We start from the raw sequence: 144,179 nt of genomic DNA on the forward strand, positions 1-144,179 counted from the left end.
GGAAACAACCAAATTTCCCAAATCTATTTCTGGAATCTCATGTCTGGTGAAATGTTGTGTTTTTTTTTTTCTTTTTTCTTAGTGTGTACAAATTTAAATGTATGCTCATTTTGTGAAGCATAATAAGTGTACTCCTGTAAACTTTTGCACTTCAGGTACACCATAAATGTGAGGCATGAATTAGTACACCTCTACCTCCAGAAATAAGCATTGTTTAAAAGTTTAATGAAAAACATTTGAGTAATTGTGTATATACATAAGTAAATCAAGAATTAATCTTGTGTACACACTGTAAGTACTTTTTTTAAGCTTATTAATTTGCTCTCTTCTTTTTTTTATTTAACATGTTCATAAAGAACTTAAAACAATAAAAACCAAACAGCAGCTGTTTATTGTCATAGTGATGGCAAAAGCAAGCCTCAGCCTCTTTTTCTTTCTGAACCAGTCATTTATTGGTAAAGAGCATCCTCTAGTGGCTACAATCGGAGCTCTCTGCAATGAATTACGTCACCTCGTCTCTGCTAGACTAACTCAGACCATACCAGTGAATTAAAGTTGAATGAAAATGGCAGCAACGTTACAGCAGAACACGGCATACTTCTGCATAAAGCTCAGCACTGATACACCAAGAACAAATGTGTATGCAGGTGTTTGTGATCAGAAGGCAAAAACTGTTGCAAGCCATTTGTTGTGTGCCGTGCTCTTGTTCCAGCAGTAATAATATAGGAAGCTTTCTTCCTGTTTATTGTGGATTAAACCATGTTTACTGTTAGAATATACCAGCATGGATTTTGCTGTTCTGGGTTCAACTAAATTTAATTTATTATTAGCTCAGATGACTCGTTTGTGCTGCAAAACCAATCCTCTATGCTGGATAAGATGTACGACAGAGCTGGCATATTGGCTACACTCCATCTCAGTTTTGCACACCACCTTCAGTATTTTTTTTTTTCTCCTAGTTTTCTTCCTGGCTAAAAAGACCATTAACTTAACAGCCAAATGCAACATGCAATTGTCCAGCAGAAATGCCAGTAAGCATGTTCAAAGATTTCAGTCAACCACCCAACATCTTTCATACTGAATAATTAATATGCATTATAAAAAGTTAGCTGAATAAAAGTATCACCTAACTTAAAACACTTGGAAGCAGTTTTTCTTATTGAAGTTAATGACAAACTGAAACTGATCAAAGGAGAAAAACACTTATTTACATTTAACAGCTTGCAGAATCTGTTGGGTCATGATCAATAAGCCCTAATTTCTTTCAAGAGTAAAACTCAGAAAAGCAACTGAGGCAACCAGATAATCACAAACTGCATAGTCGGGATGATTAGAGAACAAAGTAACGCTTTATTTTACAGCCTGGCATTTATTACATATACAGTACTAATGTAGAAATTTCCAAGAAGACATTAGTGATCAAATAATTGTCACTGCAAGGTTTGCATTTTGGAGGCTGTAAAATTAAGCTTTAGTTATTAGTATCATTGCAAATGTAGAGTCAGACATTGTAGATGTCTAAATTATCAACATCTAAATTAAAAACGTATTCTTCTTTAAAGTACTGTAAGTAGACCCCACTCCCACCCCCCCAACAGGAAATGAAACATGACAAACGTGAACATTTTAAACGTGGATTTTCCCCTCACTGGGTAAATTAAATTTATTTTTTAAATTTGTCAAATGTACATAAATTATAATTAATGCATCAAAACCAAATGAGCAAATCAAAAACTCTCTTTAAAAAAATAAAGGAAAAAAAATAAAGAGGCGACATAAGAGAGAACGACATTCTTTGTTGAGATCATTTTAAACAAGTATTGGTCAGGCATTTCATTAACCTGGGAAAGCAAAGTGCTACACACAACAACCACTGAAGACAGTTCACCATACACCTTAATGAGAATTGGACTGAAGCACCTTTTCTTAGCTTAAAGCTAAAATGGAGATTTCTTTTTTTTTTTCTTCTTTTTTTCATTTCACAAAAAACTCCTTACTATGTTTACAGTCTACCTTCAACAGACCATAAGCCAAGTTGGCCCTTTTCTTTAGGACAGGCATACTTGCAGTGACAATTTTCTGTTTCAAGTTAAAGTACATATGTGAACTGCTTGACCCAACAGGCTGCTAAGACCTTGGTTAGCCATATTTTTCTCCAGGGTGGAGCTTTGAGTGCAAATAAAGGCGTACAACTCCTTCACAAGGAAAAACAAACAAACAAAAATAAAAAAACAAACCAAAAAAAAAAAAAAAAAAAAAAACATGGAATTCAGCCACATGCTTTCATATAGTACTCATATATTTAATTGATATACATATATTGCCACCATTGGCACATACGATATTGCACACAGTGATGAAATGTTGCACAGAAAAAGAACTGATATCTTTTTTTTCTTTTGTGGGCAAACACATTCCAAAATTACAAATAATGTGGAATAATGCTGAAAAGGTAAAACTACATAAAAAAAAGAACAAAAAAGAAAAAGAAACAAACAAAAAAAAAAACAAAAAAAAAAAACAAAAACAAGACATGCTTGCTACTCTCCGTTAATTAAGCGACTTACAACATAACTACCCTAGCCAGAGAATGAGCGGTTCAAGGGAGGACGCAAGAAGAACACATTGAGGCCAATACTGATGTTCACAATCCGCTCCTGCTCTCCCGGCTAATGCTTTTGGCTAGTGAAGAGCCAACTCTTCTGCATCATCTTGCATCTCGGTGACCACCCCCTTCCATGTTTACATGTAGGCCGATACCTGGATGGCTGGAGAACGGGGATGGCAATGAAGTAAGGGAAGAGGGAAGGCAGCAGAAGAAAAAAAAAAAAAAAAAAAGAAGTTAAGAATTCTGCGCCTATTTTTCTTCAAAGGTTTGCACCAAACCCTTTTAGCACCACGAGTTGTGCGCTAGCACAAAAAGGGGCTGAGACACAAAAATGGAAGAGAAAACAGAAGAAAAAGGAAGCCAAACTGCGATCCAAAGCACCAGGCCAGCGTGTAAGCATGCGGAGTGTGTAAGGCACCAGGTTGTTTATATGCTGAAGAGGATGCTCCAAATCAGGTATAATTTCAGCTATACCAGAGGCTCCAAAAATAGGTGGTCAAGGACAGTCTAGTTTACTGGTTTCCAGTCAATCTAAACATGGGAGCAATCATTTAATTTAATGCTGAGGTAAATCTGACATAATCTGATTGTTGCCAGTTTCTCTGGAGTTTACTGGCAGAGTTTATAAAACTGCTATCACACATCTATGAGATGCGACTAAACTGGATTTGAACCAGTTGTTTCCGTGTGGCAGCCCAAATATTTACAATTAGACCAAAACAGAATCTCAACACCACCAGGTAGGTAAATGGGCATACAAATCTAAAGTAGAGTGGCAAATGTGCATCCAAAACAGCCCCACTGAGTTTCATGCCTTCACATCTTAAACTTTTAAGGATGGGCACATCTGATGACATACTTGAGATCCACCAACAGGGGAACTATACCCCCTTCACCTTATCTGTGCAAGGCTTACCCCTCAGTGGCCCTTCAAATAATTTAAAGGTGATATTTTGATTACTGTTTATGTGGTCACTCATTTTACAATCACTCTTTTGAAACAACTTCCACAAAAATGTTACCATAGCCTTTGGATGGAAATCACTCAGTCCTCCAAATGGAGATTTATATAATATAGGCAGATACGTATGGAAGAGTCCTTGAGCCGATATTTTGGGAGACCAACGAAATCTAACATAGTGCAGGTTAACATGCAGCAACAGCACTCCTTGGCACCAATTAGACTTAGGACTAAACAAGATCACAAAAAGTTGCTGTTTCAGATACACTAACCAACAATACTCCTCAGAATTGAACTACGCCAGTCAACACAGTACCTGTAGAGTGTTTTGTCTTGTCAAATCATCTGCAATTCAGGCCATTTGCTACATATCATCACTGCATCTCCTCTATCAAATACACATTTAGTACCTTTAAAATTAACACATTGCATTAACAACGAGACACAAAGGTAGTCTATAATATATCCATCTGCATGGCAACAATTTAAACTGAAACAAAAAGTTACAATATTAATATTTCTTTGAATGCCTCTGGCAAAGGTCATCATGTCAACATCCATTGACCAGTTAAATATAATTGATTTTTATGCAATGCATATTGCACAACAAATATAGCACTTATTTCATTTCATGAAAATGCCTATATATTCCATTTTTTTATACTGCATTACATCTAACCAGTTTCCGAAGCAGGCCTAGCCCTCATATGCTTTATGTGTAAACACATCTCTACTCACAGGTAAAGGTAAATAGGATGGCAAGTACATGTGACTACCTTTTACAAAGTTTTTTTGAATTTTGGTTTAAAAATTATAACATCTGATTTGTGCTGAAGTCATTAGCTCACATGTAAAGGAAACTTTTTCCCCCTCTGAACTCGGCAATAATTCCATTTGAACATTGCAAACACTTTTTTTTCTCTTTTTTTTTTTTTTTTTTTTTTTTTTACAATAGCTTTAACTGGTACAAAAGTTCTCTGTTAATAAGGGAAATAAACACTCAGTTCAATATTGTTTGTCAAGTAGGAAACAATGTTCAAATATAATGTTATTACTTTGTTTAGCAGCCTGTTACTGTATTAATGTGGATAAGTGGAGTAACATCCAGCGATGAGTGACAACATGTCATAACTGTCAGGTTGTGGAGGTTTCTTATATCGAGAGTGATGCTCCCTTGGAGTTAAAACCATTACAGTTAAATCTTTAGATTTCTTTCTTTATACAGTAGAGTTTTAATTATAATTCTCTTGTTATTTTTATTATTCTTGCATGGTCTTTGCTCTCTATATCAATCCTCGTCTCCATCGTCCGCCTGCATCTCTTCTTGTTGCTGCATCTCGGATGCCCTTTTCTCCCGTTGTTTTTCCTGGATCTTCTTCATCTCCTCGGCATATTTACAGAAAGTATTCCCAAATTTGGACCACACTTTGTAGGGCACCGTAATTGAATTACGGTACGTTGGCTTCACTTCGCTTACCCTCATAAACACACCATACTTATTGGATCCGACGTCGAAGAAAAAGCGTTTGTTGTCCACAGTCAATGATGACCCTTCAGGCAACTCTGCAGGTTCGTCCTCTACACCGTAATCGTCAATAAGTTTAGCCAAAGCGTCACGAAACTCAATTAGTCCCTGGGCAGGCAGAGCAATCGTCTGGCCCTGCGTGGATCCCAAACCGGGCCCCCGGTTAACGGTCTGCCGAATCCTCAGAAACCGTCCTCTCTGGTTCTCTTTCAGATCCATGTAATATTTCCGATTTTCTCGGACCAGGAACTCGCTTTTCAGCGCTCGTCTGGGTTCGTCTTGTACCATTCCCGGGTTACTAGGACCCAGCTGGGCATAATGTTCGATGAAGTCCCCCAAGTAGTCTCGAAACTCGACTGCCACGGACATGGAGAGTGTAAGGCGGCTCTTGTTTCCACCGGCCCCGACTTCAGCTATCTTTAAGAAGCGGCCTTTCGCGTTCTGCTTAACGTCCAAATAAAAGCGTTTGTTTTGGATGTCAACCCTCTTCGACGCCAGTTCTTGTGTCTCATGCTGGAGCCCGGAAGCCGAGCCCGCCCCTCCTGTCGCTAGGTGCATGGAACCGAAGCCTGGGCCCGTTGCTGCTCCTCCCTGCTCACTTCCACTGTCTCTGTCCGCCATGATGCTGCCTGCCTGCCTGCCTTCTCCCTCTGTCTGCTGCAAAGCCACGGCCAACCAAAGCTACGCCGGAGCTCTCGCGATACCTACACAAAGGTATAAAAAAGAAAGGAGGGGAGCGTTAATGCAGATCCAGACTGCTGTGTTGTTATACCTCTTACTGTGTCCCTGCTCTTACGAACTTTCATTTCTAACGAAAACGAAACTGAGGACGGCTCTTAATAAATATGTTTCGATTTACCAGTACCCCTAATGGGGATTTTTTCTTTACACGGAAAGCCCAAAGCCTTCCAGTCCAGAACCGGGGAAACACACACCATTTTTTTTTTATTTTTTTTTTTTTTACAAACGATAAATTGGTTAGGTAGTAATCAGACCTGAACATTTTGAAATACCTAATCCACTTTAATTAATTCCCACATGCGTTTATATATATATATATATATATATATATATATATATATATATATATATATATATATATATATATATATATATATAATAAAATCAAATAAAATAGATTTCTAAACCTTACACCCGCGTCCTTATTTAACGAGGCTACATTAATCAGTTATTAGTCCACCATGCACTGAAATGACAATGCATGATCACTGATTTCAAATAGACTGATTAAAGAAGTATGTAAGTATTTATTCTTCGCCATCTTAATTTTTTTTATCTTCTTTCAGTGTTTGGCAATATGGTGCATTAATCCCAACGACACAAAGCAGTGACACAGACACAGACTGATAAATCTATTTTCATTCTTTAGCAGTTATGGGGAGGAATCTTGCAACATTATGTCAGCTGCAGAGCGCCGTGACAAAAAAGAAAAAAAAAGAAAAAAGTTTCTTTCGCCACTCTAATTAAAGAGCTACAGATACACTATCTCTCTTAAAAAAAAAAAAAAAAAAAAAAAAAAAAGTTACTCTGTGCAGCCCGCTATGAACTTTCATCACGTAGCGTTGGCTGTGGTGAAATGGTGAAAAATTCTGAGTTGATTATATCAAAGGTAAAAACTCAAACTAAACTAGAATTTTTTTTAAACCGATGAGTTCCGCTGTTAACAAGCTGTTTAAACAGCAGCTTTTTCTAACTAGGTTATTAGGACGTGTCGTTTCATCTTAGACAAACAAGTATCATTGTTAGTTTAAGAAGTTATTTACAAAGTTTTCATGAAATCTCGTCTTGATTAATGCGCTCTTATAAACCCGCCTGCCAAGCAGACATCCACATCTGAAAAGAAAGTTGTGTTATAGCAGACCGCTCCATAAGTTTGCACGCAGGCCTCCCCCTGCACATCGTTTATCAGGCCAATGATGTTATGATCGTTTTATTTTAAATTACTTTATGTACAAGTTTAAATCAATATCTTTAAATTCAAAACCTGTTACCGTTAGACCATTTAGGACACAACAGCAAGGCCTAATTGTTGGACTATAGTTCAAACTGAAATAGACTAAGCAATGGGCCTATAAATTACATTTTGGAGCGTTCTGTTAAGTTTTTATTTAATTTCTCTTAGTAAAAATGTAGTAACAGTCCGATGTACTGTTGAAATGCCTTTGACTGAAGACTTTGTCCACAGTACTTTGTCTTCCTGCCCGCCTGTTCACCTGCAAGAAATGTCAATGTGATTTCGCATGACAATGCAAAATCAAATGGACGCATTAGGTTTGATTTATTTAATCTAAATAAATTCGTCTGCATGAATATCTGCGTTTAACTGGTAATTTAAAACAATGGTGGCATGTGTGGTAAATGATTAGCAATTCTTAAATTAATTTAAAATGGCTCTAGGTATAAATCCAGAATTCTATAAGCTGAACCAACCATTGATGTAAAAGCCTAATCAACCAGAATAAGGCTAAAAAGCGAATGTGTTTGTGTAAATCGCGTTTATCTTTAGTCCTGCCTTGTGAGCTATGTTATGGGCCACATATATTTGAACCTGGCCTCCATTCTTTTTATTTATTTGAATTATTAGAAGTCAATATGCCTGCATGTTGAAGACATTTTTAATAGTAAATGTTTCCTTGAGCTCTCATTTCTAAAATTTAAATGACAGAATTGCTCTGCTGATTTGCTCTAAATAAACCTTTTCCTTAAATCCTTTCTGTACTTCACAAATGTTCCTCTTCTTTATGTAAGCATTTATATTGGAACTTAAAACAAGCCGCTTATGCTGCTCAAGTTAGGCCAGTGAAGTTCCTTCATTTGATTTGCCGTCTGTTTTTCTCTTTTTTTTAGTTGTTTTGGTCTTGCAAGCTGTATTTTAATTTATTTTTCCTAATTCACTAAAACGGATAAAAGGCCTGACTGAACTTCAGTATTCTACAAAAGCAATCTAACCTCTGACAATTTGCTCAGATTTTTTTCTGATTTAATTCTGGATTTTTGTGTTCAAATATTAAGACACATATCAGTTTTATTATTTTGATATGGAATGTTAAGTTTGTTTGTAGAAAATGTTCCAAAATATGGTCTAAACGTTCATTTCATGCTCTTAATTATTAGGATAAACAAACCAAATTTACAGTTAAAAAATAAATAAAAAATAAAACATTAAAGGGATTAAATATAGATGTTTTTATCTGTTGGAGACTTTTCTTTTCTTTTCTTTTCTTTTCTGTTCTTTCTTTCTTTCTTTCTTTCTTTCTTTCTTTCTTTCTTTCTTTCTTTCTTTCAATTTTTATTAAAGAATGAATATCCCAAAAATATATGTTGAGCCAGAAAATAGCCTAGCCCCCGTGGCTCCTCAGTTATTGTTTTTAAAAGAGCTGCAGGGGTATGCAAGGCATCAGATGAGCATGTCGGCCTTAGGAGATTACAATAGTTTGATTTTTCTTTTTTTTTTCCAGTTTAACTTTCTTAGTTAACTTTTATCTGCGTTATAAACGTTCACATATGTCCCACTCATCTTATCAAAAAAGTATAGAAAGTGATAAGCTTAAATCATAATTTTCATGCCAGACATGTTGAAGAAAGTAAAATAAAAATAAATAAATTTAAAAAATAATACTGATTACAGCATATTACGTGTGTCATGATATTCCGCATTATAGGCCTGTTCTGTATACATTTATGATATCCAATTGGAAGATTAGACCTCACCTAAACCCCCCTTTAAGCGTAATTGCAATGAAATTTCATTAGGGTCAAAGTTTAAAATTCTTTCAATTCATTTACGTAGCTATTGTTGAAGCAAAGCGGATACAGATAATGTTCAGTGTTTTACAAACGTTTATTGTCATCAACCAAGTAAATGAATGTGGTTAATACAACACTGGATGCAGGTGAATTATGAAAGTAATTTGTGAACAACCTGCCATTTTAAGATTCATTTTCAGGTTTATGGAGACTTAGTCTGATATAAAATTATATTTCCCACCTGAGCTTTAACCGCACATGAAAACACACACATTTATCCAATTTGCCATAATAGGGACTTGTTACATTTCTGTTTAATTTATAGCCTACTTACCTTGCGGGGCTACAGCCACCTTTTCTGTTTACAAGTTTGCAGGTATGTAGCCTAAACAACAAAATATTAACTAGTCCATTGAATTCCCGTATCAATATTCAGTCATTAGCCTATTTTTCATGCTAATTTCACTTATGAATATGCGTCATAAAATGCAGTTCCGTTTGAATCAAGAACCCACGTCCAACGCATTTTTCAGTTTCAAACGGTGCTTTCAAAAGGTGCTGTCGCAGTTTGCAAAAGACAGCGGCTGCTCACACCTTACAAAGTTTTGCCCTACATCCTAACATTGGAATGCTGTGGCGTCGCAACCAAATACAGCTCCATTTCTGTTTCAGATCTGACACACTACCGTATGTTGCAGACTATGTCATGCTTTTGTAAACTCTGGGAGGCGATGTCATATGCTTGGCTGCACGTTAGGACACTTAACAGGACAGCAACTATCCAAATGGCATGTACATAAAACGTCATTCCACTAAGCGATCTCCCGTAACCTACCTTACACCGCTCAGTCTGCAGGCAGAGCACCTTACAGCCTCGAAGGCGTGCCGCAGAAGACGAGACGAGGCAAAATACTCATGTGAATATGCACGGAGGCCTTTATGACAGCACAGCGGACCGCATCTGCTTGCTCTACAAGATGGACAAGAAACGGCAAGTCGTGGCACGGCGAGCAACACACGCACAAGTTCAACGCTGCACGTTCTGCCGCTGATGTCAACACGCAATGTGGTGAACGAGCGCCTCTCCTTGGTATAAGTGAGGGATTGCAGCTGTGCCTGCTCATGGTAACAGGTAGGGCAAGTATTTTACCCAACTGTTCTGAATGGCAGTATCTAGAGGTTAAGTGAGCTGCAAAATCTTGGACTAAAATTTCTGTATAACCCATGTTATATATTGAGAGAGTTTAGGGAGGTTAACATCGATTTCCAGAGGATATGATCGTCGTTTGGTAGTAAGGATGTTTTAAAGGGTCAAGCCACTTAAATTCCAGAAGACTGGAGTTCACACACATACAGTATGTAATGGCTATACCTAATATTACGGCTTTATAGCTCCAATTTTAGGGGCTTTGCAAATTTCAGCACCACGGAGAGCTGCAAAGTCTGTAATGGCACAGTTAACTTTACTACATTTACTATATTTAGAGGCGTTACAAATATAGTTCAAACTTACTTTAGAATATTGGCTGCTTGAAATAGCGTAAAAGTACAGGCACTCCTTGCCATAAACAATGTGGTACAGTTGGATTTTTTCAGTTGGACCGTTGTCACGCTGAGCAGATTTTACTGAACCGAGTTTACACTTTTAATTGTGTTGCTGACTAAGTTTGACTAAGTTAACAGGTGAATGTCGGTTAAGATAAGCCTTTCCATTTAGTTTCCATGTGTGGATGTTGCTCTTTATTCCCTTGCGATGTGGTCAGTAGATGTCGCCCTTCGTGAATACTATCACTTCAACATCCTGTATCCGCATTCTGTTTGACATTTAAACCAAATATTTACTGTTACAAGCCAAGTTACATTGTCAGTGGCAGCAATGAAACGTTAACCTCTGCGTAGTTATTTGCGTTGCTGCCTGTATTTCTTGCCAACACGCTCTCTCATAATTGCGTTATTAAATTATAACAGTAAAAATATAGAGATAACTACTTTGAACGAGTTTTTCCCTCCTTTCTAAAGTGTTTGAAACATTATTTTTCTGCACTGGGCCTCTATAATGCAGCTGATTTAGCTGTATAGATTTAATGCGGTTCTTCAACATCAGTTTTTTTCAGAGGCAGAGCAGCGAATGTGACCTGAATGCAGGGCATGACTTAAGACGCAAAACTCATTCAAAACAGCCTCTTGAAGACTGAAATGCTTTCGCAGCCTTAGTCATCGCAGCCATATGATTTCTCTAGGCTCACCGCTCTATATGCAGTTGCATTTTTCAACGTGAGCCTATATTCATTTTTGGAGTAATGCCTTGGCTACAGTAGGATGCGATTTTGAGGAGGGAGAGCCATGGATTTAGGATTTTGTTTGTTTTGTTTCAACAAGAAATCAACACCGATGAACACAATGGAGTGAGTGACATGCAGTAACGGGGTTTTGGGAGTGAGGAGATCGACCCTTTGGTCCATCGGCTGCCTGTATCCGAGAGCCATCCTGCGTATTTGTTGACAGAGCCCCTTGGCAATCGGCATTATTTTCTCTCCGTCTGTGGCTGGTAGGGGAGGCGGAGAGAGAGCCGCGGTGGAAGGCGGCATATTAGCGTTGTAGCTGCCTTTCAGAAATATTTATTATTATTATTATTATTTGGAATGAAACGCTTCTTTTGTTTTATGACCGGACTCCCCAACTTGTGGTACACTGCAGCATTTTGCGTCTTTTCTCTCCGCTGCAGATGATACTGAAAATCATCATAGCGGCACCTTACCACTGCAATTTTGGGGCAAAGATAAGAGTGGCGTCGTCTTGCAGTTAAGGCTACTATGGCAGCAAAGAAGGCATCTTTTGGAGGGGAGAATCCGTGAATTCCTTGCTTAGCCTATCTACAAATGCCTTATTATTAGCAGAAAGCAGTGACTGGATTTGAAACCCAGTGTCATCCCGCGGTTTCCCTGTTTAAAAGCTGCTGTTTACCCACTGGAAATCAATCGAAAAAGCAGCGGATCCCGATGGCATGGACACTTATGCAAGGTCTGCCGCGCTGCCGTGCTACTGGAGCCTACTTGCTGTCTCTTCATTTAACCCAGCTCCATCGCCATCGCCCCGCAGCCGAGAGAGCCCTGCCGCAACGCGACCAGCGACCACCGAGCCAAAGCAGGCGGCATGAGGCTTGATTCAGTACATTTATCCATGCTGGTCATCGGGGTCTCATTCGCCTGCTACTCCCCGAGTTTGAATTCCCTGCAGGACCAGGCTTACAAATCCGCTGTGGTGATCGAGGGCAAGGTGCAGTCTACGCCTGTGAACGTCTCTGCGGAGCCATATCGTGTGAATGTCAAAGTGCTGGATGTTTGGCCCCTAAACAGTGGGGGTCTAGAGCGAGAACAGCTCGTCACTGTGGGGGAATTTGGATCCGAGACTCCGTGCACCAAAGTGAAGAAGAATCACAAGTACATATTTTTCATGGACCCCACTGATGAGCCCTTGGTTTTCAAGGCATCGTTTGCACCCGTTGATACGAGTGGAAAGAACCTAAAAAAGGATGTTGGGAAGATCTTGTGTGAGGACTGCGGTAAGTTAATGTAGCCTACTGTGGATTACCGGTGAGGTCCAACCCGGAAGAATGAACAGTCTGGTAACAGCCCCTTGCTTAGAGCTTTTGCTAACAGGCATGCCGGGGGAATTGTGGTTATATGGTCACAGCATGTCTTGGAGTCATTGGCTACCAGATAGGTGCCAAAGGGGCGTCTATGCAGCAATTTTCGACAACTCTCGCAGGCTCCTATAGCCCACATGATCAATCAAACTCTCTTTCTTTCTCTCTCATTCTCTCTCCCTAAACTGCATTAGCCCAGGCATGCGCCTCGCACTGTTGCTTGTGAGAAATTGCACTTTTATGTGTCTCGAACTATCTGCATCCAGCAAGCCAGTTTTATTCTTTAAACGTTTTATTCCTCTTTTATATGATCTTTTACATTCCCAGGACTCAGATCTTGATTTCTCTTTCCCAGCGTTTGTATGGCCTTTTTATGGACACCGATTACATACATTTAGTGGACCGGATATAATTTCAGCACCAGGGACAGCGGCCTGTGTCGCCGGTAGCTATCACGTGGAAAATCACGCTGCCCTAAGCAAATTGGTTCCTAGGCTGCATGTAGGCTCACGCACAGCTTTAATTATTTAATACTGCTAGCTCTGCCATTGGTATTGAAGTGTAAGGGTTTTTTATGCATCTATTTTCATATGGTAGCAGTGTGTTGTGCTTCTTTGCGTGAATAGCTTATGCGAAATGACTGTAGAATAGAATAGAATATAACAGAACATAATATAATATAATATAATATAATATAATATAATATAATATAATATAATATAATATAATATAATATAATGTAATAGAAAGAACAGAATAGAGTAGATGAGTGTTTTTGGTGAAATTATCAACTTTTCCACCCAACAGTTTCAGAATGAAGTTTTAATATTAATGTTCAAGTATTTGAGGTTTGATTTAGATCAGTAAGTATCGTTATTACTAGTAACATTTATTACGGTGACCTGACACACATTTAACTTGACATTTGTGCACTACCCAAAGACCAAAGTCATGGGAATTACTTGTTAGTGGCAATAATTAAAGATAAATAAATAAGTAAATAAAAAAAAGGATTTTTTTTAAACTTATTGCTACTTACCACTTCTCTACTTACTTCTGCAACTAATATGTTGTATTGATCAGCTATACTGTAGCAGGCCTAAATGTGAATCAGCACATCCTCCTCACTGAACACTGTAAATGCCTTGAACAGATTAGAGCATATGTCATATTTTAAAAAATCATTATCGTACACACACACACACACACACACACACACACACACACACACACACACACACACACACACACACACACACACACACAAATATATATATATACCTACAGTACATTGAGAGTTTTGACCAAGATCACGAGTCATGCCCTTTCTTCTTAAATCGTTTTAGGTTGCATCACCTCTTCTTTAAACAGCCCAAAAAGATTGTCAGTGACTTGATCCAAGGGCCATGACCAGCTACAAGCTATCATGTCACAATGTGCCACACCCAATTTCTTGGAAGATTAGTCAGAATACACAGAAAATTAGTTGATAATGTGGATTTTTTTAAAAATATATATAAGGGGTTTCTCATTCAGCAAAACATAACTCTTACATTTTTATGCTTTTACTGTTTTCCACTAATGATTTAATTCAGAGGAAAACACTGTCCTGTGCTCTCTTTGAACAACTACCTTTGTTAAAGAATTTAACTTATTTCACTCATATGAAGTTCCTCAGTGTTTCATCATGATGCGCATATATCTTTAGATTTTGACCTCAGACATTAAACCCAGGTCTACTTTGCACATAAACTAAGCATGTTTCATGTCCCTTTGGTTCAATGTTACACAAAAGTGTGAAACAGGGAACTTTATGTATGGACTGTATAATTCTCAGTGATGCAGTTGTTGTCTTCTAATTCTTCTAATTCTTCCTATAGCATTTACCACCTGCATCACTTCCTTTAGACTCAGTAAGTTGGGGGATCTGGGTTCCTGCCAAAGAATAAAAGAAAACAACAAATACTTCTCTTCTGATGTAGATCATAACAAACACATGCAAGCACAAGCACATGTTAACCTATCAGATCAGGCTTTCATTTTGGATGTCTGTGTTTTAAGCAAATCTGTGACGTTGTCTCTATCATTACTCTGCTATAAAGTAGTAGCACGAACTGTAAACATCTCAAACAGGTAATGTATCATAGAATTAATGTATAATAGCAAGTATCTCCTTGAAGTCTAGTGCTGCTTTGTGACTAGTTGCTGATAATGTCAAAACAGCTTCTTCTTGAGATGAAGTTTGATGAACACATAATCCAGCAGTGAGTGAATTTGACACACTTGTTTAGCAGAATAAGACAATTCACACAGGATCTAAGTTCAACTACAGGCACCAGAAATATTGAAAGAAGTGCACACATTTTTACTATATTTACTCCTCTTCATTGCAGGAAGTTTTAGCACTAAATGCAGAGGACTTTTCTCATGAATCAACACTGAGTCTGTTTTGTTAAGTGATATGTGATTGGCAGTGGGTATTATTGTATTATGGTTGTCTGTGTGCATGCTAGCCTTGTGATAGACTGGGAAACAGTTCAGGGTGCACACCGTTAAAGGTGTCTGCTGGGATAGACTCTAGTCACTCATGTCATAAGCAGAATAAAATGTGCAGTATAGAGAAAGAATGGATGAAATCTTTCCATGGTAGATGTAAAGACTTTCTTAAAGATAGCATGTCATACCTGTTCAAGATAGTTAAGCCTTCTTCATAATATATTTGATAATATATCTTCATAATATGTTACTGTGCACACAGAGAAATAAGGGTTTCATTTCTGTACCATATGTACAGGCCTTAGAAAAGTACCCTGTAAGATACATATATGGTTCTTTTGATAAATACAACAGAGCTTTGTTTAAATCTCAAGGTTAAAAAAACAGTTGCTGACAATAACACACAAGTATAATTTTTAATAACCTTGAAGTATAGACATATAGAGGGGTTAAACTCTTGATAGGTGGAGGTTACAGTGGTTTGCAGTAATTACAGTCTGCATCTGGAGTTTGTGTGTTAACCATGTGTCTCTGCGGGTTTACTCTGACCTCCTACCATGGTCCTAAACATGAAGTTTATGTAAAGTGGTAAATATAAATTGACTGCATGTGTTGTTTTTTTTTCCTGTGATTAAACGTCTGTACCAGAACATAAAGGAATATTTACCCTTTTAAATAAATATGTATAGTTTTCTTATGGTTACATACTGGAAAACTTGTTTTGAATAAGATGACAGGGACAAAAATAACTACCACATTAATGACAGCACTTATGTTTTTATTTGTAAGGAAGTTGGAATTGTTGTACTTTGAATTGTTATTTCAAGTAGATCACATCTGCCTTTTAGCAATTATTATTTAGCATAGCAATGACATATTTTTCCCTCATGGCTCAGCCTAAATCAAAAGCCTGTATAATGGAACAAATGGTGGTAGGTGAGGCCTCTAGCTTTTTGTCTACCCATCGACTCCATGGAGGAGACCTACATAATTGCATTTTGTGTGTGCATGTGTGTGGGTGTATTCAGACTGTTGGGAGCACTGAAACAGGAAAAGACATTACAAATCAGTGCAGCTGAGTTGAAGATTGGCTCTTCGTCACACAACTGCCTTCATATTTTTAATGAACAACCATGTAGATCATTTTATTTTCAGTGGTTACTCAATTATTGCTAAGTTAGTTTGCTTATTTTCTGATGTAAATGATTGTAGTCATGAATGTTGTCATGAATGCACATGCTCACTCTCACCAATCTGCTACTGTGAAGTTCTACTATTCAGGTCACAGCTGCTGCAGTGAGGTAAGGTGGTAGACAGGCAGAATTTTGCCTCAAGCTATGCATCTTTCTGTGCACTAGAAGAGTTGCTTAGAAGAGCTAGACACAGAACATGAGTGACAGCTGCTGATGGCTACTGGGTTCTGCTCTTGCCTTCCAAGTCTATGGTGGCAACATTAAGCAACACGCATCTACAGATTAGTCATTAAATTTGAGCTGCTTACTCAAGGACCATTTAGCATGCAGTATGACAATTGTGCTCATTTACTGTATCAACCTACTGAAATTATTGCCTGGTGTTACAGGTTGTGTGTTTGTTTTAAAAATAATTATGTGCAGCAGTAAATGACAGCATGGATTAATTTCAGGCTGTACTGCATATTGTAGAGGGTTGTATTTTATGTTTACGGGGTCATTGATGCAGACTTTATGCACTTCTAACCTTCCTTTACACTGTCTACTCTGTGCTGTAAATATGACCTGATGTATATTTATAAGGTGTGGAAAAAAAAAAGACTATAGTCATTTTCAGTAATTGGCCACTCATTTTCCTGTCCATTAGGCACTTTCTTGTAATCAGTCAGACTTTAACACAACATTTTCAAAGATAGAATTTTACAAGCAGTTATCTATGACAGTGTGAGGACATTGGCTCTCAATCTTTTGTGACTGCAGAAATTTTGCTGTGACAGACCACAAAACGTGGTAGAACTAAGCTTTACTGATACCTCTTTGCACAACACTGCCATTACGTAGGTAATGATGTTAAGTTATGTGATCTGATCCTTAATAGGTTGGGCCTAAATAGTTCTTAGAATAATTAAATAAGGAAGAATTGTTGTTTCTGATTGTGGTTGCCTAGACTACTTTTCACAATGTTGAATTAGGTTGGGCAAACATTCAGAAAATTTTGTATATTTCCTTTATGCAACAGGAATAACTGACAGAGATGAAAGAGAATTCACTGTGAAACTGATGTGTTCAGTAGCAAGTTCAGTTCTGTATGTTGATTCATTTTTTAAGCAAACTTAATAGTAACACAAACCTATTGAAGCTATAAAGAAGAGTTTAAGTTTCTGGCACTCTTAAACTTTGTTCTCCTCAAAAAAATTTTAAGACTGTACATTTAAAACCCAAAGTGTATGGGTTTTAAATCCCTCTCCTTTTTCCATCATACTCTCCTAACTAGATTTAAAACCCATACACTTTGGGTTTCAGTGGTTTGGGGCCCTTTGCTGCATGCCCATGGGCTTTGTTTGAATTTTAAGTAGATACATATACAAGTCAAGTACAGCAGGTACCATTGCTGTACAGCTGAACCTAGCCATGAAATGATCAGGCCAAACATGTGTTGTAAGACAGACAATCTATATATTGAATTAAAGTACCATAACATACATATGAATGATACTTTATACTATAAAAAACTTATTATTTTTTTCTTGTTTTTCAGACATTTTTATGTATTTCTAAATAATGAAAATATCTATAAAATTACAAAAATAGACTGAAGCCACCCAATAAATGTAAAAATCTAAAATAGTTAATTAACAGTTAATTAGAGAAGCTGCAGTTTTAATGCGTATAAGAAGACTGTTAGGATGCATTTGAAGAAAAGGGGGTCTGAGTTCAGTTTTATGCTGGTTAATACAAAGACTCATGCATTTGTACATTTGTACATTTGTAGTTCACTTTTTATGTATTTAAACTTTGTTGTGGTTTGCATCTTAGAGAGCCCCAATGACCATATCGGCTGGGCAGCTATAGTTCAGGAGGAAAAGCAGTTGTCTACTAACCGGAAAGTAGGTGGATCAATTCCAGGCTTCCCCTGACTCTATGCTGACGTCTGCTTGGGCAAGACACTGAACCCCATGTTGCCTCCTGATGTGTCTATCAGGGTATGAATGCGAGCAATAATAAAAAGCCCTTAGTATGTAACAGTGGAAGTCCTGTATGTGTGTGTGAATGTGACATGTAGTATAAAATCGCTTTCAGTGGTCAACAAAACTAGAAAAGTGTTATATAAGAACAGTCCATTACCATTTACCATATCCAATGTGCAATAATATCACAGATAAGATCTCCAGCACCTGATTGTGACAAAGTTCCAGCCATAAAGCCATTTATAAGGAGTAGCATGATAAAATTACAGAAGACTGAATACTTTCCATTTCTTGTCTTCCAAGTTACAAGAATTCATTATAAGAAATTGCAGATTTCATTATTTTCAATTACAGATTTTTACTCTCCTTTTGCGCTGTTACAAAGTTCACTTTGAATAAAGGCCTTCCAAGAACAGGAAATATTTGTATGAAGATTATAAGAATTACAATCCTAAAAGACTTGCTAAAATGAGAAAGTCAAAACAAAGCTGTGTTTTGAGACTGTAATCATACAGTACAGATACCGTATGTCCTAAAAAATGACTAAGGTTGGATTGTAGTTCATCGTACCACAACAAAAAGATTTACCCCTAAGACACACTCCATTTGATGCACTAAACCACAGTTTGGGTTACAAGGGGAGCTCTGTGCATAACATAAACTGAATTGTTATCACCTTTTAACTCTGCTCTGATGTGGTGTGCCACAGAACTTAAGTACTACAGGCTCAGTTCTACATGAGTGGTCAAACAACTCCACTGTGCCAAACATTTTGCTAAGTTTTGAATGAGTGTTTACCATGCTCTACGACTGCACACATTCCAAAACAATGCTTTGGATGATTATACAGATCCGTGCAGTAATTATGTCTGGGCTCTTGGAGAACAATGGGCTTACTCTAAGTTCAGTGAGATAAGAACTAAGAGGACACGTCTAATTTTTTTTTTGTTTTTTTGTGAGAGTGTTAACATTTTTCCGAGTGAGTATAGGAAAGGTAGGGAAGTATTTACCTGCAAAATGGCATGTCAGCAGTGTAGTCTGCTGTCTGCTTATGTGTTTCCATAGTAAAAACCTGATTAAGGTTACTTACTAAGGGGCGTTAAATAGACCTTTATGGTAAAATAAACATTAACTCCTTTATCTTAATTTTGCATTATTACTGTATTAATAAATTTGGTGTAAGTGTCAATTTTGAAATATAGTAAAAAATATACTTAAAGATATAGTCCATGTATTATATAAATACACCATGAGGCATGGGAATAGGAGTGAGAATAGACATATTCCCCCAAATACATTTAGCATGTTTTATTGATTCTTCTGCAATTTGAGAGCTCTTTCTATCAATTTATAAGCTGCATGATGTGGAAAAATATGAATGTTACATATTTAGCAACCACCTTGTATCTGAAAATGTTGTTCTGCAAACAGCTGGCTGAAATCAGACAAAAGAAGTCAGACTGGGTCAGTTGATGGTGTGAATGCAGATTAGTGTTACAGCTGGTACCTAATCTCCAAACAAATAATCTCCATTAATCTCTTGCCTGATCTCAAATACTGGAATGAAAGCAGCCTTTGAAACAGCAAACTATTTAGATCACAATGTTATCATTTACAGTGACGCCAGTTTGCATTAGTATTAAGTCATGTGGTTAGAATGATGTATTTGTGTCCACTTTAGATCCACTAGGCTGAATTGATGGACAGTAGGCTTGTAATGAGTTGTTTTTATCATAAGAATATAGGATTTCATACATTACATGGCAAAGATCATGCTGTCTTGACATTATAATGGTTCTGTTTAAATAATTCTGTTAAAACCTGATAAAAGCAAACTTGTAATCTAAGATTAAAAAAAAGAAGAAGAACGAAAAAATCACCAAAAATCTTCTCACTAACTACAACCTTGACAAAAACATTTTTACAGTCTCTTTGAACTGTTTAGCCCTTGCCTATCTGCTTATTTCTCACTTGGGATTTTTTAAACCACTGAAGAATGTTGACTTCACCACAATGAGGCAGTATATGATCAGGATCAGGAAGAAGGAGAAACCCAGAAAAGTTGAAGGGATGAGTCCGCTGGGAAGCAGTTGTTAGACTCACTGCCCCTGCAGCTGGAACAGTGTCAAAAACATTCAAAAGCTCCCAGTCCCTGCGCAGTCCGGAAGATATGTCCAGTACAACAACTGTGAAAGTCAATGCCATGTGGATTTCAGTTTGACCACAGGAGGAAGCCAACTTTATAGTGTTACAGTGGATCAGGGCTGTTAATTCTGCAGCCAACTATAAGCGGATATATTATTTTGACCGAACTAACCGTAAATGTGTCTCTTAGGGAAAGACAATCCTGTACAGTGTTAGACTGTGGAGGAAAAGATAGCCAGTAGCAGAGAACTGTGTGCTGCTGAATATTCCCAACACACAAGGAATCACTTACTTTTAAACATGGCTGTTCTCTCGCAAACAGGACAACTTGATTGTAGCTTGTGCCTTTAACAAAAAACAAACAAAAAAACTGTCTAGTAAAATGAGAAACACAAGACATGAATGTGCTTTATATTACAGCGTGTTCATGTTTAACTATCTGATATAATTATTTAATGTGTTATTATCTGCTTGCACTATATGACTTTTATCCTTTGTGAAGGCAGTTAAAGTTTACCCAGCCTTTTGAATCATTCAGTAATTTGCAGCTATCTTGGGCTGCAATATTTTTCCTTCACAGGCTGCAGCCAGTGCATGTAATTAAATATTTAAAACTTTTTTTTTCTGTGCACAGCAGGAAAGGTTGTCTACAAAATTAACCCTTTATGCCCAAAATGCATGTCAGCATTGAGCCAGAATTAAGCCCCAGATTATATAGAAAGAACATCTCATCAAATATGGGATCTTTGTGTATTAAATTTCTAGAATGGTCTGTGTGTTTTTGTTGGAAAAGTGAATAATTATGGTAATGTCCTTTACAGAAACATAAAATCACCTTGGATGAATTTTAGCATTAGTGGTGGGTGGATCAGTATAAATATTGATAAATGATACCATTGAAAGTATCGATATTGATTGATACTAGTGCAATAAAATTGATACTTCAGTTTCAGTTCCGCTTCTCTGTGCAGTATGAACTGCTGCGTTTCACTGAAGAAGCTTCCTGGCTGTCTTTGTCTGTTTAAAGTGCTTCGCATTGCGCCCCACACATTACTCTTCTTCCTCCTCCTGTGTTTTGATGTTGTACTGTTACATGACACAGCTGCCAAGGCTAGCAAACAGGCACTGGCTAACAGCACATACACCATCAACTGGTAAGGAGTGTAGGCCAATATGTCAGACGCAACCGCTGAGTGGTTAATTATGTGATATATCAAATGGCTCATCCTGTGACCATCTTCTAAATGTAAGGTGTAAATAGTATCAGAATCTTCATAAATTAGGAGGATAAAGTGTTTTTTGGTAGGTTTGTGATGAAGCACTGACATGGTCAAAATCAGCTTCTCTTGCCGAGATAATACTAAATTTGGATTTTTCAAACACTAGCAGTAATTACTTTGTTTCTGGACACCAGATGATAAAAAAAATCTAAACAGGGCAGCATGGCTCAGTGGGTAGTGTGGTTGTTCTGTAGCCCAATGGTTACTGGTTTGATCCCGGCCCGGAGAGCTCATGTCGAGATGTCCCTGAGCAAGACACCAAACCCCTGCTTGCTCCTGATGGGTCGTGGTTGAACGCCTTGCATGGCAGCTTCCGCCATCAGTGTGTGAATGTGTGTGAATGGGAGAATGTTACTTGGTATCAGATCTTGCAGTACAGTATTACACCACTATTTAGCATGTCTTAACTTTGAAAAATAAACTCATTTTGTACACTCAATTTAAGATATATTTACAGCTTAAACAACTGACTGATTAATACTAGGACGGAAAAAAATAGACCATTACCTGTGTTTTCTGTGCATTTGGATTTGTTTACACCAGCACCAATATCAACCCAGAATAACTAGCTCCAGCTCAATGCATAACTCATTAGCTTATTTTCCAGTGGTCTGAAACCTGTTAAACTTGCTTGGCTTGTTCCAATATCAAAGTGATTATTGTGGCATGAAAAATCCTCTTCGCCATACGTCTGGTACTTTTTTAATTAACATACTTGGTCTTAACCAAAGTATTGTGGTCAACACTGTCAAAATCATGCAAATGAAAGTTGAAACTGAAATTGTTTTGACATGTTGTAGGTAAAGCTGGCAAGCACCAGATCTCCATATTTGTTGGCTTGCTGTTCTATCAAGCTGTTGGCGTACCACAGAAGAAAACAAATTCCATATTTAATAAAGCGTTTTATAGATGACATTGATGTTTCTTAATGACAAAGCCCCACAAGTTTTTACAAAGAGCTTTCGGTCTTTAGTGTCATCATTCGCATGAGTTATTTTAGAGAGAAGCATCCCACACATAAAAAAAATATATTATGTGCATCGTCTTGTTGCTAGCAAGGGTCTGCTAGAGGTTTAGAGATGTGTTATTTTCAGTTCAGGTGGATACAATAATCTGCTCATCAACTTGAAAAGCAGCATAAAAACATTGTTTTTTAAGCAAATCAAATTATTGATGATAATTCTCCAGAAAAAGCTAACATGTTTTAACTGGAAGCTAATTGGAAAATTACCAGTGGCTATTATCAGTCAACAAAATTTGTTTTAGGTCAGCTTAATGTTACTTATTTATTATAATCTCTTTAAGTTTAAAGAGGTAGATTGAGTAATATAGTCTATGGTTCTCACTCGATGTGTTTAGTCTGTGGGGCTACATGAGGATAAGTTCAAAAGTCTAAAGGTTTTAAACATTCATATAGACTGTTGTTAAGTGTGTGCAGCTTTGAGAATTGATTTATTTCAGCGCCTGGTACACAAAACCTGCTTGTTGTTTACCAATGTGTTGCACTGGGTACCTCTTCTTTGCAACATCCCCTCACTGTGTCAGGTAGATTCAAAGGAAGTAACATGACACTGAAGGCTAATGTTAGAGATAACCTTTAGCTGCATACTCCCTCCTTGGCATTTATTCAACATAAGCCCTAGGCCACAGTTTCACTCTCACCAAGAATAAGTTTCCAGTCCTCTCCTGGTGTTATCTGTAGAGTTTAACCTGTTTTGTTACGTCATGATTTAATGACAGGAACAACTGAGCTTTACTTGTTGTTCTAACACTGGAAGCATCAGTGCTTGAAGCGTGTCACCATCAGTGTAATAGAAAGCTACAAGACTCTATTTACTCTTTCTTTCTGTTTAACAGTTCTGGTGGTTTAATCTAAAACAAATAATCTTTACAAAGTATTTTTCTGCATAACTTTTAGAGAGTTTCATAAGGGAAAAAAAAGGTGAATTAGGTAATTTGTTCCCAGGTCTGTGCTCCTGCTTGTTTGTGCTTGTGTGTTATTCTTTGTGTAATAGTCTGAATTTCTATAAAGTAGATTTGCTATAATTCTTAGCTGGCAAGCATATGCATGTTTTCCTGCATCAGTTGGTTTTAAGAAAGCTACTTTCAGAAACTTGCTTTTGTTTAGTGATTTCAGCGTGATTAGTTTTATACAGTCCCAATGTCACTAAAGTGAGCGTTCATCCAGAAGCGTAATGAAACTGACAGTTATAAATGTCCATAGAAAGTTGACAGTGTCCATGACAGGAACTTCAACAAAACGATAGGGAACAAAAGGACCATGGGAAGGGCAACTGTGTTTGTGTGCAGCGTGCCGAAGTGTTGAAAAGAGGGGCTGCCGGCACTCCTGCCGGGCGCCTCCCGGTGTGTTTAAGGGACGTGTCCGGCCATGTTCACCCCACACACACACAGTGCATATCCTGAGAGAAGGTTTGTTTCCTCAGGTATGTTGTAGGTGTGGATTGATGTGTGTCTTAACATGAAAAGACTTTACATAGAATGGAATGGCTTGTTAGCAGTGGAGCTGGAAGTGGACCAGAAGAAAATCATGTTTCCCTCAACAGGGGTCTCCTGCAATGAGACAGAAGTTTTTTTTTTTTTTTTCAAATTAAGAGAACATATGCACAGACCACTACAGATACGAGTTGCCTAATTCCATGTGCTAATTAAATGTAACTGAAAGGAGGAGCCGATAAAAGATTGTGACACCGCTGACTCACAACTTGTCAACAACTCAACACAGGCATTCCTCAATCTTTTCTGTGTAAATGTTCATATTTAGACAAATCAAAGTTTACTATTATCCCACTAAAAGACAAACACATACTCATCGCTCACAGAGGCTCTGTGTTTCTTCTGTGATGTAATCAAGTTGTAAATTCTGGAAGTTCTCCAGTGTTAATGATTTGTGAAAGGAAGCAAAAGCAAGTAAATCCTCAAATGCCTGAATTTATATCTAAAAGGAAGCCTCAATTAAAACAGTTGCAAATTCAGACAACTACTTAATAGCAATAAAACTGTAAAGATAACAGATAAGAGTATGCTTGTCTTTCTGTGATTACTCATGCATGTATGATGTGTGTGGGGGTGTGTGTTTTGGTAGTAGGCTGTGCCTCTGTCCTTTAGCCTTACTTTCTTCTGACCTTCAACCAGTGCTCCTGCTCATTATTGTGTTGCTCTAATCTGGAGGGGACAGGACTGGGTGCAGAAGTGTATTTATCTTCCTGCACAAATAGGACCTCTTTCCGTCTGGTCTCTGCTCAGCTTGTTGTTGAAAGATAGCGAGCAGCGTAGAGCAAGCGTCAGTATGTCCATGTGTGTGTGCGGGAGTGTGGGGTGAACTGAGATGTGTCCCAGCTGGCCCACAGTCCAGCACACTAGCCATCACCTCACTGCAGCAAATGTAGACAAAAGAGGAATATATCTCCCCTGTGATATTGATACGCTTAAACTCCGGGGGTGTTTTACCCCTAAATGAGAAACCAACATTCCTCACAGAGGTCTGTTGTACTTGTAAAACCCAATAAGATCAGTGTTACAGAAAGTCCCCATAGTGTGAGTCCTGTAGCTCTGTTTCCGCTTTTTCTCCATCACATCTGTTGGGATGTGTACTTTTCCTCCGCATTGTCTAGGCATGTTTCTTTTCATTCTCTTGTTGTCTTCATGACATGAGGCTTACAAACCTACTTCAAATGGCCTAGAGCCAGGAAACCACTGTATGCAGGCCAGCATTACAAAACAATGAAAAATGACACAACGGCTAGCATATCTTTCCATGTTATTAAAATTCTGAGATCATTCTGATTAGAATACTCAAATTCAACCACTGGAATTCAGCTTACTCAAGCAGACGCCAATGTATGTTGCTATATCAGATATTTTCATCCACATAATCATACTTTTGTATGATAATATTAATACATAACTTTTTAGCAACATTATTACCCTTTTGGCTTAAATTCAACTATTAGATTTCAGGCTAAAGCTTTGGTTCTGCACCTCCACCACTAAGCTGCTCACAGTGGTGGTAGCTTGCCTCATAGATCTACTGTATTAGAGCTTTAGCTAGCCTTGACCTCCTTTTTAGTCCTGGGGTTGTCAGTCACTGTTGCATTTGGCAATGGATTTAGCTGCTTGTACAGGGTTTTTGTATGCCTGTGCAGTCATCTTGTCATTTTGAGATGACCCGACCACAGCCCTGGCTTCCTGTTAGCCACATCTGACTTGCCAGAGTACTGTATTAGGCCATCTTGGCACTGTCATGTGGGCCACCCTCTTGCCCACTTATCAAGCTCTCTCAATTTGAGTCTGCCTTGATCTGGGCTTATGCCGCCAAGGCATGACCTAAGCTCACACATGCGTGGTGGCCTGTTTTCCAGGAAAAGCCTACATTGGTGAAAAACAAACAAAGAGATAAGACATACTTTTGATAAGCCCAAGCTCAGCCACGAGAGGCACAAGCAGAAATGCAAATGACTTGACCAAGATGCTGGCTGGACTCTGTGTGAAACACCTCGTAGTGTCCTCATCATGACATGTTTGTGTTGCTCTAAAAGGACATTCTGGAGATAAAGGACAAGTGCAGAGCGCAAAAGGAATTTGATTTGACGCGAAGAATGCAAAGCAGAGAGCGGATGCTCGTATGTTTTTGAAGGGGGGGTGTTGCTGATAAGAGCACAACCTTCCCATGTTTTCCCTTGTGTAAATGTACATTTCTGTCTCTTTTAAACGAACAAAACATTGATTGATAGATTCACAGCAATGAAATGACATTTACTAAAGATTTGCATAAATTTCCAGTTTTAGTCTTTAATTAGTTAGCTTCCTAAATCTGCTCTAAATAATGATGATTAAGGAATTATTTTTAGGACAACATCAGACAGTAAAAAAGTAGAAATCTCTGCTGATGTTTAGAACTTTTAAAAACTTACTCAGTCAAAATGTGTGCGCAATGGAAAAAAAAAGGAAAAAAACATCTTGGTAATATCCTGTGATTCACAAGTGATGTCTTAAAAGTCCATTTTGTAAATGCAGCATGCTGTCATGCAGGCGAATAGTTTATATTTGCTACACTATGAGTGGAAAAAGCGCTATTTTGAATGCATCACCAACCCATGAGCTTCCTCTACAGTATTTACATGTGGATGCACCTGTGTGTTTGCAGGGGTGTATATGCGTGTTTGACAGGGTATGTTTGTATTTGAGTGTGACAGTGTATACTTTGTCAGCCTGAGGACACTTAGATTGAGTGCGTGTTGTTCTCTGTGGTGAGAGTGCACATATGTGTTTGCGTGAAGACCTGGTCCTATGTGGGTGTGTGTTTGATAAACTGTGAGAGCATGTGGGAGACTGTTTGTCTATTCATCTGGGCGAGAGCAGGAGAGAGAGAGAGCAGAGTGAGGAGGTGGAGGAGATCTGCTTTAGCCTCTATCTTCATTACGATCTGCTCACAGTCACACAAACCTCTTTGTCTCTTCTTTAGACAGGAGGGAGGGAGATGGGCTGAAAAACAGACAGGACACACTCTAAATAAATACATTGAAAAAGGAGGAGAAAATACAGATGGAAGGAGACACAAATTCAATCAAACAGCCTTAAGAAGATAGAGCGGATTTTTGTGTAAGAGGATCAAAGTCTTGCTCTCAGCATCTGTCATTAAAGATATTTGTTCTATTCAAATGTCTTAACAATCAACTACTATGATCAAATCTATCCTCTTGTTGTAAGAATTGAATTTGGGATTTATATCAGTTAATACATAAGCTCATAAGTGGTATTAGTGATCATAACTTTGTTTTAAAGAGGAGCCTGGAGGGCAAACTTCTGCACTTAAATTCACATACACAGTACAAGCATTGTCTAGTCACTCACACAAAACCCCACACCCCATCACAAAACCATGACAGATGCCAAAGATAAGCAACAGTTTTCGGTCATGGAGCAAGTAAAAACATTTGTATCTGTGTGTGGCCGCATGTCTGTCTGAACATGCATTTGGAGATAAAAACCAAAAAGATAAAAACAAAAAGAAGCCACCATCAGCTTAATTGCTAGTTGGACCCAAATGTGCAGGGGTCATTCACCGCTCAGCTGTAGTATCCAACCAGATAAAGAGAACGGTCAGTAAGAGTTTGGAGGCACAGCGATCACATCTGGTTGCAGGCCTGTGTGTGTGTGTGTGTGTGTCAGTGTGCTGGCCTGTTGTTATTGTATCATGCCCCATTGGCTGATGAGTTGCTATGCTCATCTCTTGTTCCTCTCAGCTCCAATCAAACCTGTCACAATATGAGTCAGAGTGGCCATAAGTGGGAAAGATGCCTCTTGCAATTAGATCAATCACATATCAGACACATCAATCAATTTCTGTCCCATGTGGGACCACATCTGAAGTAGAACGAGGCTGTGGTGGTGTCATGTGCTTATCAAAGCTAGTTTTAGTGGTAGATGAAGACTGGAATAGAGCTGGAGAACTAAACAAAGTGACAGCATAAAGAGCTAAAATCTCATTTTCTCTGTGGCCTTGAGAGTGGAGCATGCTCAGTGCTGATGTTTGTCATCTCTCCCTCTCTGAGATGCTACTGCAGTGCTTCCCAGCAGGCTTGGCACAGGCTTACTCATGGACATCTCTCTTATTGGAGCGTTACAGTGGCCAGGCTGCAGCTGCACAGTAGATATCACTCTTTTTGTTTCACTGTCTGTTTCTTGCTTTTCAGCTCATCTCTCCTTACTGCTCTCCGGTCTTACCTTTCCTTTATTTCTGCTTTTCTCACTCGTTCCCACACCGTATTTCTTACACATAATATTCACTTTTTTCACTCGCATCCTCTCATGTTCATCCTCACTCCACCCTTCCACATCTCTCTCACATATTCTAGTTACTACCCTTAAGACTGTGGTTACCATGGTGACAGCTATGTGCTGCGGAAACGTCAAAGAGCAGAATCCCGACAGGATCACTTCCTTGTCTAACACTTTAAGTATTTCTTGCTGTTTCCCTTTTATTTCCGGCATCTCACTGTAAATACTGATAAGTCATGCTTGTTTTAAAATCATCCACCTGCTTTCTCTGCTGCTAATGAGTCGGTGAATGTGATTTCAATGATCCAGATCTCAGCTGTTGGTGGGGGAAGTGATGAGTAACACTCAGATTTGGAATTTCAGTTCACCTTGGCACAGCTGACCTTGAGAAAACAGTCCCCTCCTCAGGGCTCCAGATGTCACTGACATTGATTTGTGTTATGTCTTCCCTTAAGGGGGGCCACACCAGCCCACACACTGACATAAGTCCTCAGAGTCTTGTCACATGCTTCTCATCTTTTTGTCAGTCATTCACACACTTACACTTACACTGACACTTACAATACATACATAGAAACACACATGGAAAACATCAAGATTGTCAGCGTCAACCAGATCATACGTACACTGAGAATTGTGTGTTTTACACATCCTCCTTTGTCTCTGCAAAAAAAAAAAAAAAAAAAAAAAAAAAAAAAAACAATACAGTTGAATATGTGGGTTTTATATCTCAGCCATCAGGCAGCATATATTTTTGTTACAATAGCACACTTCAGTGTATGGTCAGGTAAGGAGGCAGATGCATTTTTAAAGGAAGGGGGATATCAGCAGGTGGGGCTGTTTTCTGTCATCTGGTGAAGAAAACATTAATATACTTTCAAATTCCCCTGTCACTCTTTTTACCTTTTGCCCTCCCCTCCCCTCTTTTTTTCCACCCTTTCAGTTTATCCTCTCTTTCATTTTCATCTCTCCTCAAGGCTATGTCCTTGTTCTCCCCCGGTCCGTGCCTCATTTCTGAGAATTAAAATTGCAGATTAGTTTTAAAGCAGCCACTATAAACCACTTTATCCAACCCAATCTCCCCCCACACACTGACACCCATGTCCACTTTGTTGGCAAAAAAAAAAGAAAGGCAGACAGATGTAAACAACTAATGGCTGTTTAAAGCCATTATGTCCAAAAAGATAAACTCTCATGCCTGTGAAAGGGTAGGAGTGATGTTGAGCAGTATCAGTGTGACGATGTGCAGGTATGCTGGTGTTATGAGGGAGCTGCTCAGCTCCATCACACAGGAACGCTATCTCCTCATTTCTGGGAGCAGCAGGGAGGACTCAGGAGACATGCATAGATGAGCTGGACTCTGTGGAGTAATTATGAACATGATATACAGTACACCCTATCCAATATTTTGAATGATTAGGTGTGTGTTAATACATACAAGATTTTTTGGGAACTGACTCATTTTATTTAACATAATTTTATTTTATTTAAAATTTTTTATGTGCTTTTAAAGTTAGGCTCCTCCCACTTGGCCCATTGTGCCCCTCCAACCCCCAGACCCTGGTCCAATGACAGCCCACGACTGTTGAAAAACAGCAGATGCTTTCAAGTTGTGTTAAAAAAAGGAAGAGCAAAAAATCCAGATGAACATGTCCATGACCATATTTGTGTCTGGATGTAAAAAATGAGCTTCGCTATAGCAGATTGTTGTTCTGCACAAGTGCACACATTAGGCAAAGTTTGGAGCTTTTTATGTCCAATATGTCCAACATGAGCCCCAGTCTTTTTCTCTTTCTTGTGAATGTTCATGTATATGTTTTATTCAACGCTGCCATGTGGGACAAACTTGTGATAATTGCTGATTTTATAACCTTCATATCAATGTTGCTAAGTGCTGCAAATTGTAGAATTTGTTGATAGTCCAACTTAGTTTGAGAAGTTTACTGAATCAATATCACAAGACCTGCATATTAATTACCAAGGTTAATATGCTGCAAAATCTCTTACAGTTGAACACATTGTTTTCTCATAATTCATCTCAATTATGGCTGTCTTAATTTGCATTGTGTCTCTGCTGGAAGACAGATATGGGAATTTTAATGGACGAGGATAAAACATTTTGAAAGAGGGAAATCTTGATCCACATCTAGATCCCATTACAATGAAAGTCAAATCATTCTGTGTCCTGACGTCATATATCCTCACATTTCTGACACATACATAAACCCCGTGTTCACACACAGACGTGCAAGCCTGGATACGAGTCCCATCTTGTTAAACAGTGGTGGAGGAAGTGAGTGCAAAGATTGGGGAAAGATAGGGTGGTGTAAGGCGGCAGGAGCAGTTCTGTGTCACACCATAGTGCCTGCCAGTTACTTCTGCTGACAGATTAGATCGTGAAGCACAACCACTGGGAGCAGATTCAGGGAGAGGAAAGAGCAACTTGCTTTTGAACCAGGAAAAGCCCACATTGAAGGCTGGTTTGCGTGTCAAACCTTGGCCCCAATTTGACCTCCTGCCCACAGATGAGGCTTATACTATTGAGTGCACTGACCTGTTAAGACATGACCTTTGTGCTGCCCCTTTCAATCCCTGCAGCCGCCGCCTACTCCCAAGAAACATCAAGAATCCTCTAAGGGCTTGACAGAAACAAACCCCGGGATGGCCCCACAGATGACTCATCTACGAGTTTCATTGAGTCACAGCAGTTGTTTCAATCATTTTTTATTCCACTTAACAGCAGAGTTGAGTAAGCATGATATTAGAAAATGTTGCTATGATATAGCAGCTTGAAATAAGAATTTGATGATGCTGTCACAGTTTGGATGATGTGAATTGAAGACGAACAGACTAACGGCTGCATTCATGTGGAAGTTCATATTATTAAGCTCAAAACTGTGTAAGAGAATATTCAAGGATTTGATTTCATTCTGTTTTTTTTAGAATCACACTTGTATTCCTAATGCTTTTTATTTTGAACCTGTCCTACCTTTATCTCATTCCTCTACTTTGCCCTATTTTTCGCCATACTTTAAAGCCACCTTAATAGATTAACAAAAGTTTAAAAGGTGGAATAAATACATCTATTAAAATATATATATATACTTGGTATTTAATTCACAGAAATGTCAGCAAGTCAATATAAAACTTGTTTTATTGGTTACTCCAGCATGGACGTTGACATCCGGCTAATAACGACATTGAATGGAGAACTACAGCCACAGACATGCTGAAACTCGCCTGTAGTACCTAGAGAGGTACTGACAGACAGGAGAGGTGAAGAAGGGGAGCAGCCCTGCAAAGCCAGGGATGATTTTGTGTAATTTTTTGAAAAGAGCAGTCTGTCACAGATTGTGATCTGACATTCAGAACCTCACACATGCATATCCATAGAATCTGTGCTCAGCAAATGTAAACCAGATGTTAGGTGCTCTGGGACCCCAACATCAACCTGGCAATGGCAGGCCTCCGCCTGACTTATCTGGGTGGGGTCAGCAGTGCAAAGGGGACAGCTTAGCTGGTCTCATATCACTTTTGCACTGTTCATTAGAGAGGAGAGGATGCTGCCTAAGCAGGCGATGCACAATTGACAGCAAGTGTGGCCATGGAGCTGGAATTTTTTTTTTTTTTTTTTTTTTTGGGGAGGGGGGGACTTCATGGGACCTGTTTCTGTCTGTCCTCAGTTACGATTGTATAGCCTGGAAGAGCCACTGATTATCTGAGATATTCAGTTAGGGAAGAGTTGATTGCCATAATGAAATGGGAAATGCCTTCTTCGCTCCCTCCCTCTTTTTTCCCTCCCTCTGTCTTCTCTTGCAACTCCCCTCTTTCCTCCTCTCTCTACCTTTTCTCCATGCTCCCTCCCTCCCTCTCTTTGCTTCTGCCCTGCTGTGAGTAGCTGGTTCCTCTGTTTATTTGATTGGGCAGTCTATATAGGAGGAGAGACGCTCTAACAGGCTCAGAGTCTGGTGGTGCCCACTTGCCACACGTTCCCAAAAGGACTACAGTTTTTTTTCTGTGTATATCGGAGAGGATTTACTTTGTTCTGACAGCATGACAGAGAACAAGAAGAAAGATAAGAAAGGGAGAAAGAAGGGGGGAAAGAAAGGACAAAAGGAGAAAGAGGGCGATCCTGCTGCAGGTAAAATGATATTATTTAGTTTCTGTGTAACATATTACTTGTGTGTGTGTGGGATAGAGAAAGAGTAACATAGCTAGACTGAAAGAAACAAGGGAGTGAGATGAAGTTTGTGTTAGTGTATTACGGAAGTGTTGGGCAAAGTAAGTATATCTGAGTCTTGTCTAAACTTGCTGCCAGGTTGTCACTTGAATTGATCTTTTTGTGGTTTGCATAAAAGAACTACATCTAGTTTCGGCAGCATTTGTTTTTCTGTGTTGAAGTCAGACTTATGTACAAACGTTCGAAAGAAGCTGTGAATCTCAGAGCCAAAGCAGAGTTTATGTATGAGTTATCTGAAAACTACCTGTAATAGGTTTTCACTAATCCATGTCTTCTGTCACATATCACAGGTTTAAAAAACATGTTTTAATTAGAAAGTGACTTGTGTCAGGAAGCCATGTGGCACTATACACTCTTTCACGGGGTTAATAATTCGGGGGCTGCTACAGTATTTTCATAGCTCATTTTATTTCTGTGTGCGGTGAGTCATCCAGCATTTTTTGCTAGAAGGCACTGATATTAGAATTAAATTGGATTTGTTTTTTGTTTTTTTTTTAATTCACAAAAGTAACAGTGTACTTGCTCAGTAGTGGATCCGACAAGCTTTAGCATGTCACTGTAGTTTGACCTCAGGTCATGGGAAGGGGGGCATTTTAGACCCCATTTTAGTGACACTTAAGGACAAAAGTTTGACTATGAGTGTGCTTCTTATGTATCATTCCTGAGTTATCAGCTCCCACATCTTAGACACTTCATCCCCTTCATCTTGATTGGCATTTTTTCCTGGTGATGTCACCCCTGTCAACCTCCAGTAGATAAACATCAAGACTTATGATTTAAAATTTGATTTTTTTTTTTTTTTTTGGGGGGGATATTAATGTTATTCCTTTCCATGTCAAATAAGCAAATGAAGGTGTTGTTTTTGCCATTTATAATTATTATAATTGTTTAAAACACATGCAAAGTTGACATGCAATTAAATACGGGTCCTCATTCCAAGTTTAATTGTGATCAATAAACATGTGGGATAAACAACTCCCCAAACTACACAGGACGTTAAGTGCTTGAGGATTTTTTTTTTTTTTTTTTTTGCTATCATTTGTCAGCAAAGTTTCTAAACACATTGAGAACAGCTGTGTGTAATTTTCTTATTCTAGTTTATTTTCTAATCTCCTTCACAAAATTACACAAGCGAAAATAAACTACCTGTTCTTCTAACCTGAAAGACATGTGAAAGACAAAGCTCCCTTTTCATGAAAGTGTGATCAACAGCGTCATCAGTTGAGTTTGGAAGACCATTCTGTTTGTGAATATGTGATTAATTTAACACAAAACTAGGAAAGCAGGCAATCTGTGTGTAACTATGTAGAGCTTTTAGTCAAATTAACGTTAAATTAAAGATATTGCTACACACTCTAAAACTCTAAAATAGAAGGAAAGAAACTAAACAGCTTTTGAGATTAAACTGCTATTTGTTTGGTTCTTTAATAAATGTCAGCTTTCAAATACCAGTAAATGACCTCCCTTTGTTGAGGATGGAGTTTATCAATAGTCCAAATGAGCCAAATGAGTGGAAATGTTTAGAAGTTGTTGCATCAGAACAATAAAATAGATCCTTGTATACCTTTTTGTTTTCTATGCTTAATTTAAAAAGGTAATCGATTAGATATCTAAATTGTTTCACTGCTCCATACTTGTAATGTGGTGAGAAGTGATTAAAAATGGATATGTTATCATTTATAGTACATTCGATATAATAGTGATATATAATGATTTAATTTAGACAGTTTTCCCTTCAAGTTAGAATATTCGTGGAATCTGCAGTAATGTTTTCAATATGACTTTATTCATAAATACAATACTATGGGTGATACAGTGTTACAGAATATGCTGTTCATGTGCATGTATACACGTGCCGGTCTGAATAAGGTGTGTCAGATTGTTTTTGGATGTAAATATGAGCTATCTGCTGAAACTCTTAGTCAGCTATCAAAAAGTTCACAGAAATACAAGATACATTGTTTTCATGGTCCTCACACTTCTGAAACTTATGTTTTGCACATTAGTTTCAGATTTTATCTCATAGTGGGCATTTCTGAGATATAATAGCCTTTTAACTGGGAATGGCATCTTGAGGATTTTCAAAGTGTTGATTTAGAGCATACTACTGCCATAGTTTCCTTTTTTTTTTCTTTCTTTAAAGCTGCGTGCATTGTGGCCGTAAGCTGATACTCTTCAGAGAAAGTTGCATGACTTCTACTGAAACAGACCCAAGGTTAGAAAAGGAGACCTTCTGCAGAACCTGACAGACACATTTCTGCCAAAATGTTGGAAAACAATGACACGGGGGGAAAGGGAAAAGCTGTGTACCAATTTTGTTGTAGTAACACTACTGTTATTAGATATGTCTGTGCAGTAAGCCTGACCTATATAAATTTACTGCTGCTGTTGATGATAATTTATAAACTTGCACCTCCTTCTTATCTTGTGTCGAGACAAAACAAGACAGGTTCCTTTCTGCGTGGATAGGCTTGCGTGCATAGTGAGTATGGTAATAATTAGTTGGTAAAGAGTTGGCTTCCTCCACATACCTCACCTTTAAAATCAAAGCAGAGCATTCTGAATCATATAGCAACAATATGCCTTATGGGAACCAGTAGTCAAACGAAGCAGTGATAAGAACTTCAATTATTTCAGGTGTGAACTTACTTCTTGTAATTGCTCTTACAGTAAATGAGATCACATCTTGCATATGATACACTGGTAACAGAAACTATTCCAAAGAGCTAGCTCATACAGTTATCTACAATCTGTAGCGCCTCTGTGACATTGTCGTATTTACTTATAGGCAAAGGCTGTACAACAGAAAATTCCTACAAAAAATTATAATCAACCTTAATTCTAAAGCAATTTTCCGATGAATATTACAAGTTCAGCTCAGGCCTCTGAGAGATTCTGTGCATGTAGCTGAATATGATTGTACAGGATTCCCTGATCCATCTCCTTTTCTTTAGCAAACTGAATCTAGTATATTCCGACTTATTAATTTAACTTTTTAATATTTCTTTACAATTTCAGGCAAAGATATTGAAAGGAAGTGAAACTCTAATGGATGTGAGTGTTATTGTTTGAGTTAGGTGGAAAAATAAACAGAGAAACTCAGCCATAGTACAAAGAACAGAAAGGGAAGAAACTACAAGGGAGTTTTGTAGAGCTTCTCAGTAAATTCAGTAGCTTTAACAGAGACTGTTATGCTCTCAAATATGACCTCATGGGGCATTTGTTTATGCAGGGAAACACTACCTTTAACTATGTGTGAAAAATACACGACCTCTAGTGGTTGTGAGAGCATCTACATGTAAATTTTAAAGATTATGTCCACTAAAAAGATGTATATATATATATATATATATATATATATATATATAAAGAAGCATTTCAGCCCTAACGGCGATCGTCATCCAACAACCTTTCCACAAAACAGAAGTTCATTCTGTTATGGTTAATTTTACATGGCTTTGTGTGTGGGAGGGGGAATAAACCGGTAAAACCAGTAAACTGTTTTTTGCCAGAGCTGTGAGAGTTGCAAAGTTATGCTAGGTTTTGCTAGGCATTCAGTATTTGCAGCCAATCAGCATTTCATTGGTTGCTACAGATGGGGTTTGGGTATACCAACAGTCAACACCGGTGGCCCCAAAGTAGTCACTGCAGTTGCTTGACTATTAAATTTTATAGTTGAACAGCACATCTTCATTAAAGGAATTGCAAGAAACAACACTGGGGGCTTTAATCTTTTATTCTTCTCCTTATTTGCTTTGCGTTTAATTTTCCAGAAAGTTTCAAAATACATCTTTAAACACTTCTGTTGCATCGTTTTAGAATTTCTCTCAAACATGTTGCTCAAAAGCTAATAGGCTAATCAGAGGGATTGAATTTAATTTGGTAAGATGTGAGAAGTATAATGCGCAGTGTTAGCAAAGCAATCACCGCATTATTGTCGCAATGTGCTACCATTGTTGCAGGAAACCAGGGTGGACTGGTTCACAAATGTAGAACATATTGGAATTTTAGCTTTACAAAATGAACAAGGTGGTCATGGACTGATCACAAGTAAGATATTTAGGCTGCCAAGTAGTGAAGTTACTACACTAAAAAATGTTAAATTTCATGCAGGCTTCTGATGTACCAAACCTGTACGGACATATCAATGTTTTGAACCACTGCTAACAAAATGTAACTAAAGCCAAGCACCACCATTAAGTAAGGGGGGAAAAAAAAGCTGGTCTGTAAGCACAGACCAGTTCTTCCACTTATCAGAAAAGGTAACTTTTTTGGCCCCAATCCACTAGATGCAGTAGCTTTTATGATTTAGCTTCTTCTGCTCACTTCTTTAGTTCTTGTAGGGTTGTTGATTCCTTCTTTTAGGAGCCATCTTTTACAGTCCACTTTCATTTCTGTTTCCATCAAACCTTTCAGGTTCTGTTGTGTAAGGGGACAGAAAATCCAAATGACAAATTCAGCTTGATTACTTTCAAATATATTTAAACTACAGTTAATATTACATCAAGCCACCCTGCAAACATTTTATGTATAGTCATTTTGTCAGTGCCCTTTGGCATCATTCTACAACACACCAGATGCAACTTTTCAACATGCAAAATTAAATCCTATAGACTGAAATAGAGATCCCTTGTCTAAAATGGACATTTTACTGAACTTAACCAAGTAGACTTAATGCCTAGATCCAACAAAACTGAGGAAAAAAAGATTTGCCTACTCTCAGCTCAGGACTTCACCAGTCCTCCAACCTCAAAAGTGCAGACTCTATTAGTTGGATCAGTAATTTGCCTGTGACTCTAAATAGGTACACAGTGTTTTTAAATGTGGAGCTCATTGTTTTCTGATCAGGTATCAGTAAAGACTGAATTGTGAGAATTGAGAATATGATGATTTGTTTCACTGCTTTGAATACGTAATACGTGCACAAACGCTGATTAGCATCTGCTGTCAGAGATGGATTGTTTGAAATAGTCCTAGAAATGAGAAGCAATACAACTGAATACTCCCATTTGAAAATTGTCATAATGACTGCCATTTCCATGAAATTATGCTCATAAAATTCTTGTAGATAAGTGCTGATAAAAGAAAATGGCAAAATGGATGATAAGAAAAATCAAAATATTTGTGCATGTAACCACTCCAAGAATGTACGGAATAATTATTTGATGAAAGTGAATTGGATGTTGTGGGAAGCTATTGGAGTGATATCTTTGAACAGATGTTTTGTTACAGTGAGTAGCGTGTATTGTCTGAAGACCATTCCCACATGCAAAACCAATTTCTCTGGCTGCCTCACTGTGCAATCTGTCTTTTGACAACATGCAGTGAGGTGACATAACACCCCAGTAATCAGGGATACTTTGTCTAGAAGAAACACAAAGGCATGCCTTAGATTCCTTTTCTAAGCTCCTGGAAATGAAACAGAAATGTTAACTCAATAATAAGAGCAATGCATTGTTAATTCATCAAGCAACTTTGTTTTTGAACAGCTCTGTGGGTTGAGGTCTCCAACTGTTACCCAAGGCATGAGCTGTTGACACGCCAGATAGGCCTCTATTCTCAAATTGGGTTTTTATAGTCCATGTCTGCAGCTGCCCCTGCACTTCAAAAAGACTGAATCAGGCTGTTGTTGAGGCGAGGGTTTATCATTACTGCTGGACACTTTTTCCACTGGTGTAATGGAAAATGAGCCAACCATTTGTCTGCAAGAAATTATTGTATTTACAATACTAAGTCTTTGTTTTCTTATTTGAAACTGTTAATTCCAATCAGTGAAATTAACATACAGCATTAACTTGTGCTACACAGTGAAAAAAGCTGGTTCATTTTTCAATATGGACACAAAGACTAATTTAGCCGTGGTTTAATGTTACCATCAAGCATCCCAAAGCTGTAGTCTTTATTAGAGCTGAATGTTGTTTAGATGGATCAGACCCTCTTACACATCTGGCTCTCTGGGCTGATGAAAAGTGCTGTGACGTGTTTCTGTTACTTCTCCAGTCAAGGACAAAGCTTGTTTAATTTGCTTGGCAAGGACAGTCTTGTGTCTAAACATTTTTCTATATGCTCGGTTCAGCCTCATTCTTGCAGCCTCCTGACTATGACTGACAAGGCTTTCCTCAGGCAGTATGCCTGAGTTTAGTCTGGCAGAGTTAAGTGTGTGTGGAAATCGTGCAGAAGTTCAGTTATACAGACTTGAGAGCGTGGGCTAATGTATGCTTTGGGAAGATCTGGTGTGCATGTTTTTAAGTCATTAGAGATGCAGACAATAATTTTGTTATTAGATTGAAATGAATGTTCATGACAGCATTTGAGGAAGCTGCTTCTCAAGCATGACACGTGCTCAAGTCTGTGTTAATACTTACAATAAAGCTAATACAGTGTCAGTAACTTTCCATTTGTAAGCATACTGTGAAAATTAGGAGGGTCAGTAGGCTAGATCACCGTGTGTGCTGTTTAACATCAAGTCCCATGTAGAACATTTCATTGTAAAACATCTGAAAATGTTTAATGATGCACATCTGGAGCTTCAGGAGTCTAAAATATTCTGTATTTGGACTTGCTGCAGGCTATTAATAAACCCACACCACTTTCAGAGCAACAGGTAATATGAAGTATATATATATATATATATATATATATATATATATATATATATTCAGTCTATATAATGTTATGACTTTCACCTGAACCACATTTATCTGTAGCTGCATAAATGGGAGGTTTATTCTCCTATGCTCTTGGGACACTTAAAGTAACAGCTTGAGGAGTTGTAGTACAGGTATCCATCTTGAGACAAAATCTCATCAGTTACTAAATTCCACATTACAGTGGCACATCTGCCTCACCCTGCCATGTTAGATTTTTTTCCTAATATTTTCCAACTATAATGAGTCACATTTTCTAATAGGATGCTGTTCACAGATAAAAGTATCCTCTTGTCAGAAACAGGGTAAATTTAGAAACAAATGGGGTCTATTGAACTAAAAATGGCTACATTTCCACTGATTTGTAAACTATTTTAAATGTGACATTTTGCTATGATTTTTAAAGAAACTGGTCTTTACTTTTAACAGAGCATATTTAATATTGTGGAACTATCATGCCTACTTTAAATATGGCCTGCTGACCAATAATGAAACTCCAGATTGGTCATTTTTAAGCCGCTCTAGATATAAAAATCAATGCCATTACATAAGCAGGCAACATTTACAATAAATGTCCTACTGTGATTGATTACTTAATTGTTGTACAAATTAGGCTAGTTACATCAACTGCAAATATTTCTTATACATTTTAATAGGGAAGTGTTAGATCAGACTAAGTAGTTTTCACATACATGAGCAGTTTGTTCTTTGCCTGTACCAATGAGATACATTGCTGTGACTAAAAGCTAAGACCTTTGACTCTATCAGAAGTGTTAATGCAAAGTGATCAGATAAGGCAAAACATTAATTGGGAGTCTAAGAGAGGATACATCTTTAGATGTAGGACATACTCACAAACCTGGTTGCCACAGGCAGAACGTCATAATATCCACATCTGCCAGGCTTATACAGTCTTTATGTAAAAGTTTGTGTAAGCAGATCAATAACAAAGAACAGCGAGCTTTGCAGAACTCATAATTCCTTCAAGCACTGCAGAAAAATATAACAGTCACTATTTTTTAATGACTTACTCATATGCTTTAAAATAGTATTTGACAAATGCAAGCGTAAAATGTGTAAAATAAATCTTTGAACGTAACCTGAGCTGTACCCCAAATCCATTTCAGCTGTCCACTTAAATCCACAAATAAACTTAAGAGTTGCAGCATCATTATGGTTTGTCTGTCTGTGCAGACAAGTCGTCTTTACCAGGTCAGTGAAGTAGGACAGTCACTCAAAAAAAGAGGACAACAGGGGATAAATTTGGTGCGTCGCTATTTCGATGTTTAATTGAAGTCTTTACCTATGTGCACTTCATTTTGCTTGTCATGCTTTGTTTGTCTTCATTCAGCTGTCATCCTTTAGAGGTGATGCACAGCGAACAGCTGTAATTTGTGGGACAGCTCAGCTCAGCATGTGCATGAAATTGTGAATGTTACACATGGAGAGGAAGAGTGTGTGTTTCTATGTGTGTTGGAGGGGTATCTTGGCCAGCCCCTGACTGACCGCTGCTCACCCCTTTTTCTCTTGCTCCTCCCTGGATGAGTCTTCTCCTAAACATGTATGCAGCTGTCATCTGGCAAGTGTGTGTGTGTATGTACAGTATGTGTGTCTGGATTCAGATCATTTCTGTTTTTCAGTTAAAACATGTTTCTGTTGATGAAACTGAATTATTAAATAGATATGAAAATACTAAGGCAAAGTTTAAGGGCAGAATATTGAATTTTTAAGAAGTCATTTAATGTTTGTGTTAAACGTTATCAAGTTTAGCAAAATACTGCGACAGAAAGTCATGATTGTATTTTCTTTTCTTTTTACTCTCCTGTTTACAATGAGGGGGCTGTTACAGTATCATGATGTTACTGTTTTCTTGTTTACAGGATACCCTTAATTGTGAACAGGTTTAGGGTTGCAGATTTTCTTCATGAGCTGGTAGATACTTACTAAATATTGCTTCAGGTGTTTTTATAGCAGCAAAGCCAGAGTGAACATGAGCTTGTTTATTAGTCTGAGAAGAACTTGATGATGTCTCTAGTGACCACATCTGGAGGTCACATGAGAGAGCTGTTCTCCAGGTTCAGTCCATTGAGATGGTTACTAGCTCATCTGCTGCTTCTCTGTTCTCCGTTGTCGTCTCCTAAAAGTCACTACTATACATAAACTCCAAACAGGACCAAATTTTATTCAAAGGATTGGCAGTGACTTGTTTTCTTTCTCTCTCTCTCTCTCTCTCTCTCTCTCTCTCTCTTTTTAGCTGCAGCTCCAAAGTTAAAACCGATCAAGAATCCAATTATAGTGGACGAGGGAAACAAGCTCACAGTGAAGTGTGAGGCTACGGGAAACCCTCTTCCTACTTACAGATGGTTCAAAGATGGAAACGAGCTGAAAAAGAGCAAAAAAGTCAAAATAAGGAGCAACCAGTAAGTACAAAATACCTGTCAAGCAGATCTACAAAATGTCCTGCAAATCTAACACAAGGAATGCAAGACTGAAAAAACAGACTGATATCTTCATCAGATTTTACTGTTATTATTTACATTTATATGTACTGTATGAATATTCTTTAACTGACATGTTGTGTAATCATTCAGTGATTATATTGTGTTATTGCCCTTTCTTACTTTTATGCAACTACTCAGCTCATGCAGATTAAATGTTACATTATAAGCAGGAAATCACTGGCATCAACTCTTACCTAAGCAAAACTGTACATTTCTGTAAGTCAAGAACCATTTAGTTGAGTTCAAAACGTGGCTAGTATACTCCGACCCGTAGGTACAAACACAACAACATTGTACAAAAGCACCAAAAATAAATAGATAAAATCAGACACCACAACATCAAAACAGGAAGCAAAGCTCATTTTCTAAAAATACAAAAATGGAAACACACTTCAAAAGGAAATAAGGAAAAAAAAAAGAAAAAATACTGACTTTTACAAAACACACTATTCCACAAAACGACAATAAAATAATAATTTAAAAAAACTGATATCTGTATATCTGATATCAAATATTTTATAAAAACAACAGTTTATTATGTAAGGCTTTTTTTTTTTTTTTTTTTTTTAGTTCCTCTCAACATGTTGTACAGTTACACAACATTTTTGCATGTTGTTTTAATCACAAGACTATAACCAACAAAGATGCAAATAAAAATGAGCTGCTGTTACCGGCTTTTCTTCCTGTTCCTGTTTCTGATATAAATCCTGTTCCTGTTTCTGATATAAATCTCTCTTTTTTTTAATACTTTGCAGCTTTTATTCAAAGTGGAATTAAGGCTGCCTGATAATGCTGAAGCAGCACTTAATGATGAGCTAGAAACTAACAGTTACATAACCAATGCAAACAGCTCAACGTCGTAACTAACATAAAAGAAGAAAAAGAAATAAATCTTTGTAACATGGTACAATCCTGTAATTACTCATTGTTGCCACACCGGCTGCTGGTGAGCTGAAGTTAAACAGACTTGCTTTTGAGAAGGAAATACCCAAAGCAGGAGCTTAAGTAGACAGTATAAAATAAATCTGAATCAGCAAAGCTGTCAAACAAAATATCAGGCAACTCTAAAACTTTGTCTTTTGCTTTCATATTGTAAGCAATCCTTCCACACCCACAAGTAAGCAATCATGTTCCCCTATCAGAGTAGAGTTGGTGCCATGCTGCTGCTTGCCCTGTTTTTTCCCTCTTTGTCCTCCATTTTTCCACTTGTTGCGTTTCCATGCTATTTCCTCCCTGCCTTGATTCCCCTGACTTAGCTGTGTGAGTGTTGTCACCCACAGGAAATACTCCAGAGTCCAGATCAACAGAGCAAAACTGGAGGATTCTGGGAATTACACATGTGTGGTGGAGAACTCACTGGGGAAGGACAACTCCACTGGCACTGTTAACGTCCAAAGCAGTGAGTATTGACTCCTAAGCAACAAGTCAAGTGGCACAGATGTACTGGCATTGTTGTTGTTATGACTGTTCTCTTGCCAATTGAGTGATCTTAATGAGCCATCACAAACAAGCATGCAGCAAAATAACATGCATGAAGAACAACTGTCCATCTGTGGCCCTGATGCATTAATCAGTAGGATGGTGCATTATGTTTGGCAGTGAATGAAATTTAAAATCACTGGAAAGGTTCTGATTTTTTTCAAGTTTGGTGACAACATAAGGTCCTATAAAGCTATTTTGGTGATCACACAAGAAAAACAAAACTATAGATTTGAAATTTCAAACACAGACCAACGGAATATTAAAGTTACCAAAAAAAAAAAAAAAATGTTCTCAGAGTGTGTGATAGAATCAAACAGGTTTCTTGAGCAGCTAGTGTGTGCATTGCAGATTTTTGAGAAGCACTGTAGCAGATGAAAGATTTTTGATAACAGCTGCTTCCATTTGGTGAGGTGGTGAGTTTGTGTTTGTTTCGAGCAGTGTGAATAGTGAGTTTGTAGCTGCTTGTTGTTAGAGTAGATGAACTCAAACAAGTGGATGAAATAAAAAATTTTAAGGGCCTTCCCTGTGGCCCTGCTTCTGCCTCTTTTTTTAAGATCTGCTGAATAATGAATCAAGATCAAGATACTCTGTTGCTATTGGAGACTAACCATGTTTTAAATTACTTCATATATTTGCAGTACTTTCACTGTTTTTGAATAATGAGTGGCACCACGAGCGTTTTCTCATTTTACACCACAGAGGAGATATTGTCATTCTCACTTCTGACCTTGACGGCAGGAAGATTTTTGTGGACATCCCAAACAAGCAGAGCTGTAGCTGCGGTCGAAATGGGAGAGTCTTGAGTTTAGCTCAGTGTCCTTGTATTCACATTCAGGCACAATAATCACTTCCTGTTCTTTCTTTACATTTGTCAAGGCCACCTTTTAGAGCAATTGTTTACTGTTAGCAGACTTAAGCTGAGCTGTGTTATTAGAGTTGCAGTTCTTTTCAGATTAAGAAAGGACCCATTGTGTTTGGAAACACAGAGATTCTCAGGGGTTCTTGCATGCAAGTTTGATACCCAGCAAACAGTTTTGCAGAAAAGAAGTCGTCCATCTTGCATTTGAAAAGGGCTGCAGATTGCATGTTTTATTTCTCTGACATCCAGATGACTTCAGTTGTGTTTTACTGGCAGATTGTGTGACTTTTCCTATATGCTTGTTGTAGCATTTGCCTGTTTTTCAGTGCAGTGACATATTTCTCTTTACTCATGAGCATGCAATATTCATAAGGTTGATGATGCATGTTTCAAGACATACTGTGCTAACATTTATGAAAAATTAATTTGATGAAGAGTAATCACTGATTTGCAATTATGTGTAATGGCAATTAAATAAAATAGGTTAAATCGTGCTTGACACCCAGCAAAGGTTGGGGATTCCCTGGTGGTAGCACCTGCTTTCCTGAGTCTTTAATGAAAGCTTATGAACATGTGACTGGTAGCCCATGAAACTGTATATGATGATTTTAGCAGGCCAGAGTGCTGGTAATGCAGAAATATCAAAGAAAATATAATATTACAAAGCAGGGAGCAAGTGGGCTGATTTGCACAGTAGCCTTAATGGATAAAACATGACTGAGCAATAATACGGTGCAGTGTTTTCACTTGTGGCACACTCTGTTTAACATAAGCGGATCATGATACCCTTAAATCTGATGCCAAATATGGAATATCTTTGATTAAAGCATATGTTAAAGTACATTTGTTCATATTCGTGCCAATGGCCTTAAAATTCACTCACTTTTTGTGTATGCTTTTCGTGTAAACTCCTGCCTGTGTGTTCCTTGTGTGGTCGTCAGTCAGCACCGACATTTCCTTAAATCACTCCTGAGTACTCCAACAATGGCATCACTGTTTTTCTTCATGTATCCTGATCACTAGATGTCTGTTACTGTGTGTTTCGTCTGTGCATGTGTGGATATGTTGGTTTGTTGTTCAATAAAAAAGTGCCATTGTGTTCCAACAGCACGCCCACTTCTGTCATGCTTCAGGGAAGAAGGCAAAAATTAAGGGTGATATGTCTATAGGCGAGGGGGAGGGCTACACTGAAAATACATATGTTATTAAAGGGAACTGGCAGCCAGTGGATGTTGCTCTGATTACTACATGCTGATGAAAGGTAAAAATCAGGAGATGCTGGAAGTAATACTTTTTGCATTCGCAGAGAATGTGATCAGAGTGGGCTTTTCCTGTCAGTGACACATATTTCACTTAAAAAACATCTGTTTGAATTGAATGAAGTATTTGCTTGATTTTGATGCAGAAGATATGTAATTGATTTTGACCAAGAGCTGCTTTGTGTTCTAAGGTCATGGGAGAAATGGCTGTTGTGTTAAAGGGCTGCAGTGGAGTATGCTTGCCTGCTGCAGTGTGTTGCCAAAGCAGCATGTAGCTGCAGTATTATCTGTGTATGTGTGCTTCTAGGGAGGGAGAGCAAGGGGAGGGGTGCAGATGTAGATGGACGGGAAGAGCAAAGGAAAAAAAAAAAAAAAAAGGAAAAAAGCACGGATAAAATGATGAAAAATAGAAAATGAAGGCATGCATGACAGAAAATGGACAAAGACATAGGTGAGAGCAAAGAGGAGATTCAGCTAATAGAAAGAGAGACAGTGAAGTAGAAAAGTATGAAGAGGTAGAAAGCACAAGCCTGCTGTGTTGCAGAGAAGATTTTCACTCCCATTTTAAAATGCAGGTAGTGCTTGCAAGCTTTGTCCAGCATGCATTTCTACTGTATCTGATGTCTATACATTCAGGTGTTTTGGTGGCATTTCTTGACTGTGGTGTATCTTTACAGTATGTCTCATCCAAGCTAGCTAACACGGTTTAAAACTGCTCATTAAAGTGATGTGTCTGAGGAAAAGGTGAGAACAACTATGAAGTCAAATAGTAAGATCATAGATAAAGTCAAATAGCAGCTCAGCACAGGAGCATCAATATAACCCTCACACTTGGTTATAGTGGAGCACATGGCTGTGCCTGTTCTGGGAAACCAGCACTCAGCTCCACCACATGGTGAATACAGGCACCACAACCCAGCTCAGCACCTTGCACAAACTTCTGCACTATGCAGGACTTTGATTTGACTCATTGATTTATTTGTATGAGACAGATGTCAGAGGATGGTGGGATTATTTCTAAATATCTATATCGTATAGATATTTAGGAATCTATCATTTGATTGTTTTGTATTTATGGATTGGTGCAAAGGTATGAAAAAGTAAACAATACACTTTTGTTGCACCAAACACAACAAAATATTTTATTTGCAAGGCTGTATAGGTTTTTTTTTTTTGTTTTGTTTTTTTTTAGTTTATGTGCAAAGCATCAAGTATGCCAGCAGCAAAAAAAAACAAACAAACAAACAAACAAACAAACAAAAAAAAAAAAACAAAGCTGACATGTGGGCCTGAGGTGTGATTACATACAAGCTGCCTAGACATTCCCTAAATAAAACATGATAGCTTGGTTTAACACAAAAAAATTCTATAAAGATTCACTGCCTTTTCATATAAAAGCAAATACATGCAAGTCTTTTTTACTGATATCACATCACAGCTGGACACTGCTCAGTCTAGCCCATATTAATATTTGTGTATTCATACAATCCAAGTAACCCTAAGTAGAAGTGAGCATGGTCTACTAGTTGCACTGAATAGGAAAAATAGCCAGTGTGTTCAGAACTGAACCTTCCCTCAAAGTGAACCCCTTTCAGTATTCTAAGGCATGCAGTACATCATGGCTTCACGCCAGTGATGGAGTTTGCCAATAACAGTGATTGATTGAACTTGTGTGCGGATTTCACTCATGTTGTTTTGTTGGAGCAGTTGAAGAGAAACACACACTGATTAAGTGCCAGTTACTGTATAATCATTCAGCACAGATGGTTGGATGTTCTGCTGAGTTGAGTGTTTAAGTTTTGTGTTATCAATGTTTCGGCCTTAAAATCCATTTAATACTCTCTCCCTCTCTTTGGCTGCTTTGGCTATCGTTTAGCTTCGTGGGAGATTTGAAACATGGGATTCAGTCAGTGCAGCAATTGTTGCATTCTGTTCTGAGTCAACAGGACTTCATGTTTTATCATTTGGAATTTGGCCAATTTTGGCATTGTGTAAAAGAAAAGAAAAAAAAAAAAAAAAAAACAGTGTGTGTGACTGTATATTTTCTGATGTTTTGGAAAATCTTGTCTTTCAAAGCTGCCTTTTCGTGAGTGGTAGTTTTAGCCCCATGCCCAACCCCCAGTGTAGATTCCCAGGGACCATTTGTTGTCCATGTGGTCTGACCTCTACCCTGTAATCAGTCTGGCATGGTGAGACCTGCTGGCCTTCTGCAGCATGGTGTAGTATATCATCAACTGTTTTCTATAAGGCCAGCTTGAAGGAGCAACACTAGTCAGAGTTTTCTTGTCTCCACGTGGCTTCAGATTAAGGCCTCCCATTATCCTGTGTTGTGATAAGCGCTTGCAAGGCAGCCATGTGTCTGCAGGCTGCAGGTCACATCCTTGGGGGGTGCTGTGTGCAGCTCCACTGAGAGAGTGAGTGAGTGTCCAGGAATGTGTTGATGGAAATCACAGCTGAACATATGATTGCTCCAACCTCAGCAGTCATGCTGAGGCCCACCAGCAACAGTTCCGCACGTGCACGCACGACAAACCCCCCCTTCCCCAATCACACACGCAAATATATATGCATATATTTGCACAAAGTCGCATCTTTGCGTGTTTTCACTTTCAATTCTAAACACAGTCCTGCTGCTGTCAGACTAATCATGCTTTTCTAACTCATGATGTCTTAATAACTCCACTACTGAGTGGACGTATCATCATGGTGTGGTCAGTTTGTTAACACATAGATTTAACAATGTGTCCATCCCTGTGTCTGCTGGCGCCTTTCATGACTTCAAGTAGTTCATTACATCACATCCTCTGTATTCATAGACTGAAAATGTTCTTAACGATCTAAGTCATCAAAGACGTTCCTTTTTTTGTTTAATTAAAAGTGAGGAACATACAAGTGGAAAAAAAAAAACATTATTCAAAGTTTAAGAAGATTCCTCAGAAATGTTTTCTAAGATACGACTGATTCATATGCTTGAACAACCCTTCTCTTGAAATGGAAATCTATTCTCGTCCTAGCCATCAACTCTACGTAAAATATAATTTATAAAACAACATCAAACAAAATACTCCCACTCTTTTTTTCTGTTTTCTTCCAGTAAGCCGTAATATCTGTCTTACGTAAGTAAATCAGTAAGCACTTTGCTCAAGACAAACAACAACTTCCTTTACTCCTTCTATCTCTTTAGTCTGCATATTAAAAAACAAAACTTACTCCTACTACGCAAGTGACAAGATAAACTCATCTCCAGTGACGCCACAGGATGTTAGTTGTGGCTTTTGGCTGAACATAGAGTATCTGTGAGCCAGTCAATTCTATTGATTGCTGTGGGTAAGCAGCAGAGGCAGGAGCAGCCATGTCTGAGAAGAACAGGCCTTTACATTTGCCAAGTGTTCTGTATTTACAGGCCACTGGAGAACAGCTTGTCAGGCTCTGTGGATCAAGCAGCAGTGCTATTAGTCATGCCCAGTTTTTCAAAAAGATCCTGAGTCCAGGGGTCTGGGCGGGCATTCCTCTGAGGTGGCCTTCTGACTGAGCCAGAATCTTAGGTCTTTTTAGCTAGTGAATTTGACCACAGATTCAAGATCATGTCCAGGCTCTGTGGAGCCAGCAAGATGTTGTAATCTAAAAGACATGTATAGCAATGAGTATACTTTCTGTGCTTTTAAAAGTCATCTAAATATGTGCCTTTTTAAATAAGTAAAAACACAAGGAATTAATCCTAATGTCGGCCTTTAGAAGCACATTTCCTAAAGCCATGTTAGTTTGGCATAAACTCCTGCAGGCAAATTTATAAAAGGTGTCACCCCAGATGTATAAAAACAAGATCTGCACTACTTCCCTTATAAGTGCTTAAAAACAGTTTTGTAAGCACATTAGGAATTGTTTGTTTCTGTCAGGCATTGTGACATGGCAGCTTGCTAAGGCTCAGGGTTTAAGCCTTATTTTCCTGGTCTCAAAATCAAAGTTTCACTCATGGTGCAGTTTGTTTTTGTTAACTATTATGGCCTTTCTGTGTTTAATGGCAGCATCCGGTATAGTGGGAAGATCCAGAGTAAATGGAGTGTTTATGTCATGAGCGGATGTACACCTACACAGCATCGTAAGGGCGCGTCATGTGCTGGTGCAGAAACTCTGAGCCATCGTGACGTGACGTAGGATGCTGTAAAAGTCTCAACTCAACTTATTTGAACTTAAACAAATGTTGTGTTTGTTATATATAGAAAGGAAATCCATATTATGATGAATAAAATAAATAAAACTTTTGGATAGCCTAATACATTTTAGAGTATTCTTGCATGTCCAATTAATTTTTATTAGAATTTTATTTCAAAACAGTTTATACTGTATTACCTGAGGTATTATGTTCTTTCCAGCAATTTGAAATACCTCAATTTAATCTGACAGAAGATTGGTAATGTTTGAGTCATAAAACATAAATCAGCTCTCTAATATGTCGGTAATTCATTGCTTTTTGACAGGGACTAAGCATGGTATGAGTTGCTGGCTTTTATGTTATGTATTTGTTAATGTGTTAGTGAAGATCCAGCTGTTGAATCATATCTGGCAGAATTGGAGAAAAAATCAGGAAAAGACGCAAAGTGAAGCAAGTTTTTGCAGACCGCTCCAATTTTTTTTACTTATTTATTTATTTATTTTTTCTTGCTTGCACTCTTAAATCAGTTTTATCCCATCAATCCTGCATGGTAAGTGGACACCCTTAATCAAGCTTCTGCAGAAGAGCTTATTTTTAAAAAAATCAAATCACATACCCCTTCATTCGATATCCATTAATCTCTCTGTGTTATGTGGGACAGTTAAGCCGTCAGTGTGAATGGACGAGGATATCGCTATGAATGAGGAAGGAAGCAGCTGTTACACTTGCAAAGCTGAGTGATGTGAGCAGGAGGTGACATGAGGTTTTGCTGTGTGCGGGGCTTTGTTAACTCTTCGAGTACTCCCGGACAGAATGTTTCAGAGACTCAGTTTGATAGCATAATAAAAAAAATCCCTCTCAGCTCCCCTCAGCTGTCCTGGTGGTCTCTGCCTGTTGGTGACCCCAGCTGTGGATGACTGTGCAGGGTTCTGTTTTAACATGCCAAATAACCAACAAACACTGCTGCGTTTGTTTCTACTTTCAACAAGGAGAAATTATTGCCTAAAATGTTTCATTGCATCATAAAGGCTTGTTTGTACTAAGTCAGTAATAATTCACAGTTGCTTGGAAGTTTTGTGAACAGAGTCAGTCCGATGAAAAGGGGTTTGCCAGCAAGCTATTGTTCCCTGACATCAAACGAAATCCATGCTGCTCCTATTACCTTGCATTTTTTAGAAAAGACCATGACTAATTCAAGGTGTCTTTGCTCTTTTTAAAGATTGAGCACAGGAGGAACATATACTTACCATTCCATCGCTTAAAGCTCAAAAGCTCAGTGGTATAGTTTGGTTGCCACAGCTGTCTTTTATCCTAAACCTCCCATTATTCCATCCCACTGCTTCCTTTTGTTGGTGATTTGGCAACTGTATTCATCACATCATGTCTGTTAGGGTGTCATAGGTCTTTCTTAGGGATGCTTCATGACCAGAAAGTGCAGAATTACTGTAAGCCGTGTTCAAACATTTCCTTTACAGAGTAGCACAAATTGTGATTCCCATGTTGATAAACTCATAGTGAACTCATCTTTTGGTATTTAGATGACCGGCAGTCTAACAAAACACCCTCACTCCATTGCCCGTTATGAGGACCTATTGCAAGTGTGGTTGGTGTGTGTGTATGTGAGTGTATTTATGCGCGATGGAGGGTTGTGGCACACACATACAAGCAGGCTGAGTGCTTTTTGGCTTTTGGGGAATAGCAGTGGGAAAACTTTTGGTCTAAGCAGCTGGCCACTACTGTAACTGTAAGCACAAGACCCAAATATGGAGCTGTGGTATATGTCTCCAGTATCTGGTACAAGGTTGCAAAGTTTGCCCTTCCCCAACAAAGAGAGCCAGCTGTTACAACTGAAGAGAAGGAAACACATGTGGATGCCTCACTTTGGCTTTTTAAAGACATATCTAGATTATTATTTATATATAGTATTTGCAAAAGTATTTTGGCACTTGTTATGTTTTTATATTTGCCAGTGAAATGATATGTACTTGTAGTGATTTATTAAAATGTGCAAAATGCCTGTAAATACAGGCAAAAACAGAATTTGTACTATTCTAATAAGCTTGAAAGTCAATATTTGGGATGACTTCTTTATTTCTCAACACAGCCTGAACTATCTTTTTTCCTCAAGAGATGCCTTTCAAGTGTTTTCAGGAGTAGTTCTCCAGCCTTCCTTTAGTGCCAAATCTCGTTTGGATGTCAGTGGCCTTTTGTTCTGCTTTTTGTCAAGATTATCCCAAACTACTTCAATAAAGTTGAAGTATAGACTGTAAGAAGGATTCATCACCCTATAAGACCAGTTGTCACTGATTTTCAGTCCAGTTCTTGTGTAATTTGGCATATCTAAGCCTTTTCTCTCTCTTTCCATTCTTTAAAAAGAGCTTCTTGCCAGCCGCCCTTCCACTGATGATGATAAGAATTTCTAATGAGGCTTGATTGAATTGTAGATGGGTCAACTGAGGTATCGCTCAGGTCCGGTGTCAGGACCTTACTAGATTTTTGTTACTGTTAAATGACTTCAGTTTCAGATACTGTAAGTTTTCTGAGTTACTTTTCTTTTTGGCCTGCCATTTTTTCTTTTGTATTATTATTTTATGTCCGTCAAACGTTGTTTGACTTTATCTTTTTTTAAAGGTATCTAAAGAAATGGAAACAAATGATGTCAAATGATAGGATGCAGACAACTTAAAATGTCCACAGTGTGTTGGTTTCGTCTATAGAATAAACAGCCCTTTTTATCCTTCAGTCATTCATAGATTCAGTTTTGAGTGGCTAAACAAACAAACTACATTAGTCTTAAAATAGTCAGATAAAAGAAATGGACTACAAAAGAATGAAAAACCAGCAAAATTTTGAAAGACTTTCAGAAACTCTCATGTCAATATTTTACAAGAAGGTTTGGGTCCTTGGAAGCAAACTACAAAGAAACAGACCACTTTTGCTGCCCTAAAACACTAAATCAATCTAAAAATGTTAAACAATGAGATAAAACTGATCAAGTTTAAGAAAAAAACCCAGAGATAATAACATTGTTAAAATCTAGACACCGCAGAGACAAAGCCACTCAATCACAAAGAAAAACAACAACATAAAAATAAAAAAGAGGGAATACAAATGTCCTCAGGTTGTCCTCCTCCCCCGTCTGCTCTGTTTCACTTTCATGTTGACAGTCTACTGTATACTGAGTAAAGAGCAGGCCTATCACATTTAGTGTGACCACCACTGTTCACACAACATGCTCAATACCAAGCTTCCTTGAGAGCATAGATTCTGGTCTGGCTGGTGATAAACTGGCCCTGGCCACATGAATGCTATCCAGTGGAACCATCCAGCTATTCATACATCCTATTGTTGGTGGTAACTTGTTTTGCCAGAGGCTTTTCCTTCCTGTTAAAAGAGAGTTTTTCCTTTCCACTGTCGCCCCTTGCATGCTCAGGATAGGGGGGGTTGGATGGAAGTCAAGATTCAATGCAGTATTGGTTTTCCTTAACTAGACTATTATTCATTCATTCTATCATTCACAACCAAAAATACAGGCATACTACAACAGCAATGTGCGGGATCTAATTCCCACCCAGTGGATTCATAACCTCAGCAGTCATTAGTTTACCAATTACCATCCAAGCCAGTAGTTGGCAACTGTGTTTGCTGACTTACACCATAGACTGTAAACAAATCATAGAAAAAGGTGGAGCTAGGCCTCAGCAGTTTGTTATGCAAAAGTTAAGTGGATTAAAGTGTGCACCTTTCAGGACAAACATCTACGAAAACATCTACGAAGTAGGATCAATGGAGTGTCAACCCAGAATGTCTACCTTGGTCCATGGAGCAAAATGCAACAGTTTCGTGAATTAAGACTGAACATTTTTAATATTACTACACTTTCTGGGCAATAATCATATTCCCACATCAATTTTAAAAATGACAGTTGGCCACCCTGCCTGTGCCTGGTTCTGCTGGAGGCTGGAGGGTGTCTTTTTCTTTCCATGTCTTCAAATGACTTTGCTCTAAACTGGCACTAAACAAATAAACCTAAATTGAATTGAATAGCTAAAAATAATTTTAAAAATGATTAATTTTTTTAGACTACAAAGACAACATGCAATAAAATTTATTAGGATTTCACAATTTCTGGAAATTTATAGGGATACAACAAACATATCTATTACATGTTTTCTTGTGGGAGTGGGCTGTTATAAATGGCAGTGTATTGGAGCCCAAACTTTTTAGGAGCAAGTGCTTAGCCTCGAGTGGTATTGCACTTTATTGCTTTCACATTACAGTGGATGGTTATGCCCACTTTTCTACCATCAAAAATGGGTTAGATGCAAGAGCTCTTTGCTATATTACACACAAAAGATGGTTTATAGTTAGATACCATCACAGTTTTTAGCCTAAACTTGGCTATTTCAGTAACTGCCTTAAGATAGGACAAAGCCTCTGACAACTTTTCAACACTCTGAACTTCATCCCTTTAGTCACTTTTTTCTCTATTAAATGAGGTAAGTGAATATGCCTCACCAGCTTGCTGACTGACACTAAATCTTCACATACTGAAAGAATTTTCACAGATCAAATACACTTGCCCGTGAAGTTCAAATGTGTCACCTTCAAGTCACAAATCTGCTTCTCTGACCTTCACATAACCATCAGAAGTGATGTCTGTCAGGTGAGGTTAGACCAAAGATGTTGCCAGCTTTAGTGACTCTGAAGTGGATGACCATATGTCCTGGAGGTCTGTCTTAGATTTTCTCTTAAAACAAAAGTTATTTGAATCTTTGGTAGCTGGTTTGTATTTTTCTGTTGTCTTAAATTGGCAGCGGTATTTAAAGAGGTGTCCACTTGCTCCCGCTTACCTTTTGCTGTTGATCTGTAACTGCAGTGGTCATACCTACCAGCTGGAAAAGATTCAAACTCAAGGATATTGTAATAGTTTCTGAGATCTAAGTGGGAAAATAAAAACAGCAGAAATCTTCACACTTAGAACATGTAAGCAGCTTGAATGCCATTTGCTAAAAAGACAGAGAGCAGAGAGCAGCCCTTTCTGGAACTGTGTTGCAGAAAACACCATGTGTCACTTTGTTGCCAACTGCACACACACTAGTGGGTACCAGCGGTCATACCAACACCCACTCCAACACCCACACCATACCTTGCCCTTCCGAGAGCAACTATGCCTTTTTCTTTTCTTTTTTTTTTTTTTAGCACATGAACAGCTGTTGTGCAATCACATACTAGGTTGCTCTTTGATTTTCCTTAGTGCTGAGACGATTCAGGCAGGCAAGACCAGGCATATCAGCTATGTGACTGAAAAATGGTAATAGGAGACAAGAATATAAAAGAAGACACACTGGTTGTGGCAGTGGCGGTCTTGCTGATGAGTGGGTGGGAGATTAATGTGCTTGGCAGGCTCCATTTTGTTCATTTCTAAACATTCCTTTTTCATTTTGAAGCTGTTTGAATTGTGGATAATTTTCTATTGGAGAAAAGCTTTGAGTGCACTCTCATTCATAATGGCTTCTTTCGTGCATCATACTTACAGTAAATAGTAATTTAATTCCTTTGGGTATTTGACATTAAATCTCTTTTGCTTATTTAAATCAGTTCAAAATGCTTGAAGGCACGAATGCTGCATGTAGCCATTGACTGGGTGTGTCCATATTCAATGTGTGGAAGTAACATGCTTGGTTTTTGTTGGCTTTGGCAAGCTGAAATATTTTCCTTATGATCCTGTCAACAAACCTTTTCTCTGCCCTCCTCTGCCCTGCATTAGTTCAGTATATAGCGTTTTTTTTGTTCTCCATTCTCATCTTTTTTTTTCCCTTCTTTCTTCCTTGTTGGAACATTTGTCTCCACTTGAGCTCCTGTCAAAAAATGTTGTGGTTTTAAATCTAAAAATTAAATGTGTATAATGTGGCATTTATTATCCAATTAACCATTTTTTAGAGAGCATCAATCTTTCACATAAGCTAAGACACACAAAGCAGATCTTTCATGTATCATGTGGAGTGTCAGCAAGTAAGGTCCAGACAATTTTTTTTTTTTTTTTTTTGCTTTGTTCCTGCTGTCATTTGTCTCCAGCTGCACCAGCTATATAACTGTACTATTCAGTTCTTTCTACAACGTGAATAGTGCAACTTCACATAGTATTTTACCTTTTCTGTCATGCATGCATTATCTTAAACCTCATTGCAGATCCTCTGTCACCACATCAGACCCAGCTGTCAGCAGCTTTATACTGAACCAAAACCACACTTCCCAGTTATCTGTTTATCTTGTTTATCCACACCATCTAAAATAGACAGTCTATGTGTAATAGGGCAAAAGGAATATAATTCAGTGCTCACAAATGTAGCAAGAATGCTTGTAACATGCACTGGACTTCAGATAAAAGATCTTGGTACCAGCTGTAACAGGAGACATGTCAGACATTCCCTGCCAAAAGCGGGGAGGTGAATGGAGGTAAAAAATAAAAGAGAGAGAGAGAGAAAGAGATAGGTAAACAGTCTTTTTTTCTGTTACATAAAACTGGCTTGTGGAAAAGCTTGTCTGGGTGGCAGAGCTATTACATGTACCACCACCCTCTTTATGTGTCTATTTAAGAGACTATACTTAAGACATTTATCACTTACCCCACTGACTTTTATGTCCTTGAGAAACTTGAATCATCCTTTGAATTCTAAAAAAGATTCAAATGATCTAAAAAGATTTTTTTCCTGCTGTATAATGCCCAATATTCACCCCAACTAGTTTCTTCATCTACCGAGCTTCACTACATAATGGTTTTGACTGAATGAATCTCTACAAACTGTTCTCATTCAATAACATACTTCCAAATAGGGAAAATGATTTATGCACTTTATCTTGATAACACTGCTTTTAAGAGTGAAAAATAAAAAGCCATAACAAAGTCCAGATGGATGAGGTCCACCACTGTTTGAATAAGTGCCTTGGCTTTCTCCCTGCACAGAGTCAGACTCTGCCTTATGTTTTGAGATGCCTTTCAATGTTCAATAGCAGAGCAGAAGTGGAAAAGATTAAGCTAGGCTGAAGTAAATTATCAACATTTGTCATGAATTAGGGGGACTCTGCACCACAGTCAGTCCAACTGAACATGTATTTCATTACACAATTCAGTATGTTGCACTGGTTGTGAGGTGCAGCGCAGGGCTATGATTCAGTATGAGCGCTTTTCTGTTTGCTCAATATTCCAGGGGTGCCTCAAGAGGAAAAGAGTGTGCAAAAGGGACTGCTCTTTTCATTTTTACGATTTTCCTAGAATCCTTTGGAGAGCGTGGAAAGACAGGCATGTTTATGAAGGTTTCCAGATGGTCCTGCTTGCACCCCCAGCTTTCCTTTTCAGTTCTTGGGCCATGAAGGATTAATCAAAGTCAGTGGCAAGGGCTAATGGCTAAACGCTGTGGCTCTTGCTAACCCAGAGGAAACCTCTCTTCAACTTCCTTCAACTCAGATTCAGGCCCCAGGCTACAGTACTGAGGAAAGTCAAAACCCAAGGTTGAAAACCAAGCAAACTTAACAAAACCTTGGCTGTGTGAGGGCAGATAAACAAAATTTGACCCCAAGTCTGGTTATCACTGCAGACAATTTCTTTCTGAGGCTAAAGGAACTCAGAGACATCATCCATCCAGGAGTTAACCTTAATGAACACACCTGAACTCTCATTCCCTTCATGAGATGGGGGACTGTGCTGCATGACTCAACACAGACCATAACATATGGCATGTCAAAGAAGAGAAAAAATGGTTGGAAGCTGACTCATTTAGACTTGAGTATTTATGGATTCTCTCTTAGCCTAAATTTTATATTTCAATTAATGGGTTTTGTTTTCGAGTCTTTTGACTCAGATTAATTTTCATTTGTCAGAATTCAAAGTATTATCACTGAAATGCTGAAGAAATACAAAGGATTTCAGATCTTATGATCAGGCTATGGTCTTTTAGCATCTCTCTTTCTCTCTGGGGTACAGAGGTAGATGCTTTTTTCTAAATCTCTTTCTAGAGTTAGAAAAAAAAAAAAGAAATGAACGAAGCTTTGTGAAGAACTATGACCATGTAAGAGGTATATGAAACACACAAAACTGAAATAAAGAGACGATAAGGACTATCTCTCTGGGGTAGATGCAGATAAAAGTGTTTTCTCTACAAGAAGAATGTCAGCCGTTAAATCAAAGTTAGACTGAAACTGTTAATTTCTAAATAAGAGAAAGCTATTTTTAATAGAGCTAATAGAGCCGCTGCTGTCATCTTCCTCTTAATGATCACTTCAGACACTAAAGAGAGGAAGAATCCTTCAGCTGACAAGGCTAACAAGAGCAGGTGAAACAGACCAGCTCTCAGTGACTAACTAAGCCCTTCCTCTGGTTTACTATACTCACCAGAACATATTTTACAGATAGAACATTTCTTCATTAGACACATGTGAAGCATACAAACCCTGCCCAACAGCTGCTCTGCATTTCACAGAGGAGCATGTACAACATTTGCAACACATTATCAAACCAACTGTCAGCAAATAGCACTGTGGTCTGTTAACAGCAGCCAAGACAAGTCCACATCAGATAAGTTTTCCCTACTCAGTACTCCTCATTTACATTCATTCATTCATTTTCTACACCACTTATTCCAGTTCAGGGTCGCAGGGGGAGGCTGGAGACTATCCAAGCAATTAGCAAGTGCTCATTTACAATAAAGATTAATTATGTTTGGACAATATTGTAAGAAGGATTTAGTACACTCAAACAGAATTTCCCTTAGACAAAAAAATAAATAAATAAAAACATTTAACTGACATGACTGAATGCAATTAAAACATGACATCCAAACGCATACAAAGACAGACACATACATACACACAAATGAATTACCACTCAGCATTATATACTAACTACTGCACTTGTTGCGTGTTGTAGGGGTTTCTGGATATGTACAGAAACCAGTTCCACTCAGTACAACTTAAACTGTAATCAAGTTTTCTAAAGTTTCAACCTTCACAACCTGTACTGAAACAAACCTGCTGCTGCACTTAATGAAACTTGTTTAAACACTCCGTGCCTACGGCTGCACAGGCAAACGGAAGATTTGAGGTAGTGTATTATCGCTACCTTGCTTTTAATCATGCTGCAGTTGCGCACAGATTTCAATAAAAAAATATTTAACTCCATCACACACCCTTAACTGAGATACTTCACTGTTGTGTTAATGTGTACCTCTAGCCATGTCAATAAATTCTTCTGCCTTGTCATGAGTTTTAATCTCGAGTAAACATGAATTTCTGCCTGCATAAACATTGTTTTGGCACAACCTGATCAGGTCAGAAAGAAAACACTGTTATTTTTTCATCACTTAGATAGCGTCCATGTGCTTCTCTCCTTTTATGGGTTTACCAGCATGAGGGATCATTTCTACCTGCAAGCTGCAACACTTTGCATATAGTTTATCTTGTTTAGTTTGTTAAAATACACTCAGATTTAAGTGAATGACGAAAAGAGAGCTTTGTAGGTCACTATTTTATTTGCTGGTGTCATTCCTTAGATTGTGCCAAAACCTGATACTCGCAGTTTTCTCTCAATGAAAGATTTTTCCACTTTCACAGATTGTAATGTTGATTGTTTCGACAGGATTTCAAAATACATTTAGAAGTCATTATGTTAATACAACACTCCTTGTTTTGGAAGATTTGCATCTTATGTGCCTTCCTGTTAGAAGAACAAGTTTTGTCACTCTCAAGTGATTTCATGAACCTTTAGCCTCACCTTCACCTTCCCATAAATGCTACAATCGAGCATTGTCTGCCAAATGTAGTTTTGGTACTAAACTTTTACTATTACTGTTTGGATTATGTAGCTAAACAAAATATCTTGTGGTGTTAGAAGCACCACATTTATGCATTACAGTGCATGATGAAGTTGTATAATTACAAAGAAAAGAAAACGGTAATTTAATCTAACAAATGCGCCCAAATCGACCAGTTTATTTTAGTAAAGACCTGAGTTTCAACTGTACCATTTGAATCCCTCTTTCAGTGGACATTAGAGAAGTTTAGTTGAATTCATGAAACATATTTAATCAAGCATAAACCTTTGTATTTAAAATTTCACAGTTGATTAAGTCAGTTGAAATCAAGCCATGAAGTTAAAGAGACTTCAATGCACGAATTGGACATTTAACAAGCAGAAATAAAACGGAGACAAAAAAGGACTTGGTCACAATCTGCTCTGCAGGTGCAATAGACAGAAAAAAGCTCCAGGGGGAACATTCTATGACTTATTTCATCCCCACCCATTCCACCTTTTCATACGTGTTGTCACTCATTCACAAGATTAGGCTTGTTCCCCCTTCACCCCCCCACTCCCCCTGCAAAACAGCTGTATTTAATGCTGTGGGAATAAGACAGGCTGTTTCCAAAGTTTTCCAAAAGTGACAGAAGCAGCTTAGTCTATTGCTATGAAAACCAAAACCCTGTGATCTAATGAAAATAATTAGCTAGTCCTAACAGTATGCAGGAAAACCAGGAGCTGAGTCATCTTGTTAGCACCATCCCTGCACCCAAATATGTTGACGTCATAATCGTTTTGAGGGGATGTTTAATTTTTTTTATTTTTTTTTTTATCTTATTTTGTATTAAGAAGGTACTTAATTAAAGGTCTGAATATTCATTTAAATACCCCGAAGTAGTTGTCCATGTATGCTTTAGAGAAGCTTAGTTTATCAGTTTAACTGCAGTTTCTTAAGTTTTGTACCTAACATGTTAATCTCAAAACCTTTTTTTTCCATCTTGTTGATCCTTACTGCTTAATGTGTTTTCTTTTTCAATTAGAATGTTTCTACACACTTTATATGATGTCAAGTTCAGTTATTTTATTTTGCTTCTGTTAAATTTAGTTTATTGTTTTCCTGATTATTTGAATGATTGAGGATTTATACTTCTTTTGTCAAAAATGTGCTGAAACTAGAAGTTTTTGTGACTTGCCAGTAGTTCCCTAGTTACTTCTTTTGGTTTGGGGGAAGTAACGGGGGGATACAAGGGATAGAGGGGAGGACAGCAGAGAAAGGGAGGAGAAAAGTATAAAACTAAGACACTTACCATGCGCTGTCATAGACTGGATGTCAGTTGATGACTGCAAGCCAGTAAGGACTCACAAATTATTTAAATAAATTAATTTTATGTCATTTTATTTTTTATAAATCTTTTTAAATAATCGGTTGGAAATAGTTCCACATGAATGGGAGCAGATAATTACAGTTCTGGTATAGTATATACCTTAAAAAGAAAAGGTAGTTAGTTCATTGAATTGCCCAAGAAGGCTTATAATTTTTTTAAATAATGAGAGTAAAATGTCCACAGGTATGTGTTTATTGGCTCCTTCAAAAAGCTCTTAAATACCAACAGGTGGTGTTTGGTGTTTGACATGAACCTTGTCTTCTAACCAGAGTTGTGTGGGCTCCACCTGCAAGCATTCAACTGGATGTCAACACAAAACCAGCCTGGTGCTGCAGCTGTTTAGGTCTAAACATTATTCACAAACTGGAACTATCTATTCTATGTCATTTAAAAAAAGGACTTTAGAGGAGGGATATGAGTGCTGTATGCTTTAATTTCGGTTAGCATAAATTAGTCTAACTATATTTTTGCACATTATATGGATACAACTGAATAAAACACTACTGATGCATTTTTAAATGTATTATTGTTCAGCTCAGTGAAGGCCAGCAGTGTTTAGTTTTGCTTACATTTAAAAAAAAAAAACATATAAACCCAGATGTGATACAGATGTAAAACATGGGCCCACGATCATTGAGGATTTATTTAGAGTTTAATGCCTGTATGTGTTATATCATGTACCAGCTGTTTAATGACAACACTGTACACAGTATTGTAATGAGATTTGCTTATAAACTCAGATCGTTAACATCTTAATAAAGTAACAAGAAAGTACCAAATTCTAACAGGAAAGAATAAGATGTTGGAAAAAATGAGACCACAGGGAAGATGATGGGGTTCAACCAGTAGCCAACTGAACTTTGACAGCACAGTTCAAATAGCAGCCTTGATCTTTTCTGTGTGAAGTTTACATCTTCTCCACCCCCCTCCCCACCCTCCTGTGTGGGTTTTCACTCACAATCCACCCACATGTGATCCAGGTGGACTTTAGGATTATGTGTGAACATGAGTGCTGGTGCGTCCATCCACCCTGCAGAGGACTGGTGAACTGTCCAGGATGTTCCCCTCGCTTCCATCAATGCATTCTGGGACAGGCTGCTGCCCTATATAGAGATTCATCCAGCTTGTTTTGCAGCCTTTGTGTGGCATGTTTTACAGTTGAACTCGGCACAAGCTTTCTATTTTGAGTGTAGGAGGGTTTTATAATGTCTTGAGGTCCCTTTATCTTGACAGCTTTGTCTGATCTTTTATGAGGTGTTTTACGTGCCAGCACGCCAAGGAAGAAGTCAGGTCAAGATAAATTAAATTAGCAGCCAAATGTAAAAATGTTTTCAGAAAATATAAAAGTGACAAGAAACACTGTAAGTGTAGTGTTGTTTTGATAACATTATTTCATATTATACAACTCTGGCAGAACAATAACAGGACACCTTATGAGTTAAGCCCAAATGAGTTTCATATTAACTTTTAAAATTAGATGTCAGTCATAAATCAAACTTAACTCAAGCTTAACCCTGATCTTTATAATAACCAGCTGTATATTTACACTGTGTCTTGGTCAATTATTTGGATGGATGGTCTTTAGTGTAAACCTTCATGTCTACCAGTGTGGTCTGAGCTGTCGTTTTTTATATTGGAAATGAACTCCAAGCTATTCTACAAAGCAAAGACATCCTATTTTTGGAGTGAGTTTCCTGTATATTCCAAGATTTATAGATTGTCTTACAATATTGTGTTTGGGTGTTGCAAAGTGGAAATTTATCTATGTTTGCAAACTGAGACTTGCAACAGAAGCATTTACTAATGTTATCTGCTTGCTTTGTTGTGGTAAAAAGCAAAGGAATTAACTTTTGTAGTTTTTGCCAAAAAAAGATGTGGAGCTCTGATTAAAGGAGCACACCAGAAGAGAAAGTTATCCTGTAGCTGAACGAACAGAAATAAGAAGAAGAGAAAAAAAAAGAAGTTGTGAAATCTTGTTGTCGTGGAAACCCAGCCAATATCAGAGCCAGAGCCCCAACTAAATAAAGTCTTTGGGCAATTTAATGTAAGAACACTCAGCATCAGCCTGCCGATACTCTGGATGTTGTGGGTGTAAAAGTATGAACGTACATAGTCCCACCTGCAAACTAACAACAATTACTACAACTGCTAGAGTACACAGTAGCAATTGCATGCCAACACCTTACATGCAAAGCACACTCCTCTCTCCTCAAGCCCAATCCTGCCGCTTCTCTTGGCATATGTTCCTACCTGTGTTCTGATAAGCCAACTTTCTCCCAAACATGCTATATCTATTCAATCAGGGGGGATTAAGTTCAGACATGAGACATTTTAGGCCATTCCAAGAACCTGAGTCAGTGCGTAAACAACTCCTACGCTAAGACATGAAAATATTTATCTTTGCTCATAGAACTTCTTGAGATAGTGTCAATACTGCTTAAAGACACAATTACATTTGTGGATGGAAAACTAAGTGTCCTTGTGGAGATAAAAGTGAAGAATAAGGACAGATCATAGAATGTCCATAGACATATGAAACTATAATCTATTACATTTTAAATAAAAATCCTGAGCATCACCATTTATCATGTTTCCTAATTTGGTGTTTAAATCTGAATTTATTCATCTTACTGGAGCTGATGAGGCAAAGATTCTTGACTTAATGAAAAGATCACCTGTTGGTAATGTTTTTCTTTGTCTTTTTTTCTTTTTTCCACAGTAACCACAACGCTATCTCCAGGCTCAGGCCATGCCAGAAGATGCAACGACACAGAAAAGTCCTACTGTGTGAATGGCGGCGACTGTTACTTCATCCATGGTATAAATGAGCTTTCCTGCAAGTAAGTTATTCTCTTCCTGATTCTCCTGGTTTTTTTATTCTCATTATCATTGTCCACCTTTGACTTATGAGATGTTTAACCTCATTATGTTTGTGAAAGGATTCTTTTATTATGCTTGCACTTATCGATCTAATAACAAATATTAAATGTGGCTGTTTTTTGTGTGTGATATGACATGACTCCCTCATTTCTTTCTGTTAGCAGCAGCAGCAGCAGCAGCAACACATCACTGGAAAATCCTGTCAGTTTTCCTAACCAGCCACCTGTTGTGTATTTTATCACTAATAATGGAGTGAGGCGGTGATGTTCTCATACTTTTAAGTCATGTTTAGTGTACAGGACGGCTGCACATTAAAAGCCTTTTCAAAATGTCATGAGTCACTAGTTTAGTAGTGAGCAAATATTTATGCCTGTTAGAGGCCCCCAATGAGGTAAATAGAATCATTGCTTACATTTGGCAGAGGGGATCAAGACCCATGTGTAAAGTGTGTTGGAGGAACCATGTATCTCTGCTTTTCAGGAGGAAAACAGGTTGACATTTTCCAAGAAACATTTTTTTTTTCTCTCTTCTTTGACATTTACAGTTCAGTTTGTGTTAGACTTGAGGTCAAGAAACATTAGTGAGCATGATGTTCAGGACATGTTTACATAAACACGTAGTTTTCTTTGATGTATCAGTTACTCAGAAAACATTCATTTTAATTAACAAAGATGGAGCAATGACTCATTTGTTTGATCATTTAAACAAAAATGAATTGAATTGAATATTTATTTTTTGAAAATAAATTTTTATGAAAGAAAAACAAATGAACTGAAATGTAAAGAAGAAAATTATCGCATTAAATCAAAACATAATAATTCAAAATACACGCCAGAATCACAAGTCAGCATATTGACATACGAGTCCTCTGGCCTGTTTGATATAGAGCTAAAACATTGCAGTGGCTTCTGTGCCCAGTTGGCCGAAGAAGGACCGCTCGACAAGCAGCGGGGACATGGCTGCAACAGCCGTTCAATAGGCTGTGTACAAATTGGAGGCAGCAATAACTCAATTGCTGCAGTTAATTCACTCATGGCCAGGGCATGGGTCCAGAAAAGTTGGATAATGCAGTGAAGGCCTGCAGGGATTTGTTGCCCCTCAGCCATCTCATTCAATATAGGCCAGGCTTCACTGGGTGTTACTCACTGGCTAAACAAGTCTCACAAACAGCCAGCCCTACATTTATACCAGGATCCTTCACTCTGAGGTTCAAATTTTGTAGCGGTATATAACTAATTTATTTTCTAAATTAAATGTATATAATCTGATGATAAATACAGAAAGCAACCAAAGAGTGTAAATTTAATGTTTGATGGTTTTTATCTTAAGGAAGATATTAATCCTAAGTAATGCTTGTTACAATTTCCCAACCAGCAGCTCAAATTTAAGACTTTCTGTTTTAAAGAAACTTTGAACGTACAATGATTAGAGTTTTTACTCAAGAAATAAAGATTACATCACTTTTGTCTCCGTTCTGTAAATGTTGATAAAGGGCCATAAAAAGCTTTTGTGTAATAGGAAAAGACATTAAAATACTTAAAGAAAAGAAAAAGAAAAAAAGCTAAAGTATCACATCTCTCTGAGACGTAGGAATAGAAGGAGTTGCTTGAGTATGTGGGATATTTTGAAGACCAGGCCTGATGCCTCTTAACACATGGCAAAATGCTTACTCCCTTCTAAATGTCACATGTTTATTTTATGTGCTAATGTGGATATTTGGATGTGGATACTCTGATTTAAATTATGCGGTGACAGTTTATTTCTGTCATCTTTCAGCCAAGTTTCCCCTGTGTATAGGTGGTGCTATTCCCCAGTCACACACCATCACTCAGGATGAGTAATTTAATGCTGAATGTTATGGTGCTCCTGGGAGGCATTGTGTGAAACCAGTAAATCATGAGCAATGACCTTTGTTGGATTGGTGGTCTAGTTGTGGCTGTGAGTGGAATGTTGGTGGCCCTAAAAAAGCCAACTGATCATCCTAATGGGGTTATAATGAGGAAATACGGTCATGCCCATCACCCTTGTTGACTGTGGTGATAGTCTGTCTTTATTTACACAAATGTCAAGATATATTTTATCCCAAAATTGTAGGTAAGCAAATGGTCCTGACATGCTTGTCCAACAAGAATTGACGTAATCATTGTTTCTTCTTTTTCATCTGTAAAGAGAAATTTGTGATTTCATTTCCACCTGACAGTGTTATGGCTATAGTTATAAAACTGTCACATTTGCAGGTTGTGAACACAACTGCTGGGATTCCAACAGGCTCCAAGGAAAGAAATCATATTAACTTACTTTCATCTTTTTATTAGATTTATTTATTGATCACCTATGAAGAGAAGCATAAGGAGGAGATGGGGACATTTTTGCCTTTGCAGGATCTACTGTAGTTTACATTCAACAACTGGAGCTCTGCCATTCTTGCAAACATGTCATTTATTGACTGTTTTATTATTACCTGTTATGTGATTAACACTTTATTTATTGTGTCCGTTATTGTCCTTTTTCTTTGTATATATGTCATGTGTGACGCTAAGGGATTTGAGCCCATGAAATTTACAATGCACCTCACTTCCTGTGTTTTTCTTTTCATAACACACATCTGCTCCTTCCCAGATGTCCGGATGGATACTTCGGCCGACGGTGCTTACAGACTGAGCCACTGCGATCGTTCATGCCCAAACCTTTCAAAAGTATGTTCACTTGACATGAACAGCTGAGAACAGAGACAGTTGTCACTGGATTACCTCAGTGGGATCCTGCCGCCCCCCGCCCCCTTCCCCCCTCACTCCCCAATTCTCTTCCACTTTCTCCTCTTCTATTTCTTTCTCAGGTCAACTCGCAATGAGCTGTGCACTATACCATGCACATGGTGGTGTCATCCATGGGAACACTCTGCTTCTGCTGTCTGTAGTTGTGCTGTTGTTCTAATTCTGTGTCTCTCTCCCTCCCTCCTTCCACCCCACCATCCCTCCCTCCCCTCTCTCACTCTTTCTTTCACACACTCTCCTTTTCACTCCACCCTTGCTCTCTGTCCCTCTGTTTTCTTTCTTTCTCCTCACTCATCCACCACCCTCCTCCTCCTCGTCCCTCTTCCTGTGGCTGTTTTTTCTTTCCATCAGGTGTCCAAATGACTTTACTGGTGATCGCTGTCAAACCTACGTTATGGCCAGTTTCTACCGTATGTCAACTTCCTCCTCTGTCACTGTGTCCAACTGTCCTCGTGTCATGTGTGCATGCTGAGTGTAGAGAGGTTGCATTCGTTTCCTGTTATTAGCTAATAGTTGTGTCTGTGTCTCCTTTGATGACTCATATTCAAGCCGGCATAGATTAATAGTCTGTTACTGTGTTTGGTCTGCATGTGATATTGTGTGTCCTGACTGTATGTTAACTTACTGAGCATTGCATGTGCATTCCCAGAATAGGAGCTTATAGTAAATCTGCCAATAAGAAGCTGATGTCTGAATTTAGATGCTTTGTGGAAGTTGATTTGCAAATAGTGAGCTGCATGTAAAAACATGGTCTAATGGCAAAATTATTTCTACAACACTTAATGTGGCTCACTAATGACGCCTCCTTGTGCAATCAGTTGTAGACATGCAAGCATGTGAAATCTTACTGGAGCTGATCCATGGATAGAAAACCTGGCCTGAGCAATTAGCATCAACTAATAGGCATGAAAAATAATATATCTGATAGGTGGTTACCGCTTAATTAACAAAGAGATTTTTGTTGAGATTGTCCATCACTTGAAAGAATATAATCAACTAAAGCTTAAAGTTTGATTTCTCCTGTACATAATGTGGGCTTCTATTATATATATTCCAGTCTCAACACAATGTGGGATTTTCCCATATTTACACAGTTAAAAGCAGTATATCAGTATGTATGTAGATGAAACATTAATCAACATAACAAAATTACTGTAAATAAATATTTTATTCTTCACTCACCTTTCCCTGCATTGATCTGCAAACTTGACATTACATCACTTCCAGATTTAAAAGTGCTAACCGAGGATAAGCGCTGCCATGCAAACATGGTGCACAAAAAGCAACCAGCCTAAGATGGCTTGAGTGCTATCAGGTCAACGCGCAATGAACATCCAAACAAACTCTCGTGCCATTCTTTAAATATGAACCAAACTAAATTAACTCAGTCTTTTAATCATAGAAGACATAGCTGGATCCATATCCCCTCAAACACAAAACATTTCTTCTGATAAAAAATAAAAATACCACATTTATTTTACAACTTGATTTCAAAAGGCACATTTTTCTTGACAAACAGCAGTGTTTTGGACATTTGTAAGCTCTGTCAGCAATATATCAGAAGCTCTCCAATCAGTGTAACTTTATTCGGGTCTTGAATCAGGCATCTGTTAATTTTGCTGAAAGCAAACACTCTAAGAAGCTGTACTTGCCCTTACTGTCAGAGAAGCATACCTTAATCATGACAAGAGCAGAAGAAAAAAAAAGAAAAAACTGTCAACATTCTTCTTCAGCTATACCAAAATATTCTGCAAAACGCATTTGTTGGTAACAGACATTGCTTCAGCAGAAAACAAATAGGTGTGCTCTCACAGCACTTGTCCTTAGCATAGAGATCATGCACAATACAAGAGTGCCATGTCAAACAGCTCTGCTAGCCTGGGGTGGGGCAAGTCAACCTTGCTCAGCCCCACATGGCAAAAACATCCATCATCTGCAGAATTATACTGAGATCAGAAGGTGTTTTTGTTGAGGGCTTGCTTGATAGATCCTGCCCTTAAGGTAATTCATTTTGATGACAGTATGCATGGTCTAAAGACACATTTCTTTAACACACTACTTCTTGACTGATTATATTAAAAGCATCTACAGCTATCTCAATTACTGTTGATTCAAAGTAACAAGTGACTTTACAGTAAAAAAAACATAAAGAACTGAGATTAGGTGTTTCTTAACCCTGAGTATGGACAGTGCATACAAAGCTGAAGTTAGTGTCTCATACCAAGCCAAGAATTCATCTCAGGTAAAAGCAAAAAAAAAAAAAAAAATTCCTGCTATCTTACAGCACATCCATCATCATCACATCTTTCCAAGCTCATATGGTTGAGTTCAATGTAACATTTAGAAAGTTTCAAGCTGCATCTGCCTTATGCTACACACACAGGCTCATCCATGTAGTCTGAATCACAGAGCTGACACATGCTGTTTGTTGTATGTTGGCACAGAGAACATTGCAACCCCCCGCCCTATTCTTAACTACAAGTAATTTCATCTCACATTAAGTTGTAATGCACTGTGCTGAAATTACTGGTCTTTTTGGCAGAGTAGACAGCAGTGTGTGGGAGTGCTTTTTCCTATGCTCCCTCGCTTTTTCGGCATTCTCTTTCACTTTAGTGCAGCTGTGCATCTGCATCAAGGACAGCATTTATTTCCTGTTCTTAACCAGTCTAGAGAAGAAGGCCCAGCCATTAATTACTTGGTTTGCATGCTTATATGCTCAAATGACAGTATATAGCTTTAAGAGAGTAAAAACAATAAAAGAGCTTTAATACAGAGATTTGCGGAATAAAAATTATGTGTGGTACCTGTTAACAATGAGATGAAAAATAAGTGGTCTTCATCAATGATAGCAGTTAGGGTTAAAAAAACAAACAAACAAACAAAAAAACAACAACATTTAGTTATGTTTTGAAGAACAGGCCTGTTTGCAAACACATGTTCATTACATACTTAAAAACCCGTCTCCTGGATGGACGCCTCCCATCCTCAGGAGATACCAGAGAGAAAGAGGATGACTTCTGCTTAGCCATAAGTGCTTGGATTAATAAGAGCATGTTGACATAAGAACAGCTGGGACTTGACTTAGCCCAAGTACAGCAAGTGAGCTGCCAGAGTTATGGACTCTGCTCGTTGGTACAACATCCCCATGGCCTTGCTCTGCCAGAGAATATAAAGTCTAGCTATAATTCTTCATATTCAGCAATATTATTCCAACACAGCACAGATACCCACCTCTTAACTTGCCTGTTCATGTGATGGGTGTGGCTGGGAACTGACACTGTAGCAGTTTCAGAGCAGAAAACTGAAAGCAAAGGTAATCTATACCGATGACGCATATTTTCCACATGCAGAAGTAAATAAAATCACTATGTACCCAATTTTTTATTCCCATTAAAATGTTTTGTTTGGTTAGTACTTTTTAAATGGAAACCTCTAGTAGAACAAGCAGCTATAAGAGAAAAAATAATTAAAACTATGTGCTTTCTAAGAGATGAATGCTGTTTTTATATATAATGCAGATTAAAGGTTTACCTAGAATTCTCCTTTTTTAAGGTAGCTGTGTTGCCATGTACATGCTGTGATATTCTGTGGATTTGTGTGGCTATGTGTAGTGTGGTTTGAAGGGTGTGTTGCATGCTGTTGTCCCGTCTTACTCAAATACTGACAAGTGTTTGTTGTCTCAGATACCAAAATGCCAATTTGTGTTTACTCCACTGTATGCTAGAAGGTGCCACTATCTTAATCTGGTCTGTTTCTCCTTTTTTGTTGTTTTCTTCTTCCAACTCTCAACCCTCTGCAATGGCAGAGCATCTTGGGATTGAATTTATGGGTATGAAACAATCCATTTTCTTAGTCTTAGTTTAGCTGCTACAACGTCCTTTATTTTGACATGCTCCTGTTCCGTCTATGGTGTGATTTGTGAATCGCATTGTCCCTTGATTAACCAATCAATCTATCCAGTGATCCTACCATAACTTATTAAAATGAGAAACTCAGTTGATGCATCTCATCCTCCATCCAACATCATTAACATGGATGCATTCGCCGCTACCTCTCATTCGTGTGATTGGAAAAGTTCTCTTAACTGAAAGTAATAATCATGACAGCGTATTTTTTCTCTTTTAAACCTTTTCTCATTTAATCTATGGCATGATCTGTCATGTTTGAGCTACCAGATGGCTCTTCCCGATGTTTAGTCTTTTTCTTTGATATGCCCTCTCTTTTGATTTACATGTGATTTTCTCCATTCATCTTACATCACCCCATTGTTAGCATAACAGAAGTGCAAAGCTAAGTTCTGAAATACGTTTTTTTAGTGGTTTAAATGATCCTTTCTCATGTAAGCATGCTATGCTGCTGTATGTTTACGACTTCCAGTTTTCCTTCTATTGGCCATTACTTCCAACTTCTTTTTTTTTCTTCTTCTTTTTTTTTTTAACTATTTGCTCTTGTCTTTTGCTACTTTTTCCAGAAAAGGGCTTCACTGTGTGAGAGTACAAAATAAATGCTGCAGGCATCTTTTCAGAGATTGTTCATGCACTGAAGCAGGGGAACATTGTAGTGTTGTAAAAACACCTGTACCGTTTCCTCTGTTTAAAATCATTATGAGTGGATGGCATGCAGCATGAAACACTACCCTGTATAGATAAACTGACTTGGTGATTTATTTATGGTGTCAGAAATTTAACACAGATTGTTGATGTCAAATGGCTGCTGGTGAAAAAAAGGAGGAAAGCTCAGATGGTAGGAGATATACAAACTCAATTCCTTTTTATTACATTATTTATCAAGGACCTCCTTGTGCCATGATTTTTCTTGGGAGAAGGCTCATCTCAATCTCACACAAACCCTTTTCTGGAAAAATAAAGGCACCAATCATGTTTCATGTTAATAATATTACTTTTTTGAAAAATCACTGGTTTCATAAATTATTGTGAAAATTAGATCCCATGCTTATACTTATTAACTACATGAATTCATGGATAGATTTAGAAGATTTAGAAGTGAGTTAGATTCCTGAGCAGTCAGGCACCATGTTAGGTTTAACTAAATTGAGAAGGGATAGAGAATCATGCCAAATACTGCACATTTAAAATTCTTGTGTGCTCTTGTGCAATACTGCAGAGTTTGCAGATATTATTAGTCAATTATTTAAGGCATAAATTGTCATACGATACATAACTTTAAATAATATATACTATATTACAGCTCAGGAAAGATGAACTGAACTCCTATTCTCACTTATACTGCCTTACAGAAGCTGTTGTAATAGTGCGTATATGATAGGAGATATTTGATTATGCTGTGAGATGTGAGGGAGGTTAGGATGAATCTTTATACTGCTCAGGATTTAAACAAAAAAAAATTTAAAAAAGGGTAACATGACCTCCTTGAAGAAGCTAACTATCTCCTGTCATTTCTCTCTGTTTTTATGTGTGGGCGTGTGTTCGTATTTGTGGGTGTGACGTTGACAGAGGCAGAGGAACTCTACCAGAAAAGAGTCCTGACAATCACGGGTATTTGTGTGGCTCTGTTGGTGGTGGGCATCGTGTGTGTGGTTGCCTACTGTAAAACCAAGTAAGTCCTTCCGTGGTCACATACAAACATTTCGTTTTCTTTTTTGTATTGTTTTTATTTTAAGTAACTGCATATTTACTGCATAATCAAGCTACTGGTGTACTGAATGCTTATAATAAGCAGCATAACTGGAAATAACAGATTATTAATCTGTTTAATTGGGGGTTTGCTTTAAGTTTGAAAAATGTTTAATGTTAAATCAGAAAAGAGGATAATGGAATAACCAGTAATTACTCAACAGGAAACAAAGAAAAAACATGCACAATCATCTGCGACAGAACATGTGTCCAGAACATCCCAATCGTAACCTTGCTAATGGACCCAATCACCCAGGACCTGGCCCAGAGGAAATCCCTATGGTAGATGTATGTCGTAGAGAAAATCCTTCACAATATTAGATTAGGAACTGTATTTATGCTTATCTAATCAAAGTTTTTCTTTTTCTGAATATTTCTCTGTCTGCCACATCTGTTTATTTTGACACAGTACATATCAAAGAATATTCCTGCAACTGAACGAGTCATACGACCTGCAACAGAGGGATCGTTCCCTGCCAGCCATGCCTCTTCCAGATCTCACAACTCTTCCACACGAGCCCATTCATCAACTCACAGGTAAACACACTCCATACTCACCAGAGTCAAATTTCTTGTTTGTGCAAACACACTTACCGAAATAAATGATTCCCTTATTCTGATTTGCTCATCATATGTCTCCTATTAACCAGAGTCATGCACAAAGTGAGAGAATCATTTGGTTAGTTAGGTAGGCCAGCTTGTTTATGGAGCACATTTAAAGCAATTTACATGCAACTTTTTTATTGACACAATAAGAAAGAAATAAAAACAAATTACAGCCAGTTTAACACCCCCCAAGTAGGCTGAATGTGAAGATGAGTACATCTGGTACTGGATAGGATTTTTAAGAACTAGTTTTCTCTCTTTTTCATATGAAATCTTGAGAAAGGCAATTGGAAAAAAGAACAATGGAAAGACAAAAACAAGAGGTTTGAGAATGGTTGGTTATTAGAAACAGATGGCTCTGGTTAGGTGTTTGGATTAAAGGGTGTGTGACAGCATGTTTAAAACAAGACATGGGACATAACCATTTACTTGGGAGCTATAAAGTATTGTCCAGTGCTTCTTTAAGTAGGTGGAAAATCTGTACATCTCTTCTAAATAATAAAAGAAGAAGAATCTCACTGGGACACTGGGGTGTGTGCATGTTAACACCTTTTTTATTTGTCAGACATGAGGAACGGACATGGAGCCTGGAACGTTCTGACAGTATCCTTTCTGACTCGCCGGGAATGATGTCATCATCCGTGGGGACCAGTAAATGCAGCAGTCCTGCATGCATGGAGGCACGGGCACGGCGAGCTGCACACTGTGGTTATTCTGACCCCCATCGGCCAGGGCTACAGTACGGGGATTCGTTCGACTCACTGGGAGATTCCCCGCACAGCGACAGGTAGGAAGCAGACCAGTGTGGTTGATAAGGCATCAGGTTTGTCATAGTCATTTGAAGTTGTTTAATCTTTTTGCTGGTTCTGTCTCAGCCTTGTGAGGTTAGGAAGGATACTGTTAGAAACAGCACTCGTTTAAAAAGGAACTGTGTTTGTACAACTATTGTCTCATTATTTCCTGATCAGTTTGTAATTGTAATTGGTTGCTTTCACCTTTTCTAAATTTAATGTGTCTTCCTAAACAGTCACAAAGAGATAACTGTACAAACGTCATAGTAAGGCTAAGCCTTAGTAGGAAGCAGAAAAAAAGCTATTTGACATCAAGGAAATAAGCCTTTCATCAACTCCACAGCAGTCTATATTTATCACGTGCATTTTTCTGCACTGGAGGCAGAGATATCAATCCTGTCATGTGCCTTGGGGCAAAACAGACAACAGATATATCTCCCAAAATCTTGGAGTGTTCCTTTAACATGAGCTGGAACATAACAGCTCAAACACACTTGGCTCTGTCTAAAAAGTACTCTTTCATGTTATCCACATCGCCTTTGTTCAAGCTGTTTGTCTGTAGTGCTCAATTCAAGTCATGACCTGAACTTGTTCCTGCTCTTTTAAATGCTGAAGATATCCTCCTGGATTTTCTTATGTAGTTATAGTGATAGTGACCCCCCTCGAATCCCAAAATGCCCTCCTTACTCTGTGGACGCTTGGAATTTTAATACTGTTCACAGCTGAGGATCCGTCGCTCAACAAGCTTGTATTTGCGATGATCTGGGAGGAAATTTGGGGATTTAGGAGTGTGACTGGTCTCTACTGCTTTAACCCGTCACCCATAAAATAAGATGGTTTTAAGGGATAAAAGATAAAAGACCCTACTTTTATGGTTTAAAGCTTTCAAGCTGTTTATACAAGGGCCTTATTTATGATTGTTTAAAGCCTTCACAATTACAATTTACTGTACTGTCTTTCTTCATAGCTTGTTAATGCTGACTTACAGGTAAGACATTAAAGCTTAGGCCACATTCTAAAATGACAGAAACCTTGTGTTTACATTGAGAAAATAAATGGGCATGATGCCATTTTTTAAGAGATAAAGGGTAGAAATGGAAAAAAAGAGAAAGAATGTACAGTCAGTGACATTGTAATGATATTTATTTTCATCCAATGGAAACATGTACATTGTGGCCTCTGGCAATCTAAAGCAGAGTGTAGTAGGATATGATAACCACTGTCCATTTTAAGCACATCTAACCACAAACAATGCCTTATTTCTTGATTGCTATCACTGAGCTTTTTCTAAATGGTACTTCCTGAAAGTAAATTTTTGATGTTTTAGTAAATGAAAAGAATTTTGGAAATGACCTTGTAGTCTTAACAATTATTGCTTCATTAATGATATTGTTAACATTTCTCATGCAACTGGAACAATCAGATCCCCTGCTAATAAGTCCTCTAAAGATTAAGTGTGGGTTTTATTGTAGATTGTTTTCATTATTATTTTATTTTTCTATAAATTCTGAATTATGTACCTACAGTTTGCCAGCAGTTCTTAGCAGCACTGCTACTTCTAAGTTTTTCTAAGGTCTGATATGAAACATATGTTGGATTTTACAATTTAGCCTAAATAAAATTAATGACTCAAAGAGTCTCTTAAAGCAGCTGGAACTATTTAATATGATAGGTTATAAAACAAATTGTGCCTGTGCTTGTTTCTTCTTATTATAAGTGTTTTATATTTTTGGCCGAGCCATGTTTTAAACTATTGTAAACTAATCTATAAACATTCAGCTGTGCCTGCATTATCCTGAGCCAAACCAGTTGTCTAAAAACACCTGATTAGTTGAGAATTTGATTGACTGTGTGGTCCAAGGGTAAGGGTAAGGGTGAGGGGTGGTTTAAATGTCCACAAGTGAAGGGGAAAATTGTAAAAAGTTGTAAAAGCCAAGAAACAAAGCTTAGAAATGTGTATTACTTGGCAATCGCAATGTTGCCAGATATTGCTTTAGAACAACATTGCTTGGCAAAAGATGGTCATTAGGTCCTTAAGATATCAACAATCTCAACATGCAGCATGTGACCGTGAACAAGGTCATGGCCACTGAATAGAAATACATAACCAACCTGTTTAAATCTTCCTAGAGTCATACCAAGTAACAGGTACTTCTTTCATGATGGCAGTACTTATTATCATATCATATTTCTCCCTCTCTGCATTTCCTGGAGGTAAAAACAGACGCCTATGCTGCAGAATGCATGGAGCATACAATGCAATGTGTACAGACAGAATACCTGTAGGTTTCCATTGGGTGATTTGGGTGATTTGGGCAATTTTGACATTTTTTTTGGGGGGGGGGGGGGGTTGTTTTGTTTTGTTTTTTTTTTTGTTTGTTTTGTTTTTTTATCCATGACAAGTGTTCTGACATTTTTCATCCACCACAAAGAACTGATGCAAATGTTATCAGTAACTATTCAGCTGTACAATGATGACCTTTTAATATTAAAGACTGCCAAAATCCTGTAAATCTGTCTGCTTGCAACATATGATTAGACCCTCTAATTTCACTCTCATTCAACTCTGCCAACACTGAGTTAGTGGGTGTTACTTCTAACGTAACATGATAAAGTAACTGAATAAAGGGTGGAAATCGATGATCCGACTCCAACTCCTCGTTTAATCTTAATCAGAGGCTACTCAAATTCTGTGCCTTGGTGTTTCAAAATTATGAGCATATAATTATAATGTTATTAGCTGAGTATTATATTATGTTTGTATATAACAGGATCCAAAAGGGGAATTGCATCAATGTTAACAAAAGAGGGGGACTAAGAAAAGATAATTGGAGGACACCTTTTAAAATTTGGACAACAGAGCTATTCATTTCCAACTTAGAACTGCTTAGGGAGACAGAAATTAATCCATTTTAGGTAGTAGTAGAGAAAAAATACAAAGTACTAGTTATGCCAGCAAAAGACTACTGGATCTAATACACATTTTTTTGTGTCAAGGTACTTTTGAAATAATAAAACAACAAGAATAATTAAGATAAAAAAGTCTGCATATGCGAAGATGACACCCAGCATCTATATAAATATTCCTGTATTGCTATATAAATAACAGCAACAAACAGCTCTAAGATGCTCCCATTTCAGACATACTATGTATTTAACGAAGAAAATCCAACAATTAAAAAATAAAAGTAAGTTCAAACAAGTGAAAATTCAAACCTTAGATCCATGTAACAAACCCATTCATGTGTCTCTCAAGCTTGTTAACAGCAAAAATAACTATTTAAAATGACCGTGAAGTATTCTGGGTTGAAGCAATAATGCCTATTAATGTAAAGAGTCATGCTAATGCTGTGCACAGAATTTCACAGGAATCTTAATGTTAATGACCACCACGTAACAATCGTTACTTACGGCGGCCAAGCTGCTACATCTATTTACACTATACTATTGCTGCATAAATGATATCTTATCAGTAGTGCACTGACTTAAAAACACAGGTGAAATATGCAGAGAAATGAAAACACAAACCATGCATTTGTTTTCCCAGTTGTCTTCTGAAGTTCCCCAGTTAACTCCGAAATTTTGCTTACTTCACCTAGCAAAATCAGGAAAGTTATTCTTAAATGCTGGTCATAAATGCAAACAAAATCATAAACCCAAATGTTATTACACCTTTTGAGATTTCCACACATGCATCTTCCCTTACAGTTGCTTTCCTAAACAGAGAATCTAAGCTAAATGTATCTATGGAAAAAGTACCCACTCCCACTAAAAACTTTAGTCCATACACAGCTTAACAGTTAGGGTGTGATGTTTATTTAGTTAACAAAATACAATCAGCTTTTGATACGCTCCCCTTTCTTAGCTCTTTTCTTGGTTCTTTTTTAATTAACTGTAACCTCCTCTTTGTATTTTCCACAGATATGTGTCAGCCCTGACAACACCAGCCCGCCTCTCCCCGGTGGATTTCCATTACTCATTGCCCCCGCAGGTGCCTACCTTCCAGATCACATCCCCCAATGCCAGCCACGCCATGTCACTCCCTCCAGCTGTCCACAATCCCTATCCTTTGGAGGATGATCAGCCTCTGCTGCGCCGCTACCAGGTGCCCCTACATGACACCCAGTGCCAGGAGCCCTATCGGCAGCAGCGCCGTACCTATCTAAATGACAGCAGGGGCAGTCTGCCCTCCAGCCCCTACAGGCTGGCTGAGGATGAAGACTATGAGACCACCCAGGAGTATCTCTCCACACGGGAGCAACCAAAGAGAAGTGGGTCCAGTGGAACTGGTAGCCGTCGTTGGCGGAGATCCAGACTGAATGGCCATGTGGCCCCACGTGGATATGAGGCGTCACGAGACTATGGGTCTCGGAGCTGCCTAACAGATAGTGAGTCAGAGGAGGACGGTGAGAGCACGCCCTTCCTCAGTATGCAGAACATGAATGCCGAGCCCTCCACCATCTACAGGCCGGTGGACAGTCGGACTTCTCACTCGTCAGGGCGGCACAGTGGGCACGGGAATATGCATACAAGACTGACACACTCACGTTCCAAACCGGACAATACACCCCATTAAAGAGTGATAATGAACCAACAAAAATCAATATAGTATAGACCTGCATCTATAAGAAATATTTTTATTTTATATAACTGACAGATATTCTAAACAAATGAAATATTTATTTTCATTTTAGCAAAAGTTGTCTACTAGTTAACAGCAAAGACTTTTTTATAGGGAAAACTCTATTTATATGTACATTTTGATTTACAGCATAAAAAGATGTGCCAGTTTTTTCACAACGTAAAAAAATAGAGTAATATTGTGGTGCCTTTTGCTGTTTGCCGATGCCAGAGGGCCAGTGGAGGTTTTTGTAGCCTTTCTTATATGGACGCCTCATTTTTTATACGCATTTATGTTATTTTGTCCTCTGATTTCCTGTCTCACTTTCTTTCCAAATGGCATTCTTTGAGAAGTCTTTCCCCACTGGAACATAACCCTTTCCATATCACGCAATATAAACCATTTCAACATAAAGTGTGTGTTTACATTAATATGATTCGCCTGTAGGGTTATGATTTGGGATGTAATTGAACGCCTGATAAAAACAATGTAGATTATTTTTGCCCTCTGACTAATGTCTATCAAAAGAAAGAGAAAGAAGAGAGTGAGAGATTGTGTTTGGTTGAGTGTGTGTGTAAATGCCTCTGTGTGTGCGCATGTCAGTTTGCTTGCATGCATTTGTGATTGTAAGAAGAATTTCAATGTTGTGGTAACTTCAAACATGTGGGCCCGCTGGTCTCAGGAGAGCTGAGCAGAACAGAGCCCCAATCCCCCCACCCCCCCACCCCAGTGTAGGTGGACAGGTAAGGCTGCTGTAGGGTTGTATGTTATAGAGGTCATTGCTTGATGTGTTTACAGCTATGCTGCCCCTCCCAGACCTGCCCCAGTTCTGTCCTTTATATTTCCCAGCAGGTTTTCCTCACGTTAGTCATGTATGAGGCCAACAAGCACTTAACCACTTGGCTCGGAGGGAATCCTACCATCAGAGGCAAAACAAAAAAGATTGCATCTGTTTTCACTCAATTCCACCCGAGCTCCCACATCTCATTATCCTTCTGTGTCCATTCTGTTTCTGTGGCTGTGTTAAAGGCCACACAGTGTCTCAGGATTTCCACATACTCTCTCTTCACCTCTCTTCATCTTCTTCCTTAATGTAAGGTCTACCTAAGACTAAGGTTCTCAAATATTGAGGACTTCATTGTAAAATACAGTCTACCAGTTCCCTGAACACTCCCATACAAAGAAAAGGAAAGCCAGGTGGAAGCGGCTCAGTGGATAAGAGTACAGAACATATTAGACAATATAAATGGAATAGCTGTGAAACTATGGAGGATCATACAATGCAAAAATATGCAAACTTTCTATTTTGCTGTTTGATTACATCATTTTCTAAGAGGTGACTGTAGCGTGTTGTGTGTGCAAAAACTATGTGATGCCTATAGTGTAGAATGAAATAACATGATACAAATGGATATTTAACTGAGTTATTTTTTAAAGCCATTATGCAGCCATCTATCCATTTGTCAGCCTTTATTGTTCACTTGTTCATCGAATGACTGTGTTCATGACTTCTATTAGTTGATTTTGGAGATCTATCCAATTTACATGCACACTTCCAAATAATGTCAGTAAACATCCAAATACTGTCTCCTCCAATAGTACTGTGCACTGCTTTGTCTTGTTTACAGATCTATTCATTACAAGTTAAGTATGTAAATGATAATCATTTTAACAGTAAATCGATTCATATAAGCTATTTTTCTTCCACTGATGGAACTATTCAAAAGTTATTTCATCAATGTCATATCATTAAAACTGACGCAGTGAGAAAGGACAGCTGATAATGTTTAATCACTGTTGGTCTGTCTCTATTACTCATTTTAAAAAATGAATGCTGAATTGTCTGATAATTATCAACTTCAAAAACAGAATAGGTTGATTTTAAACTCCAACTCCGATATAGTAAATGCACAGTGGTATTGTCCTAGACTCAGAGAATGGCCTCTGGTCACACCTTGCTAATATTTCATCGAGTTTCTCACCTCTGGGTCTAATTTTATATGTGGGAAAAAGACGAAAGAAGACACTGCACCTCTCATTTCAGTATAATACCTCTTCACTTTGCCAGTCCTCCCACCCAGCTGAGATGCTACCAGGCACGTCCTGCCACTCTCTTCCGTTTTATTTTACAACCCCCACCCCACCCTGGCTTGAAATGTTTGAACACCTCTCCTCTGCATGTCCTTGTGGTCAAGATTAGATGGGTGCATGGTTAAAAGAAAAAAAGAAAATGAAAAAAAGCAGCAGACAATTCTTTTCCAGTCAGTGAAAATGTATTTCATTTAACATTCAGCAATAAAAAAAAAAAAACCTTACCCCATGTCATTCCTGAAATATGCTAGGAAAAAAAAAGAAAAAATGCGAGATTGTCATAGATTGTAAAATAAAATGAAAAATGAATCCACCTGTTCATATGAAAAATAAATCTTTATTCATAACATTTTATGTTGTAGTTTTATTTATTTATTTTTTTATGTAGAAAGTCTTATTCTGCATTTTGAGTCATTTTTGATCGTGCCTGAGGTTTGGACTCCTCAAACACGATACACGGCATGTCTCCGGAGTGCACACATAAAATCTCAGAGTGAAATAAAATCTGTTTAATATGGTGGTTGGGGGTTTATAAATTTTAACAAAATTTTACATTGCCAGGCACATAAAACACACACACACACACACAGCTTGTGTGAAAGCTGAACATTGCGTAACTTAATAAAAGACAAGAGGCTTAGTAAACATGTATTTTTAGATCTAAACAAAAGGACAGGTTTTTGTCATATGATCAATAATTATAAAATAATAATTAAATCCTAATCTGTTTCTAAGCAGTATTACTGTCCATTTAACAGAAAATGTGAGCATAAATATTTATCTTTTCAAGAAGGAAAAAATTAAGTAATTTGTATTTTGTTTTTTTTAATTCTGTCATATTTATCTTCAAATTATTACATATATGAATCTAATCTATTATTTAAACCTATAAAGCAACTATTCTAATATCAATATGGTCATTATTTCATGTAGCCTTATCACATACAGATGTTTAAGCTCTGCTCCTGCATTAGCACGAAGTGGCCACTAGATGGGGACACAAAAGCAAGAAGAAGAAGAAGTCTCAAAACGATAACTTCACCTTTTGTGTGGTGGAATCTGACTCTGTATTGCATCTAGTTTTCCATCATTTAATAATGACGTATATAAAGAAGTGGTACTTGCAAGAACAAGTTGAATAAAAAGAACTTCAAAAAGTCAATAAACAATATAAGCAGTTGATTTAGAAAATACTCTTCATTAACTTGTGTTATTGATCAGCCACAGTTTATCAACCGCTGTGTTTATTTAATTTCTGTTTTCACATAACGTGTAGAAATGTTCAGTTATAGAAATTGAATGCTAAAAGTAGAAACAGTCTATTCAGATCTCTTAAATAGGACATCACTTTCAGCGCATGGTCCATGATTTTCTTTCTCATTTAAAGGATTATTTTATTCCTTTAAAGAATGCTAAATATATAAGGTTGGGGTAAAATGTCAAGGCAAGCTGCCATTTCTTGAGATTAATTATTAATAATTATTAATAATAACAAAAAGAAAACACACAAAAAACAAAAAAAAAAAAATGTAAATTTTAAAAAAGGACGGGAAGGAAAAGAATAATCCAGAATTGCAGCACAATGCAACATAGCTTATGCTCCACTTATATTCTACAAACCTGACACTTTAAGCTAAAGCATAAGTAACATTAACCCAACATTTAAAAGAAAGCTATATAGAGGCTACAACTCCTCGATCAACTGGCCAATGTTCAAAACCCGGCCTGGGGCCCTTTGCTGCATGTCATTCCCCACTCTCTCTGACCCCCTTTCCTGTCAAGCTACCTTTGAATAATGGCCATTAGACCACAAATCTACCTACAAAAAAAAAAAAAAAACATCATTAAAAAACAATTTAAACAAACTTTTTATATTTTGAACATCACTGTCTAATCTCACTCAGTTATCATGAGCTTAATTATGTTTTATTGTTACATTTCCAAACATGACCATCCCAGTCTGGGATTTATTTTAATCAGCACTTTGCCCAGTAAGAGTCTTGCAGCCTAATCGCCTGTTAGACGGAAAAGATTACTATTTAAAATCAGGGTAATTTATTTGCACCCTTTTATTTTAGGAAAATACTTATGAAGCCAAAGTTAAGGAGTAAAGGAAACTTAAAACTGGACAAGAACATTTGCATGAAAATTTACTTATTTATTAACATCCTTGAATAGAGTAAAATGAGACTTTTTTCCTTCCTTTTATTTGATTTTTGTTAAATTGTAAAAATGGGTCTCAACAAAGTTAAAAAAAAAAGAACAAAAACATCACTATTTGTGAGCATTTTAACTCAAGAACCTTAAAACCAAAATGTGAATAGGCACAGTGATGATTTTTAATGAAAATATGTCTTGTTTACAAATACAGTGTTGCATGTTAAGTAATGCAAAGCTACAAAACTTCAGTGAAAGCTCAGCCTGTAATCTGCTGAAGGCTTATAAAAGAGTTTATACTATGAAGAATTTTTAAATATAAAACATACTTTGTTCAAAATGAGCCTATAAGCTGCTATAATGTATCATCAACAAATATCTGATTGCTTGCAGCCTTCATTTCATTTCATTGACCTAAAACATAATGCTGCCTCTCTATTTGACCAGCAGTAATAAGACAAACTCGTTGTGGAAATCAAACATACAAGTGAGAGAAAAAAGGTAAAAACAACGCTACTTTCACATCAACAAATACAGCAGTAGTAAAGTACAGTGGTCTCAGATGGTCTGCTTGAGGAGATTGGACTGGGTGTCTTGCAAGATCATTGCTTCCTTTGGAGACATTTTGGAGCTGTTTTCACTTTCCCTGGGGTCAAAACAAAAATGCAAATATGGATCAATTTTTGTATCTTATACATTTTCTTTAATTAAACCACGATAATGAACCAGTTACTTTTTTTTAATTTATTGATACATTTCATTTATAGGCACCTTTCTTGACACTCAAGGTCACTGTACAGTTAAAACAAGGTACAAAATGCTATAAATAATAAAAGATAAATAAAATGTTGTAAATAACAAAAAAAAAAAACAATGAAAAATGCAATAAATAAAAAAAAAAACAACTGATTAAGACACTTTCCAGCCTTGCCCATTCATAGAGAGAAGACAAGCGTCACGTCAATTAAAAAAGCGTCATGTTTAGGTTTTTGAAATTGAGTTTACCTCTCCTCCACATCTTGTATTGTGTCAGGAAGGTGTGTGCCAAGAGTTTCTGGAAGAAATACAGCAGCCACTCCAGAGAGGATTGGAGCTCCTCCATAGATTAAGCCTGGTAGCCAAGGAATGTAGTCCCCAGTAAGCAGCACCATTGGTGCCACCATGGCTCCCACACGGGCCATCATGGACACCCATCCCATGCCATTCTGACTGGAGGGGAAAAGTCAATCAGTAAATAAAGAATATGTGTTGCTACTGATCAAATAAAACTGTCATGATGCTTGCACTTTTCTTCAGAATTCAGTGTTATGTAATCATTTTGTGCAGCCTTTCTTTCTTCCCTTTTTTTTTCTGCGTGGTTCAAAGTTCAACATCTGCAATAAGAAGTTAGTGAATTCATGGCAGTTCAGGCTTTTGTCCATTACATAACAACAGCACAATTTAACTTACTTGTATAATGTTTGCCAAGTTGAAGTAAATGAGAACAGCTACCTCATGCAGCACATTCTTTTGACCAATCAGAGCAAAGTGGATCTTATCTGTAAATATGGTAACTTCAAAACTAGTGAACTTTTAACGTGCAATAAAATGCTTAAATGGCAAATCGGGTCTTAATGAGTTAAAATGTAAATTTCCAATTTCCAAGAGTAACAAATATATGTGTTGGGACGCCTTCAAAACTGAAGGTTTGAGGGGGCTAATTCTTTGGACCACCATCCTTTCACTGGAAACACTTTGTCAATAAGAAAAAAAAAACTTTAGCTATGTGACAGTAATGTCAATCACATAATAAATACCATTGATAGAAAAAAGGCTCTGAAGACATGAAATGCATCTGCTTCTTACAAAAAAAAGTAATAGTCCCATGTTTAACCCATGTTTAATCCTTATGATTGTTCTGGTAATCTTTATCTGTTTATTAGCTCTATGACCACTAAAACTTCTCTCTACATTTTACTTTTTTTTTTTTTTTTTTAAATATTAAGTTTACAAAGTTTGGAAAGAGATGAACTGTGATTCCCTGAGTTTGAGCCAGATGGGATTTCCTCATCTAGACATACTTCCACATTTGCTGCTAGATAAGACTTACCGAATGATAGTTGGGTAGAGTTCTCCAGAGTAAAGATAACAGCAGTTGAATGATGCAGCGAGGCAACCTTTGCCCAGTACAGCCAAGCACGTTCGTATTGTCTGTTTATCTACACAAAAAAGTAGAGCATCCATCAGATCGATGGTTTGTCTCTGCAGAGGGTCACAGCAGTGTGGTGATGATATTCAGGTTGTTTAAACTGTCATAGGCATTTATTCAAACATACCATAGGGGACCAGCACGTTGATTAAAATAGTTACTCCGGCGACAATGAGAGCACCACATTGTGATGGCCGGCGTCCAATAAAACTCATGCACACAGTTACAACAACTTTAGCAGGGATGTCAACTGCTCCAAAGATCACTTGTATTAAGTAAATGTCCACCCCGAATTTCTGAAGATCCATAGCAAGACCATAGTAGGCAAAGCTGGTTGATAACCTAAAGAAAAGAGGAACCATGTAACGTCTTGCAGACTAATTAAAGATGCATAAACAATTTTGCCTTTTATTTATCTATTTTTTTTTTTTTTTTAGGGAATGTACCAGACGGCGCTGAGGCAGACGGTCATAATCCGCATTTTGGGTGTGCGGAATAGATCTAGAACAGAGTAGGATCCCTGAGAACAGGACATCTCTTTCCTCATGGACTCTTGAAGCATCTATGCATAAAAAAGAAATATATAAATAAAATACACACACACACACACACTTTATATATATATATATATATATATATATATATATACATAACCAACAAACACTTACTTCAACGTCAATTTTCTCAGCCTCGTCATGCCGTCCATTAAATTTAGCCACACTTTTAAGCATTTTGACAGCTTGTTCGGGCTTTTTATTTAGTGCTAGCCATCTAGAGGATTCATGAAACCACCTGCAATAACAAACAAAAGCAATGTTAAATTTATTCATTTGATCACTAAATATTTATAAGATAAAACATTTAGTAGTATAGTTGCTCCTCTTCAGTGAAATTCTTGGTATCTTACCATGAGATGAGGAAGAAAACATAGAAGGGCAATGACACAGCCAGGGTCAACCACCTCCAGTCCCTGATGAAGTAGGCCACTGCTGCCAGGAGCAACTGCCCTAACGTGTAACAGTAACCTGTTATCGTCCCAGTGACAGTCCGCACGCGTGTTGGGATCCATTCCACAACTTGAAAAGAAACATTGCACAACGACAAATATTTTAGTTGTAATCTTTGCAACTGTGGTGATCAAAATTATTCATCAGTGAAAGAAATAATGCAGAAAATGTTAAAATTAAAGAATAATTATGTTAAATAATTGATGACAATAAACTTCCTTTCCTTCTCTTCTCTTCATATATCCACATTTATTTATTATTCTGTATATTAATTTTTTAATTTCCACAATAACTTTCCTATTGTTTCGTATTATGTGTTCTTTACTTTGCTAAATATCTTACTTAGTGAGAAGGTGTTGAGTCCCAGACCAGACAAAGCCAAGCCACAACCAAACCGAAACAGGCAGAAGAGGGAGAAGGAGGGTGAGAAAGCTACACATGTTCCCGACACTGCCATGAGCAGGTTGGAAAGGAGCAGGAGGATGCGCCGGCCATATCTTGGAGACAAGTGTGATGTTCGTAAAGCATTACATATAATAATGTTGAACAACAGAATTTTAGATTCCAAATATTTAGAATTTCTAGTACTTTAGGAAAAAGTGCAGCAGAAAAATTAAAACAAATTCTACAGAGATAACTTTTACCTGTCTGAAAGCCCTCCAAAGACAATTGCCCCCACAAGCACACCTCCCATGTAGATGGTTTGTCCCATTTGCTTAAAAGAGCGCAAGTCGCACACCAAATGCCACTAATAACAAAAAAAATTAAACAGATAAATAGTTAACATACATCACACAACAACATAAAAACATTCATGAAAATAAAAATAATAAAATGCTTCTGAAAGCAGTATTTAAAACTTGCCGCCGTACATCAGATATAATTGTGGAGGTCATCTCCGTCATGTTATAGGACCATCCATCTGTGCATTCCTGCAGAGCAACATCAAAACCATCCCAGTCCTCTCCATCTTCTCCTAAAGCGGAGCTCTCATTCCTAGCCAGGAGGTGCCACTGTGGGGTAAGATAACGCTGGCACCTGTGGGGTTTCCCTGCTTGGTCTAGTGGCACTGTGATGAGCAAAGTTTCCTCTGGGTTCAGCTGAGACTGAGAGATATTGGAATGGGCACTGCAGTAATGTGGAGGCACCACAGCTACAAAGTTTTGCAGCAGGTTGTGACTGGCCATCATCAGGACAGGTATGGAGAGAAGGGTCACATGCAGGATCTGGAAGCGTCCTGTGCTCCCCACCTGTTCAAGGAGGTCTCCGAAAGCCATTCTTTTTTTTTTTTTTTTTTTTTTTTTTAAACAAAAACACTTTACGGTGACTTAAGATTAATGGTACTTGATTCTGTTTCGGTTCCCAGATTCCCTTAGAGTTTTCTGACGTGTAACAGCATCTGTGACAACACTGAACAAAGCAACAGTTGTGAGAACTCCCCAACAAGCATTTCTAACTTGTAAGTGTTAAATGATAGAAAATTGTACAGACTTACCTGTTAAATTAGTTTTCCTTCTTTACATAAAATTTCCCAAGATACAATGAATAGCACAAAATTGATTAAAAAACAACCAGCACAGCATCCATTCAAATTAAATCAGACACCTTTAAGAAGTGTTTTCTTTTTAAAAAAACAAAAAAATAAAAAAAAGTAAAAGTTGCCTTGTTTCTGCAGCGTATTTAAGTGAGTAATCCGCTCTCAAATTCCACCAGCTTTTCTGAACTTTGGATTATTCGACGTATATTGTAACCTCATGAGGTATTAGCAGCTTTGTCTCTTAACAGTGAGGTAAAGTGCTGAGTCTTTGCTGTGTCTGCTGAAGTATCTCGGTGCAAGTGAGCTTTAGCATCAAGAGTGCAAACATAACTATCCCCAGCAGTTTTCCTCTTTGTACTGAGACACACTCCCTGACCTTTACTGGGTTGCCGGTTACTTAATATGAAAAACTGTGCGTGAGTGTGTGTGTTTGAGCCAGAAAATAAGAGCGAGTGAGGGAGTCACGTGCATACACGTGATGTCAACAAAATATTTGTTCTTTTCTTTATTTTCTTTGATATCATTCTTTCTAACTTGATTTGCTCAGAAGAAATGCAAAGACTCATTTTCTGCATTAAAGTTAAATATAAAAGGAGCCACCAAACATAAGAAAAACTATAAGTAAGTGATAATCAATAGTCAACTGTTCAAATGCACTTTAACACTGTGACCTTTTCTCCTTCTCTATAAGACCTCTTGTCATGAAACAGAATTTTTGGTAAATAAGTGACTATGTATTGAATTTTCAATTAGCAACATGTGTGAGTGTTGCAAAAGTCCTGCTTTGCTGAAAGAAAAACGGAACAAACTGTACCAAATATAAAAGGAAAGGCAAACTCCAGTGATGTGTTCTGCTACGTCATAGGTATGTATTTGTATACATAATAACTTCTTTGCGTTATACTTATGGAGCATCTATAACTAAAATCTGATGATTTCCTGGCTGATTTCTGTCCTGGTGATTAGTTATGAGGAATGTGTGCACTTGTGTAAGGATCAGCATGAGATGCCAAGGCGAATGAAGCTGCAGGTGCACCCATGCAAAACAATAAACTTTCCTTTTTTTTTTTTTTTTAGGTTTTTTCAGCTGCAGGACTAAAGACTGAGCTTCTAAAGTCCTCTTTTCTTGAGTTTTGTTTGTAGTTTCAGCCCTGAAAGTACAGGTTTTTGACAGGATTTATGACAGCATGTACAAAAGAAAAAGATAAAATAACACGACATGACTCATATAGCCTAAAACTGTGTATTTCAACAATAAATAGTAATATATATATATATATATATATATATATATATATGTATATATGTGTGTGTGTGTGTGTGTGTGTGTGTGTGTGTGTGTGTGTGTGTGTGTGTGTAAAATAAAAATACAGAAAAAATATAGAGACAGAAATATATCAAAGATAAAGATGCTGAATTAAATAATAATAATAATAATAATAAACAAGTAGATGTAAAAATAAATAAACAAATAAGATAAAACATAAAAGAATAATCAAGATTAATCAATGCATTTTGCAAAATAGTCAATAGTCACTAAAAATATGTCTCAGCTGATCTTTTGGAACACAGCCTGAAACTTTGTCTGGATCATCTGGATCAGTAGCTTTGTGAGGAGTTACTCTGGAAATGATTATTTCTCCTATGAGTCTATATGTTTATTTAGCCACTGGATTTTTTGCTTATTCATCACTCCATAACTATTGATCAGCTGGATTTAGGTTTACATTATAAATGTTCCTGTATAAACAAATCTCTTTTGGAGTTTTGCTTTGGTGTTGTTTCTGTTTATTTATTTATTTATTAACTGTCATATTCAACCCCATAATTAAGTAAACACAAAAAATAAATGAAACAATTTTTTAACTTTTGCACATCTTTTAGCCCTCACCTGTAGATCAAGACTGAAAGCGATGCAAAAGATTTAAAAATAATATGTATACTGATTTACAGAAAAGAGGTTTACAGAGAGGTTTGAATAATGCAACTTTAATGTTTTACAAAAAAGATGTTTTAACTGTGTGTAGGACCTGGTGTATTATTCAGATTTTGCTGACCAAATTACATAACAGATTACATAAAAAAGTTATCCAAAGGATGACCACGTGCTCATTCTTGTGGTACTTTGAAAATTAGGCATTGCTATGCATCGTTATGTATTGTACTTGTATTTAACTGAACAGAAATGTTCATCATTTAAAAAAGAATTATGGACAAACATCAGTTCAACATGCAAATCTTTGGTTGCTGAACTGCTGGCTGGAAAAAGCAAATAAAACAGAAAAAAGTTTATATTTGTTCTTCTAATTACAGACTGGGTTTAATAAATGACTCAGTGTAACCGTAAGTCTTTAAAACAATGTTTAACACCTTGTCTGGTTGAAATCTTCAAGTCATTGTTTACTATGTTTTCCCACGTCAAACAGTGATGTCACAGGGATAAAAGTAAATCCTAACACGAGACCCCACAGCTGATAAAACATTTACAGGACCAGCTGAAAAATGAAGTAACTGTTTGCTGGTTTTTATGTAATACAGGATAAAACATTTCTTAGTTGGATTTAGGGTTTGAAATCAAAAGGAGCTGCGGCTCATCCTGCGACATCTCAGCTGGCCAAATATGCAAGGATTTCGTTTTCCATACCATCATTCCAGATGTGTTTTTCTCCAGACTTTCCTCTGTCACTGTGTTCAGTCATATGCAAGTGGGGAAGCCAGTAAGGCATTGGAAAGGGATGACTGATTTAGGGACACTCAGTACTGGCGGTACTCAGGGTTGTGCAGTATGTAGTCTCCGTACCAAGTCTCACAAGAATACATGGAATATTTCATGGTAAGAGCGCTGAAATTGTGAGACTGATCCTCACTACCTGCTCTATTTACTCATTAGCATTTAGCCATGTGTTGAATCTTCTTCTGACAAACGGTGACTCTCTGTAAAGCAAAGAAACAGAAAGTCATTGGAAAATATTGGATCTAATGGCTCTGAAGCAGTTTTTTTTCTTTAGCACGTTGTAGTTTTATATAACATATATAATGTCTTCGGATGTCATTTTCTTCTTTTCTGTGAATCATTGCTTTTGTCACTAGATTATAGCTTTTCTTCCTGGAATTCATTTGCAGACAAACAGATATTAACTAGCTGAAATCTACATAAACAAATAAATAAATGAAAAGGAAAAAATAATTATAGGATAAGAATATTGTAGAGAAATACAAATAAAGTAATTTAGTAATTGTCTGAGAATGGTACATGTTTGCTATATATCTGAACTTTAAGGTCTTAAGGTCAAACCTTAATCTTATCAGTGCAGTTTATGACACCCATAAACCATCTCTCACCATAAATCCTGGTGTCACGTTGAAAGTTGTAAGATACCACATGAATCCTTTCACCTTGTGCCTGTTGTTCTGTTAATAGTTGTTTAAAACATTTTCCAGACAACACTGACCTTTAGTCACAGTCCAAACAAAAATGTTTAATAAAGAAAAGTATAATTCAGCTGTTCAAAGGCCCCTCTGGTCCCAAAGTTCTGTTTTGCTTTTTTGTTGTTTTTTTCTCATTTAAACCTTCTTTTACAAATATTCATTTTACTGTTTAATGGTTCTTTGTTGTTGTTTCTGCAGACAGCGCTTTTAAAGCTGCACTGGTGGAGTTAGCGAGTTGGCATTATTAGTTTTGGTGATTGTATTTGTTATGGCCTTCATCAGCCCTGACACTTTCAGCTTAATTTTCTTTACTTTTTGTTATTGTTCTGCATGCATATATGCACAGATGTCATCTGCCTGTAGCTGTCAAGTTACCATTCACATTTTTAATGTGCAAACATGGACATTGGACCTCATCATCACTGTACCAGCAAAATGGTATCCTTTGTCATGGGAATGTAACTATGTTAAAGACAGCTGTCTTACAAGCATAATTTATGGTGCTGTTTCCCTTTTTGTTCTCCAGTAGGTTTGTCAATGCCACACAAACACCTCAAGTTAGCATTTCAAAGACATAAAGTCCTGTCTCTTGGTACTAGTTGCTCTCTTCCACCAGAAATAAATAAACCATTATAAGAAGTTTTATTGACTTCTCATTTCCCCATGAGAACGATTTATCTTTTATACATACAAACTATTCAAAGTAAACGAAGTATGTGACACAAAAGACACCGTGTATGCCTGAGTGGCATGAACACAATGTTTTATTATACCAAATTCTTTAGAATTAACGAAGCCAAGTAGATTCACTGGAGCAAGACAGAGAACGTGTGTTTCACCTGCCTCAGTCAGCATTTATCTTTCATCTCATCTGCATTTGGCAGCAAAAACTCCTTTAACAGCCAACTCGGAGTTGTTTTATGCAACTACCCCCCGGCCCCCAATCTTAGAAGCAGCCCACATGTACATCAAAATGTAACTGATTCAGCATTTAAAGAATTATATTGATATGCTTGGCACCTTGATATATATATATATATATATATATATATATATATATATATACATATATATATATATATATATATATATATATATATATATATATATATATATATATATATATATGTGTGTGTGTGTGTGTGTGTGTGTGTGTGTGTGTGTGTGTGTGTGTGTGTGTGTAATGTTCATGTTTTGCTTTGTCTTTTACTTAGTTTTTTTTATTCAGTTAGCATTATCTTATAAATTATGTTATTTGTAAATTTAGATATTAAATATTAATTCATTCAATCATTTATAAATTTATCTACAGCATTTAACCTTTAAGATCAGAGTAGAAGTTTTATATACATCTACAATTTGTAAAATAGGGACATCTAGAGGCTAAATTGGACATTACAACCAGCCAAATGCCACCAGCATCTGCTTGTGTCCACTTTAGATTATTATAAGGCACATAAACTGTAATGATAATAACAACAACAATAATAATAATAATAACAATAATAATAATGATAATAGTAATAATAATAATAATAATAATAATAATAATAATAATAATAATAATAATAATAATAATAATAATAATAATAATAATAGTAATAATAGTAATAATAATAATAATAAAAACAATAATAATAATAATAATAATAATAATAATAATAATAATAACAATATATGAAAGCTTGAGTGTGAATACCTTAACATAATAAGCTTGCTTGTCTAAAAGAAAAAAAGTTAGGTTGAAAAAATAATCAAGTCATTTGTTTATATTTAAGACTAATTTTATTGAGAATGGGTCTGACTAGAAATACAAGACTTTATAGTTTTGAATAAAAAAAAAATTACTACCAATAAATTTACAAGGCCCACCACAAAGGTTTTTTTATCCACTTTAAAACAGCAAAGTAAGAGTTCTTACGTCCCTGGCAATGACTGCAACATTGTTACAACACAAGCCTGTAACTCTGGTTCATAAATATGCAGATATGTAAAATGTAAACTTTCCAAGTGTTTGCATATGATACCGTGGTAACTGCTGTGGATGCAAGTTTGTGGGGGCTTCTTGCGAGACATTACAGAGTCTACCATGTAGAGTCTGAAGGCATTTAAACCTGTGGGAAAAGTTGGCTGTGTTGACTGTCATGTGGACAGTTTTATTATATGTCATCGGGGGCAGGCAGTTTCTCAAGCGTGGGCTCCATGCCCCAGATCTCACGAGCGTACTGAGCAATGGTACGATCACTGGAGAACTTGCCACATCCAGCAATGTTGTAAATCACCTTCTTGGTCCATTCCTTAGGGTTCTGAAGTGAGGACAAAATGATTAATTTGTGAAAAATAAGATTGATCATTGTTAGTATCACCATTTCCCTCATGAATTAGTGCTAATAATGAACATTATTCTACAAAAGGCATTCGCTATATATTTCCTTTTAATGTATACCTTGTAGAGAGCATTGACTTTCTCCTGGCATTTAATGTATTCTTCATAGTCAGCAAAAACCTTAAACCTGTGTTAAAAAAAACAAAAGAAAAAGAAAAAAACAATAAACTGAATGAATAAGGATTTAAATTTCAGATATATTGTCCGATGTCCTTTTAAAGTTGAAAGTATGAGCTTATTTTTTCTTTTGCTCTAGCATGCAGGTTTATATACATTTTTATTTGTATGCGTGTGTGAATGTTTGTGCCTCAGGCTGCTATTATAGATGTGTCTGTACCTGTCATGATGCATCAGCATGTTGACGATTTCTTTAAACAGGTCAGGCTGCTTTGGGCTAAAGAAGCCTCCAGCAATCTGGTCGATAGCCTGCTTCAGCTCAGGCAGCCGGTTGTAGTAATCTTCAGCGTGGTATCTAAACAGGATCGGAAATAAATGAAAAACAAATCCAGAAAAATGAGGCACAAGCATTTTGCTGTTGTAACTGGCCCAATCACTCGGGAGGAGAAATCAGTGCAAAAACAGAAATTGCAAATTTTCCACAGGCTCACACCTTTTAGAGTGGAAAATCTCAGCATGTGTGGATAAAACATCTGAGTCTGGGAGCACCAACGGGCAAAGACCAAGAAAGAGATCATTACCAAAACCTGTGCAAGACTGCAGAGCAGCTGGATTGTCAGAGCACATGGAGCTCCCTGCATTGATTTTAAAAAGTCTTGACAGCTGGCTTATCTTGAAGGTACTCCCCCAAATGGATCTCACAACAGTGGTTTTTATGCAAAGATAGAACAAACTGTAATGGCAGCAGTAAAAATACCAGGATAAACCTTTCTTTCCTGATTCTGCTGGTTTGAATCCCCCCCCTACAGGATTATGTTGGGGTCAGAACTTTTAAGCTTATAAAATAATATTTTGGGACTTAGAGCTCCATAATAATTTGAATCAAAGTGAAAGAAGCAAGCTGGGGTTCATCTTTTACCCTTTCTTGTCAAGTGCATCAACATCGTCAACCCTCATGCCAAAGATGAAGAGGTTCCCTTCGCCTGCCTCCTCAGCCATCTCAACATTGGCTCCATCCATGGTACCAATGGTCAGAGCGCCATTCAACATAAACTTCATGTTGCCAGTGCCAGAGGCCTCAGTGCCAGCTGTTGAAATCTGCTCTGACAGGTCTGCTGCTGGGATGGCTGCAAGATGACAGAAGAAACGGGTTCATAACCTTAACTCGCATTATGTGTGTGTACTTTAAATACTATGCAATGATTTGGAAACTACCTTTCTCTGCCAGCGTGACTCTGTAGTTCTCCAAAAAGATGACCTTCAGACGGTCTCCAACCACAGGGTCATTGTTGACCACCTCACCAATAGCTGTGATCAAACGGATAATCATCTTGGCAGTGTGGTACCCTGGAGCAGCCTGCAAGGAAGGTCGTGTTAGACACATGAAATTAAACACATCGCTGCCTGTCTTATTGATATACAAACCTTTCCTCCAATCATGACAGTTCTTGGAGTCCAGTGTTTGTTGGGCTCCTTCTTAATGCCTGATGAAAAGATAAGGAGATTAGAAACCTGACATCTGCAGAAAAATCTCATACAACCTGCATGAACAGAATAGGAATTGAATAGTTTTTAAAATGTGTACTTACGGTTGTAATAGGTGATGATGTGCAAACAGTTGAGAAGCTGTCTCTTGTATTCATGGATTCTCTTTACTTGGATGTCAAACATGGAGTTGGGGTTGATCTTCACCTTGTAGTGCTCCTCCAAGTGCACAGCGAACTTCAGTTTGTTTTCCTACATGATCAAAGCATTCATTTCATGTGTGAGAGAGAGACATCAGTTCCACAGTGCTTCAGTTTATGTGGTTATCTGCACGCCTTGCCGAAAGAGGCACGTTTATATTTTTAGTAAAGCAATGATGATGCGGAGAAACAATATATGCAAAATTACAGGGGAAATTCGTTCCAGAACTTTCATGAAATGTCACTGCACCTTTCTACACTGATTGCTGGCTGTCAGGCTTTATGATGACTTTGGGCCATAGATGTATCCATCATAATTGCTTTTTAATTACAGAGAGAGACAGAGGCAATAACAGTGAATCACAATTGTGACTTAGAGGAGAAGCAGTCAAAGGAATTTGCTCTGTGCTTGTGAACTGATATGTGTGCGTTTGAATTGTGTGGTGCTGCTCAGGTGGTCCGAGGCTCGGATGTTCTATAGGTCAGATGTCAGAGAAGCATGGTGCTTGAGACCTTGACCCACATACTCATGCAAGACTGATACCCAGATGATGCTCATCTCTTACTGGGGGCTGTCATGTACAGCAATGATCTTCGGAAGCCCTAAAGGCAACAATTATTTAAAAAATTACATATTTCCCAATGTGGAGTAGTAGACCTGACAATCTGCAGACTGCCGGTGCAGAGGCTTTTCAACATTATACAGGAAGATTTGAGACTGATCACTGAACAAGCACCTCTGCAAAGTAATTCTTTAAAAAGTGTTTCTGCATGAGGTATGTAGTGGCAAAACCATTGCATGCAGTCTATAAACAGATTATTAAATGCATCATACATGCCTCTTCTCTACATGGCTTTGTGCATATACACTGTAATTGCATATATCTAGTTATATTCTCAGGAATACTAGTATAAACACTGATCTGACATCAGCTTCAGACTGGATAACAAATTATTCACCTGTTTCACTTTGGCAATATCCCGAATGAAGGCCTCATCATTCACAAATTGGCGGAGAGCCTGAAGTTGGTCAAGATTGCGAATGAAGTCTTCACCAATTTTCTAATAAGCAGAACAACACACTAAATGAAAACAAGTTCTAACACTGTTCAGCCTACAGTGTGACCTAAATATTATTTGCGAGTTGTTTGTGAAATGGAGCACAGCTGACCTCAGCGATGACCTCAGCCAGCCCGGGGTTGCACATAACCAACCAGCGGCGAGGAGTGATGCCGTTGGTCTTGTTTTGGAACTTATGTGGCTCCATTTCATAGAAGTCCTTGAAACTGCAGGCAGAGGGAATCATCACATGTACAAAAACACATAGATCATGCGTTGCCTATGAAGAGACTGGGAAATTATGTCAGTACTGCTACATTAATCTGTGTTCTGTTTTTTAGTTTTCATCATGATTAACTACTGCAGAGAATTACAGGAAAACTGTTGTCTCTTTAGGGGACTTACACAGTGGCTTTGAGGATATCAGAGTGTATCTGGGCCACGCCGTTGACAGCATGGGAACCCACAATACATAAATGGGCCATGTTGATCCTCTTCTGTCCGCCTTCCTCAATGATGGACATGCGGCGAAGACGATCAACATCTCCTGGATATTTGGCAGCAACTCTCTGCAAAATTAAACAGAATACACAATTAAAAATTCATTTTTATGTTCGACTGAATTATTCTGCTTGTTGTATCAGAGTCAGTCTTTGTACATACAGAACATAGAAGGTCAGCATGACTATTCTAAAATACTATCAGGCTGCCAACAGCAGCAGGTTTTCCTTCAGTTGGTAAGCAGATGAAAGTCTTGAGATGAAAGTGTATTTATCGTACAGATCTGCCCACCATTTCATGTCAGAAAGATTTCTCTCTCCTTTCAGCATGAGCGTGGGAGTTTATCCCTGACAGATGTTGAAAATAAAATCGAAGAGGCAGTATTTTGTTGTCTGACTTTACTTATATGCCAATCTTAAAAGTCACTTCTTGCATTTTAACATGTTTTTCTGTTGTCTCTTTCCACCATGCCAGTCTAAAAACTACTTTATATTTTTGTTTTATCGTATTGTATTTTCATCTTATCTTCACCTTCCTCAGCTTGTATAATATTTTTCTTACCAAGCAGAAAAAGAGATGATAATATGACATAATAAAATTATTATTTCATGTGAGAGAACATTGTGTGAATGTGTTTGGCTGTATATAATTAGGAGGGTCTTAATAACCCATTGTATGCAACACATATAGACAATAACTTGTTGCAATGTGCAGCATTAACCTCCAGGTGGCGACGATTGATCTCATAGACTATTTCCAGGTGACGTGGTAGCAGATGAGCAAACAGGTCGACTGGCCAGCGCTCCAGAGCTTCAGGAAGGACGGTGTGATTGGTGTAGGCGCAGGTGTGTACACAGATATCCCAGGCCTAAACATCAGCAAGAAAAAATATGTTAAGAAAGCAGGAGTTGTTTTGTTATGATGGACTTATGTCTATCACTGTCATTTGCAGTGTGATAACATAATCTAAACAAAGCTGAGCATTAAAAAAACAAACAAAAAAAACAGGAAAGCCTAGTTTAAAAGTTTCTTGAAAATAAAGCTTTTAAAGATAAAAATAAAAAAAATCTGATAAAAAAAAAAAAAAAACAATAAAAATTTGATATGTAATTGCTCTTCCTACCTTTTCCCATGGGAGCTTCTCTTCATCAAGAAGTACCCTCATCAGCTCAGGAATAGCCATGGCTGGGTGAGTGTCATTGAGCTGGATTGCAACCTGGATGAGCAGAAAATTAATAAAAAGCCTGTACAGAGAATTACGATGAGCCAAGAGCTATCTAGATAGGTTATTCAAACTCTTCACCAAAGCCCCAATAAATCCCACCGACAACCTGTTCAACTCACTGACAAAAACAGTTTAATGAAGAATCTGAGAGATCATCATGGAAGCAAATATTTTAACTTTTGACAGAAATGATTTTGTCGGGTTTTTCAGTTCACCTTCTCAGGCAGTTTGCTGAAGTCTGTGCGAGCAATCTCCCTGGAGCCAAACTTAGAGACCTTGAAACGACGAATGATGTCTTGCAGGGTGGCAGACACCACAAAGTATTCCTGCTTCAGACGGAGTTCTTTCCCTTCAAAGAACTAAGCATAAAGAAACATTATGTGTTCTGCAGGCAAACTTGAAAAGTTTTATCTGTTCATAAAACACAGCCTTGCTGTATAAGTGATCTTTAGGGTATATATTTAAATTACTGAAGCCTTATGTGAAAAGAAAGATATTGAACAGCTTCTGTAGCTTTGCTGTATTTCTAATATTTGTAGAATATCTATTATGCGAACACCCATCTATAATATAGTTTTATCTAAATAGCTGTGCAGTTCCTTTATAGAATAAGATGACCTTGTGGAAGTTGTTCATTGAAATAGGGTTTGAATCACATAATCCTTAAAAATTCAAGCTATTACATATTTTTTTCCTCTTTTTGTGCACTGCTTAATTCCACATTTATCAAGTAATGGTAATTACTGTTCTAAGATACAGTTTTTGTAATGATTTACATCATTGTGTGTGTAATTATGATATACTTATCATAGAGGTAGTCCAAAAAAGGATCAAGGTAATTATTTTAATAGTCCACTGGCCATATTTTGAATGAATAAAAGTTAATTGTTAAGTTAGCCTCGAAACAGTTAAGATTATCTTTACTATATGTACACACAACATTATAGAGCTGCACTGACTAAATCATATGGTCCATTAGAGTTTCTGTTCTCACATGCACAGACATAAATTACCAGACCTACAATGTGTTATAGCTCAAGAAGATGGCTATCTCCTAAATCCTCTATGAGCCTTTGGGAAGTCAGGACACAGTGGTCAGGTCTTAAGTCAGATTTAAAGAAAGCTTGGGTAAAGAATATGCGATAGCATATGATGGCTGTGGCTGAACACAAAGAACATAAGTTGGGGTCTATGTTATAGAAGTCCATCTCTCTGCAGATAAATCCTATCTAATCAGAGTGGAGTCACAGTATCTGCAGCTACCTATCCAAAGTATGACACAGACATTCATCTGTTTCATACTATAAAAGTTACAGGGTGGTTTGTCAGTCATTAAGTACAGTTGTGGTGGATTAGAAAGTGATGTAGTTGTGTTTTCTTACATTATCATTGGGGTATAGCACACGGGAGATGTTCTCAGCCAAGTTCCTGTCCAACACAGCCTGAATGTAGCCGCCAACATTGACTATAAAGAAAAAAATCCATTAGATCCAGCTAATTCTCATTTAACAGCTGATTTAAAAAAGCATGATCACTATCACACACATACAGTCTTTAAGGTTGAACTCGCAGGGTGCCTTGGCAGACCACAGCCTCATGGTGTTGACAATGTTATTTCTATAACCAGGTACAGGTGTGTCATACGGTAGGGCCAACACTACCTGTCAATATCACCACATGGAAAGACATTTAATATGTATATACAACAACAGCACGCTAGCTTCATTATCATTTACTTCAAATTATATTCTCACCTGAGTGTCCACCCATTTGACACCATCAGGGTGATGCTCGGTCCTGCCATAGAAGTGAACTGGACGCATGTACTCGGGACGTGCCTTCTCCCAGGGGTTGCCATAGCGCAGCCAATCATCAGCCTCCTCAACCTGGATAACAGCATAAATTTTTATTGAAGGAACCAAACATTCATCATGCAAGTGGTAACTGAGCTCAGCCAGACAGAAAATGACTATTAGGTCATTATAATGACTGAGAAAACTCCTGCAGGTAATGTAAAGTGGAAAAATCGCTAAGAGCTACAACCCCACACTGAAACAATAGAAATTAGTTTTCTCATACCTGCCAGCCATTGACGATTTTCTGATTGAAGATGCCAAATTCATAGCGGATGCCATAACCATAGGCAGCCAGGCCCAAAGAGGCCATGGAGTCCAGGAAACAGGCTGTAAGCAGAGAAGAGAAACAGTTTCTTATTATAGCTGTTATATAAAATAATTCATCAGTTGAGTGAGCCAGTAATTGTGACAATGACTTATTAAACATGAGGAGTAAAAAGTTCCTCACCAGCAAGTCGCCCCAAGCCACCATTCCCCAGACCAGCATCTTCCTCCATGTCCTCCAGTTCCTCCATGTCAAGACCCAACTACAGAGCAAAACATAATCATAATCACAGGTTTTTATTAATTTTTCTTTTCTCTGAAAAGACCCTGTTTTTACAATATTTTACATGTTTAATAGGATTGAACTGTTTTAGTCTCACCTGATACGTGGCCTCATCACAGGCATTCTCCAGTGCAAGGTTCACCATGGTGTTCTGGAGGGTGCGACCCATGTAAAACTCCAGGGAGATATAGTACACACGCTACAATTTAAGACGATAATGAAATATTTTATTATCTTTGTCAAACTTAACAAGTGTGCAGGCTGAAACTGTTGAACTTAAGACGGCTAGTGATTATATTTTAGTTACATTGGATTGTCAGGGTGGCAGAAAGGTCTTCACAGTTTGATGATGGGTACAGATTTGGCATTGAAACCATAAACCTGTGAAATCATATGCCAAATGTCACAATAACACCCACCCCAGTCTGTCAAAGAAATCTTAAGGTTTCATGATAGCTTCATGGTTGGGAGAGTATATAAATGTGCCACCTGAGCTAGTGTTTAGCCTTTGCCATTTAGATGTTTTCTTTTTTTTTTTGTTCCTCCTCTGACACGGAAGGACGGGCACGGGCAGGAGAGGCAAGGCAAAGGAGAGGGAGTGTACTGGGGACAGTCTGCTTTGGGTGTTGCGTAACACCAACATTTTAGGCTGGGCAAAAAATAGCTCCTGTAGAGGTCGCTGTAAAGGTCAACTACGGCCAGATACCCTTTCATTGTTGAGTTCGAGTTCAAGTTCAGGAAGAGACAAATAGTTCAGATAAATGTGTAAACTAAAAATTAATACAACTGACATACCCTCAATATTGAGCTGCAAACAGGACTTCTTGAATAACATATTAGTCTTAAGTTCCAAATTGCATCTGACTCTGGTCCTTGTTTAAACTGAATTGCCCTTATTTCGAAGAACTCTTACAGTTGTGAGTGAAAAAAAATCTTTTTGAGCAGCTTTGTAATATGTTATCCTTGGAAAATACTGTGGTTTTAGCTTGGATGTCCTCTCTCTTCCCTTCTTTCCTGTTAGACCAGTATGCTTTTCACCTTTGACCTTTTAGTACAGAACACCAGTGCAAGGTGTCAGATTGTCTCTGAGTTAGTGGTTGCACTCCATCACCCTTTTATGAAACATTTTCATGCAATTACAGTGTTGTAAAAGTCTTACTCTTGAAATTAATGCTTTGGCACTTATGTTACAAAACCAAACCATTCTCACAGTGAGCTGAATGGAGAAGTGAGTTTCCCCCTCTGTTAGAAAAAGAATAATTATCTCCTGCTTTCTTTAGCAGGGTTATTAATGATCCTGCAAAGAACATTTTTTTCCCACAGTGAAAAGAATTGGAGTTTTATTCTGCTTCTGAACCCTAAACTCTAATTACACACAATTTCGTGTGACATTTTCAAGTAATAATGTGGTTCAGTTTGCAGCTTTACTTCTTTATATCAGAGCCAGCTTCTTATTTGTTTTTATCTAAGCTTTCACTGTAGCTGTTGGTTAATAACAATGTAGTTTCAGAGGTGGAGCTTCAATATATATGCTTTAAAATGAGCTTAGATGCCCTCAGAAGCATGTGCTTATGTGTTCTTGAGTGAGAGCTACGTGCTCTACGGCCAGACAGGAGTGCAGCAAAAGGTCTCATAGACGTTTAATGTTTCAACACACTGCAAGTAGCACAGCATACCAGCAGAGTGCTAAGACCCCTCAGTCAAGTTTAAATGTCATGACTTGGCATTATCTCTGCATCAGTGCATTAAAAGTCTGGTTGACTATGGATGTCAGTGTTGGAGGAAGCATTTACATAATCAACTTAAGTTTAAGCACCCACACATTGATGCCACAATTGTCATTTTTAGCTTAGCACAAAATCAAAATATTATATGAAAATGGTCAAAGAGTATAGAAAAAAATATGTCTCTGGCATCTTGTTTAATAATGTATTGGTATGCAGCATTAATGTATACAGCTCTTCACCCTTAGCTGGTCAGGGTGAGTTTATTTTAACTCTATGTAAACAAAGTCATAAAATGGCTCATTAAAAAGATGCAAAGGTCTAATGATGACTACTTACACTTATTTGGGAAATTATTGGCTAACGTAATCTGTTTAAGCCTTGAATTAATGTGTGAAATTTTATTAAATATATGTGGGAACTTCATGCCACTGAGTGCTTAAATATGTTCTTTAATAATGAAGTTATTCCATTAAACTGTTTAAGAGCAAAGCAGTTCTTAAATCAAATATCCCTATTTCCCATACATTAATACTAGAACCCCTTTAATTTTTATTCAGACTCAAGCTGTGACACTATTCACCAGCAGGATTATAACAGTTATACCAATTAATAAATATGCAATATGTTCATATAAATTTTGGTGCAGACTAGAACTTACTTTGGGATCTTTTTCATAGTAGTGCTGCTGGGTTCTGATCCACCTGCCAACTAGATGATCTCGCACTGTGTGGGCAAGAGCAAAGTAGTAATCCCTTCTGGTTGCCACATTTCTGTCCTTGACCAGTGTAAAGTGAAGATGTCTGTTGAAGTTCTGCTTCAGGTCCGCAACATTCTCGGCCCCAGCAAGGCCTCGCACTGAAATCTGTTTCTTCCTATCATGGTCTGACAAAGGCTTCGACATGGTGGCACAAGTTGCAGCAGCTCAGCACTGAGTCTGGGAGAAAATGAACAGTAAGGCCCAGATACACCACTAGAGAGACGCCCACACAGCAGGCTTGGGATCAGCATTTTAAAGACACAATTATGAATATTAAACAGAGGGTGGAGCAGGTTGTATGTATTGGGTAAAAGGTGGGGCATATGCTAAAGCATGAGGATGTCATTTTTGGGATCTATTACGTGTTTCCAGCAAAGAAACGCAATATCATATAACATAACTAATAGTAGTGTTCTGATTTTGCAGTTAACTTAGCAAACACTGGCTGAGGTCTCACTTTTACCTGGGTCTGCTCACAACAGTACTGCGAACAGTTTAACATTTTAATCCTACTGTAAGTCGTTATTAACCAGTAAACCAGTGTGTGTATGTGTGTGTGTGTGTGTGTGTATTATATCTGTTTAAGAGCCCAATAGAGCAATGATAGACACAAAATCAGCTGCAGTGAAGTAACTAAGACCCACTCTATTTTGAGTTATCTCTCTGGCGAACCACATTATCATAAAGTCTTGACCTTCTATAAATAGTTACTCTGACCCAGTCCCAAAGGCCATGATATTTGAAAGGCATATCTTGTTAATGTCAGCAAGAGCCAGCAGACAACACTAGTATATTACTATCAGTTGGACCACAGCATAAGGGTGAGAGCAGCGTTTACTAAGCTGTTCTCACTGGGGCAAAGTGCTACATGATTATATTTTTCATGTTAAAAGAGAGTTTTACCTTTTGACCGAAATGACTTAAAAGCTGCTTGGAAGACTTTAACTTCAGTGTCAAGACACTGTGGATTGTGTGGCACTTTAAAAGAATGTTGACAGGAAAAGTATTGAAAGTAAAATTATCTTGTCTCTCCTCACTCTGTTACTTGATTGAACAAAATAAAAACAAATAAAAAATAAAAAAGCAGCTGTCAAGCATGACAACAGCAAAACAACAGGTAATAGAAATGAACTTGAAAGTAGTGGCGGCGTTTGGCAGCGCTTCACTGCCTTGTTTCCATTTTCTGAAGCATTCTTATTACCTGCACAATATAAAAGTACGATCCGCACCATTTCACACCGCACCCCTCGCCCACCAATCTTCCATGGGTATGCTGGGTGGCTGTTCATCTTGAGCTTGGGTCCTCTACCAGAGTCCAGAGGGTCCTCCACAGTATCTTAGCTGTTCCGAGGATTCCTCTGGACTGAGATGTTTGATGTTTCTCCAGGTATCTGTTGGCCCCCAGTGCTCCGATGACGTCCGATGCTACGGTTGCCTTCACCCTCCAGGCTTTCTCCAGGTCTTCCATGAGCCCTCTGTATGTTTCCAATTCTTCATGTTTCTTATTCCTGCCATCATTCAGGATGGCTACACTGAACAGTGACTTTCCTCTGCTGTTTATAAATTATATCTATCTATCTATCTATCTATCGATAGATAGATAGATAGATAGATAGATAGATAGATAGATAGATATGTGTGTTTGTGTGTGTGTGTGTGTGTGTGTGTGTGTGTGTGTGTGTGTGTGTGTGTGTGTGTGTGTGTGTGTGTGTGTGTGCTTGTGTGTGTTTATATACATGTAACATTCATTTAGTGTTCCTAGATGTCAAATGACCAGCAGAAGGGAGGAACCACCACACACCAAATGATGCAGATTGAAGTTGGCGTGCCCCTGATTTGTCCAGTATGATGAGCAAATTATGTTCTTACATGTCTACTGGCTGTTCCGTCTAATGGTACTTCGAGCACTTCACAACCAAGCTGAATGAATGCCCTGCCCCAACTGTCACTGAAAGTAATCCTTTTTTAAAAGGCAGATTAGTAAGAAAGAAATTAAATTCTGACCACAAAGTAGCCATTGCTTTATGCAATGTGACCATTTTTTTAAACCTCTCTGCTTGTCCTGATGCCTGTTTAGCTGTTGATTATGATTCTCCATAATATATTCAGGAAGATGCACTGACATTTAAAATTGATTACAAAAATTAAAGTACCCATTATGCTTTATGGAGTGTAGTGTTATCTAACAGACCGTGTCTGTCACCAGATTTAAACATTACATTTTTACATTTCTATAAACCACAGAAATGAATACTTTCAACATTTCTGTGCAAAGGATGCTCAAGATTGTTTCCACCATGTTACACTGTGAAAATGTATGAAACAATGTATGTAATGCTCTTGATCTTTTCTTGAACCAAACCATATTGTTTTAATGTCTTAACAAGTTAAGCAATGGCTTCACAATATGACTGAACTAAGATATCCATGCCATTTTTACAGAAAAAGGATAAAGAAAAACAACAATCACACCATGAAGTAAAATCCAGATCGTTCTAATGAAGGTCCAGTGATATGATCCACATATTTTTGCTGTTATTGTTTTTTGTAATTTTGTAAGGAGAGAAGCTTTAATGTGTATCTCTGATAAATGGAAGTATATATATATATATATATATATATACGTAGTTTTTTGTTGTAGTTTTGTTTTTAGTTTTTTTAGTTTTGTGTACATGCTTATGTTTTGCAAATACAAGAACAACTGTCACGATCTACTTGGGAATTTTGCTTCTTTATTTTACTCTTTAAAAGATTAAACTGGCTTCACAACAGAACATGTATTTTACAAAGTTGTAAACATGTCAGAAAGCTGCCACATGAAATGATGTGTTACATTTGCAGGTGCAATATTTGTCTCGCACCTCCATGTCCTAAACACCATGTTTCTCTGCAGCCTTTCATAAGCATTCAAGTTGTCGGTTGATTCATATGTCCTTTTTTTGTTTTTTGTTTTTTTTTTTTTGCATTATTTCTTGCTTTTGCCTGTGTGATCAATGATACACGTGGATAAAAAGATTTTTACAAATAAAAATGAAACAAATCAAAACAAATATATATATATATATATATATATATATATATGTGTGTGTGTGTGTGTGTGTGTGTGTGTGTAATTATTATTATTATTATTATTATTATTATTATTATTAAACCTTTATTTAACCAGGAGGACCCATTGACATTCAAAATCTCTTTTTCAAGAGTGACCTGGCCAAGGTAGTAGCCAAAGCACAAAGTAAATGCAGGATACATATTATAACAATTTACATTTTCATAGTAAGACAACAAGTACATAGTCAAAAAAAATAAAATAAAATAAAATAAAATTATATATATATATATATATATATATATATATATATATATATATATATATATATATATATATATATATATATATATATATATATATAAGCTTTTGTTTTCCATTTATATGACTGACATTTACTACACTGACAAGCATAGCCTGTATGTAACTAATGGGTGGCTTAGCACGTTGCAGCACAATTACAGTCTCTTAAACAACTACACACTGCTGATGATCAAACGACCTAAACAGCAGCTAAGCAGCCAAGTGACACGTTGCCATCAATACAGCCAATTATTTGCAGGGCTATTCTGCTCTCCTTGCCTCAGGGAAGGGCTGTATCTTTAGTTTATATTTCACCAGTCACACAGTGACTTTTGGATATAAAGACAATTAGACAATTATTATTAGACCTCAGTGTTTTAATGATGATGATTACTACTTTTATTATCATTGTTGTTTTTCAATAATTAAATTTCTCTTTCACTTATTCCAGTTCAGGGCTGAAGTTCAGGGAGTTTCCCATCCCAGCAATTAGCAGGTGAGACACAAAGTACACCCTGGACAGGTCGTCAGACACAGAGAGACAAACTGTTCACACTTACACTCACTCTCAATGAGAATTTAGGTGTTTTTATTTTTTTTTTCATTTATTTATTTTTTTTCACCTTTGCATCTTTTTTTTTTTCCCAGTGTCTAGCTTCCCCGATACGGTTAGTGAGGGTTAGGACAGCGCTTATTAGAGACATAACTTCATGTACATGTGTGTCGTGTGTGATCACGTGTATGCATGTGTTGTATGTTGTGTATATGTGTGATCTGAGGGATTTGATGGGTAAAAATGTTTCTTTTCGTTTTGTTGTTTGTTCATCTTGTTTTTCTGTTTTGTTTTGTTTTTTTGTTTTTTTTGTATGAAAAGTTCTTTATAAACAAACATTGACTGAATAGAGTGACCGATTAACCTAACATGCATTATTTTGGACTGTGCATGGAAGCCGGAGTATCTGGAGAGCATGCAATTTTATTCAGAGTTTGTGTTTCTGTTGTGTAAAGTTAAAATTATGTTGTTTGTTGCATACCATTCATTTGATTTTTTTTGCTGGCAATAAACCACAGGAGATTTTATTCATGAGTACATGTTGCATTAACGTTGCAACATGTTTTACTCACTTTCTTTATCAAGTCTGTCTGTGAAGCTGTCAATCTGAGGCCAATGCGGAGTAAAAGGAATACTGTCACCTGGTGGCAAATCTGGTAATATCCCAGCCACCAGGTTTGATCTGCAGCAAGTAGAGTGAGGAGGACCAGGAAGTAATGGCAGTTTCTCTGTCAGAGAAGCAAACAGTTTCAGTTAATTTGTATACTTACTAGCTGACACCAGCTTATGTATTAACTGATTTCAGGGGAAATCAGGAAACAATGTATTTTCTTTTTCTCTTATAACAAATGATTGTGCACTTATTATTTCAAAAACTTACTGGGAAATGTTTGGATATGATAGCAACTGATATAGGGAAGGTTTTTTTAAAAAAAAAAACAACTCTTAATTCACACCCACTGTCTTTACCTGATTAGAGCTCTTCATTAGAGCTGTGTTTGGATGTGTTCACACTGCTTGTGTACCACCTTTTTCACTTACCTGTGGTACCTGTTAATGCAGAAGCTGTGACTAACCTTGCATGCTTATACAAATGTGTTATGTTGTTGAAGAGTGCTAAAGAAGCAAAAAAAAATGTTTAGAGGTGCAGTTGCATGTGAAGAATATAAGATTTTATTTTTCTCTTTTGTTTCTAATTAAATTGGATTACAATTAAAGCTCTCTGCTGCAACATAGTAAAAAATGTTGTCAAAACTTGGAGGGTGAAGGACCGTGCCTACTAATAACAGAAAATATGTGTTTCATCATCTGACAGAATATGAGAGTTGCTGGTTTGTTATTGTTCTCACTTATTTTCTTTAGCAGATTGGGTCTGTAAATATGCTGTACAACACTTTTTCCTTAACTAGGCTACACACCCTAACACTGTTAACCTGCCTCATATGTAACTGACAGTTATAATAGGTCAAACCAGATGAACTTTGAAGGGGGTTGCACATGCAACAAATGAAACATTTTGTTAGCAGAAAATTTACATTTGTGTCCACACCTGAAATTATAGGAGTCTAATCAAAACATTTTATCAAACTCTCGTGTAGGTGTGCAGTGATTTTTAACAAATCCCTATTTCCATATTTAAATATAAGGCACAGCATTTGTATTTTTATTTGTAATTCCAGCATATTTAGTTATTTTTAAAGTAGTTTTAAAGTATAACAGGAATGATGGACCTGTAATACATTATTAATACTTAAACATAGGAAATAGGCAGCTACTTTAAGATTTACTTTGTGACATTGTTCACTTGCACCTCATTTCTCATGAGACTAAGTAATCTGGTTTATTTTCTAAGTTGACTACAGAAGCCACAGATATGTTGTCAGCTGGTATTTAAGTGTTCTACGTACTTGTACTGCAGCGGAATCCCAAATAGCACGCTCAATATCATGCATGCTTTACTTAAGTCCTGAGGGCTTTCTCTTAATATGGGTCTTTCAATATTTTATTGCAATAGTAGCTCTCTGCACAGCAGATGAGCACCTCCATTTCCTCATTGAGGCTGCAGAGTTTCACTCTGACTCACACCAGAACAAAAATCAATAATTGCCCTTGACAGGTCACTAAAACACACAAACAGCTGTTTGGTAAGATGTTCTGGGGTATACCAGGGTTGTTCGATAAAGATTTTAATGGTCTCAAACATATCAGCAAAAAGATAAATCAGCTGGGGGATTAAAAATAAAAATGACATGGTGTTTTAAAATAAAAAAAAATGTTTCTATTGGGTTCATATTATCGCTATATTGCCTAATTTGTTCTATTTGACAGCTTCACATAGAAACACATTATGTTTCCTACTGTAAAAGGCATGATATGATGATGTACTACAACCATGTCAGTTTATTCAAACTAAAAATACAAAGCAGACACTGATCATCCACAACAATAAAATAAGGCACCTAATATCACCAGTGTCCAACTGGGATAGTTACAGCATCCATTAGATCATTTGGATCTCATGATAAACACACAGACTGGGCTTGTTAAATAGTAAATGGTCTGCACCTATATAGCATCTTTTAAACATTGTCTATATACAACAAAGCACTTTCTAAAGCGTTTTCCATTCACTTATTCACCATTCACAAATACTAACATGGTGCTCCTAAATAAACAGTTACCAGTTAAACAATCTGTTGTTTTGGTGTTAAGATGCTTTAGATCTGAGGAGTTTGAAAGCTGTGTAAACATTATGAGGTTTTTGTACGATTCTTTACCCATTCCTATGCTGTTTAATTGTGTGCCGCTACGTCATGTCCTGCTGCAGGAGGCCACTGCTGTCACTGAAAATGGTGACTGCAAAATTTGTGTTTGTCAGTGTTATTAATGGGTCACATGTGAAAATTGAACTACTATATGGATGCAAGGACCAGGTTTCTCTGCAAAACACTGCATAAGACTGCATTGTAATAAAGTAGTTTTAATGTTTTGGCTGAACTGTGTATGCAACTGCAAAACAAAGCCTTTGTATAGTCAAAGCTGCACTCTGCCCTGCCAGAGCTAAAAATGACAACTCAGTCATCTAGCAGATATTAAACTCAGAAGACTGAGAAGAAGAGCTGGAGGTAAGATGAAATGATAGCTACACCGGAAATTGATAACAGCTCCATGCCAAGCAATGCCAGAAAAGTATCCATGGACTTTTGACCTCTAATATCTGTGTTCAAAAGGAGGGTTTGAAGCAATCAGACTTGTGAAGTGGATGTTGTTTGGACCTCAGTGCTCATATGAGTTCTCTGCTATGTGACAGGCATGTGTTGTTTTGGACATGCTTTTAGACTGTTTTTTTTTTCCTTTTTTTTAACTTTCTGTTTCCAGTCAAATTTCCAGACTATTGCCATAGTATTGGTTGTGCATTTTCTTTTTGTCACTGCATGTTAAACTGCATACCAGTATGCATATACCACCAAATACTGCACTTGTAAAAAAGCCTAGTTTAGCTTTTCCTTTCTATTATTTTGAAATTAAACTAGTTGACTTAATTCCTATATGTACTCAATTATTTAAAAGCTATAGTATAGTCTTGGTTTTTAGCAATGAAGACTTTAAAATGTAAAGTTTTAAATGCTGTTTATTTAGTCTGACTGTGTTGTTTAAAAAATAACATTTCAGCACATTTATTATTCATACAATACCCTCAGTTCCAAGATTTCTTTGATTTTATCTGTTTCATAAAGTAAGGCTTAAATCCACACCAGGGTAAAGTGTAACAGGCTTTGAGAGATTTATACGAGTGAGTCAGCCATCACTGATAAGTCAAATATTGTACACTGACTTCCCAGCATGCTGCATGGTGCTTGACTAGGGCAGTGAATATAAAATCAGAGTTTTCAAAAAATAATATGTTGGTGAAGTCTTTTTAACATGCAAATGCTTTCAGAGTTGACTCAGGACATCTGGTAGCAGTACACACTTCTCAGAATCCAAACCCAACATGGAAAAGCAGCAATATTTTCACACAGTAGGACGAGCCATTTAAAAAAAAAAAAAAAAAAAAAGATGAGATAGAGTTCACTCAAACAGAAATGGGTGAAAGTCTTTCACAGCGGCCAGTGCATCCCAAGTTTAGCACATCCTAAAGAATAACCTGATTTTGTCCACAGTGACTTTGTCTTTCATACCTGGGATCTCTATGCATCTTCTATCATGTTCTGAACTTAAAGAGCTTTGCTTCTGCGGTTAAGGGATTTAAAAAAAGAACTTCAGGACAAAAGAAGGAAAAATTCTGTATAACATGGAACACATAGCATCATCTGCTTAAAGGCAAAATCAGTAGCATTGACACCTAGTGTTTCAAATCTGAACTGCAGTCAAAAGAGAAAAACACGGACAGCGTTCTAACCCCTGGGAGACTTTCACGCAGGTTGCTGGTTTGTCAGAGTACGGCTCTTTTATATACAGTCTATAAAGGAGGGAGAACATAGCGCCAGCAAACATCATGATTGCATAATATTGAATAATATTATATTATAAAATATTGATCCTCTCAGATCAGCCTCTGTCAGAAACAAGCAGAATGAGACTTTTCCGCCCTGAGCCCCGCCTCCCCCTAATGCGAGCTGCCTCTGATCTCAACACAAAACATACAGCCGTACATGTTCGAGCCCAAATCAGACCCCGAAAACGAGCGTGAACGGCTGAGTAACTCACAGCAAGGAATGCAGCAGGACATATTGGTTTGCTAAATACTCTGCTTACCAGCTATAGTCTGATATAACGTTACTTGCCATTCTTTACTCGCCTTATTTATTTGTACATGTTAACTGGTGTACATGTGGCAAATGTACCACAATGCCAACAGATGTGGAAAATGTCTGCTGCCAAGAAATAGAAAAGGTAATGATGCTATTTGGTAACATTTTGTTATTGTTACAGTATTTTTTTTTATCAGTACAGTTATTGTTATAGTATTATTACACTATAGTTAGCTGTATTTCTAGCCACTCCATGTACATATTGTTTCACGTGGCTAATCAGCTGGGTGTTTTTAGCCTGGGTGTTACATTTGTAGTATTTCCATCTAGTCTTGATCGCTAACTGGTCATCATTACATGTGTGCTACCTGCTGGTGGCGATCAGGTAAAGTAAGTGTGGGTTAATTCCTTTAGTTTCACTGTTGCTTACACACTATCAGACAACTTATTTGGTTTTACTTACAGCTTGTGGCTCAGGATCTGAAACATGGTTCTTGATTGTAGGAACAGACCCTCGTTTCAGCTAAAGCCTGTTCACAAATCCCTCGTTGTACCGGCCCTTATTCATCCAGCAGTCTTCAGTGAAGTACCGGTCACAAATGCTGGCTCCCAAAAAAAATCTCCATCCATTGCTTTCTACTTGTTGTTGCATTTGGGAATTTGAACAAATGTAGTTTACTCACATGAGTAATGAGTACTGATGAGTATTCAACACTATAACACTGCAGAAAGTTGTTTTTATTTTATTTTTTTTTACAAGTGGATTTTATGATTCTAGTTGCTGATATGTTATTAGATTTTTATAGGCTCTTTGTTTTTGTCTTGTCTGTGATGATTGTTGACTCAGTACAATTTTCTGCTCAAGCAGACAATAAAGTATTATCTTATCTTATGTTATTATCTTATCTTAAAGCTTGGAAATGTCAAATAGCATGATAGGGCCCTTTTAAGTTCATTTTGATGAGAAATCAAATTATGGAGAACAAATTCAAGTTTTCTTTTTTTTTCCAGTGTATCAACATGTGCTTACATCATGAGATCGCCCTTATATTTTTTTCTCTTTACTCCTTTTTGATTTTTTTTTTCTTAACTTTTCATTTTACTTTGATTTCTTGTTTTATGTTGTGTGGTTAATAAGCACTGCAAAGTATGATGACTTGCTTTTGTGCAAGAAATTTAGGCAACTATTTATAACAGATAACTGGAGCCAGGTCGCGGGGGCAGCTGCCTAAGCAGGGAAACCCAGACTTCCCTCTCCCCAGCCACATTCACCTCACCTGGGGGTATCTTGAGGCGTTCCCAGACCAGCCGAGAGATGTAGTCTGTCCAGTGTGCCCTGGGTCTTCCCCGGTGCCTCTCTCCAGAAAGAACAGATAACCTTTACTTGAAAAGTGTATAAATTATATAGTATGGTGCACATGGTTTTACACTGATATATATCATATTTTGCCATTTGAGAGTTCACATTTTGCTTGCCTGTTTGTGTAATGTTAAATCCAAATCTCCAACAAGATTGAAGTTACTTTTCAAATCTTAATCTGTTCTTAGACGCCAAAAGAACACCTAAGAATGGCTGCAGCACTTTCAATACATTTCTCAGGGTCTGACTAAGCACCTGGGCTATCACAGGCTACTATTTAGATTAACAAATAAACTGGATTAGTCTTTTCTGATCTTTCAATAAAAACAAAGACAAACAAACACATTTTTGACAAACTCCCTGTTAGATGCGCTGAATAAGGGGTAAGAATAAGCTGAGTAAGGGAGACTATGACTGTGGGAATGACATGAGAGTTTGTTGTGTTACATGATATGAAACAAAGATGGCAACTGGATGAGTAAGCAGCTCACATGATGAAGACACACATGGGAAACAAATTAAAATATCACTTCATTCTAAAATGGGGTAAGTGGGAACATTTCCCTTTCAACAAAGTGAGTAGGCCAGATGAAGAATGAAATTTTGTAGTTAAAAAAAAAATCAATAAAAAAAATCAATATGTGCAACTAGTGAGTCCTATACCTGGCTCAAGAACACTTTGAGAGAAGACGGGATGGGGTCCCTTAAAAAGGGCTTGATCCACCTTCTCAAACGTGATACATGTCCTTTACAGTAAGATGAGATGTTCGTTGTATTGTGATACTTGAGGTAAAATCTAAATACCTGCTTTAACACCAGAGTTACGATTGTGTGGTTAAACGCCCGTTTAATCCTCTATTGCAACGCTAATGTTAGTTTGATAGGGAGCACGATTGGTCAACAGCAGCTGACCGCGCCCTCAACCCATATGAGCTACCTACCAAACTATTACCATCAAGTGTCGGGGGGGATGACGGCTCTGCTGCTGCTGCTGCTGCCCTCAGTGCGTTGGAGGAGAGAAAGCATCTTTGTCTGCACAGAGAAGCTCCGGGCTTCCCTGCCTGCCTGCCTGCACCGACACAGCAACATCTAAAGATAAGAAGACTATCCTTTCTGAAGATAGAGGTCGCATATTCATCTACCGCATTCATCTAAGCTCAATTTAGGATTTTCTCGCTTTCTCCGTTGTGCTTGCTGTTTTGCCTGGTTGGAATAATCAAACCCTCCCTGTATCCATGTGTCGGATCGCCGGATGATGTACAGGTAAATGACACCGCACACCTACACAGAAACGACCTTATGGACGGTGGTAATTGGTTTTATAGCGTGCTGCGGTAAGGAACCGCGAGATAAGCCACACTGTGGACTGTGTATGGGCTTTCTGTTTTTCTGTAAAACGCCAGTGAATTCTTTGTATTTCAATTGGAAGATGTTGGGCTTCTGCTCCACAATTACCGAGACTTCACATGGGGTGTGTTTTTTTTTAATTTTTTTTATTATTATTTATTTTTTTATTTTCTGGAGATTCCGCCAGAGGTGTCTAGATTTTAAACACAGCCCTGTTGTTTTAGCTGTGTTTACAGTCAGTTCAGGTGGGTGGAGGTGATGGTTTCCAAATTCAACACGGTTGCCGATGAGGTCGCTTAATTGCATGCCGGAAGACATGCCCTGTGGTTTTGGCTACATGCAGCTCATGCAGTGGGGCTTTTTCTTTAGAATAGAGGGGGGCTGCAGCTCCTGTAGAAATAAATGAAGCGGGATGTACAACCTATTGTTTGATTGCACCAGATGCCACATGCCGAGTTGGCTACTGTAGGTGTAAATTTTTTATACATATAAAAAAGTGAAGTTGAGGTGGTCTTTGAGTCCTTTTGCACGCAGGGCCTTTGTCTGTAAAATGCTCGAGGTAGCCTATTTATTATTGAGAGGGATTTCGTGTTTTCTGCCAGAGGACTGGCCAGTTTAAAGACAGGGGAGAGGGAGAGACAGTAATTGAGTCAAGCATCTGCCATCATTTGCAACAAAGAAAGCTTAAAATTTAGCTTACATATGATCCTTAAATTAAAACAAAGTTGGAAACGAGAGATTTAGCTGTTATGTTTACCTGTATGATAGGCGATCTCTGTTGAAAACTGCAGCCCAGAGTACACCTCCATACAGTTGTAAGCTTCTGCCTCCATAATGGGGGCTGACTACTGAGGAGGTGCTGCAGGTTAAATTACAGGTTGTGCTCAAAACCATTTTTAAAAACACATTTTAGTCAATCCCTTGTACAAATTTGCAACACTGCACATTACATATAGGTGATTTTGACGAAGTAGAGGGAAACAGTTGACTTAATCATTATCTATTGTTCAGTGGATTGCATGAATTGATGTGATGGAGAAATTATGTCTGTTAACTTGTTTTCAGAGTGTCTCTGAAGCTGTTAATTAGAATGGTGGTGAGTCAGGTCACAGTTTGATATTTCCCTCAATAATTAGATTAATTTACCCCAAAATTGAGGGGAGGTGCCCAAGACTCTACTGCTGCTCATCTCACGGGAGTGTTGCTGCCCTTACTGCTCCTCCTGCAAACCAATTTGCTTTGCTAATTCTGCCTCAACTGTAACTCTGCACATTTTGTTACTGGGTTCCTCGAATAGTAAGACTACAGTACTACAGTTTTAGGTAAAAAAATATATATATATATATATATATATATATATATATATATATTGTTTTTTTTTTTTGTTTGTTTTTTGTTTTATTTTTTTTTTTTTATTTTTTTTTTTTGTTAACCTAAACTGGGAGTGCCACCTTTGTTTGACTACTGTTGCACACAGTCTTTAAGCATCTCACTTGTGGACATCTCACAAGTGTTGCGTCACGAGAATACACATTTTCACATCAACACTTTAACCCTCCCACCTGCTCCTTGAGTTGATAGTCATTTAAATGATAGTTCTTTCCTTAGTAAGGCACTTGGTTTTCTGAATTGGAGCCACATTGACTCCAAGAATTTTATGGCTTTCAATGCTCCTACATTAATAATGAATTTATGCACATCCTGACCTTCTGTGTATGTCGTGTTGTTGGGATATTTTCAGGCCATAAAATGTTAGGGCATTTTATAATTTTTATTTGAACCTTCTTTCAGCTTGATTTTCTAATATTTTGAGCTAAAATATTTAATTTACAAGTTTATTTTTATTACCCGCTGGCTCTATTTTGACAAGACATGCTATTGCCAAGATTTTTCTCATCACTGAGTAGCTATATTTGGGGCCTCCAGTCCATTTTTGCCACACTTTTGTTGCTGTGATCTGACTCACAAGACATCTGCCTTCATTGCTGCTTCCAATGAGATTTAAGGATTTGGGCAAACCTAACATTTTAAAAAAGGAAAATTGTGTCACTGCTACAACAACAACAACAAATCTAATGCTGCAAGTTATTATTTTCTAAATATTATTATTAATTATTTTATAGCTTTTAATAGTATTAGGCTGCATGACACATCACATCACTTCACATTCAGCTTAATGTTTGAATTTATTTGAGCCATTATCTCTTCAAGCTGCACTTACTTTATGTTTCTTTTAAATTAGCATGACAGCTGTTGAGCATGAAAAGGAAATGTGGAATTAAGAACTCACACACAAATTACCAGCCAGTATGTACAGAGAGATAGATGGCAGGGCAGAAGAGACTGCTTGAAATAACAAGAGGGCAGAGTTGACATGGGGTGTGTATGTGCATGTGTGTCACAGCTCAATAGCTTCAACGTGCATACTGGGGAAGTGGAAGGTTACAGATATTGTGTGGCATTGCGAATTGTGTCGCTTCCTCTCTATCATACTTCATCAAGGTCATATCCACAGACTGAAAGTGGTGGCCCTGGCCTTTTCCACTCCTGGCTCTGGCAGAGGAACGGGGCCCCCGGACCACTGCTACTTCTAATCAGGGCTGATGCGTGACTCAGTTGCATGCCAGCTGCAAAGCCAAACAGAGATTAAGTCCCTAGAAGATGAAGACAAAAAAAAAAAGGTCAATGTTGAGATCCTTGTTTCTCTACACCTTTAGGGAGTCTGGGTTATTTAGTTATTCATGCATTATTTCTAACGAACTTGGTTCGAATGGCTGAAACAAAATAAAGAAATAACTGAAACACAGTACAAGTCATGTAACCAGAGGCCATAGAGTTAGAGTTGTTATACCAGCAGCAAATTGTTGGTTAAATTATATTCTGGGTCATTGTGCCACTTGGTTTTAAGAGTAGCTACAAGGGTGTAAAACACTAAACCACCGTTGAAATTTTACAGGGGGACCCCTGTTTTTCAGGAAAAATGGGGCCACTGCCCCCTTCTGCATTTCTGTATAAAATAATTATTTCATATTGAATTGTATAATATGGATGTAAAGTATTTGTTTTAATTACAAATGAAAGAAAAATACTTTTAAACCTTTAAAAAATTTTTTTACTTTCACTCTTGTGCCTCACAATAGTTTGGTCCAAGAACTAGATTTATATTATGCTAGTAAAAAAATAAACCTCATTACAATTATTATATTTGTCCGCTTCTTTTTCTCACAGCATCTCCCTAATAAGTGCTTAATATAAGAGCTATAATGATGGGAGGCCTTTAAAGTCAGGCACTCCCCAGATGAGTATTTATAAAACCAGTTGCCAGTTAAATATAAGCCAACTTTGCACACTAAAATACTTATTATTTCACCCACTTGTTACACTACTTATGCCCTGAAATTTTAGACTGAAGTCTTTGCTTATACTGTTAAGGGCCAGATATGGGCACTGCAGTATATACTTAAAAAGAAAAGAAAAAAACTGCAAAAATTAACTGCATATGCAGTGGCAACTGATTTGAAAAGCTTGACTGATCTCGACATATGTCTGAAATAATAGATGGTGAAATTGCCTGCTATTTTCACCACAGGTGGTACAGTAGACAGAAAGAAACGAGAGGTAGTCTATAATTTTCTGCAAGTAGAATGTTACTTTGGAATCAGCAAAAGCCTGTCAAACTTGGAAATGCTGGTACAAACTGTCTTTTGAAAGACTGGGTATAGTTCACTAAACATGTGCATGAAAAAAATGCATCAAATCACAATCTATGCAGAAAGACTGCAGACATAAGGAAGAGAATAGCATTACGTATTTCTATCCATAGTTTTTTTTATTTTATTTTATTTATTTATTTTTTTGTAAAATTGCTGTAAGATTGAGATTTCATAGAAAGAAAGGCCATTTAGACCACTTTCTTGCTATTTCAGGGTAACTACACCTCAGGAGAATTCCAGCATGTGATTTATTATCAGTTAAGAGTTCTTAATCATGACTATGAGATACTAGCCAATTTTGGATTTCTCTCAGGAATATTATTACCTTTTTTGTTGCTGCTTAACAGAACAAAAGTATTTCCTCCCACCTGGTAAAGCAGCCAAAATTTGTAACTGATGACCTTCCAAAGTTGACACCACAGTCTCCAATCAGCCTCTGGTCTTGATTAAGAGGCTATTGTTGGCCAGTAATACCAAAGAGCGGAAAAAGAGTAATGTAAGTGCTCTTAATCACACTATTGAACTTTGAGTTCTGTAGTAATCCAACCAAATGCCGATGAAGTTGATATATATTCCCAGTTAAACACGTTAAGACATGTTATGCTGCAGGTGAAACAAAGCAGTTTGGTCTTTTTGCTCCATTTGGGACTCTTGTGCTCATTCAGTGGTGTTGCATTACATTGCAGATGTAAGTATTTGAGCCTGTCCATCCTTGCTCCTGTGTGACAGTGTGAGTAAAGGAGGCTGAAGCTGCTGTTAACCAAAATGTGCCTAGGCAGCATAATCAGTGCCCTTAGAGATATAAAACACAATATCAGCCTGTCAGGATATGCATTATGCAGTTAGAGTGCTCAAAGCACGGGAATGCAACAAGGTCCAAATCCACTACACAGTACTGATGGGGACAATGTACATGGCGTAAAGAATAGACACAACGTTTTGGTGTAGATGCTCTTTCATTTTGAATAAGTATATTTATGTACAGAGAGTTGGTCTAACATTTATTGTCAAACAGTATGATGGAGATTATGTGTGCTTTTCTGATCATAAAATCTAAATTACAGTCTAGTGTTTAGAAGAGGGGAGCTAAATTGACTGTAAAGCACCAGCCCCTCCAAAGAAATATCTTCACATTTCTGTATTTTACATTGTTCAACAATGTGATCTTTGGGTTTTGCAAGTGTCATGTCTTCAAATTCCTAAGTAAAGAATTCTACTGTAGGAAAAAGATAAATCCAACAACAGAAAGGGTCGACTGAATTATTCAACGCCATCTTGCAAGAAACGTGAAAGCCCCTTTTTTCTTTTGAAACAATGATGACACGAGGAAGGTTAAACGTTCACCTTGACTGACTGTCACCATGGTAATATGCACCATATACATCACCTCAGCAGCCATTATCATAGAATGAAAAATAATAATCCTGACTACATTTTGGGTTGTTGAAATGTTTTGATTGAACTTGCATCAGATTTTTGTGTCAGAGACTCCTGACTGGGCTGCTGAAGTCTTACACTATCTTAGTTGTATATCGCTCTCTGCATCTTTTTTCTTTCATACCTGCATTACTCTCACAGACTGAGGCATTTATCTTCACGCGACTCTCACATGGAAGGCGTGCAAGAGTTCACAAAGAAAGGTTGCTCATGTGGTGGAAAAATCAGAGCAGAAAACATGGCCAGCCATTGCAAACTACAATATAAGACTCAAGCTTAAAAGCTGAGTCCTGCAATCTTTCCATTTTTTTTCTTATCACGTTACATCCGGGCAAATGGCAGATTTGTGTGAATGCAGGTGATCCGTGAGCGGCATGCAGGGCATGATTTGAAAGATTCTTAACAGCTGTCTGACTGTCTATCCATCGCAGTGATCCAGTCACACTTAGATGACCCTCAGACTGCAGGATAGGGAATGTTCTGGTAAATGCTGGTACCGTCGTTTATTTCAATTCCAGCTGTATCTTCAAGCATCTTTCATAGGGAGCAGATTTGTGCTCATTTGTTACAGTATGCATAGGAAATCTCATCTAATGCTGCATTGTAAAATCAATCTTATTCTTGCCCAGGGCAGCTTCATCTATAAAGGCATTTGTCTCATGTGTCCTACCTGCATGAGAGAGAGGGGGGGGTATCCATGCCATATCAATGTCAGGATTCGTTGGGTTTTAGTGGAGCTTTCTGATCCTGGCCAAGACGCTGTTACCCAAGATTAACCTAGGCTGTTCTGTTGCATAGCTGCTGTAAAGGAGACAACTGTCTGTTAGTGTGTGTTTGTGTACGTGTGTGAAAAGAAAATGCTCAGTGAGCGGGGTTCTTGCATGCTCCCACTCTCAGTTTTGTCTGTTGGCATCCTTCTCAGGATGAGATGTGACAGCACTGGATCATCTAATCATGGATGTCATAGCATAGCTGCTTATTAACTGAGATTTCAAGGGCAAACATTTCCATCATGAGGAGCCGGTGTACTGTATAAATGGGTGACCTCCAGGAGGAAGCACAGAACTGAATTATGGCTCCTGGTAATGTCACTGAAGCAGAGGAGGGACCAGTTGTCTCATTAAATTTTTTTGTGCATGTATTTCTGGAAGTGTTTTTATGGGAAGGTAATTTATAAAACATTCGTTGATATGAGGCATTTTACCAGAGGATGAGATCTCAAACAATTACGGCTTTCTTCAGCGTTGAGAGCGAAGGTCTGTTGATTATAATAAGAATTCCTTATGATGATTGTATATATGTGTTTGCACATCAAAAGTGCTGATGAGGCACACTTAAAGATGTAAAAAATTATGAAGTTTCACCTAAAGAAAAGCACTGCCTTGATCTGAGATATTTGTACTGTAAAAGGGAACTCCTTGACAGTGTGTTTGGCTCAGTGTATGTTTCAACAGATAAAATTTAGATATGAAAGCTTCAAGCACATCGTTTTCATTTATTTATTTTGCATGAGTGTGTGCACAGTTGCTAGGATGCTTGAGTTAATCTTTTGGAAGCTTTGGTTTATTGTTTATTAGCTTTGACAGAAATTATTTGTGCTCTTCTTTATCAGCTGTGCCTATACCACAAATTCATATAGATCACTTTTTGTCCAGCATCTTTATTACCAGAGAGGCATTTTAATTGAAGATGCAACAGCAAGCAGTTCGATTAATTTTGTAATGTAATAATATTTCTTTGTTGTACTTTGTTTTAATAAAAGACATTAACCAGACTTGTAAAATGTGCTCTCATAGTATTTTATAATTACCTATTATTTCCTTTAAATGCTTCAGTTTTTTTCTTTGTTTTTTTATTTTTTCTCAGTTGTCTGATCCATCTCTCAGTTGGATACAAGGAGCAAATGGTGCCACAGCAAAATGTAATGAAATAAAATGAACATTAGTAATTAATGAATGTCCCTTCTGACTCCAGTTTGACACCATACAGTTGTTTAGTCTGTTGTGTTTTCTGCTATGCTGTCACAGGGTTATGTGTACAAAAACTACTTGACCAGGATTAGAGAAAGATTATAATTTGGTTTAAAAATACATCCTTTCAAACTCACTCTAATATTAACATCTTCTTTGTGAGCCCTCTGTACAAGGGGCAGCATGAGATGTGTGCAGTACAGAAGATCTTTGCGCACCCTAGGAAGCGCTAATCCTTTAGCTTCTGCTAAATTCTGCATATCAATCAAACCACACAAACAGGGTGTCACATGAAAACAGAGGCTCTGCTAATTACAAACATGTCTGTTTCATCAATATGTGACAAAAGCCTGCAAGCTAAGAGCAGCAAAAATTAAATGAATTAATTAAAAATCACATAATAGTAAATCATGTTTTACTTCTGTTGTTTTATGGTCAAAAGATTTTTTGCTCTTCCTCAACAAAAAAAAAAAGAAATGCATTTCTCTATGACTTTGTGTTTGAAATGATTCATTAAGGTCCTGGTAGTTACCATGAAGGTTTAAGGTGTTTTATAGTGAAGTATGCACTCCATGATATGCTGTCTTGGGGTTCACTTCTTTCTGGACCCCTAATGGTGTTTCTAAGGTAAATTTGGAGACTATCACTTGATTCTCTTGAATCTGACCATTGATAGAGGTGTTGATACCCAAAATTATCTGATGGGTTTCTAAGATATTTACCTGCGAACCACCTTGATTAAAACATCTATAAAACCGCTCAGGTTAACCCGTCCTGACCCTGTTTAGAAGGAGATACTGTGCTCCAGGTGAATTTATTCTAACACAGTAACACATATCTTGATTCTGACGGCATATGTGTGGCAATCTCACTTGTTTTAGTTTTCCTTTGCGTTCAATATTTTACATACAAACCTTGTAGTTGTGAAGATATACTGCATTTATTTTGGGTATGTCATTTCAGACGAGAGGAAGAAAAAATAGACCTTGTGAAGAAGAGGTTACATGAAGAAAACGTTAATGCCTTATTCCCACATACTTATGACTTTGACAAGCTGTTTATTCCTGATAATCTCTGATAATTTGGCAAACCTTCTGCTCTGTCATTTTCTAGTTTTCCAAGTATCTTGGAAAACAAATATTAGTCCAAGGCTGCATACCACTTCCAGTATCCTGGCTCTAAATCAAAAGGTAATCAATGCTTAGTTGGGTCATGCTTCCACCAGACAAATTGCCATCATTCTCTGACGTTTTTTCAATTTTCTGCTTAACTAAGATTGATTGAGTTCATATATGGAAAGTTGATGGTTAAGATTAAGTATTTTAAAGTGCATGGTTAGGTTTGTAACTTAAAAAATACATGATAGTGGTTCACCTTCACATGTGAAGACAGGTTACTGTAAAATGTACAGAGTGCAAGTAAAGTGCATCATATAGTATTTCTTTAAATAAATAAAAACAATTTTAAAAGTGGTCACACACCTAATAGACCAAACTCCTCACTTATCTCTTTCCCTCCATTTCTGGTTCGGTTGTAGTCATAGTAAAATGGACATCAAAACAGAAGCAGACTTGGGCACGAAAATGGCTTGGGAATTTGGTTTCCTATGCAGTCCATTTTCTGGACATTTAGAGAGAGGGGAGGTGAGGGACGGGGTGGGGGGTGATGTGGTTTCAGGGGGTCTGGGTCTTTGGGGACATTTCTATGCAAGTATAGTACTTGAAATGATAAAAATAAAGTCCAGTTTCCAAAATTAGATCACAGTTTTGCTCTTAAAGTAACATGATCAGGGTTATAAATAGGATAAATTAACTACAGAGCACATAGGAGATCAAATATAATGACAGTGCATGCATCTGTGATTGAAATGTTAATAGATCATTGACGTAATACAATTTGGATCCATCTATTTGCTGGAGTCTGCTACACACATGGAATAATATGATATCATATGAACAGTGTATGTAGAGGGCAATAAAATAAAAAAAAAACACTGTGCAGATAGTAACTGCATGAGTTTAGGAAAAATTCCATATTGTTCTCCAAGCTAATGAAAGAAAAATAATAATAAAAAGAAAAAGCCATCTTATTTAACAGTCTTAAATAAATTCATATCTCAAGCAATATCACTGAAGAGACAGCAAGCTTAATAAATTATTTCATCATCTGTTTTACCAAGTGGCCGATGCTTTACCTGACTCATAATCACTGTGGTGCGGTCAGGGACCGTTATGTTTGACAAAAAAACTCAACTATGTTGTATGTCTCGCCTACAAGTTGTCCAAATGAAAGAGTCATAGCTGTTGTGTATTCATACTAATCAGTAAGACTCACGGTTCTGTCCTTTACAATGCAGTCCTGCCCTTATCGGCTGCAGGAGGGAAGTGCATCTCATGCAAGTGTTTCCACAGTGACACAATTATAAAGTCTGTTGTTCAACAAGCCACAAAGTCCTTATAATAAGCGGGGTAGATGGGTGAGGTGGTCATTTCACTTCCTGGTTTGGTTTAGACAAAAACATTACTCATTAAAATTGCGAATTCATCATCTATTAAGCTAAAATGAATTATTTTTGTATTGTGATCATCATCTTAATGAATAGCATTTAACAGGATGCAGTGGTTGTATGTAAATACAACATGTTACAGTGAAACCTCACTTCCACGTTGGATTTAACTCATTTGGTTAAGGGTATGAGGATAATAGTTAGGACCAAAATGCATTCTTTCTGCAGTGGATCATAACCACCACGGATATGGAGTTGCTCTCATGACAACTATAGTTTCTGTCTGCGTCCATAAACATATCTCATTTGGGGATGTTTTGGGGAGACGGACAGGCTAGTCTCAACCACGCTGCAAGTAGAGGGGATGGGACAAAACTGACAAAACCATATGAACCAGAAGTAAATTTGTAGAGATAAAAAAAACTCTTTTTGTAAAATAAAGCCAATTATAGTTTGATATACACTTGAATTGAACATAAGATTTTATAGTATTATACAGATAATCAGACACTAAATAAAGCTGTATGAAAAAAGTATAGGGATGTCTCTTGCATTGCAGGTCCTCCTGATAAAGGAGGAGTAAAACTTAACTCAGTTCACATTGGTTTTCCTGTCTGCCTGACTGAAATATACCTCCAACACAAATTGTGAATAACAGAATTTTAAGACCGAGCTAATTTTTGTCTAAACACTTACGTTAAACATTTATCCCAAAACATCAGAACAGTTAGAGATTACCCTCTATTGCTAGAATATCTCGGGCATTTCTGATGCTAAACTGAAAGAAATTCCCTGTCATTTTTACTTTGGCTAACCTGCGGGAGACCGACTCGCTCCACTCCATCCCCTACTCATCTACAAACATACATCACTCCTGTCATTACGCGCTCTAACAGAATGGAGTGGGTGTCAACCCGAGAATTTAAGTCCTTTCAAAAACATTGCTGCAACAAAATATTCTGCTCGGCTAAAAGTCAACTTCAGTTTTACCCAAACATTCAAATACGAGTAAAAAAATTAATATTGACAGTGTGCCAGGACAAAAAATCTGTCTAATGATGTTTGGGAGGTTTTTGGTGCCTCAGCCGAGCCTCTGTTAGCACAACCTCCACATCAGTGTGTGATGGGGTGGTGCTCTGATCCTGCTGGGTTGGACACAGACGGTGATCAGGCTCATTTGCAGCATGCAAGTAAATAATCTGGATGATGCTTGCCATCTTGTCATTTAAATCTTTTTTTTTTTTTTGCTGTTGGAATCCATCCAAACTGCATTTCCGAGGAAAGCATTTCAATTGGCACAGTTACAGCTACGTACCAAGCAGATGTGCATGCATTTTGTCATTACTATGTCTTCACTTAATGAGAGCAGTGTGCACAGTGCCATGTTTATGCTTGTAGCTAGTGTTACATAGTTAGTTACCTAATTACCTGGCTTGCTGGTTTGTGAAAATGTCAGCTGTTATAATGCCTTGTACTGCTGAGAAAATGGAAGCTTGTGTTCTATTGACATGCACTCATTGGCCTACACAGAACTCCAAGTAGATAGATATTTTAAATTGATTGTTTTCCCTGCCACAAGACCATATCTGTCCTTATTTATCTCATTACACCTACAGGTGCTGTAAGAACAGAGTTTTTATGTCGGTGCCTGTATGTGCTGGAGCTTTCTCAGCAAGACGAATTGGTAGTGCATGAAGTAAAATAAGGGAACACCAACAGTGTGACCACATATGTTGTGAAAATGGATGACATGAGTGTTTATAATTAAAATCAATATTCCTAAATGGCTAATTTCCTTCTGACCTAAAGAAAAAATAGCAAAAAATATTCTTCTTTTAGCAGAACAGACATAAGACATGTTTAGTGGCTTTTTTAAAGTATGATACAAATCACCATGACAACTAATGACTTAACAGTCAAGAAGAGGATCAAGCTGCTGATGAAAATGAGGATAATGATGACTTTATTTATGCAGAAGACTATATGTGTAACGATAAGGATGGAGATAGTGTTGATGCAGATGTTGATGAGAGAAGTGATTATTTATTTGGTAATAACACCTAAAATGACTAGTCAATAATAATCAGAGATGAATATAAAAATGTGCTCCTTTATCAAAAAAAAAAAAAAACTCTTTTTTTACAGAATAAGCCAAAGTCCTGAAGCAGCTGCAAAAACAGAAAAAAAGTTCAGAGCTTTGAAAAATGCTTTGCCTATTTGCTGTCTTGCTGAGAGTTAGATGAGACGACTGATAACACTCTCATGTCTGTACGGTAGAAATGAAGCTACTGCCAGCAGCCAGCTAGCTTATCTTCTCTCAAAGAGTGGAAACAGGGAACACAGCTACACTGCATCTGTCCACAGGTAACCAAATATTCACACCCATGCCTATAATGCATCTCTAACTTACATGTTATATATAATCTGTACAAAGAGTAAAAGAAATAGAAAAAAATTACCCTTTTACAGGGACCAATGGGGACTCCAGGAATATATTGCTGACCGAGAAATAGTCTCTTTTCATATTTTGCAGTCTTTGCCTTCAGCTTAGTTGGCTGCTTGCTGGCTGAAAAGCTTCACATTTAGCATGCTGGTATTAGAGCTCTGTCAGTCTTCTCATTTAAATCTCAAGAAAGCAAAAGATAATATGAGCTTAATTCACAAAGAATTTGACTTTATATATATATATATATATATATATATATATATATATATAATACAGGTGCTAGTCTATTCAGATGCAAGTCTATATATATATATATAGACTTGCATCTGAATAGACTAGCACCTGTATTATTATGTGTTATTTAATAGTAACAAAAAATAACCAGTCCTACTCTGCAGATAAAATAACCCAGCTCCTATCCTCACCCTACCTTCTGAAGAAGGTATGTTTCCACCACGAAGAAAACAGAAAAAAAAGAAAAAGGGGGGGGTACAAGATGTCATGTATCAGTAATTAAAGTTTCAAGTTACACCCGCCACTATAGATGAGAGCAGGCCTATCATAAAAGATTGAGTTACTCCAATGAAGTTGACTCCAAAAAAAGACTGCGCACCGAGGAGAAAGCAAAAGGAATAAAATGTAAGATTCATAAAGCTGAGAGAGGACGAGAGAGTATTTTTTGCAACATGGCATACATTTGAAGTCGGGACACTGTCATGCCCTGTGAAAAATGTGAATATCAAGACTATTACTGAGAGCAGTACAGCTGCATGCAAACAGCATGAAACAACATTAGTAATTACGGCATGTGCAGCATGATATTGCTTGCTTTCATGTTAGGTGCAAAAAAAACCCATGCCGACTGAGTGAATCAGTGACAAGAGGTGGCACATGAAAGACCAACAGCTATCACCTCAGTGTCTTATGCATGCTGCAGAGACGAAAACCATTGTTTATTGGATGACACTAGATTAAAGAGGGAATGTTATAACTCTCTTTCTGTTAATAAACTGCGTTGCATTTAACCATCAAATTTAAATCTATGCTCATTAGTTTTGTTGTGAAGAATTAGAAAATAGTGATGTATGGAATATGAAGCAATAGCATTTATATGCTTACCTTGAGACTTGAAGCATGCACGTACTTCTCCATCCAAACATAAAAAAATTCTGTCATCATGGGGATGGAAATGCAAATAATTTATAATGTCCTCTGACTCATAAGGGCGGAAGAGGTAAACACAATGACTGAAAACATACTTAAAAATAAACCCATTAAGCAAAGCTTTAAAAAAAATGAAAAAAAGCTTTAGAAGAGCTATGTACTGTCCCAAAATGAACATTATTGTCATCTCATATTAAATAAAATTACACTTAAATATCATATTTTTTCTTCTTCATAAAACACTTAACTTTCTGCTCCATTTAGGATTTAATTTGTAAGCAATGTGGCAAAAGCTTACATGAATATATTCGGACATTTCCTGACTTTCATTGTTGTGCACTTCAGTTTTATTCTGTAGATGCAGGAGAAAATAGGAAAATAGAAATGGAGAAACAAACAGCAGTTTTGTAAAGTTACTGCTTGGCATGTTTGGGAAAATAACCAAGACGGACTACAAAAACAGCAAATTACTTCAAAGTGACCTTTTAAGAAGTAAATCTGCTATTAACCCTGAAGTCTAAAGTGATTCAAGTCAAACACTGAAGTATAAACAGATTAAAATCAAGACTCAGTTACTGTCTTTTTATCTCAATGGTTACTATATCATCATAATAACTATTTACTTTTTAATGTTTGCAGTTTCTAGAGTTCTACCACCTGACATTACCTGTGGTTTTACCATTTAATATCATTGTGTGTGACTTACACATGCACACTTCCACTTACTCACACACACGTTTTACTTGTCATTTCTGTGCATTTCTTTGTGTTCTACTTTATGGGTTAAATGATACACAAAACGGTCAGCTAGGATGAATGTTCAGAGCGATGTATCATTCATCCAGATCACATGGTGCCTACGAGTGCATAGTAAACAGAAAATTCTCAGTAAAAAATTATTCATGTTATTTTTTATTTTTGAAACCATGCCGTTTGCGATATCGATAAGAGGGGATAGAATTAACTTGACTTTACTGGGACTGGCCCTGATATAATGGTAGGGGGACAACTGCATTTGTTAAAAAGAAATCTTTTTTTTATTTGCTACATGTCATCATGGCAACAAACAAAATCCTGTCATGTAGCAGCAGTTCTTTGAAATATGAGTTTTAAGCCCAATCTTTGCTGTCTTTCTTAAACAAAAGAAAAAAGTGAATGAATTAAACCACACAGTTGGAGTCTGTCAGCTGAAAGTCCTCCATAGATTAGTACCATCCAGGCCATGCTGTGAAAGAATGAACAAAAAGCCCATGGGTTAGAGGATTTATTCAAATTTAGTCCTGACTTCTTTCGCCAACTTTCTTATTTTCATTTAATGCGAATAAGTTACCTCTGGGTTGAAACAGAACTGCTGGAGGAAGCAAAATTTTTCACTTTATTCATTTTAGATGTTTATTTAAGCAGGACAATGAAAGTAGATGGTTATCTGTACAAAAACACTTTATGTTGGGGGTGCCCAGCTCCAGCCCTCGAAATCTACTATCCTGCAACTATTAGATTCAGGTGTGTTGGAGAAGGGTTGCATCTAAAAGTTGACCTTAAGGACCAGACTTGGGCGCACCTGCTTTATGTTAATATACCTGATAAGCAAGATTAGTCATTTACATCTATTGTCCCCATAGCAGGTAAGAATAAGAAAAAATTAAACATAACTAAGGACCATACAAACAGAGATACTAGAAAAATAAATCAAACTGATTGTCAGTGAACCATTGTGCCCTTAAGTAAATTTACAATGTAAACGCTTTGTCACAGTCCTCCAACAAAACATAAAAATATAGTGTTCAGTCTGAAAAGAAATAAACACAAAGCCCACTTTTTTTCCTTGCAAATAATGCAGATTATTAATGGTTGTACTCCTGCACATGCACTACAGCATCACATTGTCCCCAGGAGATAATATCTAAATAACTTCAAAATAAAAAGGTCAGGATGTACAGGTTATTATCACAAATAAATGAAACTTTAAAAGCTTTAACTCATTTAGATCCATAACAGGATGTAAATGTATAAATGGGCAGATATTTGCTGCATTTGTTCTGATATGAATTTAAAAACCCTTTTAAGTATTATACAAAGGGAACATAGCTCAACAAAATGATCTTTAGAGTAACATGCAAAGGATGTGCATTTCAGAATTCTGTGAAAATTACATTTTTTTCAGCATATTTGAGGGAAATCTGTGAAATGACCCAGCCTGTTTGATCTACTTTGAGGGATTCTGCCTTGAAATGTATGAAGAGAAGCTTGTAATAGATCAATCGAATACATTTTTAATATCGCTGTTGTGTGGATGAAAGCACAAAATTTTATGAAAATGAAAGAAATTTTTGCACATGTTAATACAGAGCTGTCATTGTTTCTTTTATCATCGCCGTGATGTGATCATGAACATTACTGTGCACAAGTTTTAAGCATTAAAAGTAAATAGGAATACATTCAGTGAGATTAAAACTTGGTAAAATTAAGTGATTTTTTTATGCTGTTTTCCATAACGTATATTGCAATACATATCAAAGGAATCTAAAATGCATTTAAAAAAAGAGGTTTAATGCCTTATGATTAAATAAAATATAGAAGCGCCTTATAATGGCTGGTAGGGATTTTCTAAGGACTCACTAGCCTGAGCAGATACAAGAAGAATTTATTTCAATCCAAGCAGCAACAGCTCACTAAGACCGCTTTTATAGGCACCCAGTAAACAAAGTAAAAAGCTTCAGCTGGGCCAGACTGAGGTAGCAGCTTGTTAGAGCGACCCCACACAGCTGAGCAGCCTTCTGTGGCTTCGTCCTGGGTGCTGCAGGGTGGAGGGCGGGTGCTGTCCTTGTAACTTTGCTGTTGCTCCCCAGGCGATATCAGTGCCTGAGTGACAGTCCCCCATCCCTCCCCCCAGCTGCTTTTTGCTTGCTCATATTTGCATGCATAGCCTATTTATAAACTTCAATTTCAGTGCAGCAGAGTTCATGCTTAGATTTTATTTTGTTTTATTTTTTTTTCGTTTTGTTTTTTTGTTTTTTTTTGCAAAACAGCCACAACATATTTGAGCTTACATAAAGATTCATCAATATTCATGATTTGTATTCATATATCCACATAACTTTGTACAAATGTCCACATATTTGTTAAAGACGCTTAAATATATTTTGTCTAATATCCCGATGATTTGCTTTTTAAGCATAGACACTATTATATGCTGATATATGACTTGGTTTTATGTTGATATGTTGGATAGGCAAAAACCTTGTACCCATGGAAGACATAATGGCCTGTGATGTGCTGGTTAAGGGTTTGTGTTTATGGCATCAAAGAGCTTCACCTGTTTAAGATTTGCACAGGTGTATTTCAAAACTTTAATGCAAAGCATCATCTGTAGTGAATACATGAACCATGGGTGTGAACTATTGACTAGTCAGAGATTTGACTCAGTATTTGTAATGCATTGGGCTGTTTTTCAGTGAAGAAAACACATGGGTATCATTTTTACCTATAGACTAAAAGTGGTCAAGCCTTTAGCGTAAATTAAAAATCTATGACTAAGGGTTATTTGAAGACATCTAATTGCTGTCTTACAAACAAGCAGAGAATTGCCATCATGTATTAACAGAAGTATATCTTAAAACTGATAAGCAGCAAAAAAGGAAAGCAATTAACAGAAATGTGGCTTAAACAGACGTTCAAGCTCCGAGACGAAATTCATGAGATGTATTTAATTTCTAATCCATAGTTTGCATCAAAGAAATTGTCCCATCATATATAGGTCAAACCCATCTTTGTTCCACACTATGCCAGATTAGATTTTATTCCAAACTGATTAATCAGCTGTGCAGAGAAAGCAGAAACTATACAGTCATTGTTTCCCTCTATTATTAAAAGTAATCAGTCTTGCTATAATACTGAGTGATTCAGCAGACTGTTCTGTCTGAGAGGATTCATCAAAAAAAGACACTTCTGCTCCTTTTAAATCAAACTAAGACTCTATCTTAAGAAGTTTAAAATGGAAGACCTATATGACATTGAGGATTTCTCCATCTGTAAGAGCAAAGCTGGGACAAATCTTACTGAGCTTACTGTGAATATCAATTATATGATATTTGGTGCTTTCCACCTGACAGTGGACACGTTTTTGATAAGTTTTTCAGAAAATACCAGTTTCAGAGTAAGTCAGGAGTTGTCAGTGTCATTTTTTCCATTTGTGTTCAGCTTTTCTACAGGCGCACCATGAGTTACCTCATTAAGCCAAGGTTCACAGTTGGGTTAAAGGATTCTTCTTTCAAGTGGAGCAACACAATCTAAAGTTGTCTGACAAATAAGATTAAGATTAGAAATCAACATCAAATCACAGTATTAAAAGTCTAACTAGGTCTCTAAGGAATGTTCACTAAATACAGCAGCAGTGGAGGGGTTAAACATACGTCAGATGTTACACTTAAATGTTAAAATCACAGACAATTAAGACTCATATATCGGCACCATATGAACCAAAAAGTCTGCAAAGTCACAGATAAAATCTTTGTTATATTTGGGTAAACAACAGCGTATAGCATCTGAGAAGCTGTGCCAAGCTCAAACAAATTCACCTCAAAGCTTGAGTTCGGTGGTGTAATTAAGAGTTGTTCACAAGCAAAGTTTTTTCCTGTAGACAGTTGCCATGCCATCCCCGCGGCCTGTCACCCTTGGGGAGCTGAAGTAGGCACAATTAGGAGGCAAAAGTTCAATAAAAGCAGAGAACTCACTGACCGTCATACAAGTTTCCATTACACAGAGAAAATCCAACTTGTGACACAAAAAGAAATTCTTTAAAATTAAAGACTTGACAGTGATCTGGCGTTCACCAAGGCTATCTTAGCCATAGCTGGAGCTGGGTATGCAATCACTGACGCCTGACAGCGCCCGCAGGTTGTGGGGACCCATTCCATGCCGGCGGAGGTAGGGACGCAGGCGCGTCAGCACGTTCGCATCCAAGCCGACCAGGGGAACCATGCAGGAGATACATAGATCCAGTGAACACCACGAGATGCAGCGATCCGGTCCAATATTCACAGAGGAGCAGGCTAGCACTCTTAGTTTCACTAGCCTTCCACTTCGTCTTCTACGGTGACAGTGCGTTTTGCATGAAGGTAGGGCCGGCCGACGGCATGGGATCCCAGAGAGTAGTGGAGGATACCTTCTGTGTCCATCCTGCTCAGATCTCAGTAATTTAACAAAAGGTGGTCATAGATTTAGTAGCGTATGGCAATCGTACACAAACAGTGAGTCAACATAAGATGAGAGAATCAATTAAAAAACAGAAAAACAGCAAAGTTGCGTAGAGAGAGACAGCAGGCTATACACACTGGCACCATCTTGATGCTTCTAGGCTCATGGTGAAAAATCCTCTCACACATTCAGGGAATCTTATACTCAAATGTGGCCCCCAAAAGCTATGAATACTTCATTAGATGTTTGTGATTCATATTGATAATTAATATCCAAAGATATGCCCTATTTTGCTTCTAGCATCAATCAGACTAGGAGCCATAAGATTCAGGGGTAAAAGATTATAGAGGTGTGGAGAGAAGCCATTACTTGCTGCACAACTTTCACTTAGTGCACAGACGCATGACACACCCATACCTCTAGTAGATTGGGTGTGCATATTGAATGGAGTTTTCCTTATGTTCGCTCCTATTGGCCTATCTGAAATGCATCCATAGTCTTGCAGGCCCCATTTAGAGAATGGCTGGATATTCAGCCTCCTCTGGTCCTTTAATAGAAAAAATGATGGATGAAAAGAGCAGTGCTAAACAGCTTGAGAAAAATAGCCATGAGGTGCAAATGCTGCATTCTTCTTATTGGAAGCCTAGCGTGCTTGGATAAACTGTAGTTAAAAGGAATAACTTCAGAAGGTTTGCAGATTATTGAAGCATTAAACAGAAACCAATGCATACAGAGGAGGCATGCTGCAAGACAAAAAGACCTTGAGCTATGTCTCCTACATACACTGTCTATATACCAAAGCTGTAAGATGCCTCCTTGACAAGCAGTCGCAGATGCCATATATGATTAAATCAAACACACTGCTGCATTTTAAACAGTATTAGAGCATCACATGCATATGGTGGGTGCTGCAGTGGCACATGGAAAATATTTTATTGTAACCCCTCTCTCTCCTACAGTAATTGCAAGTGTTTTCAGTTGTAGAAATATACATATAAAGACAGCATGCATTTATTTTTGTTAGATCTGAGAGGCACCTTTTAGCTGTTAAGTAATCTGGTTATTTTAGTTTCTTCCCCATCCACCTCTGCTTTGCTCTATAACCTGTTAACTCAGTTTATGTGAGTTTTTGCAGAGCGAGTCTTTAAGATCAACACTGTGTTTACTGACACGTTACTGAGTATCACTCCACGATCCCTGTTGTTTGCCGTCGGCAGAGGAATCAAGAAAAATGGTTCAGTCCTGTTCCCTGCTATGTTTACTCTGTGTGACGTCTACACATGTACAGTCAGTAATTGCTGAACCTTCAGCCCATCTGCCCACCCCTTGTTTTTCCTCTGTGTTGTAGGTAGACTCTTAGAACAGCAGCTCAACCATGATAATTCTTTTCAGCCATCCAGTGCTTTTCATGAAAATCTTGGTCTAATACTTAAATGTTCCATTTAAAAGAACATATCAATCAAGCAGGTATAAATTGGCTGGCCAAAATGGTATGAGATGGCTACCCTGCAGCACTAATGTTTTCAGTGACCCGTCCCAGCACCTTGCAATAAAAGGTACTTCTAGGGGAGCAACATACAGGGCTTCCCAGTCTTTTGAAAGTATCTTGTCAATCATCCTCATCAGTTTTTCATATGGATTAAGGACACAAAAAAGGGGAGCATTTTGCTTGTGAATGGGGCCAGATTTAACACCACTGAAGTCCAGCTGTGCACAGCTGTGCAGAGAACCCATCCAGGATTTCTCTCTTAATCTGCCTTTACTGTATTACATTCCTCGCTTATCTGTTTCTTTCTTTTCTATATTAACAGGGTGAATGTTTTCCAAGAGAGGCTGTCTGAAAACAAATACCATTATTCCTGATTTTAAATGGTCTAAAGTTTCTGGAAAGTACAACATCTGGCTTTTCACACCACTGTGTAATGCAGCCAGTAAAAAACACTATGAACACATTCAATGTCTGGTGTAGATGAGAAAGCTCAGTTCCAGAATAAGCTAAAACAGTGCTGGGACTGTATTTGTGCGCTATTTTAAAAATTATCTTTAGTCATCTTCATTTCTTCAAATTACAATTAATGTTCTTAGTTTAAGGATATTTTCTGTTAGCTTGTATGCATGTCAGCTATTTGTGATCATGTTTTGTCATTTTAACCTAACACAAGGCAGCAGAATGGATGAACTTTATCATTGTAGGCATTTATTCGTGACCGCAGACAGACTTGCATTTGGTTGTGTTGCCGGGGTTGGTACATGCCTCTACTTACATGAGATTAATTTATAACCCTAGGCGGTTCTCTTTAATGAAGACAGTACATGTTAAACAGTGAGGAAAGATATTAAATGAACAGGAAACTCAGCTCCATTTTACAACATCAACTGTAAACATCTTATAAATGAAGTGCTTGTTGTAGTATGATTATAGTGGCTGACCCTGGTTCATAAACACTAAGGACCCCAATTTGGGATTTCTCCTAACATCCTCCTTTGAAGAATTCTAAGCTGTTTTCTTTCTTTATTTATTTTTTAAATAAAGTCAGGAATAGAGCAGTACTATTGATGCAACAAGCTGTGCAGTCAGGCTTAGATTGTCCAAAAAAGGGTTCATTATTGCCACTTTAGTGAAGCTACTTTACATCATCTTAAAAAAAGCGTAAATTTTTCTGTGTTACTGTGAGTCATCTTTGAGAGAATACTCAATTTTAGCAGGATTTCAAAATACGTACATTTCCCCCAAAACACTATGACAGGACCTACATTTACTGTATATGTTCAGAATGCAAGCTGAATCAGCTTTAAAGTTTTTACTAGCACAGTGAAATTACAGCCCCTGACTTGCATCTCAAAGCCCATGTGGGAAATAAACCCTTGTATGTTTCATCTGCACCTCTCTATATTGGCCTAACTGTGCCTCAGTGTAACTGTGTGAATGAGGAGAGATAGTTATCACTGAGGAAACATCAAAGAAATGTCAACAACAGAGATAAAGAAGCACAAACAGAATGCAAGCAAAACACTTCCATTTGTTCTAAGGGTTTTAAAACAATTCCTCATTATATTAAAATCTTAGAAATGTAATGTAACCCTTTTTATTAACATAGCTTCAGTGAGATCTTTATAATGCAAATGGCACTGCTGTGCAGTTGTTTTATGCTCTGTATATTCTGCAAGTAGTAGAAAACATGTATTTGTCTTATTCTCCTCCAAATTATGGCTTTGCTTTTATTCATGTCTTATGATATCTTCTTGCTTCTATTAGTATAAATGGGACCTGCTGGCAATTAGTCATCATGTTTTGATGCTACAAAGCGGAGAAGCTCCTAAGGCTTTCTTATGTACAAAAATACTAATGTGCTATTTTGCAAAATCCATAAAAACTGCAGCTGATCGTACAGCCCTAGCAGAATCTGAGACCCGTTTCACACACCATACCTGACCCTGGCAAACTGCAATTCATCCTGTGAGAAAAGTGTCAGTTTTTATGACCTTCCAGGATACAGCTATTCCCATGATAAAACCGTCTATCAGAAGGGTTTTCTTCCAGCCTGCAGCCTTCTGATACTTTAGGGGAAACTTTGATTTATTTGCCGGGATGAACCCTGTCTTGTGACATCTACCTTTAGCAAATAAACCCACCCGTCGCAGGCAATCGTCAGCAGGATACCCAACAGAGGCTGTGATTCCAACTAGATTCATCATGTTATATTTCTTTATGTGGCAATGGAAGTAATTGGGCTAAATTTGCATGAAATACTTCTGACCCTTGTCAACAAGTGTTGTCAAATGACCAAAAGCTCAGTTTTGCTCTCAGATTTAGCCTTTCTTTGTGTTGTAAACCGTAGAGCTCCACCAGTTATTGGCAGCAGTCTGTATTTGTTAGTGACTGATTGATTAGATTGGAGTGGATCAGTTCCTTAACGCTTAAGTGCTGCAATTTATTCCTTTGTGAATGTTAAGTGGAAAAGTCTTTTTTTTGTAACCTGCTTTGTTAATCAAATATATTCTGAGTTTAATTAAATGGGTGATAAATAGCATATTATGGACGCACCCCTCTTTGGCACAAAATATAGTTAATAGTGGCTGTTGATTTTAATTTTGATCACTTAATTGTATCACATAATGGTTCTCTTTTATGTGGATACATTATAGCAGGATTTAGGCGACAGTGGTGTCTTTAGCAGAAAGATGTGATGTGTCAAGCTGTGTGTACACAGAAAATTCTAGTCTTTTAAATGAATTCAATAACGGCTTTACTCTCTAGGAGAAGACAAATAAATAAAAGCTGCGCTTTGTATTTAAAAACTATTTTTACCTTTTGCAATATCATTACAGTTTGACAGCAGGTCATTTAGCCTGAATGGCTATAATGCATCAATGCACACTCCCAAAACACCCAAAGCCTGGCACAAAAGTTTGTTTGTGTCCTCAAGCTTGTGAGGCACACCCTCCTTTGGTGTCACAATGTATTGAATTTTTTGTTTTCTTGTTTGTTTATAACATAGGCCTTTTCCTTTTGCTTAGTTGTAGCGTCTTAGTTTGAGTCCAGGGAGCACTGAGGGCTTAAGGGGCTCAACACCACTGAAGTTAGTGAGGCCAAGGCTTGCGCCAAAACATCTTTGGGGGTGCTTATGAAACAGCCTTTTCCCAACAGCTTCTTGGAAATCAGCACAGGTCTCCGACTAGTTTCTCTTTTTGCCTGCATACTGAGACGTCAGATGGGGTGCCAGGCTTAAGATTTTACTTCACCAAAGCATCATGTTTGAGGGGCTGTTGCAAAAATCTTGATATGATAGTTTTTGAAAGCATCCTGTCATAATAATGTTATTCTGCTGAATGCAGACTTCAGAATCTATTACACTCATCTCCATAATTCCCTCCTTAATTATTTGTTAGATTTTGTAATTCATTTGCCATGTTATTCATAATGAATGCAGATTATTTACCTTTTTTGTGGAATCAGTGAGTCAAAATGCTTCCAGCTATTCATTACACTTTATTTTTCTGTCTTAGGATATTGGGATGCTGACAAGAGAGGAGACTGAGCCTAGGCTACATGCCTAGCTAACCCATGGAGAACTGATAGGAACAGTGCTGAATGGAGGCCAAGACACTGGATGGCGAAGACGAGGAAGCACACTGTATTGTGGATTAGTTGTATTGTTTGTTCTAAATGCAAACCATTCTGCAATGCGTCTCAATTGCTAAGAGATGGCAAAAAGAATCAAGATAGACAGTCAAGGATAAACAAACTCCTGTACTGCACATGAGAGTTGCAGTCTCATTTCTGCTAATTTTGCAGTGATTTAAATAAAGAAAGGAAAAACTTAAAGACTGCATAACTTCTGATAGGATTAGAAACCACGCAGGAGCCAACTGTAGATAGCAGATAGCAACCAACATGGGCAGCTGTAAAAGCAAGGTATCCTGGATTTTGTTCTTAGCCGGTTTGGTGCTAACGGGAATAGCTTTGGAATATGAGGGAATACCTGGTCAGTGGACACGGTATGGTCAGTGGGATGCTAAGACAACAGGTGAGCTTAGCTTTATCATAAAAACCAACATCAGCAAAGCCCTGGTGCTCTATCTAGATGACGGGGGAAACTGCGACTTCTTGGAGCTTTTGATTGTTGGGGGAAGAGTCCAGATGCGCTTCACTATCCATTGTGCAGAACCAGCCTCCCTGCACACAGAAACGCATATCAACGATCAACGATGGCACAGAGTCATTCTTGCTCGTAACTACAGAGAGACCAGACTGGTGGTGGACAATGAGGAGAAAGTCGCAGAGGTGAAGTCGAAGAGAAAAGAGATGGTTGTGGCGAGTGACCTCTACGTTGGGGGGATTTCACCTGATGTGCGCCTCTCTGCACTTACTTCCAGCACAGTAAAATACGAGCCACCATTTCAGGGCTTTATAGCTAATTTAAAAGTGGGGGAGGCGCTACCAGTTCTGCTGGATGGTCAAGCTGTGCATAATGATTTGGAGTACATATGTGGCACAAACTCTCCCTGCAGCAACAAAGGCCTTTGCTCTGTCAGCCAAGGAGAGATCCTCTGTGACTGTATCAATACCAGCTACAGAGGAAGGTACTGCCATGAAGGTAAGGAATGGATCATCCCTCTGCTTGCAGTATCATTTATTATTTTAGCAAAGAGACAAACTCTGTATTCTTATTCTATAAATGAAGCCATGTGCATTGTGTATTGATAGTGACAGTAACTGTGAAAAATTTAAGGCAAAACAGTTTTTAAAGATAATAGGTGTTGAAATGCAGTTTAACATTACGACAGTTTAACTAACACTTGCAAATAATAGCCACTACAGCTAAAAGGTCAAACAGAACAACCTTTACAACAAAAGAATATATTTCATTCCAAGTGTTAGTCAATAGTATAACTTGAGTATTTATTCAAAAACATTTAAGAGACACTAAGGTATTACCAAGATACATTATTGTCATTATATTAGGCCTACTTTATGAAATACTGTTTCAGAATTATCTTTGTAGCCTCAAAATGCCATTTTACTGTCAATGCTATCAGCTACTGCAAATGTTTTGCTCATAAAATAATCAAATGTGTTATTAATATCCTATTCTAAACATACACTCCATACACTCATTGAGCTCCAGAGCATAATCAATAAAGTCCACTTAACAGCTATCAAAGTCAAAGTATGCTCCAGCAGTACTTACAGGCTGTTCTGTGAAGCAGTTATCTTCACAAGAAGGAGGAAAGGTGCTTAATAATGAGTTTTTACATGTCTCTAACTCTGAAACACGTACATGATGCCAACTCGACGACTCAAAATTAAGTTTTAGAAACTGTAGTTAACTGGAATGATTTGAGTTTGTAGAGCTTTACTTAATTTGGTAAATCTTAGTATGTTGTAACATGAGCTTGTGCAAGAAACATTATCTTTGTATGAAACCAGTTGTTGATGTGGCTTAAAAAATGAAAGAATGAAATGCACTTAGCATTAACTTGATAGTACATGCAACTGGCCAACATTAATTAAAATCATTCATTTTTACCATAAATTGACATTATAACAATTAAACAGTATTTCTGTCTATAACATTATGCCTGTATACTGAAACTATGACCAAAGGTATATTACTACTGATATGAGGTTTGACAAAAGGTGTTTTTCAAATTATTATTCTTCCTAAGTACTTGTGTGTTATTCGTTATAAAACAAGAAGAAAAAAACAAAACAAAATACCTTTAGAGACATTTTTTTTATGAATTGAAAATGACAGAGTTTTTGTCAAATACAAAATACATACCTCCTACTGAAATCCTTATATTTTTTTGTCATGAGAACTATTGATCAACCAAATAAAAAGGTACTTTCAAAAGCTATTGAGGAAAACTAGTACCAACACTATATTGAACTAAAAGTGCAAAGTTTCATTCCATAGATTACCTCTAACTTGTTGTCTTTAATAGAAGTATATAGTATTGTGCCCAAACTGTTTTGACTAATTTAAGATGAGTGTTAAAAACAACTTGATCAAAATTAAGTTATATCCACTGAATATATTCTATTAAATCCGATGTTGGTATTTACTGAATTGCATCGCTCAGCATGTCTGTTGTTACAAAGAAAACTGGTGGAGCAAAACATGATGAAAACACTGATGTTACTGTAAATGAAAAGCAAAAAACAAAATGGCCACAGATTAATATCTTCTACTGTCAACATTAAAAATATTTGTTTTTCTTTGCTTTCCTGCAGCTATCCAGAGAGAAGTTCAAGGTAAGACAATGCATTGGAGAATGAACGTAACATGAAGTATAGTTTGTTTTTGGTATTCTCTTAACTGCAAAGAATATTGCCACAGCGCAAGTGTGTGAGAGTGTGTTTGGTTATTATAAGGTTGTTATTGTCAGTTTGGACTGCAGTTCCGACATCCAACAAATTAAGCCAAACGGAGATGTACTATCACCGGTCACAAGGTCACAAAGGGAAAAGTGTCTAATGTGCTGAATGCTCATTGTATATATAATAAGTGTGCTCAAGGTGACTAAAGGTCTGCAAAGTACGTGGGTGTCACATAATACGAGTAGTGTTCAGATACTGCATAGCAGAGAAAATGACAGCACAGAGATGCTCTTTCATTATTTATGAAATCTATGTTTTTCCTCTCTTCTGTGTATATTTTTCTCCTCCTAATTACTGTTATAAGGTTTACTTAGTCTTATATATCAGTGCGCACTAAGGTCAGTATTTGTATTGTATTAACATAAAACCCCTCTGGCACAACATGACAGATTGCTGGGACCTTAACATTCAACATATTGTAGTAAGATCTGCAATGGTTTGTTTCTTCTTCACGAAAAAAAAAAATCTCCTTTGACACAAAGAGAGGCATCTCTCTTAATTTTAAACTGACCAAAGTTAAACAAGCTTGGTTTCTAATGAAGTGCACACACTGAGCTGAAATGAAGATTGAATGCAAAGAGGGCGATTTGTTTAGTCGGCATCAGAGCGACACATCCATCTCCCCAGTAAGGACTGCTGGTTCTGGTGAAAGGGCAGCCAACAGGCCCAGGAGACCAGCACAAGGTGCGCTGCACCACTGCACATTATAAATCACTGTTACTGACACAAGATGCGCAGACACACACACAAACACACCTGTTCTCTCTCACATTTGGCATATGACAGCAAAACAGACTGAAAACTGCAAAATGATATTGTCTTCATGTGTAGTCTCCTAACATAGCTCTACAGAATATGAATACTTTAGTGTAGAATGGTTTTAACAACACACACATATTTGATGTATAAATTTGCTCAGCAGGTTTAAGTGTAGATTTTGTGCTTATTATGGCATTCAAGAGTTAGTAAGTGTGGTATGTGGTTTTACTTTTCGGTACCAGTTAACCGGTTTCATGTCTGCACTGTTTCCAAAACCAAGCATTAATCATTTGTAACATGAGCAAAGATGGCAGGGCTATGCTTTCAGCAAACACGCAAGCATTATTAAATGACATGCTGCAAAGAGAGCACATCAGGATGTTTATTGGATTAAAGCTTGACACAGAGACAATTCCCAATGCAGAATGCATGAAAACAACAATGACAACAGAAAAATCACAGCCACCAGAAGCCGGTTTTTCTGTCCTTCATATCATTCCATGTGCTATCCGGGAGCAAGTCTCTTCTCTGTTGCCCTTGCATCAGCTGAAACAGACTAATATGTGCTACCTAAATCTCCCACTCCCCCCCAGAGATGACAAAGATGGTAACCCAAATGCTATATTTGGTCTTGGCTGTGTGTTTTAAGTGGTGCAGGAATAATCTTTTTATTTGTCTGAGGAACTGCTTTAAGCCGGTGAAAACCTTTGGCACAGCAGGTGAGTCTTTTGAGTTGTTCATCTACAGTATGCAGCACGTGGGCTCGCATTGATCTGCGCGGACAAAGGCCACAGTGGGGCATGCTCAGATGGCAAAACAGTGCAGCTTCCTCTGACGTTTTCTGAGGTCTGTGAACAAGAGATAAGAACAGCCACCTCACAAGGCAGATACGGAGCAAGAGAAATCACTCAAGCACAAGGCATAAAAAAACTTACAATACACACAAGTGCATACAGTGTAAGTTGTCATTGTTTTGCTTTTTCTTTTCTGTCAAATTTTCATGCGTAAGCACACTTTAATGACACCCTAAGGACTACAAGGATGACAAAGCCAGAGCAGAACTTTTTGGAAGGAAAGGACACTTTTGGTCCTGATGGGTTTGCATCTTTCAGCAGCATTGACCTTGGTCTAATCCCTCATTACAACAGGCTAATGCTATACTTTTCATAGAAAAGCAAATTTGGCAAATCCTAATCCTCCGGCAGCGCCTCACTCTACTTAGATGCCTGCTAATTAATGTCACAATAATGACTGAGAGGTTTTTCAACATCTGCATCTGTTTTTAACTTTAATTGTTTAATTAGATGTTCAAGGATAGCTATGCACATCCCATTAGGTGTATTTATGGAGGCTCAGCACCACCAAAAAAAAGTTAAGGAGAATAAAATCTAGACTTTTTTTCCCCTGTTCCCCTGTATAATCATACCAAAAAGAAAATTCCTCTTCCAATAAAATTTAATATTAACTTTATTTCACTTGATATACTTGCAAAATCTTCCCCAGTTACACAGAATAAAAGCAGGGAAAACTCAAAAATGATCCTCTGAAAAATGATTTAAGAGGTATAAGCAGAATTTCACGTAGAAATACTTTCTAAGTGTTAATTCAAACTAATCCCACAGGTCAGAAAGCTTCAGCTGCTCTGTTCTTTGTGGATTTAAACATTCATCAATCAAAGTGCAGCACTCTTTTCTTCAGGCAGCTTTAACGTTAACAAGGATGCAAGTAAAAGTGCAGTATTGATGGCTTGACTTGTTCAGTAACAGTTTTTCAGTGCTGTACATTTTACAAGTTATGGATATGGATATAGATGGGATTAAGGGTGTGTAAGCACAATGAAACAATCTTTGAAGACTTTACAACCCATTAAGGAGTGTCAGGATAAAATGCAATAACATCTACAAGATAAAATAAGCCTATTCCGAGCCCTTCCTAATTCGGTGCACTTTGACAGTGTTTGTTTTCATTTTTTACTATTAAAATGAATTTGTTTTTAGAATAAGTCAATTCAAAGGGATCCTAAGTGGCTCACTTACATTTTCACTTCAGTTTCAGTCAGCTGTTTAGGTTGCCTCTTTTTTTTAAAAGTAGAAAGCTCATAGATTACCAGTGGAAAGGGCAGCTTATTTCCATACAGCCTTTCCCCTCTAAACAGGTCTGAGCCTGTTATCTCTGCATTTCCACACATTGAGATTTGGGTGTAGGGAACAGCCGAGTAGGATGCAGATATTCAATAGTTGGGTGTCTTTATAAAAGGCCAGTAATGACACCACTCCTAATCCACTTTTCGTCAGGTCTTTAGAAATACATATATTGTCAAAGATTACTATGTTGACTGAGATGCTAGCAAAGTGCCTGCCTTGACCTGTTTTCTACCAGCGTTTGTGTGTATTAGTCAGGGATGCCGGTCAGTTTTTTCTGATCCCAGTGCACAGTGTGGAGTCGTCATAGCAGCTTAATCTTTTGGTCAAAACTACTTTAGTCCAGCTCCAGAACAAAAAGATGGTCAAAAGGAGACATACTGACATCACCTTTGTCCTTTTACATCTGGTGACAGCAGGTAAGAATGAGACAGTTGGAATGAATCTATTTTGTGCATAACACAGAAAGGTAAATGTTACCATTTCAAAACCTCTGAGATACCCAAAATGTGTCCTTTGATGACAGTCTTTGATGCAGAAAGTAAATGCCCTGGCAACATGCAGGTAGCAGCACTGCACATAAAGAGGTTAAGGATTTATCAGAAGAGAAAGTTACTGCTTGAGACCATTGTTTTAACCATGGCTAGAAGTTCTGTCAGTTACTTTTGTGTTTTTGTCATTTTTAGTTGTGTGAGGGTACATAAGAAAACATAAATGGGTTTAAGAGACTCTCCCCAGGGGGAAAAAAACATTTTTTACATAATCTGAGGTTTGCAAAAAGTAAATAAATTGAAAAAAACATAATGAATGAATCAGATGATTTCTGATCCATCCTGGATGGATGTGTACATTGGCCTGTCTTGTGGATCACCTATCTGCAATGTGGGTGCACACAACAGCCCTTTGTCTGCTATGCAGACTGGGATGTGGATGAATCCAGTCACTTTGCAATGGCACACTCTATCAAAAGCCTACGTGTTGGCAGGCAAGGACCCTCCCAGGGGTAATCATGTCCATTCCACACTAAGAGTTGCAGCATTAATAGCCTTGTTCAGTGATACATGTGAACACATTTGTGCAACAGCGACCTGTCCTTTCATAGGGTTTTATCTAATGGTTGAAGTGGCACTGGAAGTGTGAGTAATATAAGTGACTTGCTGCACAGTGCTAGTGTCTTAGAGTGCTGATGCACTGATGAGCTGTTTGTGTTGGCTGGCACAGTGGGGCTCATGTGCACAGCAGAAGTGTCGCATTGTGTCAGCCCCACAGAAGGAGCAGGTGAGCTATACTATAGA

The 144,179-nt window shown here is 37.6% G+C and overlaps 5 protein-coding genes across 13 annotated transcripts in view; 2 read left to right on the forward strand and 3 right to left on the reverse strand.

Moving 5' to 3' along the window:
• Positions 1–1,330: 1,330 nt before the first annotated feature.
• Positions 1,331–9,834, reverse strand: puraa (purine-rich element binding protein Aa). Its single transcript, XM_042007977.1, has 2 exons — positions 9,698–9,834; positions 1,331–5,798 (listed from the first exon to the last, which is right to left on the reverse strand). Exon 2 carries the CDS (start codon positions 5,713–5,715, stop codon positions 4,858–4,860), a length of 858 nt encoding a protein of 285 aa, XP_041863911.1. The 5' UTR covers positions 5,716–5,798; positions 9,698–9,834; the 3' UTR covers positions 1,331–4,857.
• A 1,196-nt stretch (positions 9,835–11,030) lies between these two features.
• On the forward strand, positions 11,031–80,653 carry nrg2a (neuregulin 2a). 5 transcript variants are annotated; one of them, XM_042007973.1, is made up of 11 exons: positions 11,031–12,424; positions 41,529–41,694; positions 43,056–43,174; positions 63,426–63,546; positions 66,712–66,770; positions 70,166–70,189; positions 71,835–71,937; positions 72,179–72,296; positions 72,424–72,551; positions 73,186–73,407; positions 77,333–80,653. In XM_042007973.1, exons 1-11 carry the CDS (start codon positions 12,016–12,018, stop codon positions 77,985–77,987), a joined length of 2,124 nt encoding a protein of 707 aa, XP_041863907.1. In that variant the 5' UTR covers positions 11,031–12,015; the 3' UTR covers positions 77,988–80,653. The 5 variants fall into 5 exon arrangements, with proteins under 5 accessions (XP_041863907.1, XP_041863905.1, XP_041863908.1 ...); XM_042007971.1 differs by having other exon boundaries at positions 11,033–12,424; positions 72,179–72,302; positions 77,333–80,652; XM_042007976.1 differs by lacking the exon at positions 11,031–12,424 and adding an exon at positions 32,261–32,528 and having other exon boundaries at positions 72,179–72,302; positions 77,333–80,650.
• Positions 80,654–82,440: 1,787 nt separating this feature from the next.
• On the reverse strand, positions 82,441–87,372 carry slc22a6l (solute carrier family 22 member 6, like). The gene is made up of 11 exons (XM_042009370.1): positions 86,971–87,372; positions 86,348–86,885; positions 86,120–86,223; positions 85,818–85,972; positions 85,376–85,544; positions 85,137–85,260; positions 84,915–85,030; positions 84,596–84,810; positions 84,370–84,478; positions 83,286–83,489; positions 82,441–82,926 (listed from the first exon to the last, which is right to left on the reverse strand). Exons 2-11 carry the CDS (start codon positions 86,750–86,752, stop codon positions 82,839–82,841), a joined length of 1,689 nt encoding a protein of 562 aa, XP_041865304.1. The 5' UTR covers positions 86,753–86,885; positions 86,971–87,372; the 3' UTR covers positions 82,441–82,838.
• Positions 87,373–92,188: 4,816 nt separating this feature from the next.
• Positions 92,189–102,517, reverse strand: pygma (phosphorylase, glycogen, muscle A). The gene is made up of 20 exons (XM_042009330.1): positions 102,203–102,517; positions 99,915–100,016; positions 99,719–99,797; positions 99,494–99,597; positions 99,169–99,300; positions 98,964–99,075; positions 98,797–98,879; positions 97,630–97,773; positions 97,313–97,405; positions 96,911–97,057; positions 96,094–96,257; positions 95,801–95,915; positions 95,590–95,691; positions 94,534–94,681; positions 94,370–94,428; positions 94,160–94,301; positions 93,864–94,071; positions 93,165–93,299; positions 92,888–92,954; positions 92,189–92,747 (listed from the first exon to the last, which is right to left on the reverse strand). Exons 1-20 carry the CDS (start codon positions 102,443–102,445, stop codon positions 92,601–92,603), a joined length of 2,526 nt encoding a protein of 841 aa, XP_041865264.1. The 5' UTR covers positions 102,446–102,517; the 3' UTR covers positions 92,189–92,600.
• A 10,825-nt stretch (positions 102,518–113,342) lies between these two features.
• Positions 113,343–144,179, forward strand: part of nrxn2a (neurexin 2a) — a 134,264-nt gene continuing 103,427 nt past the window's right edge. For all 5 annotated transcript variants that reach the window (XM_042008451.1, XM_042008455.1, XM_042008452.1 and 2 more), the window contains exons 1-3: positions 113,343–113,583; positions 137,107–138,197; positions 139,838–139,858. In XM_042008451.1, the coding sequence (XP_041864385.1) occupies positions 137,495–138,197; positions 139,838–139,858 (724 nt within the window). In that variant the 5' untranslated portion in view covers positions 113,343–113,583; positions 137,107–137,494. The remainder of the gene's footprint in view (positions 113,584–137,106; positions 138,198–139,837; positions 139,859–144,179) is intronic.

The sequence above is a fragment of the Melanotaenia boesemani genome, chromosome 15, assembly GCF_017639745.1.
Source record: "Melanotaenia boesemani isolate fMelBoe1 chromosome 15, fMelBoe1.pri, whole genome shotgun sequence".
Taxonomy (NCBI): domain Eukaryota; kingdom Metazoa; phylum Chordata; class Actinopteri; order Atheriniformes; family Melanotaeniidae; genus Melanotaenia; species Melanotaenia boesemani.

What these genes read in the sequence shown, in the direction of transcription:
- pygma (XM_042009330.1), bottom strand. Translation starts at nt 102,445, where the DNA reads ATGTCGAAGCCTTTGTCAGACCATGATAGGAAGAAACAGATTTCAGTG. An exon ending in GTGATGAGGCCACGTATCAG is followed by an intron (nt 99,798 to 99,914) that starts GTGAGACTAAAA and finishes TTTGCTCTGTAG; the next exon opens with TTGGGTCTTGACATGGAGGA. An exon ending in ATATTGCCAAAGTGAAACAG is followed by an intron (nt 94,682 to 95,589) that starts GTGAATAATTTG and finishes TTGATCATGTAG; the next exon opens with GAAAACAAACTGAAGTTCGC.
- slc22a6l (XM_042009370.1), bottom strand. Translation starts at nt 86,752, where the DNA reads ATGGCTTTCGGAGACCTCCTTGAACAGGTGGGGAGCACAGGACGCTTC. An exon ending in GTTTTCTTCCTCATCTCATG is followed by an intron (nt 85,261 to 85,375) that starts GTAAGATACCAA and finishes TTGTTATTGCAG; the next exon opens with GTGGTTTCATGAATCCTCTA. An exon ending in GTCTGCCTCAGCGCCGTCTG is followed by an intron (nt 84,811 to 84,914) that starts GTACATTCCCTA and finishes TCTTTTCTTTAG; the next exon opens with GTTATCAACCAGCTTTGCCT.
- nrg2a (XM_042007971.1), top strand. Translation starts at nt 12,016, where the DNA reads ATGAGGCTTGATTCAGTACATTTATCCATGCTGGTCATCGGGGTCTCA. An exon ending in CACTGTTAACGTCCAAAGCA is followed by an intron (nt 43,175 to 63,425) that starts GTGAGTATTGAC and finishes TTTTTTCCACAG; the next exon opens with TAACCACAACGCTATCTCCA. An exon ending in CGTTATGGCCAGTTTCTACC is followed by an intron (nt 66,771 to 70,165) that starts GTATGTCAACTT and finishes CTGCAATGGCAG; the next exon opens with AGCATCTTGGGATTGAATTT.
- puraa (XM_042007977.1), bottom strand. Translation starts at nt 5,715, where the DNA reads ATGGCGGACAGAGACAGTGGAAGTGAGCAGGGAGGAGCAGCAACGGGC.